At 56.2% G+C, this 121896-nt stretch overlaps 4 protein-coding genes and 1 long non-coding RNA gene across 15 annotated transcripts; 3 read left to right on the top strand and 2 right to left on the bottom strand.

Annotated features, from left to right (window-relative positions):
• The first annotated feature begins 5347 nt into the window (after window positions 1–5347).
• INKA1 (inka box actin regulator 1) lies at window positions 5348–11557 on the top strand. Of its 2 annotated transcripts, none has more exons than XM_048856579.2 (2): window positions 5348–5479; window positions 10597–11557. In XM_048856579.2, the coding sequence occupies exons 1-2, from the start codon at window positions 5429–5431 to the stop codon at window positions 11476–11478; spliced, it is 933 nt and encodes a 310-aa protein (XP_048712536.1). In that variant the 5' UTR covers window positions 5348–5428; the 3' UTR covers window positions 11479–11557. The 2 variants fall into 2 exon arrangements, with proteins under 2 accessions (XP_048712536.1, XP_074986752.1); XM_075130651.1 differs by lacking the exon at window positions 5348–5479 and adding an exon at window positions 8636–8719.
• A 546-nt stretch (window positions 11558–12103) lies between these two features.
• On the bottom strand, window positions 12104–57408 carry UBA7 (ubiquitin like modifier activating enzyme 7). Of its 7 annotated transcripts, none has more exons than XM_048856508.2 (25): window positions 57390–57408; window positions 53911–54019; window positions 53506–53674; window positions 52240–52374; window positions 50740–50846; window positions 50366–50456; window positions 49457–49595; window positions 48806–48903; window positions 36307–36441; window positions 35919–36077; window positions 32954–33061; window positions 32203–32283; window positions 31937–32092; window positions 30713–30878; window positions 30061–30257; window positions 29124–29188; window positions 28524–28698; window positions 25987–26061; window positions 21166–21355; window positions 20245–20354; window positions 19425–19517; window positions 18729–18923; window positions 13929–14030; window positions 13244–13419; window positions 12104–12442 (listed from the first exon to the last, which is right to left on the bottom strand). In XM_048856508.2, exons 1-25 carry the CDS (start codon window positions 57391–57393, stop codon window positions 12307–12309), a joined length of 3171 nt encoding a protein of 1056 aa, XP_048712465.2. In that variant the 5' UTR covers window positions 57394–57408; the 3' UTR covers window positions 12104–12306. The 7 variants fall into 7 exon arrangements, with proteins under 7 accessions (XP_048712465.2, XP_048712467.2, XP_074986749.1 ...); XM_048856510.2 differs by lacking the exon at window positions 57390–57408 and adding an exon at window positions 55630–55912; XM_075130648.1 differs by lacking the exon at window positions 57390–57408 and adding an exon at window positions 55630–55912 and having other exon boundaries at window positions 13244–13344.
• A 440-nt stretch (window positions 57409–57848) lies between these two features.
• On the top strand, window positions 57849–64094 carry LOC142072756 (uncharacterized). Its single transcript, XR_012669314.1, has 2 exons — window positions 57849–58718; window positions 61607–64094. It is a non-coding gene; the product is annotated as an uncharacterized LOC142072756 (long non-coding RNA).
• An 8249-nt stretch (window positions 64095–72343) lies between these two features.
• TCTA (T cell leukemia translocation altered) lies at window positions 72344–91657 on the top strand. Of its 2 annotated transcripts, none has more exons than XM_048856586.2 (3): window positions 72344–72677; window positions 74063–74117; window positions 74621–76037. In XM_048856586.2, exons 1-3 carry the CDS (start codon window positions 72464–72466, stop codon window positions 74661–74663), a joined length of 312 nt encoding a protein of 103 aa, XP_048712543.1. In that variant the 5' UTR covers window positions 72344–72463; the 3' UTR covers window positions 74664–76037. The 2 variants fall into 2 exon arrangements, 1 of the variants encoding a protein (XP_048712543.1); XR_012669313.1 differs by lacking the exons at window positions 72344–72677; window positions 74063–74117 and adding exons at window positions 72684–73127; window positions 90468–91657 and having other exon boundaries at window positions 74621–78347.
• On the bottom strand, window positions 76704–85033 carry AMT (aminomethyltransferase). Of its 3 annotated transcripts, XM_048856570.2 has the most exons (9): window positions 84808–85030; window positions 82143–82310; window positions 80664–80744; window positions 79707–79838; window positions 79322–79400; window positions 78493–78638; window positions 78143–78323; window positions 77631–77786; window positions 76704–77326 (listed from the first exon to the last, which is right to left on the bottom strand). In XM_048856570.2, exons 1-9 carry the CDS (start codon window positions 84901–84903, stop codon window positions 77148–77150), a joined length of 1218 nt encoding a protein of 405 aa, XP_048712527.1. In that variant the 5' UTR covers window positions 84904–85030; the 3' UTR covers window positions 76704–77147. The 3 variants fall into 3 exon arrangements, with proteins under 3 accessions (XP_048712527.1, XP_074986747.1, XP_048712528.1); XM_075130646.1 differs by lacking the exon at window positions 77631–77786 and having other exon boundaries at window positions 84808–85033; XM_048856571.2 differs by lacking the exon at window positions 82143–82310.
• Window positions 91658–121896: the final 30239 nt, after the last annotated feature.

Raw genomic sequence — 121896 nt, 5'->3', positions numbered from 1 at the left:
AGATAAACAGATTTATTAACTGCAAAGATAAATTTTAAGTGATTATAAGTCAAAGCATAACAAGTCAGATTTGGTCAAAAGAAATAAAAGCAAAACACATTCTAACGTGATCTTAACACTTTCAATGCCCTTATAAACTTAGATGATTCTCACCATAGGGTGGCTGGTTGCTCTTCAGACAGGCTCTCCCCTTTGATCAGTGCTTCAGTTGCTTGGTGTGATATCTGTAGATGGAGGTGGAAGAGAGAGGAAGAGCATGGCAAATGTCTCTCCCTTTTATAATGTTCTTTCTTCCTTTTTTGCTCCCCCCCTTCAGAGTCAGGTGAGCATTACCTCATCGGAGTCCCAAACTGATCAAAGGAAGGGGGGGTGACTCACTCGAGAGTCCAACAGATCCTTTTGTTGCTGCCTAGGCCATCATCCTTTGTTCCTGTGAGGCTGGGCTAGGTTTGTCCCATACATGCCTTGATGAGGTATGAACTGCCCCTCTGCTCTTAGACAGTTTTTGCCTGGGCTTATTTTAAGCCATGAGGATACATTTTCAGCTTCATAACTATATACATGAAATTATAACCTATAACATCACTATAATAACAATGCTCAGTGCATCATGAGTCTTCCAAAGACATCCAACATGACAAACTTTGCATTGGATACCACACCATCATTTTACAAGGATGAACATGAGGGTGCTGGGTGTTCCCCCGAGGTACAGAGCATCACAGGGGGGCCAGGAGCTGAAAGGGAACAGGGGTTGGGAGGAAGCAGGGGTTGGGGACCAGGGGCTGGGAGGGAGCAGGAGTTGTGGGCCAGGGGTGAGAGGAAGCAGGGGTTGGGTGCCGGGGGCTGGGAGTGGGCGTGGGTCAGGGGCCACAGGCTGGGAATGAGCTGGGGTCGGGGGCTGGTGGCTGGGAGAGAGTAGGGTCTGGGAGGAGCAGGGGTTGGGTGCCGTGGACTGGGAGGGATAAGGTCTGACGGGGAGCAGGGTTTGGGGACCAAGGGCTCCGAGGAAGCAGGGTTCGGGGGCTGGGAAGGAGCAGCGGTCAGGGGCTAGGAGGGAGCAGGGTTTGGGTGCCAGGGGCTGGGAGAGATCAGGGACTCAGAGGGAGCAGAGGTTGGCGTTCGCACACTGCAGGGAGTTGTTGCAGGCAGAAGGCACCTTAGGTCAGAAAGACTGGACGCAGCAAACGCATCAGGAAACTGCCCCACCCACAACTAAGGCCCCCGCTTTGGCTCCTATCCCTGACCTCAGCCCCAACCATGGCTGGGCTCCTGGCTCCCAGCCCCTGGGGGGCAGAGACAGATTACAGTACAACTAAAGCGGGGACAGGGCGTGCAACAAATAAAGTTTGGGGACCACTGTTTTAAATCCTGATGTGCAAACTTCTGTCCAGTGGGGGGTGCCAGAAGCTCAATGGGGCTGACCCCAGATCAGCATGGGGCCTGGGCTCTGAGCAGGGGCCTCTGGCAGATGGGTTTTAACATGTGGTGCTGCCATGCGAGGGCACCCCAGGACAAATTCACGGCGAGCTCAGGGAGTGGCATGGGGCAGGACAGCCCAGTGTGAGCCTGCAAACAACCCTCAAGGGCAGGGTCAGCCCCAACCAGCCCCACAGCTGTGCCCTGTGGCCTCGCCACCTTGCAGATGAAGGTGCTACGTCTACAGGCTAGGCTATGCTGCTTGAACCACTGTTCTGGTCACAAGACCCCCGCTCCCTGCCCAAAGCCAGGGATGGAACCCAGGAGTCCTGGCTCCCAACTACCCCCCACAACCGACTAGAACCCCCCTTCTCCTCCACTCCCTTCCCAGGGCAGGGACAGAACCCAGGAGTCCTGGATCCAACATTCTAGCAAACATTTGTGTTTGCAGAAGGCAGGTTGTGCACTCTCCTGCTCGGCAAACAGGACAACAGTCTACTGCTGCCGCAAGTGTGGGGAGCTCTGAACCATAGAATCATAGAATATCAGGATTGGAAGGGACCTCAGGAGGTCATCTAGTCCAACTCCCTGCTCAAAGCAGGACCTATCCCCAATTAAATCATCCCAGCCAGGGCTTTGTCAAGCCTGACCTTAAAAACCTCGAAGGAAGGAGATTCCACCACCTCCCTAGGTAACGCATTCCAGTATTTCACCATCCTCCTAGTGAAAATTTTTTTCCTAATATCCAACCTAAACCTCCCCCACTGCAACTTGAAACCATTACTCCTTGTTCTGTCATCAGCTACCACTGAGAACAGTCTAGATCCATTCACTTTGGAACCCCCTTTCAGGTAGTTGAAAGCAGCTACAAAATCCCCCATCATTCTTCTCTTCTGCAGACTAAACAATCCCACTTCCCTCAGCCTGTCCTCATAAGTCATGTGTTCTAGTCCCCTAATCATTTTTGTTGCCCTCCGCTGGACTCTTTCCAATTTTTCCACATCCTTCTTGTAGTGTGGGGCCCAAAACTGGACACAGTACTCCAGATGAGGCCTCACCTCATAGAGGGGAATAGAGGGGAACGATCACGTCCCTCGATCTGCTGGCAATGCCCCTACATATACATCCCAAAATGCCATTGGCCTTCTTGGCAACAAGGGCACACTATTGACTCATATCCAGCTTCTTGTCCACTGTAACCCCTAGGTCCTTTTCTGCAGAATTGCTGCCTAGCCATTCGCTCCCTAGTCTGTAGCGGTGCATGGGATTCTTCCGTCCTAAGTGCAGGACTCTGCACTTGTCCTTGTTGAACCTCATCAGATTTCTTTTGGCCCAATCCTCTAATTTGTCTAGGGCCCTCTGTATCCGATCCCTACCCTCCAGCGTATCTACCTCTCCTCCCAGTTTAGTGTCATTTGCAAACTTGCTGAGGGTGCAATCCACACCATCCTCCAGATCATTTATGAAGATATTGAACAAAACCGGCCCCAGGACCGACCCTTGGGGCACTCCACTTGATACCGGCTGCCAACATAAATGGAGCCATTGATCACCACCCGTTGAGCCCGACAATCTAGCCAGCTTTCTGTCCACCTTATAGTCCATTCATCCAGCCCATACTTCTTTAACTTGCTGGCAAGAATACTGTGGGACACCGTGTCAAAAGCTTTGCTAAAGTCAAGGAACAACACGTCCACTGCTTTCCCCTCATCCACACAGCCAGTTATCTTGTCATAGAAGGCAATTAGATTAGTCAGGCATGACTTGCCCTTAGTGAATCCATGCTGACTGTTCCTGATCACTTTCCTCTCCTCTAAGTGCTTCAGAATTGATTCCTTGAGGACCTGCTCCATGGTTTTTCCAGGGACTGAGGTGAGGTTGACTAGCCTGTAGTTCCCCGGATCCTCCTTCTTCCCTTTTTTAAAGATGGGCACTACATTAGCCTTTTTCCAGTCGTCCGGGACGTCCCCCGATCACCATGAGTTTTCAAAGATCATGGCCAATGGCTCCGCAATCACATGCGCCAACTCCTTTAGCACTCTTGGATGCAGCACATCCGGCCCCATGGACTTGTGCTCATCCAGATTTTCTAAATAGTCCCGAACCACTTCTTTCTCCACAGAGGGCTGGTCTCCTCCTCCCCATGCTGTGCTGCCCAGTGCAGTAGTCTGGGAGCTGACCTTGTTCGTGAAGACAGAGGGAAAAAAAGAATTGAGTACGTTAGCTTTTTCCACATCCTCCGTCACTAGGTTGCCTCCCTCATTCAGTAAGGGGCCCACACTTTCCTTGACTTTCTTCTTGTTGCTAACATACCTGAAGAAACCCTTCTTGTTACTCTTACATCTCTTGCTCGCTGCAACTCCAGGTGTGATTTGGCCTTCCTGATTTCACTCCTGCATGCCCAAGCAGTATTTTTATACTCTTCCCTGGTCATTTGTCCAATCTTCCACTTCTTGTAAGTTTCTTTTTTGTGTTTAAGACCAACAAGGATTTCACTGTTAAGCCAAGCTGGTCGCCTGCCATATTTACTATTCTTTCTACACATCGGGTTGGTTTGTCCCTGTAACCTCAATAAGGATTCTTTAAAATCCGCTGGCAGCTGGGTGGCGGGAGGGGCTTGCCAGTGGATGCTTTTTGCCAGCACTAAACCAACAGATTGTAAACGGAGTTTAGGGTCATATACAAATATGCAAATTATTTGCCAAAATGCAAACTAGTTTATTGAGCGATTTGCATACAGAGTACCACCCTTTCCCCCAAAGGGGACAGCCTGGTCCTCTTCCAGCAGCTGGCCCTGCAATCTCAGCACATGCAGTGTGGGCACCCTCTGTGGGGACTGCCCAGAGATTCCAGTCGGGCACTGCCTGTGCCCTCCGCATCCACCCCGAGCCTCCACAGCCCCCACCCACCCAGAGCTCTGCAACTGCCTGTCCCCCACGTGCCCACCCCCCTTCCCCCACTCACCCAGAGCTCTACAGCTACCTGTTCCCCTCCACACACCCCTGCTCCCACCCCCAGCCTCCACCAACCCAAAGCTCTGCAACTGCATGCCCCCCATGGCCCTCCCACACCCCCCACCACGCCCATCCCCAGACTCCCCAGCCCCTGCCCACCCAGAGCTCTGCAATTGCCTGTTCACCCTGTGCTCAGTCCCCAGTCCCCCTGCACCTAACCCCTGTCCCCCCCAGAGCTCTGCAACTACCTGTCCTCCCCTCATACCCACCCTCCAGCCCCCACCCACACCTCTGCAACTGCCTGTCCCCCCCTGCACCTCCCCACACCCACCCAGAACTCTGCAACTGCCTGTGCCCACCGCACCCCCTCTTGTCCACCCACCTACCCACCCAGAGATCTGAAACTTCCTGTCTCCCCTGTGCCCACCCATCCATCCAGAGCTCTGCAACTTCCTGTCCCCCCACCGTGCCCACCCATACAGAGAGCTCTGCAATTTCCTGTCGCCCCCTCATCCCCCCGCGCCGACGCCCCAGAATTCTGCAACTGCCTGTCCCCTGCGCCCACCACCCAGCACCCACCCAGAGCTCTGCAACTGGGCTGGGGGGCTGGTGCCTTCTGCAACTTGGGCTGGGTGGGGCTGGTGCCCAGGGCTGGAGGGATGGTGCCCGCAGTGCCCGAGGCTGGGGGGCTGGTGTGCCCATGGTGCTCTGGCTTGGGAGGGGGAGGTCGATGCCCGTGGTATCTGGGTTGCCCAGGGCTGGAGGGGCCGGGGCCCGGACGGGGCCCCTCACGCCGTCTGGCCCAGGGGATACCCTAGCGGACTCCGGCCCCCGCCGCCCCGGGAATCACATTACTGAGGCCTCCCATTGGCCCGGCCCGGCCCCCAGGTCGAGGGGAGACCGGGGCTCATTGGCTGCTCCGGGACGGGGGCCGGGCCTGGGACAGTGAGCGCCTGGGATCCAGCTCGCAGCTCCGGGCCAGCGCCGAGCGCCGGGCTGGCGGGGCGCCCTGGGCTCCCTGCGCGCACCGGGGCTGCCCGCCTAGCCCCCCCGACATGCGGCGCGCCCGGCTGGACGCCTCCCTCGGCCGCCTCCGGGCAGAAGTGGTGAGTGGCCTGGCCGGGCTCGGAGGACAGCGGGTGCGGCCGGGCAGCCCGGCTCCCCCTGGCAGCGGCGGGGCTAGCCCGGGGAAGGGCGCTGGGGATGCAGGGCAGAGGCCAGGGGCGTCCCCGGAGTATCGGGGCTCGGCTTTGCCCGGACCACGCCTAGCACCGCTGGGCTCGGTTGGCTGCCCGCGTTGGGCACATGCCAGCCCTGCCCGCTCCTGTGCCCAGGGCTGCACGCGGGGCCGGGCAGCCTCAGGCTGGGCGTCACCAGAGTCAGGCCACAGTATCGGGCCACGGGCTGTGCTGGCCCAGAGCTACCCTCAGCCCCTGCGATTGGGCCTGCCCGGCTCTGGGATCCCCGAGATCCAAGCAGGGCCCAGACTGCCCCCAGCCCCCTGCTGCTCCGCTGGCTCCATGCTCAGGGACTCAGCCCGGCTCGAACCCTGCCCTCTATACATGGGGCGACGGAGGGGCTGGCTGCCCCCAGGGAGGTGGGCGCTGGGCTGCCCTGCCATGGGGTGGGGGGCTGGGGGCGTTGGTGGGGGCAGAGTGTGACCCACTCGCAGTAACTGGCGGCTGGAGGACTCTTTGGCCATAATTTCAAAATGTGACCAGGGACTTGGGGACTGACATGAGAAGCCGCAGGGGGCCTGATCACCCCACCGGCCGGGTGCAGGGGCCTGATCCCCTGTGTGACCTGGGCACAGTTCCCTCAGCCACCCACCCACCCCTGGTGGCCTCAGGGGCCTGATCCCCTGTGTGACCTGAGCACTGCCCGCTGCTAGTCTCAGGGCTCCCCAAATCCCTGGGCACATCTGAAAATCTGGTTTTTGGCCCAGGATGGGTGGGCAGTGCTGGAGCAGGGCAGGGTCCCCAGGCAGGGCTGTGCACACATACCCACCCACATCTCCGGGCACCCACATGCACCTTTACCCGCACAGGGCAGCAGGCGCGTGTGCCCGGTGTCCGGGGTTGGGTGGTCCCTGTGGGCAGGGGAGGAGCAGCAGGATTCCCTCCCTCACAGGCGGCTGACACAGGAAGCCATTTTTGTTGTTTTATATCTGATGTCAAGAAAGTGCTGATTGCCGAACAACTGGTTGCTGGGTGACAGGTTAGTGACATCAGAGCTGGGGGAACCAATCTGTCCGAGGGGATAGTGACATCAGAGCTGGGGGAGCCAATCTGCCCAAGCTGGCCCCGGTTCAGCCCTGACTGGTCGTTGCAGAGGTGCTGTTTGGCCCTGTCACTTGGTCCCATGTCTCCCTCCTGTAGGGTCTGCCGTGTCCCCGGGCTGGGGCTGGGGCTAGGGCTGAACGGGCAGATCCTGGGGCTGTTCCGGAGCCCTGGGCATGGCCTCTGCTATGGGAGTGGGCCCCTGGCACTAGCCCTGCTGTTTCTGGGCCCGTCTGGGTCTGCTTACTGGGCAGGGTGATTTCCCTGGCCCCTGGGAGCATGTGGCCCCGATGCCCTCAATCCTCCAGCAGCTCTGGGCAAACCTGGCCCCTGTTCAGGCTGAAGCTTTGGCAGAGCTGGATGATAGATGGTTTTCATGGCATGTTGGATGCCAGGCTGCTGGGACCAACTCCCTGAGCCACCCCCTGCAGGGCTCCGCTCGGCTGGTGTGGCCTAGAAGAGCTGGGGAGCAAACGAGAAAGGGTCCAGCACTGCCCACAGGGACCCTGGAGCTGCACATGCCCTGGGTCCATCCAGCCCCCCAAGACCTAGGCCAGTATGCAGACCCCATGCCTTGCAGCTCAGCTGCCCTCAGCCAGCAAGTGGGAGTCACCAACTCATTTCTAGGACAAAGGGACTAAGCCCGAGCTGTGGTGCCATCACTCACAGCTGGGGACACGAGGCTGGAGCCGCGGGGCGACTGGGTGAGCAGGCCCTTGTGGTGCAGTAGTGCAGGAGGTTTCCCGGGCTTGGGGCTGCAGCAGGCATTGGGGCTGAATTGCTAGTGTTTCCCTGCGGGAAGTGCAGCGACGCCCTCAGCCGGGACGTGCGGGGGAGAGGTATGGTGGCTGGCAGGCAGGGTGGGATGTGGGGGTGGCTGGAAGCAGGAGGAGCCCCACCCCAAAGCACAGAGCTGGCAGCACTAGGGAGCCTCTCAGGCTGGGCTCGCCTTGTTAAGGCCCCAAGTCCTTCTGTTCTCATGGCCTCACGGCCTGCCCTTGGCGAGGCTCCTGGCACTCCAGCCCCGGCATGTCCCTGCTGGCCACCTACCACACAGCGCGCTGCTCTTTGTACCTGGTGGGGCTGGGAGCCAGGACTCCAGGGTTTGCTTCCCTGCTGTGGGCAGGAGTGGGGGCTAGTGGTTAGAGCCAGGCCAGGGAGTCCGGACTCCTGGGTTCAGTTCCCAGCTCTGGCACACTCGTGTGTATCCGTGGGGCAACCCCAGCCCTGATGTCTGTCCAACCACCTGGGTGTGACTGCAGGGGTTGGTACAGACAAGGGGACCTGAGCAGGTCCCATCGGAGGGTGCCTGTTGGTGTGGCTGGTGCCCCGTGTGTGCCTGGCCCTGGTGAGCAGTTCAGCTCCCTCCTCCCCGGGCCCAATGCCTGCGCTGGCTGTGTGGGACAGCACCAATGGCCCCCAGAGCTCATGTTGCCCTGGGCTGCTGATGCGGCCCACTGGAACATGGCCCCTGGCTGCCCCAGGCCCTGGCTCATGGCCCTTCGCTAGTGGTACATGCCTGCCCTGAGGAATTCCCAGGGGTTGGTGGGAGCCAGGGTCCCTCCATACCGCTCCGGGCCAGGCCTACGTGGTGCCCCTTCCCTCTGTCCCCCAGTGCTGGACTCTTCTGGGCACCCAGCGTCTCTGGCCAGGCCCAGCTTGTGTAACTCCAGCTGCCGTCTCTATTTGTCATGTCCCAGCGGCTGGGCTGGGGCTGGATATGTAGCTGCCGACGCGGCGGGGCGGCTGCTTGCTCACCCCGACATGCTGCAGCACGCGGCAGGGATGGGCTACCTCGGTGCAGGAGCAGCAGGAAAGTGGTGCCCTGGGGCTGGGTGCACGTCCAGGCAGCGGAGCCCTGCATGTGCATCTCCCCCTTGCAGCTCCACACCCAGCCCAGGCAGACGCTGCTGCAACTGCAGAGACCATTGCTCGAGTGCCCAGCCCAACCCAGCTGGACCCCGGCATCTCCTAGGGCAGCCCCTGTGGCCACCCAGAGAGGGGACAGGGACTCAGCCCCAGCTCTGGGGGCCCAGCTGGCCTCGCTGTCCAGGAGCCCAGAGCCTGGTGAGTCCTCTGGGGGCTCTCCTGGGGGCTGAGTGACATGGGGATCAGAGGGAGGCTCCTTGCAACCGGTGCTTGGTGAGCACGGGGGGGGGGGGGGGCGACGACACAGCATGGGGTGTTTTTGGGGCAGAGTGTATAGGTGGTGGTGGGGTGTTTATGGGGGGTGTGGAGAAAGGGCAGGGGGTGTATGGGGAAGGACATGGAGAGGGTATACAGAGGAGGGTATATAGTTGGGCACGGTGTATATGAGCTTGTGGTTGCATATGGGGATGGGACAGCGGGTGTGGGGACAGTGAGATGGGTGGATGCGGGGGTGTAGGGTAGCAGGGAGTCAATGGGGGGTGAGGATGGAGTGGGACTGGATGCAGGGCAGAGAGTGGATGGGGGCATGGGGACAGGGTGAGGGATGGATGGGGCATGAGGTGGCATGGGGTGGATGGGGAGTGTGGAGACGGGACATGGGGTGGATGGGAGGAGCGGGGTGGATGGGGGCAGGGGGGAGGAGGGGATGGGGCGGGGAGTGAATGGGGGGAGGAGACAGGGCGGGGGGTGGGTGTGGGGTGGCAGAGGGTGTTTGGGGGGCATGAGGAGGGGGCAGGGAGGTGGATGGAGTGCATGGGGATGGGGCAGGAGATATGTGGGGTGGATGGGGTGGGCACTCTGGTGTCCCATAGCCAGTCACCCGGGTCACTGCCATGGAATGACCTGGCTCATGGGGCTGGGTCCTGCCCTCGTGCCTGGCCGATAACCCCTGAGTGTCCTTCCCATCCTAGGTCCTGGGGCCCTTGTTGCCATTGGGCCAGTGCAGGGAGAGCGTTGGAGAGTACTGGGACTGCAGACAGGGTGACAGGTGTTGGGATGGGGGAGACAGTGATGGGGCTGCTGGAGGCAGGGGATGGTGACAGAGCTTTTTGAGGGGACAGGGCTGTTGGGGGTGAAGGACATGGCTGATGGAGGCGGTGGACGGAGGTGTTGGGATGGGTAATGGGAGACAAGGCTGCTGGGGGGACGGGGCTGTTGGAGGTGTTGGGACAGGTGATGGGGGACGGGGCTGTTAAAGGTGTCAGGCCGGGTGATGGGAGACAGGGCTGCTGGGGGGACAGGGCTGTGGGAGGTGTCAGGACAGGGTGATGGGGCTGTTGGAGGTGTTGGGACAGGTGATGGGGGACAGGGCTGATGGAGGCGGGGGATGGGGCTGTTGGAGGTGTCGGGACAGGTGATGGGTGGCAGGGCTGTTACGGGGATGGGGCTGATGGAGGTGTCGGGATGGCTGTTGGGACATTGATGGAGCTGATGGAAGTGGGGAACAGGGCTGTTGGGAGGGGGACGGGGCTGAAGGAGGTGGTGGATGGGGCTGTTGGAGGTGTGGGTGGTGGGTGGCAGGGTTGTTGGGGGGGATGGGGCTGATGGAGGTGGGGGATGGGACTGTTAGGGGGATGGGGCTAATGGAGGTGTCGGGATGGCTGTTGGGGGGGATGGGGCTGTTGGGACATTGATGGGGCTGACTGAGGCGGGGGATGGGGCTTTGGAGGTGTTGGGACGGGTGATGAGGCTGTTAGGGAGATGGGGCTGTTGGGATGGTGACAGGACTGATGGAGGTGGGGGTTGGGGCTGCTGGAGGTGGGGGACTGGGCTGTTGGAGGTGTTGGGACGCGTGACGGGAGACAAGGCTGCTGGGGAGATGGGGTTGTTGGAGATGTCAGGACAGATGATGAGTGAAAGGGCTGTTGTGGGGATGGGACTGTTGGAGGTGGGGAATGGGGCTGTTAGGGAGATGCGGTATGGGCCAGCCATGCTACCGGTATGGGCCAGCCATGCTACCGGGGTGGCCAGTCCATCAGGGCAGCGATCACATCACCATGTTCCTCTCCCCACAGTTGTGCCTGCAGGCGGCGGGGGACACGCTGCGGGATCAGATGCAGGGCATGATGCGGACTCTCCACGAGCTGAAGCGGGTGCCAGGCCCAGCTCCACGGCTGGGGCCCCCCAAGCCCGTGCCAGCTCCCCCACAGCCCTGCTGGGAGCGGCCTGCGGAGAACCGGGCATCGGGCGTCTCAGAGGCAGACTCAGCCTGCTGCCTGGAGCTGATGGAGGAGGAGTGCGCACTGCCCGCTAGTGAGAGGAGCCTGGAGTTCGACTCGGGCTACTCGGAGGTGTCAGGGGGGACGTGGCGGGAGGAGGAGGGGCTGGTGCTGCGCAGGAACCCCCCGCCCCCCTGCCAAAGGGCACAAAGGCTCTCCACGGGGGGCTTCCTCCGCAGCAGCCCTAGCCAGGCCCCCGGCCGGCAGGTCCGGCCTAAGTCCACCTCAGATGCCTGCCTGGAGCAGTGGCGGGTGCTGGAGTCGGCAGACGCGCAGGACTGGACTGTGGCACTGCTCTCACAGAGCCGCAACCGGCAGCCACTCGTGCTGGGTGATAATTGTTTCGCTGACCTGGTGGAGAACTGGATGGACCTTCCTGAGGAGAGCGCCCTGCCCCACCGGCTGGCCAAGCCCCACGGCTTTCTGCTCAGTCTCTCGGGCAATGTGCGGCGCAAGCTGGCCAGCCTGGCACGCCCCAAGGGCCCCGCCGCCCCCCAGCCCGGCCCCAAGCACCTCCCCGGCCCAGGGGGCCTAGGTGGGCGGGCGCAGGGGCCCCTCTTCCACCAGTCACACGGCGACATTGCCAAGCTCACCACGGACTGCACCCGCTTCGCTGCCCTCTTGAACAGCCGCAGCCGGCAGCCAATCATCTGCAATGACATCATTGGCTACATTTAGCCCCGCCCCCAGCGCATTCCTGTCCCAGCTCTGCATTTGTACCCAGCTCTGTAAATAAATAAACGGCTTTTGTATGGAACGCGCAGCCGGAGCCTGTCGCTTGGGGGAGGGGAGGCAGCGCTGGGCACGGCCGGAGCCCGTCACTGGCCCAGTGTGCTCTTGTCCTCACCAGGGGCTTTGTGCCAGCTTCACCCGGGTGGCTGCAGCCTGCACTGGGGCAGGGGAGGGAGCCTGGCTCACCTAGATGGTGCACACGCAGTGCACATACCCACACACACAGAATAATCAATGCACGCACACATACACTGTGTGCTACACAATCATGTTGCACGCACAGGACGCACCTATTAAAATGCTGGAGCTGCCGGTGGGGGGTGCCAGGCTGTGCTGGCCCTGCCCACCTGAGGCTGCCATGCCCAGCTTCCATGGTTGAGGCAGCACCAGGCTGGGCCTCGATCTGTGGCACAGAGTTGGCGCTGGTGCCAGACTATCCCACGTCCATCCCAAGGAGTGGGGCTATTAAACCTGTTATGCCCCTCCCCATTTCAGCAGGAGAATTACAAGTGAGTTAACGGATGGGGGCACTGCCCTCACCCCCTGGAATGAGCGGTCCTCTGGCTCCTACTGACAGGGACAAGGGTTTATTAGCTGTAGGGGGCCGGGGACAGACCTCGCTCCCAGTGCGCCCATCTACATCCTGGGCTCTCCGCTGCCAGGCTGGTGAGAAGCGGGCCAGCGTCCTGCTGAGCATCTCAGGGGGCCTGTAGCGTATAGCCAAGCCCCCACTGCCCATCTGTGCCCAGGGAGGCGCCTGGCAGCAGGCTTCACTCAGCCACAGGGTAGCCGAACATGCACAGGTGGTAAGACGTCGTCGTCCTGTTGGTCCTCGCAGACCAGGTCCAGCACTAGGATGCGGGGGGGCTGCCAGGCTCCTCCAGGGGGGCCGCCCACTAGCTGCATCAGTCTAGGGAAGGGGAAGGGTGAATAAGCCACAGGGCATCCAGCAGGGGCCAGGCCCAGTGTATGTGCCCAGAGGCTATGCCAGTCAAACCCCTGGCGAGCCTGCATCAGTGGAAACCTGGCAGTGCCAGTGGGCACAGCCCTGGCTGCAGTCCAAGCACCCAGAGCCAGGTTTGAAGAGCCCCTCTTTTTGGGCGTCCAGCTAGCCTGCCCGGGGCAGCAGCCCAAGCTCAGAGTGGCTCCCCATGCTAGCCTGCCCCTCTCCAGGCTCCCTTAGCCCTTCTCTCCTCCCCCCGTGCTGACACTGGCCCCAGTCCTTCTTCTCGCGGAGCCCAGGGGCACTGGCAGGGCTCTCTGGCTGGAGGAGCTGCCATGGCCAGGCCTGAGGGCAATGCCACCTGGCCCTCGGGGCCTCTCTGCAGAGCACAGCCAGCAAGGGGCCGGGCAGGGGGTCCCGGTGCAGGAAGCAGGATGTTTACCGGGTGGTCAGACCGGCCAGCGATCCAGCTGTCGGAGGAGTGGGGGAGCTGGACTCCTGGTGAGCGGGGGTGAGGGAGGAGGGGCAGTAGGGAGGGAGAGCTGGAGCGGGGAGGGGCAGCGGGGAGCTGGAGTCCTGGCGACTGGCAGGGGAGGGGCAGTGGGTTACGCAGGGGCTGGTGCTGGCCCCCAGGACCTCACTGGGGATGGGGGCTCATGGGGTGATGCCCCCTGCTGCAGGCCCATCAGCCCCCTGCAGAGGGAGGGCAGCCAGCCCAGGGCTGGAGGGGGGCCGGCTGCCAGCCCAGAGGCCCAGGACAGCACCTACCTGCGGGCGAGCTGTGCCTCACGTTTCTGCTTGGCCCAGAAGCTGGCATAGAGAATGGTCACCCCGCACAGTACTGTGCGCACAGGCAGGCCGTGCACCCCCTGTAAGGCAGGAGGGGCGTCAGGGATGGGGCAGGTCAGTGCCAGGCCCAGCACTGGGCGCTCACTTCCCATAAGCTTTTGTGGAATAGGAAAAAAGGTGTAAGTAGAGGGTCTCCCCCAATCCTGGATCTCTCCCAAGCCACAGACGGGGCTGTTCCCCCAGTCGTTGGGAGCACCAGGGTCCAGCCGGTCCCAGCTGGGGGTGGGCATGTCTCCCGGAAGTGGGTTGCGCGTTTCCCCCCAGCATAAGTTCCAGACTGGACGTGCCCGGACTAGGCCAGCATGCAGGGGGCTGTCTGGAGAAATTGGGCAAGCCAAGACCTTCCCAAGCAGCCATGTCCAGCAGTGGGCACCCCAGAGAGACCTGGGTAGGGGGCAGGTGAGAGCTGGGGGGAGGTGAGTGCCTGCCCTGGGTGGGGGCAGACTCCCCAAGGCCCAGCCACAGCCCCTAGGCAGTGGGGACAGGGCTCAGGTTACAGAGGGAAAGGGGGGGTTCAGCAGGATGTGGGGGGAGGGCACAGGCCTGTTCCCACAGCCCCCACCCAGCCCAGGTTCTGGTGGGGGGAAGAGAGGGGAATGGTCACCTGCAGCTGGTCCAGGAGCTCCTGCAGGCTCAGTTCCTCCCCGTGAGCGCCGATCCCAGGCACCTCGACCCGATGCCAGCAGCTCCACGTCTCCTGGCCATACTGGTGGGGACACAAGGGCAGGCTGATGTCAGCATGTCTCCACACCCCGCTAGAGCCACCATGGGGCCAGGGAGCCAGGTCTCCCCATCTGTTTCCTCCCCCTCCCCCTGAGCACCAGCTCTGTGCATGGCCATGTACAATGGCACTTCCCCTCAACAATGACACATGGATCTCTCCCTGCTCTGCCCATTAATACACGGCTTCAGGTCGTGAGGGGCATCGCCAGAGCTGGCAGGAGCTCGGGGCTGGGATAGTAGGGGCTGTGGGTCGGGAGTGAGAGGCATTGCCAGAGCTGTAGAGGGAGCCTAAGGCTGGGCTAGCAGGAGCTGCGGGTTGGGGCTGAGGGACACCACCAGAGCTGGCAAGTGACAGGACTGGGCTAGCAGGGGCTGCGGGTCGGAGCTGAGGGAAACCAGCCGAGCCAGGGGGGCGGTTTGCCTGGATGGTCCCTTTTGCAATTCCCTCCTTTTCAGAATAATCAAAATCACCCCAGAATGTGAATTAGAAAATCCACATCCTGGCAGTGGGGTCCAGAGCCTCCCTGGCCAATCCAACACTCAGCTCCCTTCCCTGATGCCTGTCCCAGTCCTGGCCTCTGGCTAGTGAGGGCGAGTGCAAACAGGACCCTGCATCCGGGTACGGCAGTGTTAGGACATGGGGGCCATGCCCAGCCCCCCTGGCCCCTCACATGAGGATGGGCAGGATGCAGAGGTCAGGGTAGGACATACGCCTCGGGGGAGGGCACTGGAGGGAGGGGATAGGGCACAGCCCAGCCCCAAGCAAACTTGGGCGCGAGCTCTGCTCATGCCACAGGGAGCTGGGGCCCCTGGCTGGCCAGGCTGGGACAGAGGACAACCCCCCCCGCCATGGGCTGTGCCCAAGCATATAGCTCCCCTATGAGCATTGCTGAGGTGGGGGTCTGAGCTGCTGAGCTCTGGAGAGGCTGGGCCAGGCAGCCCTGCACAAAGCCCCATTGAGGCAGTGTCCCCCCGCACACACACAATCAGCCACTTCTGCCTGCGCGTCTCTGCCCTGCCCAGGACCCAGCCAGCTGGGGCCAGGGGCGGCTCTGACTGCCAACAAGCCAGGCCTTTCTGGGCGGCCCAGATGTGGGGAGAGCACGCGGGGCACACGAGGCTGCCAAAGGGGAGATGACTGGAGTGCCTGGGGGGGGTGGAGGCAGGAGTTCTCATGGGCTTGGCCCTGACATGGCTCATCCCCCCAACCCAGGGCCAATTTTGCCCCAGCTGGGCCCACCTCGGGCTGCAGAGATCTAGGAGGCAGGACGGTTGCCCCAGACACCTCCTGCACCACAACTAGTCAGCCCACAGCACTTTCCCCAGCCTCACAGCTTTGTGCCCAGGCCTAGTGCTCACGTTGCTCAGCGCCAGCCCCAGGGCAAGCCAGGCCCCTGCCCCTCCCCTGCTGGGCTCTCTGCTCTGCCTTCCAGCAGGGCCCCCACTGTGCCAAGCCCCAGCTCCCTGCCCCTGGCCACTCTGCCACCTCTAAGGCAGTGAGCTCATGGTAGGGAAACTGAGGCACAGAGGCTGCAGGGCCTGGGAAAGCCCCTGCAGCAAGCCTGGCATAGCTGAGCATGGCCTCTGGCTAGGCAGCTGGGGCCGCGGTGTGTGTACTGGGAGCAAAACAGCCTGGCCATTTGCTGCAGCTGGCCCGGGCCATTTGCTCTTGCCAAGTGCTGCGGTGGCTCCATGGGGCAGCGGGACCCACCCCTTCTCACCCGGGTGGGACAAGGCATTAGCACCTGGCCGCTCCCCCCCACTCCCTTCGCCACCTGCAGCCTGAGAGCCTGGCAGAGTTAACTCTGTGCTTGCCATGGCACAGCTCCTCTGCTGGCCCCACCCAGAGCTGGGGGCCCTGCTGGTCCCTGCCCATGTGGGCACTGCCCCACATCCCCTCAGCCCAGCCTGGGAGACGCCTGCTGTGCCCCAGGAGCTCAGAGCACAGGCCTGGGCCCAGGACTCCTGGGGTCAAATCCTGCCTGATGCTGCCCCGCTGGGTGACCCTGGTGCAGCCCATCTGCTCCCAGCACCTCAGGTCCCCTCTGGGCAAGGGGCTGACACTCCCACGGATGGCTGTTCCACTCTTGCCAGCCTGCACCCCCTTCCTGTCCCCAAGGGCAGCAGGGCACTGACCCAGACGACTCTGCTCCTCCCCACATTGAGCCAGAGCTCGGCATGCTCAGGGGAGCCAGGCTGCGCAGAGCCCACGGCAGCCGACCTCTGCCTGCTCTCCTGCCAGCCCCTGTGTGCTGGAGCTGTGGCCCCACTGGTCTCCCAGCCAGGGAACGGCTCCCCCAAGGCACCCAGGCCTTAAGAGGGGCTCCGGACCCCTTTGGGCTGCAGCTTTGAGAGCTCAGCAGGGGGCGCTCTTCCCTGGCTGTCAAGGGTTGTGCCAGCATGGGCGGGGAGCTGTGCAGCAGGGTGTGGGGCAGGGGGTTCACCCTGGCCGACAGGCCGGCCCCCTTGCCCCTGTAGGGGGTGCTCTCATTACCCATGCTGGGACCAGCCCTCAACCCCATTGCACCCCAGGCCCAGGAGCTGCGGTCCTGGCCAGACTGTGGGGTGCCCTGCTCGGGGGGCTGTGGGGTGCACTGCCTGGAGGGGATGGGGGGGGGGAGAGTGGGCTGTGGGAAGGCAAGTGCAGGCCGGGAGCTAAGCTGGCTGCGTTAGTGGAAATACACTGAGACCCATGCCTGGCGCCTCCTCTTTCCTGGCCGCCCCAGCCAGCCTGGCTCCCCTTCCCCCGCCCCCACAGGCAGCCTGGCTCCTGCCAGTGCTTCCTGTGCAGCAGGAAACTTGCCTCCTCCCACGACACATGGTCCCAATTTAGGGCCCTGCCCCCGGCGCCCTCTGCTGCCCAAGCCAAGTGTCAGACCTGCAGAGGGGAGCAGAGCATGGGTGGGTGCCCATCCCAGGCCAGGGGGAGCAGAGCGGGGGAGGGAGTGCCTGTCCCAGGCTGGGGGGAGCCAGGCATTGACACACAGCAGCTACTCCCACTGCCCTACAGACCCCCGCTGATCCCCAGAGTTCAGCCTGTTTCCCTCGCTACCCTACAGCCCCCAGCTCATCCCCACAGCTCTGCCTGCTCCCAGAAATGCCCCACAGCCCCCCGCAGATCCCCACAGCTCCGCCCACTGCCCCAGAGCCCCACACTGCCCCACAGCTCCACCTTGCTGACCTACCGCCCCCTCATTGATCCCCACAGCTCAGCCTTCTCCCCCCACTGCCCCACAGTCCCTGCTGCCCCACAGTTCTGCTGCTCCCCCCACTGCCCTACAGCCCCCTTCTTGCCCATATCTCAGCCTGCTCCCCCCACTGCCCCACAGTCCCTGCTGCCCCACAGTTCTGCTGCTCCCCCCACTGCCCGACAGCCCCCTTCTTGCCCATATCTCTGCCTGCTCCCCCCGCTTCCCTACAGCCCTTGCTGCCCCACAGCTCTGCCTGCTCCCCCTGCTGCCCTACAGCCCCCCCTGCTCCCCATAGCTCTGCCTGCTTCCCCCACTGACCTACAACCCCCACCTCCCCCACAGCTCAGCCTGCTCCCACCACTGCCCTACAGCCCCCCAAGCCTCCCCGCACTGCTTGCCTGCTCCCCCCTCTGCCCTACAGCCCCCCACTGCCACAGAGCTCTGCCTTCCCCCTACTGCCGTACAGCCCCCCACTAATCCCCACAGCTCTGCCTGCGCCCTCCAGTGCCCCACAGCCCCCCAGTGCCCCACAGCTCTGCCTGCTTCCCCCGCTGCCCCACAGCGCTCTCGTGCAGCAAGGCCTGGCCAGGGGCAAGTCAGGGGTAGCTCAGCGTGGCAGAGAGAAAGGCAGCCACAGGGGCTGGGGCTGAAAGCTGCTCAGCCATGCCCAGGCAGCTGTTGGCAGAGCCCCGGTCCCTGGGATGCTGGCTCCCAGCATGGTCCAGGCGTCAGGGGCTGGACAGCTCCCCACACCGTGCGCACAGGATCTAGGCCCCGCACGCGTGCTGGGCCCTGCACCCAGGCAGAGGGCACAGCATAGGCCAGGCTCAACCATGTTCATGGCGCCCCTGCACTGCCCCGGCTGTGGCTCCCCTTGCTTCAGTGTCACCCAGAGTGGGGGATCCCTAGCTTCAGCTGCAGCCCTCACCCAGAGCCGTGCTCCCCTCCACCACCGAGATGCAGCCCATGCTGGGGAGCAACACGGTGCAGCCAGGCAGCCACCCCAGAACCGAAAACAGCACACAGGAGATGGGAGTGTAACAGTGAGCCAGGACCCTGGGCGCACCCTCCCTGTGCCAACCTCCCCACAGCCACAGGCAGGGATCATCCCCACACTGTACCTCCAGGGCACAGGCCCTGTAGGGCCACGCTGGGTATCGGGCCAGCCCTGACTGCCAGGGGAGACCCTGTGTGGTTCCCTGCAGCACAGCGCCCCTTGTGACCCTGTGCTGCACTGGGGCATAGGTGCCGGCCCTGACCACCAGGGGAGACCCCCAGCCCACTCCCTGCAGCACAGCACCTCCTAGCGCTGCACTGAGGCATCGTTCAGCCCTGACTGCCAGAGCGCGGGCACCAGCATCTGGCAGCCCCCCAGCCACTGACTCTGCTGCCCTTGAGGAAGGCCCATCCCCCCTCCCGGCCATTCAGCCCCGAGCAGCCCGCCCTGGGTGCGGGGGAGGTCATTGGCAAGGCCAGGCATGGGGTCTCACCTTGTAAGTGGCTGGGGGCGTCAGGGGCTGGAAGCGGGTGAGCAGCGGCTCCGCAAGCTGCAGGAAACTGTTGCGGTAGGAGCCGAGGTCCTGGTGCCCCCACACCAGCTTGTAGAGCTCCAGGCATGCCAGTCCGGCCACTGCCGCTGTTGTGGTGGCAATGGCGGGCACGATCCTGCCTGCCACCCGCTTGCTCTGCCAGGCAACAGGGAACTGTGTCAGCAGCTGCTGCCAGGGGTGGGCGCAGGGCCCCAAACCTCGCAGCTATCCTGGGGAAGGCCTTTGCCTCACCTCCACCCCTGCCCCCACCCTTCGTCTGTCCACGAGGAGGCCCATAACCCCAGCTCCGACCCCACCCTGTGTCTGTCCCCAGGGGGCCCGTTCCCCCACACCCGTCCCGTGTCTGTGCCCAGGGGGACTGTTGACCCACCCCCATCCCACGTCTGTGGCCGGGGAGACTGTCGCCCCACTCTTGCCCCGTGCCTGTGCCCAGGCGGGCCATCACCCCTCCCCACGTCTGTCCCTGGGAGGCGCCTGGCCCCGGCCCCGGCCTGCATCTGTCCCCAGGGAGGCCATCGCCTCCCCCCCCCCCCGTGTCTGTCCCTGGGGAGGCCATCGCCCCACCCCTGCCCCACATCTGTCCCCGGTGGTGCATGGTCCCGCCCCCACCCCACCTCTCTCCCTGGTCCCCCACACCTTGTGCCAGTCGGCGGGGGCAATGCCGTAGTTCGCAGCCCGCAGGTTGGACGCAGCCATGATGAAATCTACGTGGCTGTTGCTGTCATCGTCCTGCAGGGCCAGCGCAAGAGGGGCATGATGAGAACCGGGGCCGGACACCCCACCCGAGTGCCTGCAGGGGAAGCCCCCTGTAGCCGCCACCGATGGGCAAGGCCTAATCTGGCGAGGGCAGCCTAGGCCTCACCCCACAGGACATAGGGCAATGCCTGCCTTGCAAAGGGGGCAGTGCCCCAGCACGTCTCTGACATGAAGCCCTGTTCTGAGTGACATGGACAGCCAGCTGTCTGGCCACCCCGGCCACTTCCCGACCCGTGACCCCTGCCTGACACTGCCTGGCCACCCCAGGCCCTGCTCGACCCCGTATGGCCACCCTGGCCCCTGCCTGACCTGTGACCCCTGCCTGACCCCTGCCCAGGCCCATGCTCAATCCACCTGGTTTCAATAGCCCCTGCCCAACTGCTGCCTGACCCCACATGGCCACAGCAGCCCCTGCCTGAGCCTGCATAACTTCACTGGCTCCTGCCCAACCCCACGTGGCAGTAATAGATAGTCCCTGCCCAGACAGCGCCCACAGGGCAAAGGCCAGCCCACTGGTGGGGCCGTGTGCTCCACCCTGGCCCCTCATGCTCCCCCAAGGCGCGTTGGAATCTCCCACAGCCCCAGCCCCTGGGCGATGCCAACTAGGCCAGCCAACCACCCCAGCCACGGCTCACAGCACCACACCCCCTCCCCCCAACGCCTGGGGGAGAGTGACCCCAGCCAGCGCAGCCCCCACTACCTTCTCAAAGTGGATAGGCTCCATGCGGTGGGTGCTACCGCACCCCCCCTCCAGCAGTGCCCATCTGCGCTCTGCCAGCTCCTGCCTCAGTGCTGCCAGCTGCTCTTCGTCTGCAGGGGGCACAGAGAACAGTGGGGCTGCAGCTGGGGGCAGGTCTCCTGAGTCCATCTGTGGCATTCAGGGAACCCCCAAGCCAGCAGCAGGGTGGGAAAGCTCTGGCAGGAAGACTGGGGCTGAGTGCCATCCCGGGGTGAAGCCACGGACAGCAATGTCCCCAGCATGCACTGCCCCAGGCTGCTCTAGGACGGTGCCAGGAGCCCTTCCAGGCCAGCAGAGCAGGAGCAGGGCCTGCGAGGTGCCCATTGGGGAGTGGGGCCAGTACACATCTCAGAGGGGCCCAGGGGCAGCATGGGACCTGCAGCCGAGCTTCAGGCAAGGAGCGGGCCAGGCTCAAGCCCTGACTGTGCCAAGGCCCTCTGAGCCCCAGCGAGGCGGTGTTGGAGTCAGGGCACCCCTTCCCCCGGTGGGCCAGGCTGGGACAGGATTCTCCTGGCCCAGGTCGGGGGGCACCCACCCGCCCTGGGCAGCAGGTACCAGCGGAAATGCAGGCTGGTGGGCAGGGGCTGCCCAAGGCAGCACCTGCGAGGGAAATGTCTACTCCAGAGGGGTCCGAGCCAGGCCAGCGAGCCTGCAGGTGTCTGCAGAGGGTGACAGGCTGCTCTGCACTGGGTCCTGGGGTGCCTGGCCACCGACTCTCACAGGACAGAGCACAGCTCCCCTCCCCTACCCCGGCCAGTGTCAAGCAGAGCTCCCCTCCCCTACCCCACAGCTGGCGCCAGGCAGAGCTCCCCGCCCTGGCCAGTGCCCACTTCCCTTCCCCCTGCATAGCCCCTTGCACCGTGACCCAAGCATGGCCCTTACCGACCCCGGCAGGCGCCTCCTCCATCTCCTCCTCCGTGACGGGGATCCGCACCCCCACCTCTGGCTGGAAGGGCGGCACAGCCATGGCCCGTAGCGTCTCCCTGGCAGCCGCCCAGTCCCGGGGCACCTGCAGCCTGTGCATCTGGGCAAAGAGGCTGGCAGCCGTCATGATGTACTCCATGTGGGTGCTCTGCGAATACAGCCTGGCTCAGCGGGTGGGGAGGGCGGGGGCAGTCCCTGCCCACCCCCACCACTCCCCCTGCTCCCCCGCCCCACACTTCCCTTTCTGACCCCTCCCCCTGTTCTCTCTGCCCCACCACTCCCCCTGCTCTCCCTGTCCCACACCTCCATCTCCTACCTCTCCTGCCCGCCTGTACCCTGCACCATCACCCACCCATGCCCGGCACCATCATCCACCTGCCTGCCTGTCCTCTGAACGGTCACCCGTGCCCGGCACAATTGCCCTGTGCCATCATCCACCCACTTGCCTGTACCCTGCACTGTCACCCACCCGTGCCCGGCGGCCATGACCACCTGCCCGCCGGTACCATGCCCAGGCCTGTGACCAAGCCCTGCGCCATCATCCATCCGCCTGCCTCTACCCTGCACAGTCACCCACCCACACCCAGCACCATTGCCCTACACCATCATGTACCCACCTGCCTGTACCCTGCACCGTCACCAGCCCATGCCAGGCACCCTTGTCCACCTGCAAGCATGTAATCTGCATCATCACTCACCTGTACCCTGCACGGTCCACCCACACCTGGCACCATCGGCCACCCACTATCGCCCTGTGCCACTATCTACTCGCCCGCCTGTACCCTGCACCGTCACACACCTCACCCACCATAGCTCTGTACCATCATCCACCCACCCACCTGTACCGTGTACAGTCACCCACCCACGCCCAGCGCCCTCACCCATACACCTACGTGTACCCTGCACCATCCCACACCCAGCGCCCTTGATCACTCGCCCGCCTGTACCCTGCACCATCACCTGCCCACGCCTGGCGCCATTGATCCGTGCCATCATCCACACATCCGTCTGTGCCCTGCACCCACCTGCTTGTACCCTGCACTGTCACCCACGCCCAGTGCCATCATGAACCTGCCTGCCTGTACCCTGCACCGTCACCCACCCCACTCACCATCACCCTGTGCAATCATCCACCCGCCCGCCTGCACCCTGCACAGTCACCCACCCACAGCCAGCGCCCTCGCCACCTGCCTGCCTGTACCTTGCACCATCACCCTCACACAGCCAGCACACTTGCCCACCCACCGCCTGTACCCTTTACCATCACCCACGTCCACCCACACCTGGAACCCATACCCACCCACCCTTACCGTCACCTGTGCCCACCTGCCCACACCCAGCATCATCACCCACCCACTCATACCCTGCACCGTCACGCACCCATGCCCAATGCCCTTGCCCACCCATCACCCATTGCTGTTGTCCGCCCACCCGCCTGTACCCTGCACTGTCACCCACACCCACCTGCTCATGCCCAGTGCCCACCATCGCCTGTGCCATAATCCACCTGCCCGCTTGTAACCTGCCCATGCCCGGCACCATCATTCACCCACCCACCTGTGCTCTGCACTGTTACCTGTGCCCAGCACCATCGCCCAGCACCATCATGCTCCCGCCCACCTGTATACTGCAGTGTCACCAGCCCCACCCACCATCACCCTGCGCCATCATCCACCATCACCAGCCCATGCCTGGCACCCTCGCCTGCCCACCCGCCTGTACCCTATACCGTCCCACACCCGGTGCCCTTGCCCACCCACCCATACACTTTACTGTCAGCTGTGCCCACCCACCCAAGCCTGCCACCCTCACCCACCCACCCCCTACACCATCACACACCCATGCCTGGCATCCTTGCTCACCCACCTGCCTGTGCTCTGTACCATCACCCGCTCCACTCACCATCATTCACCTGCCAGCCTGTACCCTGCACTGTCACCCGCCAATGCCCAGCACCCTTGTCCATCCACCCACCTGTACCCTGCACCGTCACCTGACCACACCCAGTGTCCTTGCCCATCTGCCTGCCTGCATCCTGCACTGTCACCCACCCCACCCACCATGGCCCTGCGCCATCATCCACCTGCCAGCCTGCACCATCACATGCCCACGCCCAGCGTCAGCGCCCTGTGCCATCATCCACACACCCGTCTGTCCTTGCACCCACCCACCTGTACCTAACCCACCCATGCCCAGCGCCCTCCCACCCGCCTGTTCCTTGCACCGTCCCCGCCTCCCAATGATCACCCTGCGCCATCATCCACCCGCTTGTCTGTACCCTGCACTGTCACCAGCCCATGCCAGGCGCCCTTGTCCACCTGCCCGCATGTAATCTGCACCATCACCCACCCATGCCTGGCCCCCTCGTTCACCCACCCACCTGTACCCTGCACCGTAATCCACCCACGCCTGGAGCCCTCGCCCACCCACCCGCGCTTACCCTGCACCATCACCCAACCATGCCCAGTGCCCTCGCCCACCTGCCTGTGTGTACTCTACAATGTCACCCAGGCCCTGCACCATCATACACTCGCCCATCTGTACCCTGCACTGTCACCCGCCACCTCGCCGTTACCCTGCACCATCATCCACACGCCCGCCTGTACTGTGCACAGTCACCCGCCCACGTCCAGCACCCTCGCCCACCTGCCCGCCTGTACCCTGCACCATTACCTGCCCACACCTAGTGCCATTGCCCTGCACTGTCACCCGCCCCACCCACCATTGCCCTGTGCCATCATCCACACACCTACCTGTACCCTGCACCATCCCACGCCCAGTGCCCTTGCTCACCTGCCCACCTGTACCCTGCTCCGTCACCCGCTCATGCACAGCACCCTTGCCCACCAATGTGCCTGTACCCTGCACCATCACCTGCCCACGCCCAGCACCATTGCCCTGTGCTATCATCCACACACCCATCTGTACTGTGTACCCACTCGCCTGTACCCTGCACCATCACCCATGCCCAGCACCATCATGAACCCGCCTGCCTGTACCCTGCTCTGTCACCCACCATCACCCTGTGCCATCATCCACCCACCTACCCGTACCCTGCATCATCACCCACACATATCTGGCACCCATGCCCACCCACCCTTACCGTCACCCGTGCCCACCTGCCCATGCCTGTCACCTGCCCGTAACCTACACCGTCACACACCCATGCCCAGTGCCCTCGCCCACCCATCATCACCCGTCGCTGTCATCCGCTCACCCGCCTGTACCCTGCACTGTCACGCACGCCCACCCGCCCATGCCTGGCACCATCACCCACCCACCCATACTTTGCACCATCACCCGCCCCCATCCAGCACCCTTGCCCACCTGCCCATCTGTGCTCTGCACTGTCACACATGCCCAGCACCATCGCCCTGTGCCATCATCCATCCGCCTGCCTGTACCCTGCACTGTCATCCGCCTATACCCGGCATACTCTGTGACGGCGTAGGGAGTATTAACTGGGTAATACTGCATGGGAGTTTTACTAGTTTACTGTCTTCTGCTAACACAGGGTGTGCCTCCGTTTCCCTGGGGTATTGCACCAATACTAGAAATAAGGGTGTGACTTCACTGAGGGATGATACTTGAACGCCAGTATGCAGAAGATGGCGGCTGCCCTTTGTAACCTGAGCCCAGGAGGGGGTTGAGGCCAGGTGACTCCTTCTGCCTGGGAAACTGGACAAAGGCTGGAGGAGGGACCGAGGGTGTGGCTGGGTGAGGCATCAGGAAGGGGTGTCAGTTTTGGAGCTGGCTGAGGAGATGGCGGGAGGCCCAGAACCTTGGTCTGGGCTCCCCACCCCCAAAGATGGAGCTGCCTGAGGGGTCCCGTTTTCTGTACCTACAAGCTCTGTTTTAGACTGTGTTCCTGTCATCTAATAAACCTGCTGTTTTACTGGCTGGCTGAGAGTCACGGTGGATTGCAAGAAGTGGGGGTGCAGGGCCCTGACTCCCCCACACTCCGTGACACCATCTCACGCCCATGCCTGGCGTCCTCGTCCACCCGCCTGCACTGTGCACCGTCACATGTGCCTGGCACCATTGCCCTGTCCCATCATCCACCCACCTACCTGTACCCTGCACCATCACCCACCCATGCCCTGCACCCATCGCCCACCCACTGCCTGTACCTTGTACTGTCCCATGCCCAGCGCCCTCGCCCACCCACCCATACCGTGCACTCTCACCCACCCACACCCGACACCATCGCCCACGCACTATTGCCCTGCGCCATAATCCACCCCACCACCTGTACCATGCACTGTCACCCGTGCTCACCTGCCCATGCCCGGGGCCATCGCCCACCCATCATCACCCAGTGCCATCATCCACCCACCTGCCTGTACCCTGCACTGTCACCCATCCACCCCCGGCGCCATCGGCCGCCCATCATCGCCCTGCGCCATCATCCACCCGCCTGCCTGTACCCTGCATCATTACCCACGTCCAACCACCCACGCCTGCTGCCCTCGCCCACCCGCTCACACCTGGTGCCATCGCCCGACCACACCCACCCACCTGCCCCCGGGCCCCACAGCTCCTGCCCCAAGCATAGATCCTGCCCCTCACAGTCTCACCCCCAACATGAGCCCCGCCCCTAACACAGGTCCCTCCCCATGGGCCTCTGTCACCATAACCCAAACTCTCACACAGGCACCCCCCGACAGGGGCCACGCCTCATCCACTAGCCCCAGCACAGAGCTCCCCCCAGCATGGGTCCTGGCTCCACCACTGGCCCCACCCCCCACCCGCAGGCACCCTTGACTGCTCCCCACTTACATTGTCGCAGTCAAACTCCAGGGGCCGGGGGCATCTCTTGGGCGCTGCCCAGAAGGGGACCCCAGGGCTGGTCTCCTGGGGACAGGGGAAGCCAGGAGTCAGGCCAGGGCCAGGGAGGGGCCCAGCCAATGGAGGCTCCCCTCCCTGTGTGCAACTCCAGGGCAGGTCACAAAGACCAGGGGGCTGAGGCTCCATTGTGGGATGTGCAGCAGGGACTTGCAGGCCCAAGGGGCCCTGCAGAAGGGTGGGCTGACGGTGTGGGGGGGGCCGGGAGACAAGGGCCAAAGGGTTAGGAGGGTGTCAAGAGGTGGATGGATAGAGGCCCGGGGGCAGTGAGAGCCCAGGAGTTTTTTGACCCTTTTGACCTTTTGACCCAGTCCCTCATGACATTCTCATAAGCAAACTAGGAGAATGTGGTCTAGATCAGGGGTGAGAAAACTTTTTGACCTGAGGTCCACATCTGGGTGGGGAAATTGCATGCAGGGCCAAGAATGTAGGGCTGGGGCAGGGGGTTGGGATGCAGGAGGGGTGCGGAAGGGGGCTCAAGGTGGGGGGTTAGAGTGCGGGGTGCAGGAGGGGTTCAGGGTGCAGACTCCGGCCCGGTGCCGCTTACCTTGAGCAGCTCCGGGGTGGCAGCGGCGCGCAGAGGGGCTAAGACAGGCTCCCTGCCTGCCCTGGCCCCGTGCTGCTCCTGGAAGCGGCCAGCGCCATGTCCCTGCGGCCCCTGGGGGAGGCAGGGCAGAGGGCTCCGCATGCTGCCCTCGCCTGCGAGCCGGATCCAAAGCCCTGGTGGGCCAGATGCGGCCTACGGGCCGTAGTTTGCCCACCCTTGGTCTAGATGAAACTACTATAATGTGGGTGCACAATTGGCTGAAAAGCCATTCTCAAAGAGTAGTTATACTGGGAGGGTGCATCTAGTGGGGTCCTGCAAGGGTCAGTCCTGCAGCTGGTACTATTCAATGTTTTCATTAATAACGGATAATGGAGTTGTGACGTTATTAATATGAACTTGGACCGTATAGATCATTGTTGCCACCACTGTTATATATTTGCAGCAAATATTGTACAAAGATTGTCATGTAAGGTGACTATGGAAAGGTTATAATTTGCTGGGGATAATTATGCTATCTGAATGTGTGTATCATTTTTGTAGCTGAATTTATGAATATTGGCTATGTACTTGTATATCAATGTGTTTTGATTCTAAGTAGCCTCAGTGAAGCATTTAGTCAGCTTCTTGAGAAAGGACTGTTCCCAGTAAGTGCCCAATCAAGAAACACTTAACTGACAATGGACTTTGGGAGACGCCAATCCACATCTGAGCTTTCCTGGGACCTTTCAAACTAACATGTAAACAATGGCCTTGGCCTGCAAACTGAGTCATGCAAGGACATGTGACTTGCCCATGTGATTCCAGACTCCATCTCGCTACTGTGATTTTCCACAGTCAGAACAAAGGGGAGCCCTTCCATGGGAAGAGACTATAAAAGGAAGCTGCACCTCCTCCATCTTGTCTTTAATCCTGCTTCTGACCTTTGGAGGGACTTTGCTACAAACTGAAGCTCTGAACAAAGGACTGAATGACCCATTTTAGCTGTGGATGTACTCCAGAGACTTGCTTTGAACCTGCAGCTTATTCCATCACTGCTACAAGCATGAACCAAGATCTTTGCCATTACTGTATGTAATTGATTCCATTTAACCAATTCTAGCTCTCATCTATATCTTTTTCCTTTTATGAATAAACCTTTTGATTTTAGATTCTAAAGGATTGGCAACAGTGTGATTTGTGGGTAAGATCTGATTTATATATTGACCTGGATCTGGGGTTTGGTCCTTTAGGCTCGAGAGAACCTTTTTTCTTGTACTGGGGTATTGGTTTTCATAACCATTCGTCCCCATAATGAGTGGCACTGGTGGTGATACTGGAAAACTGGAGTGTCTAAGGGAATTGCTTGTATGACTTATGGTTAGCCAGTGGGGTAAAACCAAAGTCTTCTCTGTCTGTCTGGCTTGGTTTGCCTTAGAAGTGGAGAAACACCAGCTTTGGGCTGTAACTGCCCTGCTATAAGCAATTTGTCCTGAATTAGCAGCCGTGTTAGTCTGTATTTGCAAAAAGAAAAGGAGTACTTGTGGCACCTTAGAGACTGCATCTGATGAAGTGAGCTGTAGCTCACAAAAGCTTATGCCCAAATAAATTTGTTAGTCTCTAAGGTGCCACAAGTACTCCTTTTCTTTTTGTCCTGAATTGATACTCTCAGAAGTGTCCCACCAAAGGTAGCATCGTTACAGGGGGATGGGAGCCCATGGGCACTGAGCCAGGGGAGGATGGGAACCTGCGGCACTGAGCTCGGGGGATCGGAGCCAGGAATATTTAGCTGGGAGGATTGGAGCCCAAGGCATTGTGCCGTGGGGATGGGAACCCAGAGTACTGAGGCTGGGGGGATGGGAGCCTGGGGCACCAAGCCAGGGGGATCAGAGACCACGGATACTGAACCAGGGGGATCAGAGCCCGGGGTGTCCACAGTGCTGCTCACGTGGCTGGGCGGGAAAGCATGCAGCAGGTTTAGGATGGCGTGGCGATAGAGGCTCTCCCAGTGCTGCCTGGCCCAGCACACACAGTCCTGCCAGCTGCGCGGCTTCTCCTGCAGGCTGCTTCGCAACCCCTCCAGATCCTGCGTCGTCCACTGTCCCTCCAGGAAGGCTGGGTCCCTGTGGGTACAGGGCAGTGTCAGGCCGAGCCCCCCCCCCACACACACACATTGCACAGCACAGTGCCAGAGCCAGGGCCCGGGTGGGGGGAGGGTCACCCACCCAGAGAGAACCCAAACATCTTGGGCCCTTCCAGGTTGGCCCCTGAGCCCTGGTACATGTGAGCCACTGGGCCACGGAGACCACAGACAGGCCCCAATGTCAGATCCCCCCTCTGGCCCCCCAAATCCTCAGTGAACCCCTCAACTGCCCAATCCCTGCCCCCCAGAATCCCCCTCAGCCGCCCCACCCCCCAGAGGCACCCTCAGCTGCCCAACCCCTGCCCCACAGCTCCCTCCTCAGCCCCCCAACCCCCACAGCTCCCTTTAGCCACCAAACCTCCATCCCCCAGAGCCACTCTACAGCCCCCTCCAGCCCACACTCACTCCAGGTATTTGTTGACATTCTCCGCAGGCACCTTGAAGAGCCCATCAAACTCATCCCGGGCCCACTGTGTGAGAGGGGGTGAGTTACACACAGGCTGGGGTCGCCCCACTCCCACCCAATCCCATCAGGGCGTGGGCAGGACCCCCGTGCTGCCTCCTGGCACGGCCCATGCTGAGGGCCATATGCTCTGGCTGCTGGGCCCTCAGAGCCCCAGCTGTGGGACGGGAGCAGGGGCAGGTGGCCAGGGCAGGGGTTTCTAGCAGGGGGCCAGGCGACAGCCCCTGCAGCCCCCCAGGCCTAGTGCCAGGCCCCGAGACAGGGAGCTGGGCAGGGCCTGGGTCATGTGCACGGTGTGTGCAGGGTGCGGGGGCTGCAAGTCCAAGGGGCTGTGTCGGCGTGGGGCAGCATGTGGGTAGGAGGGGCAATGTGAGGGCTGGGAAGCAGGAAGGTCTGGCCAGCAGACCCCTGACAGCCCCTTCCTCTGCCAAATAAGCAGGCCAGAGGCCCAGCAAGGGGCTGGGAACGACAGTGCCCGGAGAGCCACCTTGCAGGTCAGAGTGCTCCCCTGTCCCCCAGCCTGGCCCCAGGCACAGTCACCCCTGCCCTCGCTGGGCCCTGGATGGCCTGGGCCTGCATCGGAGCCCCTAGCCTGGCCACTGGCTCCTGGACTTCGCAATAGGGCGGGAATCTGCTGGGCAGCTGGGGTCGGGAAAGGCACTGGCTGGGGTCAGGGCACAGATTGGAGGGGGTTCAGGTCTGGGGCAGGGAGGAAGGGCTGGGCCTAACCTCAGGATGCAGGGAGGGGCCAGGCCCAGGCCAGGGTTGGGGAGAGCCCAATCTCTGGACAGGAGTGGGCCAGCCTGGGAGTGGGGAGGGGCCAGGAAGAGGCTCGGGGCGGAGAGAGCCCAGGTTCCAGACGCGGGGCGGGATGGCCACCTGTAGGGTGTGTTCGATGGTGCTGGGGAAGTGGCGCAGGGTGCACAGGGGCACAGCCGACTCCGTGAGGTCCACGTAGCTCCCGAACGGCTGTGTCAGATAGGGCACGATGACCTGCACGTGGCCCTTGGTGCCCTCAGTGCCCGAGTCCAGCAGGGGCTTGAGGTAGCGGATGCAGCGGCCGTCCACATAGGCCCCTATGGGAAAAGAGTGGCCGATCAGGGAGATGTCCCACTTCTGCCCCTCCCCCTGTCCAGGTAGCCTCTGGAGCAGCTAGAGAGCAGAGCCCTGGGGTGCATTCTGCTAGCCCCCCGGGAGGCACTGCCTTCTGGATGAGATCTCAGGAAGCTCCGCCCAGCAGAGATCCCCAGGAGATGCCCCAGCCAAGGGAGGCAGAGCAGAGACTGAGCCAAGGCTAGAGAAGGAAGCAGCAGCCTCTTCTCAGTGCCTGTCCCAGGCCAGTCTCTGTACCACGCGGGGCCTGTGGCGATGTGGGTGGGTGTGACAGAGGTGTGGGAATGTGGCAGTGGGCGTGGGGACACAGGCATGTGGCATGGCGGGGTGTGGGGCAAGGGCAGTGGCAGTATGTGGCGGGGGGCTTGGCCCCGGGCGCTCAGGGCCAGGCTGCCTGTGGCAGTGTCCGGGCACTCACGGGCCTGCATGCTGTCCAGAGCATTGGCCACGCCATCCAGGGCCGTGAAGAAGTCGTCCCCGTAGAGTGTCTCCGTGTCGGGCCCCACATGGTGTGGCTGGGCTGTCACCCTGGTCATGGGGTTCATGCGCCGTACAGCTGCCGCCGCCGTCTCCGATTTCAGCTTCTGCAAGGGCCATGGGAGCCATGAGCAGAGGGGAGACCAGGAAGCCTCACCCCCAACAGTGCTGCACCTCCCAGGGAGACCCCAGCCCAGGTGCTGGGCCAGGCTGGGCTGCTCCCTTGTTCTTTGCCAGCTCCACAGACCCCTTCTGGGCCCAGAGCCAGTGGCAGTGAGGATAACAGACCAGGCTGTGGAAAGTCAGTGCCCCTGGCTGGTGCTCGACCCCTCACCAGGGACCCCTTGGGCCCAGGCAGGGGGCAAAGGGCAAGAGTCAGAGCCAGGCAGGAGGCTGCACTCCCTCTCCCCTTCCCTCAGACCCACCCATCCTCATCCCTCACGCAGAACCGCCCAGGTAGGGGCTTAGGGTCAGGAGTGCAGAGCGCTGGCAGAGCTGTGGGGAGCCCAGGGCCGGGGCAGCAGGGGGCTGCTGGTCGGAAGTGAGGGGCACTGGCAGAGCTGGGGGGAGCCCAGGGCTGGGGTAGCAGGGGCTCCGGGTCAGGAGTGAGGGGTGTCAAGGGCTAGGGTTTCCAACCATCCCGGTTTCAAAGGGAGTCTCCTGGAATCGGGCTCAGTCTCCTGGAGGCTACTGAAGCCAAACTGGGAGATTTTAAGTGCTAAAAATCTGGCACCACAGCAGGGCGAAGGCAGGCTCCCTGCCTGCCCTGGCTCCGCACCGTTCCCGGAAGTGGTCGGCATGTCCCTGGGGTGGGGGCAGGGGGTCTTCATGCGCTGCCCCTGCCGCAAGAGCTGACTCTGCAGCTCCCGCTGGCTGGAGTTTGCACCCCGCATCCCTTCCTGCCCAGGCTCACCCCAGAGCCCCCTCCCACACTCCGAACCCCTCAGCCCCAGCCCAGAGCCCACACACCCCCTTGCACCCCACCCCCCTGTCCCAGCCTGGTGAACATGAGTGAGGGTGGGGGACAGCGAGCAACATGTAGTGAGTGGCCCGGAACTTCGGAGAAGGGGTGGGGCGGGGCTTCAGGGAAAGGGGCGGGGCAGGGCTTTTGGATTTGTGTGATTAGACCATAGTCAAGGCCTTGCCCGGCCCTCGCCCCACTCACACCCACATCCCGTGGGCGGAAGAGCAGCTGCCGGCTGAGGTTGGAGCGCTCGATGGTGTCCATGTCCGTCACAGTGATGCTCCCGCCCTTGCCAGCCGCCAGCCCAATCATTGCAAAGTTCTTCAGCAGCTCACAGCCAATAGCTCCGGCTCCCACCTAGGGGGAGGAGGTGGGGTCAGCATGGTCCTGCCCTGAGCGCCCTGCCTCACCCACTCTGCCCCCTAGCCCTCTGCCCCACCTCCTGGCCCCTCTCCCGACCTGCTCACCACAAAGTATTTCTGCCGGCCCAGCCTCTCCTGGAAGTCAGCCCCGAACACAGCGATCTGCCCATCATAGCGGCTGCCACGCTGTTAGAGCAGAGGGACAGATTGACATCAGCTCCCTCAGAGCACCCCTCCCCCAACCAGCTTCCCACACAGTGCCCCTCCCCCAGCAGGCTCCCCACACTGACCCCATTAACCAGGGCCCACCCTGCTCCTCCCCCAGCCGGCTCCACTCATAGGGTTGCCAACTTTCTGATTGCAGAAAACCAAATACCCTTGCCCTGCCCTGAGGCCCCACCTCTGCCCTGTAACTTCTCTGAGGCCCTGCCCTCACTCACTCCATCTCCCACTCACTCCATCACTCGCTGTCCCCCACCCTTGCTCACTTGCTCATTTTCCCCAGGCTGGGGAAGGGGGTTGTGGTGCAGGAGGGGGTTAGGGCTCCAGCTGTGGGTGTGGGCTCTGAGGTGGGACCAAGGATGAGGGGTTTGGGGTGCAGGAGGGGGCTCCAGGCTGCGGCCGAGGGATTTGGAGTGTGGGAGGAGGCTCAGGTGCAGAGGGTTGGGGTGTGGGAGGGGGGTGCCAACTGGACTTTTAGTGACCCGCTAGGGTCCCTTTTCGACTGGGCGTTCCAGTCAAAAACTGGACACCTAGGAACCCTATCCCTGCACAGGGCTGGGTGAGGGGCCCGGCCCCAGAGCCAGTGGCTCTCAGGCTGTGTCCATCAGTGGGCGGCAGTGGGCACAGCACTCACCGGGGCACAGGACTCCTCCGTCAGCAGCGTAGTGCCCTGCTTGGGCAGGCACTCCAGTGCATCGAAGTAAAGCCATTGCTCCAGCGGCAAGAACTTCCCTGAGGCAGCCTGGGCACAGCGAGACAGGCAACATCAGTTCTCCTGGGACCCCAAGTGCCTGGCCAGTGCCCGCCTGTAGCGCAGGGCTAGCTGCGCTGGGTAGCAGAGCAGCTAGCAGCACCATGGGCTGGCTGCCACAGGAGGACCCAGCACACTGTGCCAGGCCCAGCGGTGTCAACAGGTGCCTAGCAGAGCAGAGCTGCCTGGCATGGGAACAGGCACCTGGGCACCCCCAGACCTTCCTATCCCATCCTGCTGCGAGGGACTGCACCCCCAGACCCCTGACCCCACTGCAATGGCACTGCGGCGGGTAATGCCACCTGCTGGCCATTTGTGCAGATGTAGCTCAGAGACAACAGGATCAGGATCCTGGGTCCCACCCAGGCCTGCCACTGGCTCCCTGTGAGCACGCAGGCCAGTCCCCAAGATAAGGGAGTCAGGGACCCTGCCCAGCCGCAGCACTACACACACGTGAGCCCTGCTTGTCACATCCCAGCAACCTACTTTGAAGCAACTAGCTCCTCTTCACTAGGGCACCTGCACTGGGACAGCCAGAGGCTACGGGTTAGGAGTGAGGGGTACTAGCAGAGCTGGGGGGAACCAAGGGCTGGACTAGCAGGGGCTGCGAGTTGGGAGTGAGGGGCACTGGTAAAGCTGGGGAGGAGCCCAGGGCTGGGCGAGCAGGAGGCTGTGGGGCGGGACTGAGGGGCACCAGCAGACCGGGAGGCCCAGGGCTGGGCTAGCAGGGGCTGCAGATCGTGAGTGAGGGGCATCGGCAGAGCTGGGGGGAGCCCAGGGCTGGGCTAGCAGGGGGCTGTGGGTCAGCAGTGACGGGCACCAGCAGAGCTGGGCTGATCCCAGAACGGGGCTAGTAGGGGGTTGTGGGGCGGGAGTGTGATGAAGTGGGGATTTTCCCTCGTTATGTTGTACGTGAGTCTTACTGTTGAGCCTATGTCAGCTTTACTGTTTTGCAGGGACTTGCTGCAGGAAGCACACAGTGTGGAAGGGGAGGCTGAATGCTCCGAGGTCAGACACAGGAAGGTCGAAGTTGTGTAAGCTTCTTGCCCTGGAGACAGTACGCTCAGAGAGGAGGCATGCTCCCCTGGAGTCCTGACTGGCTTCGTATGGAGTAGTTCCAGAGCATTGTCCGGTGACTCCGTCAGAGAGTGAGGGGCATGGGCGGATCTGGGAGGAGCCCAGAGCTGGGCTAGCTGGGGGCTGTGGGTCAGGAGTCAGGGGCACTGGCAGAGCTGGGGGGAGCCCACAACTGTGCTAGCAGGGGCTGTGGGGCGGGAGTGAGAGGCACTGGTAGAGCTGAGGGGAGCCCAGTGCTGGGCTAGCAGGGGGCTGTCAGGCAGGAGTGAGGGGCGTTGCAGATGTAAGGGAACTGTTAGCCCCTTACTAAAACTGAGTGAGGTTTTTTGGTTGCTAGCTCCCAATACCAAAAGGAAGGGGAAGGGTCGATGGGAAATCAGGACCCTGAGACTGACAGTCCCCAGGGGCAATGGGGAGAAGCCAATGCTCCGGGTTAGCCTGATTGACAGGGCGGGCAGGCTAATGAGGGAGTCAGGAGTGCAGAGGGTCCCATCCTCCAGGTGAACTGGGGATGCGTGAAACAGAGTGGGGCTGAGCTAAGGAGAGAGCCGGGGACCAGGCTGAGCTGGGAGCAGAGCCGCGCCAGCCAAAGCCAGAGGGGCCAGAGGAGCAGCCCAGGGGGCTGGAGGCAGAGCAGCAGCAGTGTTGGGGCTGAAGCTCGGGCTGTTCGGAGCAGCATGCAGGGAGAAGCTGGAGAGAGTGAAGGTGGGTGGGACCCTGGGCAGAAGACCCAGTGCAGGGAAGAGCTGGGAGGGGGATCATAACCCCAACAGGGGGCTGAGGCTGGGAAGAAGGGTCCTGCAACCTAGAGCCTGAGGGCGTGTGGCAACTGCCAGAGCAAGTGTCCAACCCACAGCATCCCTGCAACACAGCCAGGGCCTGGGCAGGAGCCCTGGGCCATATGAGGAACAGATTGTGAACTTCCCTTACTCTCCAGAGATGGCTGGTTGTGGTGGCCCCATGCCACAGAGCAGGGTGACAGGTTTTCCTTTCACCTTTCCTGTTTTTTCCTTATTTTTTAATTGATTGCTGTTTATTAAATTGTATTTGCTTTGAACTGTATATAATGATCAGTGGGTCAGGGAACCATCCAGTGCAGAGAGAGCACCTCGGAGTGGGGACACCCTAGCCCCTACCCGAAGTGACCACAACAAGGTTGGGGGTCGAGTCCCCCAGGAATCCTGGGCCCAGCTTTGATGGGGTTATAAGGACTCTGCCACACATGAGAGTAGAAGGGGTGTTCTCAAGGTCAGGCAGGCCTCTGGGTAAAGGGAGTGGGAGGGAGGACCCATTCCACCGGGATAGTGTATAAGCCAGGAAAGTTCCCCACAATAGTAGGATCAATCCCCCGCTTACACATAGCTGAGGGAGACCAGGACTGGGGTAGAAGGTGGCTGCCAGGGAGCCAGCTCCTCCCAGACATTAGTTCCAGCCTAACCCAGCCTCCTCCTGCCCCAGCTGCGCCCCCCACCCCCCAGGAGACCCATTCTAGGGCACCCCTTGAATTCGCCCACAAAGGTGGGCTGCAGCTTGACAGTTTGGCTTGGATTGGGGCGCCACCTGGTGGCTATGTCAGGAACCCAGTGATTCTGGTCCACACTGGCATATGATAGCACCCAAGGGCATCAGGCACAAGGTCTGAGTGGCTGGAAACCCCCCTCTCAACCCTCCCCCACTTCCCAGACACCTGCTGTGGCTCTGCCCCTCCCAAGCCAGCAGCCGGGCCTCAGGCTCGCCCTGTCCTCCACCTCCCCCCAGCCTGGCCACGCACCTTCAGCACCTCCTGGGCAGCCAGGCCTCCAAGGAGGGCAGCCATGGGGCTCAGCTCCCCTGCGCTCACGTGGGCAAACGTCCGCACCAGCCCCTCGTCTAGCAGTTCCTGGTGTGCGGTCAGGCCTCGTGCCAGCTCCAGCAGCCTCTCGGCATCCGCCTGCAGGGACGGGCACAGCTCAGGCGGGGGCGAGGCAGGACCCAGGCAGGGGCGGGGCACAGGCAGGGCACAGGTGCAAGTCGGGCCAGGGCTGGGGCAGGATGCAGTTGGGGGTGGGGCACAGGTGCAAGTTGGGCGCAGGCGGGGATGGGGTGCAGGTGGGGGCAGGATGCAGGCTGGGGGCACGAGGCTCAGAGGTGGCTGACCCCCAGGCAAGGACCCTCCTCACCTGGGCTCTGGGCCGGGGCAGCTGTCCCATCTCGGCAGCAAAGGCGTGCAGTGCCCGGAAGGCCAGGTGCAAGCTGCACCCTCGGTCGTCCATGGCTTTGATCTTCGGCTTGGCCAAGGCTGCGCTCAGAGGCTCCTGCTGGCAGAGATCGGAGTCTGGAGTGGCGCTGCCCAGGGAGCTGGGTACAGACTGGGATGCACCCCCCACAGAGCAAGGCAGCTGGGCACAGGCAGGGCTAGGCTACTCTGCCCCATGACAGGCTCTTGGCATGGTGCTGCCAGGCTCTGAGAGCCATGCCAGGGCCGGGACACATGCACTGCAGCAGGACATGGTGCCAGGCCCACACATCCATGCCCCGAAGAGCTGCTGGGCTGAGACCTGGCACAGAATGGTCCCCCCACCTCCCTGAGGGACCCCGGCTGCACATACGGGATGGGCCCAGCCGGGGGCTGTGTTACAAATGACTACCGTTCGAGCTACTGATGGGGGGCTCGTCTGCTGCCTCTGCCTTCTGCCAGGTGTGCGGGTGTGACTGGGCAAGGCCGATATGGCGTCAGAGCGCAGGGCGAGCATCCGGCAGAACTGACAGGTCTCAGTCTGTCTGTTTGTCTCTTGCCATCGCAGATTTGATCCTGGCCCATATAACCACTGTTCACTGCTTCGGAGTCATGTGGTGCGCCAGGAAAGGCTGGGGAATGCTAGGCAGGAAACTGGCCTTGGTCTTTACATAGCCCCCCCACCCCGCCCTATCACTGCTACACAAACTGGTCGAGTTTTCAAATTTGCTCTTCCACCCTTGGGGCCCATGTGCGCCCGCTTGCTGCTGAGCCTGCTCCCCACTGTGCCCACCGAGCCCATTGCCCACTGAGCCTGCTGTGCCCGCTCCCCACTGCGCCCACTGAGCCTGCTGTGCCCACTCCCCGCTGCACCCACTGAGCCCACTGCCCACTGCGCCAGCTGCCCATTGAGCCTGCTGTGCCCACAGAGCCCACTCCCCACTGAGCCAGCTGCCCACTGCACCCACTGCACCTTCTGTGCCCACTCCCCACTGAGCCTGCTGCCCACTGAGCCCACTCCCCACTGTGTCCGCTGAGCCAGCTGCCCACTGAGCCTGCTGAGCCCACTCCCCACTGCGTCCACTGAGCCTGCTATGCCCACTCCCTTCTGCACTCACTGAGCCCGCTGAGCCTGCTACGCCCGCTCCCTGCTATGCCCACTCCCTGCTGCACCCGCTGAGCCTGCTGCCCACAGAGACTGCTGTGCCTGCTCCCTGCTACGCCCACTACCTGCTGAGCCCGCTGCCCAGCGTCTCCTCAGGCCTCATCCTCCCTAGAGTTCTACTGCAGAACAGCCCCCGCGCCTCAGTTCCCCATGTTAACACCACAGCAATCCCAGTTTCTAGCCATGGGGAACAGGGCTGATTCCCAGAGGGCCTGGGGCACTGTCCACTCAGTGTCCCAGCACCCAGCCTTGGGAACACCCCACAGTGTACAGAGCCTGAGTTGGGCACCTAGGCTCTCTGTGCCAAGAATGAGAAGGCTCAGAGTGGGATTTCCAAATGCCAGTAGGCTGGGTGGGGTCTTCTCCCCCAGAATGGGGCATGCTAAGTCCCACCCCTCACAGAGTTCAGTGGCTAACTCCCCAGGGCAGGGAGACATTAGGCTCAGCCTGGTGATCCATGAACGGGGACTCCTCTGGAGTCAGGCGGCTCCATACACAGCAGTGGATGAGATCCACCTTGTAGCCCTGGGGTTAGTGCCCTATTCAAACCCTTCTGCTGGAGGGGGGTGGGGTGGGATCACCCCCACCCTGGGCCCGTGCTCTAGCTATTGGGCAAGAAGTTACAAGGTGGATGGTGCCCCATCTCCTCTCCTCCAGCCAGTGTCCGGTGGGGCCCTATCTAGCGCACAGCCTCTGAGCACACTGACCGGATCGGGCCCACATGCCCCATGAGCATTGCCCCCATCTGCCTGGTTAGCAAATTGTTTGGGTGTGTTAGTGGGACGCTGAAACCCAGACACTGGAACATGGCAGCAGTACGCCCATGCTGAGTGGAACCGGGGGCACCACGGGAGCATTGACCTGACAACGTGGCGCTGACTGAGCTCAGGTGCCTACAGCATTTGGTGGGAGTTTGGGGAACTGCAGCAGAGCCTAAAATTGGAACATCAGCACCAAGCCCTTTCCGAATCCAGCCCTAAGTCTCCATAAAGAGGAACAAAGAGGTTGAGAGAATTACAAACCAGTCAGCCTCACGTTGCTCCTTGGAGCAAATGAACAAACCAGCCCGTTGTGAGCACACCCAGGATGATCAGGGCTAAGACATCACCAGCAAGGATTGGTCAAGAACAAATCACGGCAAACCAGCCTTCCTGCTTCGTCGGGGTTCCTGGCCCAGTGGACAAGAGGGGAGCAGTAGAACTGATGTATCTTGACTTTAGTAAGACTTTTGACCCAGTCCCTCATGACATTCTCATTAGCAAACTAGGAGAATGTGGTCTAGATCAGGGGTGGGAAAACTTTTTGACCCGAGGTCCACATCTGGTGGGGAAATTGCATGCAGGGCCAAGAATGTAGGGCTGGGGCAGGGGGTTGGGATGCAGGAGGGGTGCGGAAGGGGGCTCAAGGTGGGGGGTTAGAGTGCGGGGTGCAGGAGGGGTTCAGGGTGCAGACTCCGGCCCGGTGCCGCTTACCTTGAGCAGCTCCGGGGTGGCAGCGGCGCGCAGAGGGGCTAAGACAGGCTCCCTGCCTGCCCTGGCCCCGTACTGCTCCTGGAAGCGGCCAGCGCCATGTCCCTGTGGCCCCTGGGGGAGGCAGGGCAGAGGGCTCCGCATGCTGCCCTCGCCTGCGAGCCGGATCCAAAGCCCTGGTGGGCCAGATGCGGCCTACGGGCCGTAGTTTGCCCACCCTTGGTCTAGATGAAACTACTATAATGTGGGTGCACAATTGGCTGAAAAGCCATTCTCAAAGAGTAGTTATACTGGGAGGGTGCATCTAGTGGGGTCCTGCAAGGGTCAGTCCTGCAGCTGGTACTATTCAATGTTTTCATTAATAACGGATAATGGAGTTGTGACGTTATTAATATGAACTTGGACCGTATAGATCATTGTTGCCACCACTGTTATATATTTGCAGCAAATATTGTACAAAGATTGTCATGTAAGGTGACTATGGAAAGGTCATAATTTGCTGGGGATAATTATGCTATCTGAATGTGTGTATCATTTTTGTAGTTGAATTTATGAATATTGGCTATGTACTTGTATATCAATGTGTTTTGATTTTAAGTAGCCTCAGTGAAGCATTTAGTCAGCTTCTTGAGAAAGGACTATTCCCAGTAAGTGCCCAATCAAGAAACACTTAACTGACAATGGACTTTGGGAGACGCCAATCCACTTCTGAGCTTTCCTGGGACCTTTCAAACTAACATGTAAACAATGGCGTTGGCCTGCAAACTGAGTCATGCAAGGACATGTGACTTGCCCATGTGACTCCAGACTCCATCTCCCTACTGTGATTTTCCTCAGTCAGAACAAAGGGGAGTCCTTCCGTGGGAAGAGACTATAAAAGGAAGCTGCACCTCCTCCATCTTGTCTTTAATCCTGCTTCTGACCTTTGGAGGGACTTTGCTACAAACTGAAGCTCTGAATAAAGGACTGAATGACCCATTTTAGCTGTGGATGTACTCCAGAGACTTGCTTTGAACCTGCAGCTTATTCCATCACTGCTACAAGCGTGAATCAAGAACTTTGCCATTACTATATGTAATTGATTCCATTTAACCAATTCTAGCTCTCATCTATATCTTTTTCCTTTTATGAATAAACCTTTTGATTTTAGATTCTAAAGGATTGGCAACAGTGTGATTTGTGGGTAAGATCTGATTTATATATTGACCTGGATCTGGGGTTTGGTCCTTTAGGATCGAGAGAACCTTTTTTCTTGTACTGGGGTATTGGTTTTCATAACTATTTGTCCCCATAATGAGTGGCACTGGTGGTGATACTGGGAAACTGGAGTGTCTAAGGGAATTGCTTGTATGACTTATGGTTAGCCAGTGGGGTAAAACCAAAGTCTTCTCTGTTTGGCTGGTTTGGTTTGCCTTGGTGTGCAAAAGAACCCCAGCCTTGGGCTGTAGCTGCCCTGCTCTAAGCAATTTGTCCTGAACTGGTACTTTCAGAAGTGTCCCATCAAGGGCAACATCATTACAGGCGTGGAGAGCGTGCTTATCAAAAGTGCAAATGACACTGAGCTGGGAGGGGTTCTAAATGCTTTGGAGGACAGGATTATAATTCAAAATGATCTGAACACACTGGAGTAATGGTCTGAAGTAAACAGGATTAAATTCAAAAAGGACAAATGGAAAGTACTCCATTTAGGAAGGAACAATCAGTTGCACATGTACAAAATGGGAAATGACTGCTGAGGAAGAAAAACTGCAGAAAGGAATCTGGGGGTCATAATGGATCACAAGCTAAATATGACTCAATAGTGTCACACTGTTGCAAAAAAAGCAAACATCATTCTGGGATCTATTAGGAGTGCTGTAAGCAAGACACAAGAAATAATTCTTCTGATCTACTCCACGCTGACTAAGCCTCAGCTGGAGCACTGTGTCCAGTTCTGGGTGCCACATTTCAGGAAAGATGAGGACAAACTGGAGAAGGCCAGAGAAGAGCAACAAAAATGATTAAAGATCTAGAAAACATGACCTATGAGGGAAGATTGACAAAAATGGAGTTTTTTTTAGTCTGGAAAAGAAGACTGAGGGGGGACATGATAACAGTTTTCAAGTACATAAAAGGTTGTTACAAAGAGGAGGGAGAAAAACTGTTCTTCTTAACCTCCGAGGGTAGGACAAGAAGCAATGGGTTTAAATTGCAGCAGGGGATGTTTAGGTTGGACATTTGGAAAAACTTCCTGTCAGGGTGTTTAAGCACTGGAATAAATTGCCCAGAGAGGTTGCGGAGTCTCCGTCACTGGAGACTTTTAAGAGCAGGTTGGACACACACCTGTCAGGGACGGTACAGGTAATATGTAGCAGGCAGCAGGACTAGATGACCTGAAAAGGTCCCTTCCAGACTGCATTTCCAGGAGTCTGAGTACTTGTGTGCACCCCACACAAGGCCTGGAGGAATAAAGCTGGCAAAGGAGCCAATCAGCTGCCCACGGAGAAGGAGCCAGGGAGCAGGGATTTCATTAGAGGAGGCTCTGCTGGGAAGGAGCAGGTTGGCCCATACAAGCAGGAAGTTGGCACCCGCGGGCGCTGCAGTCCCACCCTGGGAGGGGTGTTGGGGCTAGAGCAAGCAGCCTATTCCTGGGAGGAGGGTTCGGAGATGGTACAGCCAGGGGTAAAGGGTGGGGAGGGAAGAGAAACCAGATGCTGTAGGAGGGAGTCCAGGGAAGGAGCAAGGGCTGCAGGGAGCAGCCAGAGTTGCGAGGTATGGGGCCCCGAACTGGACCCTGGAATAGCAGGTGGGCCGGGTTCCCCTGCCAGCCCCTGCGGATGTGGCATCAGAAGACTGCCTGAGGCTGTTTGTGTGGAAGGGCTTTGGGTAACCCCAGAAGGGGAACCCTGTAGGGAGCCAGCCGGAGGCGAAAGGGGCTACAAGGTGAGCCAGGACAGGTGAAGACACTGCCAGAGGAGGGTGCGATGCCTGGCAGAGCTAATCCCCAAGAGGCCCTTGTGGAGGGGAAGCTGAAGGTGGCTGAAGGAGGGAGCCCAAGGAACCAGCTGGGCTGGACCTATGAAGACAGGGGCTGCTGGGGAAGGCCACAGTCCCCGCTGGGCAGCGGGAGGAGGGCTTGAAGGCTACAGGGCCAGGTAGCCCACAGTCCCTCCCCGGGGGGGGTCAGCAAACCCCAGAGAGGCGCAGGGCCAGGTGGCAGGAGAGGGCTCAAAGGGAACAGGCCTTGGCGGCTGAGCAGAGGGGCACTGAGTCAGAATCCAGAACAGAGAGTAGGCCCGAGGCCCTGCCAACCACTGAGGAGTGGCACTGGGGCAGTGAAAGGGAGCCTGCCAGGGAGGGAGATTGGTGCCTGGAAGGGAAAAGGGCTGTAGTGGCTTGGCCGGAGGCTGAGTCACCAAGAGGCAGCAGCAGCTTGGGGCGCCGCAGACCCGGCGACAGAGACAGAGGGAGGGAGGGCCTGCGACTGCGGGAAGAGGCTCCACCTGGCAAGCTATACCTCAGTGACCAGGGAGGGGCCAGTCCAGTGGAGCCCCCATCATGGGAACGAGACATTTTACCACGTTCAACATACTCACAGGCCTGATGATTAACAGTGGGTGGAGATGGACACCAACCTCCTAGGGCTGCCTGACTGACACTGGGCACTTCACCCCTGAACAAGAGCATCCACACAGGGGTTCGGGGCAGTGCATCCCCACGGCATGGCCTGGCTTCACACCTTTAGTGTCACACCTTAGAGACATACCCTCACTAAGACAAGCCTCAGTCAGTTCCTTTAGTTTCACAGGCTTTCCCTGGGATTCCATGGCACGCCCACAGCAGGCGCCACCCCTGCAGCTCCCATTGGCCACAGTTCCCGGTCAATGGGAGCTGTGGGGGCAGCGCTTGGGGTGGGGGCAGCGTGCGGAGCCCTCTGGCTTCTCCTACATGTAGGAGCCGGATGGGGGACATGCTGCTGCTTCTGGGAGCCACGCGGAGTGGTGCAAGCCCCCGACCCCACTCCCCAGCTGGAGCGCCGGAGTGGGGCAAGCCCCAGACCCTGCTGCCCGGTGGGAGCTTGAGGGCTAGATTAAAAAGTCTGGAGGGCTGGATGCGGCCCCCCGAGCCGTAGTTTACCCACCCTGCATTAGCATCTCCCTGTGAAGACCCAGTGCTCTACATGCCCCACTAACAGCTATACGGGTGAAACCAGACAATCTCTATGGAATGAACTCGCACAGGAAAAAGACAAAGGACAAAAACATGCCATCTGCCACCTGTGGGTGAACACTTCTCACACAGCGATCACTCCATGTCTGACCTCTCAGTCCTCAGCCACACAGGAAACCTGCACAACTCCTTCAAAAGATGAGCCTGGGAGCTTACGTTCATAACTTTGCTAGACACTAAAAATTGTGGTCTTAATAAAGACACTGGATTTATAGCTTATTACAACAATCCCCTCTCCCTTTGTGTCCTGTGACTACAGGGGTGTTATTGGGCCACTCTACATTAAATGGTTCCTTACAATATGTGTCACTACTTACGCTAAAACTATCTGTTCAGTCTTATATGTAGCCAGGACACTCTCAGTAGGTTTCCAGAGCTGAAGAAGAGCTCTGTGTGGCTTGAAAGCTTGTCTCTCTCCCCAGTGGAAGTTGGTCCAATCAAAGCTATTCTCTCACCCACCTCATGTCTCTAATATGCTGGGACTGACACAGCCACTGCAAACATAGTGGAGAGACAGCATTTTAGTTTCTCCAAAAGGCAGCCAATACAAAGGAGTAACAGCATAATTCACCTTAAAAATCCTTGCTTTCGGCAGTAGAGCAGTAAACTTGTCAGAATGATACTGAAATGTATCATAACACAATATGTAGCATATATAAATAGCTATTAAATTACAATATGCAAGGAAAAGTATAAACAATTCAGCAGAAAAATCAACATTTAGGTATGCAGCAAAATGAAATAACAAGAGTAAAGCGTTAGTGTGCATGCCAGTGTCTGCAGGACGGGGCTACTACTTATAGAAATAAGGATTTTAATCAGTTTTCAGTGAGGACGGGAGAGGGAACATATGTTCCTGGAAGTCCAAAATGGAATTGGATGTTATAGGAATTTATGCCCATTTTTGGTCTATGGTGTCTTTGCAAGAGGGAACAGAGAAAGTACAAAGTTAGTGCAACCGAAAGGCTCAGGAACAAAAAGGTAAAATACAAGCCCCCCAAACCGATGTATTTAGTTCATTTAATTCCATGACTTTCAGGTGTAAAACTTGTGATTTTTGAACACTCGTGGCTGCCGATCGCATACCTCTCTCCAGTAACAATGGCAGTAGCAATTTGCCTTTTCAGAAGGGCTTCATACAAGATAGTGTAATGCCCTTTGGGACAAATTTTTAAAAGGTAGGTAGGCAGCCAGTGGGATTTTCAAAAGCACCAAGATGCTCTTACCCTTTAAAGATCTGGCCTGGGGTGAATATTTGGGAGCCAAGTGCTACACACCCGCAGAGATGTGAAGAAGCCCCAGGGGGTTGGCTAGAGAAGCAAAGGAACAGTTGACAAGGCAATCCCCATTGGTGGATCAAAGGGAAGAGGTTTGACACCCAAGCAGGAAATCACCCAACATTGATGTCCTGAGCCCAAAGAATTAACGTGTGGATTAAAACAAAGGAGAAAAGGATGAAATTTAAAATTAAAACCTAATGTTGCCATACAGACAGGAAATGCTGTCCCAGAAACACCGTGAGCTGTAACTGCTGAAGGTTAACAGCTTGGCTTAACAGTGAAATCCTTGCTGATCTTAAACACAAAAAAGAAGCTTACAAGAAGTGGAAGACTGGACAAATGACCAGGGATGAGTATAAAAATATTGCTCGGGGATGCAGGAGTGATATCAGGAAGGCCAAATCACACCTGGAGTTGCAGCTAGCAAGAGATGTTAAGAGTAACAAGAAGGGTTTCTTCAGGTTTGTTAGCAACAAGAAGAAAGTCAAGGAAAGTGTGGGCCCCTTACTGAATGAGGGAGGCAACCTAGTGACAGAGGATGTGGAAAAAGCTAATGTACTCAATGCTTTTTTTGCCTCTGTCTTCACGAACAAGGTCAGCTCCCAGACTACTGCACTGGGCAGCACAGCATGGGGAGGAGGTGACCAGCCCTCTGTGGAGAAAGAAGTGGTTCAGGACTATTTAGAAATGCTGGACATGCACAAGTCCATGGGGCCAGATGCATTGCATCCGAGAGTGCTAAAGGAGTTGGCGGATGTGATTGCAGAGCCATTGGCCATGATCTTTGAAAACTCATGGCGATTGGGGGAAGTCCCAGACGACTGGAAAAAGGCTAATGTAGTGCCCATCTTTAAAAAAGGGAAGAAGGAGAATCCTGGGAACTACAGGCCAGTCAGCCTCACCTCAGTCCCTGGAAAAACCATGGAGCAGGTCCTCAAGGAATCAATTCTGAAGCACTTAGAGGAGAGGAAGTGATCAGGAACAGTCAGCATGGATTCACCAAGGGCCTGACTAATCTAATCGCCTTCTATGACGAGATAACTGGTTCTGTGGATGAAGGGAAAGCAGTGGAAGTGTTGTTCCTTGACTTTGGCAAGGCTTTTGACATGGTCTCCCACAGTATTCTTGCCAGCAAGTTAAAGAAGTATGGGCTGCATGAATGGACTATAAGGTGGATAGAAAGCTGGCTAGATTGTTGGGCTCAATGGGTAGTGATCAATGGCTCCACGTCTAGTTGGCAGCCGGTATGAAGTGGAGTGCCCCAAGGGTTGGTCCTGGGGCTGGTTTTGTTCAATATCTTCATAAATGATCTGGAGGATGGTGTGGATTGCACCTCAGCAAGTTTGCAGATGACACTAAACTGGGAGGAGAGGTAGATACGCTGGAGGGGAGGGATAGGATACAGAGGGACCTAGACAAATTGGAGGATTGGGCCAAAAGAAATCTGATGAGGTTCAACAAGGACAAGTGCAGAGTCCTGCACTTAGGACGGAAGAATCCCATGCACCGCTACAGACTAGGGAGCGAATGGCTCAGCAGCAGTTCTGCAGAAAAGGACCTAGGGGTTACAGTGGACGAGAAGCTGGATATGAGTCAACAGTGTGCCCTTGTTGCCAAGAAGGCCAATGGCATTTTGGGATGTATATGTAGGGGCATTGCCAGCAGATCGAGGGACGTGATCGTTCCCCTCTATTCGACATTGGTGAGGCCTCATCTGGAGTACTGTGTCCAGTTTTGGGCCCCACACTACAAGAAGGATGTGGAAAAATTGGAAAGAGTCCAGAGGAGGGCAACAAAAATGATTAGGGGACTGGAACACATGACTTATGAGGACAGGCTGAGGGAACTGGGATTGTTTAGTCTGCAGAAGAGAAGAATGAGGGGGGATTTGATAGCTGCTTTCAACTACCTGAAAGGGGGTTCCAAAGAGGATGGATCTAGACTATTCTCAGTGGTAGCGGATGACAGGACAAGGAGTAATGGTCTCAAGTTGCAGGGGGGAGATTAGGAAAAACTTTTTCACTAGGAGGGTGTTGAAGCAGTGGAATGTGTTACCTAGGGAGGTGGTGGAATCTCCTTCCTTAGAAGTTTTTAAGGTCAGGCTTGACAAAGCCCTGGCTGGGATGATTTAATTGGGGATCAGTCCTGCTTTGAGCAGGGGGTTGGACTAGATGACCTCCTGAGGTCCCTTCCAACCCTGATATTCTATGATTCTAAGGTACTAGCGACATATAGTGCATGGCTACACTGGAAACTTCAAAGCGCTATCGCGGGAACGCTCTCATGGCAGCGCTTTGAAGTGCGAGTCTAGTACTTCACCTCCATGAGGTAATCCCAGCGCTCAGAGCCTGTCTACACTAGCGCTCAGGGGGGTGATTTTTCATATGCATAAGCCAGCAAGTTGGAGTGCTATAAAATGTAAGTGTAGACAAGCCCATAGTCAGTGATTTGCTCTCAAGTGGCAGTGCCACCCGTCAGCCCCCCGGACGACCCACAATGAAGTGCCAAGGGAAATCAGGGTAACATTTTCAAATAAAGAATGGTCAGGAGTTATACTGGCCTAGCAGTGGCAGGCGTCAGAGCAGGAATGAGAACAGCAGCCAAGGCAAATTTGCGATGGACGTTCTGCAGAAAGGGAAGCTGAGCCGGAATTCCTGTATGCACTAAACCATGGCTGACAACCCACTTTTGTGGGGCAAAATACAGCACTGAATGGAGTCTCCCTCAGCCACCCACCACATCCCAGAGGCTGGGGCAGAGCTGCCTTGGCTAGGCAGCACTGCCCTGGGAGACAGGCGCTGAGCTGCACTGTCCTGGCAGAGGAAACAAAAAGCCCCTCTGCCCCCCTGTGATACATGAAGGGGGTGGAAAAGAGGTAGCTCCCTTTGATGGACGTCCAGCCAGCCAGTTAGCTGTAAAATCCCTCTTGGTCTGTTCTCTGCTTGCTTTACCTGTAAAGGGTTAACAAGCCCACAGGTAAAAGAAAAGAAGTGGGCACCTGACCAAAAGAGCCAATGGGAAGGCTAGAACTTTTTAAAATTGGGAAAGAAACTTTCCCTTTGTCTGTTGTTCTCTGGGCTGCAGGGATGGAGCAGCAATGCTGTAAGAAGCTTAAGCCAGGTATGATTATAGATTATCAATTCATACCTCGAACCTACTTATCTGAAGCCTCAGATGTGTAAGTAAAATTAGGGAATGTTTAAAAAGAAGCGATTAGGGTTATTTCGTTTATTTCTTATTGGCTTGTGGACTCCTCTGTGCTAACCCCAGATGCTTTTGTTTGCTTGTAACCTTTAAGATGAACGCCCCAAGAAAGCTATTTTGGGTGCTTAATTTTTGGAATTGCTCTTTTAAAATCTAGCAAAAGCCTAAGTTCCAGATGTATTTTCTTTCTTTTTGTTTTTAATAAAATGTACCTTTTTTAAGAACAGGATTGGATTTTTGGTGTCCTAAGAGATATGTGCATATGTTGTTTGACTAGCTGGTGGCAACAGCTAATTTCCTTTGTTTTCTTTCTCAGCTCTTCCCTGGAGGCAGTGGGTGGGTGAAAGGGCTTGAGGGTACCCCACAGGGAGCAATTCCCAAGAGCTTCCTTCCTGGGTCCAAGGGGGTTTTTTGCATTTGGGTGGTGGCAGCATTTACCAAGCCAAGATCAGAGAAAAGCAGTAACCTTGGGAGTTTAATACAAGCGTGGAGTGGCAAGTATTAAATTTTAGAATCCTTGTGGGCCTCCGACTTTCTGCACTCGGAGTGACAGCATGGGGATTCAGCCTTGACACCTCCACACTGCATACGCCCCCCTCCTCTGGGGTAACTGTTACCCCTTCTGCCCCAAGCTAGCAGTACCCCAGCTCCTACCCCCAGCCCTGTTTTGGCCCCTGTTCCACCTCTGCCTCTGGCAGTTTGCCCCTCCTGTACAGTCAGTTTGGCCGCAACCTGGCCCTCTCTCCCCCCCGCCCCCCCAATTTTCCCCCTCCAGCCCTAGGGAACAGGAGGTCCCCTAGGGGAGCAGCACGAGGCCAGTGGTTCCAGCAGACGTTACTGAGCATCCACAAGGATATGTCTGGTCCAAGCAAAGCAGCAAATTCTGATATGCAGCAGTTTGTAACACTGCACCAGTTTGTGGGTGGGGGTCCAGACAGTCGTGGGAGCAGAGTGGGGGGTCCAGCCAGCCACAGGGGAGGAAACTGGGGGGGGGGGTGAGCAGGGAGCCGGGCCAGTTGTGGGGGCCCAGGGGGAGGGATGCAGAGTAGTGGGGCTCAGCCAACTGCAGAGGGGCCCTGATGGGGGGGGGGGGCAGCCGGCTGGGGACATACTCACATAGGAGTGCAGCTGTGGCACCTTCACCTGGGTGATGACTCCGCCGTGCTGGTACGGGGCAAAGAAGGCCGTGTCCCCAATCTCCAGCATGAACTCATCTGGGGAAGGCAGTGCCTGGGTGAGGGAGGCCCTGAGTCCCCACACCTCCTCCCCAGTTGTGTAAGCCTGTGGCAGCTGGGCACGGCCTGTGGGTAAAGGGCGTCTCTGCCATATCAGCCTGGCCCAGACCTGCCCAGGGACCCTCGCCATGGCCCGACCCAGAGCCAGGAGCTCAAGGCCAGCCTAGCCCTAGCACAGGCCCTGGCCCCAGGGGACTCACAAGGGCCCACGGTGGGTTGGACGGAGCCCAGCAGCCCCCACCTAGGGCTGGGCTGAAAGCAGGGAGCCAGCGGGGAAGCCCTCATCCCTCTCTGCCCCCATCGGAGAGGTGGGGCTCAGTGACTTTCAGTGAAAGACTACATCCCAGCCCCCATTGCAGCAGCCTCCCCACAGAGCAGGGTCCCCAAAATGCTGCCCTGCCCTTTGCCCCCAGCGTGGGGTCCCTCCCAATGCTCTCCTGCCCCCAGGCCCTCAGAACAGGATCCCCCAATGCTCCCCGGCCCTGGGATCCCCACCCCTGCGCTCTCCTGGCCCCAGCCAGTGGGGGCTCACCCAGAACATGGATGGCGCGGGGCTTGCAGCCATTCAGCTGGCTCATGCCCTCCACATCCGAGAATGTCACAAAGTCGCCATCTGCAAAGCCATGGCCGTGGCCCTGCCCATCCCTGCAGGTCACCACCCCAGGAGTGCCCTGGGGAGAGAGAAGGGGTCAGCAACCCCACTTGGGCCACATGGCAAGCGGATTACAGGAGGAAGGGTGACCCTGGGGCATCCCACGTAGTGGGAGGGGATGAGAAGGTGGGAATTTTTGTAATATTTTTATGAAGCCCATGTGTGCCTCAGTTTCCCCATATGTTGCATTGTTCCCCAGGGTGGAAAAGGCCTGTATGCTCTCAGGGGTGGAGGTGGGCCACGGATGTGTGGACGTTGCCTAGGGGGGACACATGGACATGTGGGCGTCACCAGGGAGTCTCATAGGTGTGTGGGCATCACCTGGGGTGGGCGTGCATGGGCATCACCCAGTGGTCTAAGCCAGGGGGCGGCAGTCACTGAGGACTGGCCGAGGCCGACTTGTACAATGGAGACACTGAGGAAACAGTGGCAGAGCCAGTCACCAGGACAGGGACCCACAGTGCCCCACAGCCCAGAGGGAGCGTGATCCCACAGCTCCGAAGGGATGCTGGGCACAGAGCTCGTCCGAGAGCGAAGGCCTGGGGGGTTCCCCTGGCAGAAACCGGGGCTCTCACCTGAGAGCAGCTGAGCATGGGCCCATCACAGCTTGGTCAGCTTGTCATGGCGCTGGCTTGGCCAGGGTGGGCAAGGGATGAACTCCTGCCTCTCGGGGATCCCTCTGTGGTGCCCGGGTGACTCCTGGCTGGGGGCTCGGGCTCTGAGGGGGGAGACCAAGCTTCCCCAGGTGCCCGGCGGAGGCCCCAGCAAAGGCGCTTGGCCTGGCTGTACCTGCGAGATGTGCTGGACGTAGGCACAGACGGGCTCAGCCTCCGAGGGTTCGTCGACCACAAAGTTCTCCCCGAAGTCACAGAACAGCTGCCTAGAAGCAGGAACGGGCTGGGTCATCACCCCTGACCAGTGCACCTCCCTCCCCACAGCATCCCCTGCTGGGAGAGGCTGGGACTGGAGTAGCTGAGGGCTCCTCACATAGCCACTGTCCCTACCCACCCCCTGCACAGCAGCCCCTGCTGGGAGAGGCTGGGGCTGAAGTAGCCAGAGGCTCCCCTTACAGCCAGGGCTCCTGCCCTACCCCACAGCACCCCCTGCTACAGAGCATCTTGCGTGCACGTGTCACAGCAGTGCAGGTAGCATCTTACGCTTACCCGGCCAGCCCCTTGGTGTCGGCTAGGATGAAGCGGATGCTGCGGGCATGGCAGATGTCGCTGACACGGAGCTGTTCCTCCAGGGGCGAGTTGCTCAGAACCACAACCTGAGCCAAGACCCAGAGTTAGTGCAAGGGGGATCTGGCTTGGGGGTGGCTGTGCCCCTGGGAAGCCTGGGATGAGGCCCCCAAATCCAGTGCCATGCCCCCTGGGCCGGCATGTCTCCCTTATGCTGCTTCACAGCCACTCAACTGGCTTTGGCATTAGCTAGATGGGAACTTCACTCCCCTGCCAGCCGCTGGGCAGTGCCAGCCAGCTGGGTCAGTGTGCTGCAGGCCCACAAGGGGGTGATCACACGGTGGTTTGTGTAGGCTCTATGTAAACACCTGGATTGTTCTTTGCCGGGAGAAGCAGTTCCAAAATTGCTTGTTTAGGAACTCAGAAAGCTACAGCCAGCCCTCAGCTGGGACCCCCCACAAGTCTCCCTGCCACCCCGGCCTCAGATGGGATCACTCCCCAGACTCCCCACCCCCTCAGGCTCAGCTTAGGGTTGCCAACATTTGAATCACACAAAACCAAACACCCTTGCCCCACCCGCTGCCCATCCCTTCCCTGAAGCCCTGCTCCTGTCCCACCCCTTCTCTGACGCCCCACCTCCTGCTCACTCCATCCCCCCTCCCTCTGTTGCTCGCTTTCCCCACCCCTCACTTACTTTTACTGGGCTGGGGTAGGGGGTTGGGGTGTGTGAGGGGGTGAGGGCTCCGGCTCAGGGGTGCCAGCTTGGAGGTGGGGCTGGTGATGAGGGGTTTGGGGTGTAGGAGGGCACTGAGACCTGGGGCAGGGGGTTGGGATGCAGGAGAGGGTTCAGGGTGCAGGCTCCAGGCAGCATGGACCTCAGGCAGCTCCCGGAAACGGTTGGCATGTCCCTTGGCTCCTAGGTGCTGGGGAAGCCACAGCGTACTGACTCCGCCCACAGGCACTGCCCCATGGTTCCTGGCCAATGGGAGCTACAGAGCCAGCACTCGGGGTGGGGGCAGAGTGCGGAGTCCCCATGGCCACCCGTGCGCCTAGGAGCTGAAGATGCCGGCCACTTTCAGGAGCCATGCAGAGCCAGGTAGGGAGCCTGCCAGCCCCGCGCCAACCGCACTTTTAATGACCTGATCAGTGGTGCCAACCAGAATCACCAGGGTCTCTTTTCAACCGGGCCTTCCAGTCAAAAAACAGATGCTTGGCAACCCTAGCTCAGCTGGGACCCCACCCCAGACTGCCCTCAAACCCCGCCCCCCCACCCAGGCTCCCAGCACCCTCGGACTCTGCTGCAGATCCCCACCCCCACCCCGGACTTGGGCTGGTTATGCTGGCTGTTTCCAGAAGCTGAGTGACACCTGCCAAGCCTCAGCTCTCAGCTGCCCCACACCGGCAGCCTGGACCCAGCTCCTGCCTGCTTGAGGCCCCTGCAAGCCCTTAGGTGTTGGTGCCCGAGCCACGGCCCCTCCTCACCTGGAAGGCTGCCAGGAAGCTCTCAGACAGCTCCCTGGTGTATGCTGTCACAGGCACGTAGCTGTTGAGCTCTGCCAGGTGCTGCTGGGAGGCCACTGCTCGGTTCCGGCCCACATCGCTCTCAGACAGGAAGAACTGCAGAGACAGCCCTACATGAGGGGTGCCCCTGGCCTCCTTACCAATGGGCTGAGCTTTGGCCACTTGGCACACAGCCCCCTCGTGCCTCCCCAGTCGCAGTGCTTGCCTGGGTACCACCAGGGCACCCACCCATTGCTTCAGGGGACATTAGCAGCCAGCCTTGAGAATCAGTGCTGCCCAGGCTGGCCATGGCACTGCAGCTTCGGCTCCCCACACCTTCAGCAAGCACTCGGGAGAGCGGGGCTGGTGCAGGGGGAGTCCTTACAGAGAAGAGGCCAGGAGATTTAGGGAGAGGGCTCCCCACAACCAGATCTCTCCTTTGCACAGCACCAGCCCTCCCCCAGCCCAGGCTGTTTGAAGAGCCAGAGAAATCCCCAGGCAGAAACTGACCCTAAGCTGCACAGTGCTACAGCCGAGCGCCCCAAGCAGGGACCGAGGGGAAAACCCAGCCTGGCTGGGGCGAGGATCCCCAAACTAAGCAGTTGAACCTGATCATGAGGTTAAACTGAATGATACCCAAGGGCTGGGGCTGAGCCAGCCTGCACCCACCCCGACCAGGAGAGAGAGTAATAATCACATGGGTAATTAAAAATCCCCTTCTTTGGGCCGGCCCCACCCCAGTCCGTGGCCAGGTCAAAGTGGGCTGGCAGCGCAGAGCCAGGAGGGAATGGGGCCAAACTGCAGCCCCACACCTGTGCAGGGCTGGATCTTCTTGGCTTTCCACTGTACATGGGAGAACCAGGCGCTGCGGACGGGACTGATGGAAGCACTCAAGCTTAATGCGGCTTCTGTCAGGTTTGGGGGACAGCTGCAGGGAGTCAGCAGGTGAGGCTATCACTGAGCACTCCGGTAACTACTGCTGCCAATTGCAGAGGCAGGGCAGAGCTACCATGGAGAAATGCCTGTCACTAGTTGTGGTGCAATTCTCGTCAGAAGCTGAGTCCCAGAGCAGTTCCTGAGAGGCAGCTGCTACCGATAGGTTGGCACCATGCAAGTAGATGGGCATGCTTGGGCCCTGGCAGCATCCCAACCCCAGAACGCAGGGTGAAAACAGACCAGTCAAGGCTGGGAGGTACATGCCCCCAGGGAGGAAGGACCCCAAGCCCTGCCCCCGACCACCTCAGGTACCTGCGAGGAGAGGTCACTCCATTGGGCGTTGCCCAGGTCGTGCACAGTGACGGATTTCACCCCAGCCAGGATGATGTTCTTGGCAATCTCCACACCCAGGCCCTTCATCCCTGACACCAGCACAGCGGTTTTTGCCAGCCTCTGCATGGCTTCATGGCCCAGCACGTAGCTATGGGGCAAGCACAGTAGGCATGTGGGGGAGAGAACATGCAGCTGGCACAGCCCCTACTCCACCATGTCCCCGCCACACTACTGCCCCTGGCCCCGCCCCCACCACAGCCCTGTCGCACTGGCCCTGACCCCTCCCCCTGTCACGCCCACACTGGGGCACTGCACCTGGCATGCTCCTTGGCTGATCCCAGGTGCCCCCTGCCATGCTGACTGATCTCTAGGCCCAGCACTCACAGCTGCCGCGAGTACAGACCCTCGTCGATCTCGCCCAGGCTGTTGGAACGCCTCATGCTGCTTCTGCCCAGTGCAGACATGGGTGAGGTGGGTGCAGCTGTGCCCAGCCCTGCATGAGAAAAGAACCAGGCTGGGAGCCAGGACTCATGGGCCCTGCTCCTGGTCCTCCACTGGAGCTAGTGGCTCCAATCCAGCTCCATTCCTGGCTGCAAAGGGCAGCGGGATGCTCCACACAGCCAGCCAGGCTGCCCTGGGCCCCCTAGGGCCGTCCAGCTCCGGCCCAGCCTAGCCCCCAGCTGTGGGTAGGCAGCTCCTCTCTCTGGGTCCCAGAGCTGGCAACTAACATAGGGCTGTGGGCAGAGGAGCCTGGCTGGAGGGATTGGGGAAGATTGGCAGGGCCTGGAAGGAGGTTGGCACCCAAGCTGGGCTAGAGCCATGGTGCAGAGCACCCAAGGAGCATCACAGATGTCACCCAGGGCTGTAGCCAGAAGGGGCCAGCCCAGTGGCCACATACCAGGGCAGCAATGGGAGCAGCGGGCGCTCAGGATGCTTGAACACCCATGAGGCGGTGGATGCCCCCTGCTGCAGGTTGGCAGGCTCAGGGGCTCCAACCCCATCTCCAGCATCTCCTGGCAGAGGCCTGGCTCCATGAGGTTTAACGCTGCCAGGGGCTTGGCCATGAGGAGGGAAAGGCAGCTCTATCCCCAGCAGACCCAGCCCTGTGACTGTCAGGAAAATGAAAGTGAAAGGCCAGGAATGGGAGCGGGGAGGAGAGCTGCTGCTATGGCCTGGAAGTGGGCTGCATTCCCTGAGCTCCCCAACCCCTGGGCAGCAGCCTCAGATGGCTCTGCTGGACAGGTCCTTATGCCACGCCCCATGCCATGCAGGAAGCCCACCTGCCACACAGGGACAGATGGGAGCAAAGACTGCCTTAGTGGCTGAGGGAACGGAGCTAAGGAACCCCAGAGTCCAGGAGCCAGGCCAATCCCCTCCTAGCCCCCAAGGCTAGCTTGGCAGCACCCTCATCCCAGAACCTTGCTGCAGCCTGATGGAGCTATGGGCACAGCACTGCCCTGCTGTGGGGTAGCAAAGACCAACCCACCCCTGCAGAAGTTGGGCACATGGCACAAGAAGCTGCTGGCATGAAGGTCACTGGAGCAGGCAGTGGCCTCCCTCAGAACAGCTGGTACCCTGCTGCCCAGGCACAGGGAGGGCATACCTGCTGGGTCAGGTGGGGCTGGGCACCAGGCAGCAGGAAGGGGGCTCCTCTAGACACCTGCCTGTCATGGGATGGGGTCTGCCACACACCCCACTGCACATCACCTCCCGGGGGCTGCAGGGCACAGAGCTAGCCAGAGCACAGCACACCAGCAAGGCCCTGGGGGCACCAGGGCAGGGGTCCCGCAGAGTGATGCCAGTAGGAGGAGGGGGCAGACGCCAGGAACCCACACATATGGGGGCAGAAACATCCCCACCCCGTGCCTGGGTCTTGTCCTCATGGGCAGAGGGCAAGCAAGGGCCAGGCACAACCAGGCCATGCTCAGCCCCTCTAAGGCCCGGGGCAGAACCTGCCTCCCAGCCCTCTGCTCCAGCCACAGGACACCGCTTCCAGCCCAGAACCAGCCCTGAGGTGGAGATAACACGGCTGCTGGGGTTCATGCCCAGAGGGGGAGGCTGGCAAACCTGCCTGGCCCAGCGGGGTGCGGGGGCAGCACTTACCCAGCCAGCCGGTGCCCACACAAGCGCCAGAGAAGCAGCACAAGAAGGAGAGCAGGAAACGGCAAGTCGAGAAACAGCTGCCGCCCCTCAGCCTCTTAAAGGCACAGACAGCCTGAGCCACAGGCAGTGGGGTCACCCTCACCAGAGCTCCGCTTGGGGATACCTGAGCTCTGCCAGGGCGTAGGTGGGCAGCGGGGATGCCAGAGTGCCGCCAGGGCAGGGGCTGGTGCAGGAACAGCAGGGATGCTGGATTGTGTAGGTAGGGCATTGTCTGGATACAGCTAGGACTTTCCCCTCAGCAAAGACACATGCCATCCCCTCCCCACCCTGTCCGAATGCCAAGCCCAGGACCTGGTGCAATGCGCTAGAGGCTGTGTACAGCTGAAGGGGAAGTCTGGTACCTCGCAACAGGGGCACCCATGGACTGTGTCCTGGCAGAGGGGACCACCTGGCATCATGCAGCTCCCACTGTCCCTCCCCCACTGTAATATCTGGTGCTGATGGTGCTAGTGTGTGGGTGTGATGCTTCTCAGAGCACCCACGGCTGTCAGCACCTTATAGCCAGCACTAGGGAGTCTTGCCTGCACCAGTCGGGTGGCAGTTTCCTATCCCCACCAGCCTGTCAGCCGTTCACTCCTCCAGGCCGTGCCAGCGCTGCCTATGCCTGCAGGTCAACAATGGACCCCCAAGTGCCTTGAACATGATCCCCACCGAAATCACAGACCCTCTGGTCCCAGAGGAGCAGCTGCCTCAGTTTACCAGCTGTCTTTAGCCCAGCAGTCTGGTGCCCTCCAGGACGGAGTGCAGTTATAGTGAGACAGGAGATTGCGTTAACAAAGGCCAGAGACTCCCTGAGATGTGGAGTGGGGCGACCGATGGAAACCACTGGTTACACACCCCACAGTGCCCCGAAGGTGGCCCAGGGCTGCCCGGTATTAGCTTCCCTCTCAGGTCAGGGTCAGGGCCAGTGCCAAGGGGCCCCTGGCAGCACTGGGCCCCAGATCCCTCCCCTACCACCCAGTCCCATGGCAGCACAGGGCCCCAGACTCCTTGTGACGTTATTAATATAACCTGTGACCATATTTTGCAATCACTGTTATATATTTGCAGCAAATATTGTATAAAGGCTGTCGTGTAAGGTGTCTATGGAAAGGTTATGATTTGCTAATTATGATATCGGTGTTTGTGTATCAGTTTGGTAGTTGAAGCTATGAATATTGGCTCTGTACTTGTATATCATAGAATATCAGGGTTAGAAGGGACCTAAGGAGGTCATCTAGTCCAACCCCCTGCTCAAAGCAGGACCAATCCCCAATTTTTGCCCCAGATCCCTAAATGGCCCCCTCAAGGATAGAACTCACAACTGGGTTTAGCAGGCCAATGCTCAAACCACTGAGCTATCCCTCCCCCAAATGTGTTTTGATTCTGAAGTAGCCTTAGTAAAGCATTTGATCAGCTTCTTGAGAGATCCGACGAAGTGAGCTGTCGCTCACGAAAGCTTATGCTCAAATAAATTTGTTAGTCTCTAAGGTGCCACAAGTACTCCTTTTCTTTTTGCGAATACAGACTAACACTACTCGGAAGCCTGTCTTGAGAGAAGAATGTGCAAATTAAGTGCCCAATCAAGAAACACTTAACTGACAATGGATCTTGGAAGACTCCAATCCACATAAGAAGTCTTCCTGGGGACATTCAAGATAGCATGTAAGCAATGGCTGCCACCTGTAAAGAACTAAGTCATGCATGGACATGTGGCTTACCCATGTGACTCCAGGTTCCATCTTGCTGCAGTGATCTTCCACAGGGCAGAGGATATAAAAGGCCCTGAAAACTCCTCCATCTTGTCTTCAGTCCTGCTTCTTGAGGGACTTTGCTACAAACTGAAGTTTTGAACAAAGGACTGAATGACCCATCCCAGCTGTGGACGTACTCCAGAGACTTGATTTGAGCCCGCAGTTTATTTCACCACTGCTACAAGCCTGAACCAAGAACTTTGCCATTACTGTATGTAATTGATTCCATTTAACCAATTCTAGCTCTCATCTATATCTTTTTCCTTTTATGAATAAACCTTTTGATTTTAGATTCTAAAGGATTGGTAACAGTGTGATTTGTGGGTAAGATCTGATTTATATATTGACCTGGATCTGGGGCTTGGTCCTTTGGGATTGAGAGAACCCTTTTTCTTGTACTGGGGTATTGGTTTTCATAACTGTTGGGAACACTGGGGCATGGCCACTAGGTAACTCGAGGGGATGGAAGACCACGAGTGTCGAGGAAGCCCCCTCGCACTACGCCCCGGTGTCCTTGGCCCCCCCCCTCCTGCCTGGAGGCACTCGCAGCAGCTCTGCGTGCTAGGCCCAAGTGTCCTTGGCCCCCCCGCCTGGAGGCACACACAGCAGTTATGCTGAGAATCTGCAACAGTATGTTGCAGAGTCAGACTGCCTGAAACTAAGCAAGGCCAAACAGGGGAGATATGGAAGAACAATGCTGAATAAAGCAGCTTTATGTATAGTTTAACAAATGATACAGAGAATCAGGGAACTAGCTGGGAACTGGATTGGCTGGCTATATGGATACTTGGAGCAGCTTGCTATTGGATAAGTATGCTGGGAAAAAGGATGTATAAAAGCCTGTGTAACTTCCTGCTCTGTTGTACAGGATTTGAGATTCAAATCTCCCTGTACCTTTTTGAAGCTTCAAATAAACTTTTCTGCTTCTCCACCCCGTTGTGATTATTGGGTGTAGCACACCGGGTAACGAACCAACTCAAGCTGTTGTTCAGCCTCTCGGCACTGGGTGCCGGCAACAGCTTTTGGCGTCCCTGGGTGGGCTCGAGGCTGCAATTTAGCCTTGCCCGGACCCCTCCTGGAGGTCGAGGATTGCGGCGAGAACCGACGCCCAGCGCGCACCGGTGAGTTCATCGGGGGCCTCGGAGGAGACGCGATTTGATCGACCCCAGAGGGCACAACGGTGCAACGCACTCATATAGTGGAGAAGCTGTTGTGGACGGCGGTGAAGAACCGGTCCCTTAGACGTGGGGGAGGAGCAGCTGCAGGCCACGGTGAAGAACCGGACCCTTGGATAAGGTAGGAACCTTTTAAAATCCGGATTATATGCTCTGTTGGAACCTGGGGACGCCCAGAGTTACCCTGTAGGTATGGGACAGGGACAGGGACAGAGCTCAGAGGTTAGGGCACGGTGTACGCCCCTAGAGTGCATTCTAGCAAACTGGAAGGTATTTGGTGCGGATCCGATGACTAAGAGCCAATTAAAACGATTCTGTACAGTTGACTGGCCTCAATATCAACTAGAGGACCAGGAGTGGTGGCCACCAGGAGGGTCAATTAATTACAACACGTTCCTTCAGTTACTCCTGTTCTGTCAGAGAACAAGGAAATGGAATGAACATATGTATGCGCATTTGTTTCTGACTTTATGTACTCGACCAGATATTTTACAGCGCTGTAATCTGACTCCAACTGGTTCCGTAGCAGCTAATGTTAGTCCCCAGACCCCCACCCCCACTGTAATGGCAGAGCCGGTGTCCCCTTCGGCCCCTACACCCACACCTTGTAAGTCCCCAATGGTTGGCCTATACCCCTTAATCACCGAAACTAAAGTCGCCCGGTCTGGATCAGACAGGCGTCCTGCCACAACTATGCAGGTTTATACTCATGTGCCCTTTAATCCTGTGGATTTGGCTGCTTTCAAAGCACAGGCAGGAGAGTTTTCCACCAACCCAAGCAGGTTTATATCAGTCTTTGAGGGGTGCCTCAGTAGTCACAAGCCGGACTGGGATGATTGTAATATCCACCTGAGAACCCTGTTGTCTGAGGTGGAGAGGGATCAGGTTACAGCTAAGGCAAGGGGAGCGTCAGCTTTCAAGCGAAAGAAAGGAAGCTATCTGTCAAGTTCCTACCCCAAGTAACCGTAAGCGGCTCAGGGCATTTCTGGGTATGGCAGGCTTTTGCAGGATATGGATCCCAGAGTTTGGACTGTGGGCTAAACCCCTGTACGACTGTGTAAAAGGAGCAGATCATGACCCCTTCTATTGGACCCCAGAGGCTAACAGGGCATTTAAAATTCTGAAAAGAAAATTGATGGAAGCCCCGGCTCTGGGCCTGCCAGATCTCTCTAAGCCGTTTCAGTTGTATGTACATGAACGAAGGGGGGTGGCCCTAGGAGTGCTTACACAGCTGTTAGGAGCATGGAAGCGTCCTGTGGCTTATTTTTCTAAGCAATTGGATCAGGTTGCAAAGGGTTGGCCGGCATGTTTACTGGCGGTCGCAGCTACTGCCCTATTGCTTGAGGAAGCCGAGAAGCTAACATTGGGAGGGGTTATGCAAATCTATACTCCCCATATGGTCCGAGCCTTATTGGATGCAAAGGGAGGGCTTTGGCTCACCCAGGCTCGGATTGCTCGGTACCAGGCTAAGCTGTTAGAGAACTCTGAAGTCACCCTACAGCCTTGCCCCTCCCTTAACCCAGCCACTCTCTTGCCAGAAACAGAGGAACAGAAACATGACTGTTTAGAGATCATAGATGTCCAGTACTCCAGCCGTCCGGATTTAAAGGATGTACCTCTCCCAAATGCAGATCATGAGTGGTACACTGATGGTAGCAGTACTGTAATAGATGGGCAAAGGAGGGCGGGTTATGCTGTTGTGACCCTCCATGACACTGTGGAAGCTGAAGGTTTGCCTGCTGGGACCTCTGCCCAGCTTGCCGAACTAATAGCCCTGACTCGTGCACTTGAACTGTCAAAAGGAAAGCGGGTCAACATTTTTACTGATTCAAAGTATGCTTTTGGTGTGCTGCATGCTCATGCTGGCCTATGGAAGCAAAGGGGAATGCTGACAGCCCAAGGCTCCCCAGTCAAGTACGGGCCCCAAATCCTCCGGCTCCTAGAAGCCATACAACTCCCCTCGGAAGTGGCGGTGGTACACTGTAAAGCCCATCAAAGGGAGGATCAAGATGTGGCCAGAGGTAATGCCTGGGCAGATAGAGAGGCTAAGCATGCTGCCACCCTGCCATCCCTTCAGGCTGAGAACGCCCATATGCATGCACTTATCCCATCAGTAGGGGAGCTTCCAACCCCTCAGTACTCTGTGGAGGAGAGACAGCTAACTGACAAACTCGGTCTCCAGGACAAGAAGGGATGGCTCCATTCCCCAGAAGGGAAGGTCCTCTTACCAAAGGGCCTAATCCGGCCAGTGCTGCAGAAACTACATCAAACCACTCATGCTGGCAGGGAAACACTTATCCAGCTAATGGGAAAATACTTTATCACTTCCGGACTCCGACCCCTGGCTGCCCAGGTACAAGCGGACTGCTTAGTCTGCCAAAAGAATAACCCCCGACTGGGACATCCTGTGCCACCAGCTGCCCTAGAACCCACTCCGGGCCCCGGACAAGTGTGGCAAATAGACTTTACTGAGTTTCCCCGGACCCAAGGGTTCAAATATCTCCTTGTTATAGTGGATCGGTTCAGCGGATGGCCAGAAGCCTTCCCATGCCGTAACTGCACTGCCAGGACAGTGGCCCTCAAGTTTGTTAAGGAGCTCATTCCTCGCTTTGGACTCCCCCTGTGGATGGAATCTGACAACGGGACACACTTCACGTCAAAAATCATTCAAAGCATCTCACATGCCTTACAGGTCCCCTGGAAACTCCATACGCCCTGGAGACCGCAAGCCAGTGGTGTAGTGGAGCGTACCAATCAGACCCTTAAACGGCATCTCTCAAAAGTGTGCCAAGAAGCCTCACTGCGATGGCCTGATGCTTTGCCCCTCGTCCTACTCCGTATCCGCGTTCTCCCAAAGGGTAGATTAGGGCTCAGTCCCTTTGAAATTATGTTTGGAAGGGCATGGCCCATGAATGGCACCCCGGTTCTGTCAGGGGAATGGGAGTTGGGTAATGTTTTTTTGTCACAGTATATGTGTTCCCTGTCTGCTGTTCTCTTGTCTCTTCACAGGTATACCAAGGATTCCCAGCCTCTCCCCTTGGACTCTCCCGTTCACTCCTTACAGCCCGGTGACTCTGTGCTTGTTCGCACCTGGAAAGACGAGCCTCTCCAGGAAAAGTGGAAAGGACCCTATACCGTCCTGCTGACCTCCCATACAGCGGCAAAGATCGAGGGCCACAAGAACTGGATCCATCACTCTCGTCTGAAGGCAGTACCTGCCCCCTCGTCAGCAGAACAGTGGACCGTCCAACCTGCTGACTCCTCATCTCGTGACGATCTCAGGCTAAAGCTACTGTTTAAAAGACACAAATAGCGGGCACCTTAATGCTAAAATGGGCCCACCCAGGTATTGGAGACCTTGGGTTGGGAAGACTCTGGTAATAATTAATTGGGTAACATTGTTATTCTTTGTATTGGTATTTCCAAACTGTGCATATCGGGAGCATAACTCATTTGTTTTGCTTGCGCACCATGTTGCTAATTTAACAAACTAGACTGATTGCTGGGTATGTGCTCCAACTCCACTATCCCCCAAAACGGGAATGCCCCTTGACATGCTGCCCTTGACCCTAGCAGAATTAGCCACCACCAAAGAGCAGGAAAGAACGAACTCACCGTTCTGGAACAAGACCTCTTTACAGCAAGCCACCTATCAGGACCAGGAGTATTCAGTTGCAGTACTCACTGAGGGAGTGTTATGTTTTACCCGAAACCAATCTGATCCCTATGGGCATCCTGTGGGAAAGAGCTCCTGTGTTATTACACAGTGGGCTGATGGGTATTGGATAAAAACCAAAAGGGGAGGCCAACAGTGTGGGTGTAATGGTTCCTCCCCTTTTAGGGAAACACTTACAAATAATCTTACCACAAAAAAGGGGTTTGGAAATGTAACTTGCCATCCAGTTAATATCTCCAATGTAGCAAGCCAATGGTGGGTTTGTAGTGGTCCCTATGGCGAGTGTAATTTGAACGGGACAATTAGAAATGCCCCCACTTGTACCCAATCAGAAGAATGGGATGCCCCCCTAGGGGCATATGACCTGTTTGGAAAAGCAGCCTTAAATATCCCAGGAATCCCCTTAAGAAACAGTCCTTACTGGGCCCTACAGGGTCACTATTTTGTATGTGGCCAAAAGGCTTACAAGGTGCTGCCAGCCAACTGGACAGGTAGCTGTTATATAGCTCATGGAGTTCCTCATCTTTCCATAACTGCCACACTGCCCAAAGGAAAGATTAGAAATGCCCGAGACACCTCTGTTGAGTCACGAGAAAAGACCCTGCGGCGACTGACTAAGGCATTGGAGGGCAATATGAAGAATCCCCTCACAACCGAGAAGCTGGTAGGGTGCTCTTTACTGGGAATAGCGCCACTGTTTACCGAGCCAGCCCTGGCATGTATAGGCCGCTATACTGTAAGGCTGCAGATGGTACTTGAGAAAGTGGCCTTAGAGTTAGAGGACTCGGTTAGTGATTTAGGGTCAGCAGTAAAAACATTAAATAAAGAGGTACAGCAGCTCAGGACGTTTTCCCTCCAAAACAGGCTGGCTTTGGACTATCTCTTGGCATCCCAAGGAGGGGTTTGTGCCCTCATCGGGCCCCGATGTTGTGTATATGTAAATGATAGCAGTTATGAGATCTATGAAAAGGTGGTACAGGCTGAGGCCCATGCCCGAGCCGGAGCACAGGTTGCCTATACTGCCCCAGAGAACGATTGGTTGCAAACCTTGTTTTCAGGTTGGGGTTTGTCGTCTTGGCTTGGTGGTTTATTTAGCCTGCTATTGAAATTTCTCTTTCCTGTATTGCTTGTATTACTGGTATTATGCTGTGCGGTATCATGTGTCAGGGCCCTTTTGCAAAAGTTAATAAGTCATTCTCTTCAGGGCTATCACAAAGTGCTTATGCAAAGTCATATTGTAAAGAAATAAGTAGCCCAAGTGAGAAAACTCAGAGCCAAGGCTGTTGAGTGTTCTCAAAGGGGGGAGTTGTTGGGAACACTGGGGCATGGCCACTAGGTAACTCGAGGGGATGGAAGACCACGAGTGTCGAGGAAGCCCCCTCGCACTAGGCCCCGGTGTCCTTGCCCCCCCCCCCCCTCCTGCCTGGAGGCACTCGCAGCAGCTCTGCGTGCTAGGCCCAAGTGTCCTTGGCCCCCCCACCTGGAGGCACACACAGCAGTTATGCTGAGAATCTGCAACAGTATGTTGCAGAGTCAGACTGCCTGAAACTAAGCAAGGCCAAACAGGGGAGATATGGAAGAACAATGCTGAATAAAGCAGCTTTATGTATAGTTTAACAAATGATACAGAGAATCAGGGAACTAGCTGGGAACTGGATTGGCTGGCTATATGGATACTTGGAGCAGCTTGCTATTGGATAAGTATGCTGGGAAAAAGGATGTATAAAAGCCTGTGTAACTTCCTGCTCTGTTGTACAGGATTTGAGATTCAAATCTCCCTGTACCTTTTTGAAGCTTCAAATAAACTTTTCTGCTTCTCCACCCCGTTGTGATTATTGGGTGTAGCACACCGGGTAACGAACCAACTCAAGCTGTTGTTCAGCCTCTCGGCACTGGGTGCCGGCAACAATAACCATTCATCCCCATAATGAGTGGCACTGGTGGTGATACTGGGAAACTGGAGTGCCTAAGGAAATTGCTTGTGTGACTTGTGGTTAGCCAGTGGGGTGAAACCAAAGTCTTCTCTGTTGGGCTGATTTGGTGTGCCTTAATAGTAAAGGAATCATAGAATCATAGAATATCAGGGTTGGAAGGGACCCCAGAAGGTCATCTAGTCCAACCCCCTGCTCAAAGCAGGACCAATTCCCAGTTAAATCATCCCAGCCAGGGCTCTGTCAAGCCTGACCTTAAAAACCTCTAAGGAAGGAGATTCTACCACCTCCCTAGGTAACGCATTCCAGTGTTTCACCACCCTCTTAGTGAAAAAGTTTTTCCTAATATCCAATCTAAACCTCCCCCACTGCAACTTGAGACCATTACTCCTCGTTCTGTCATCTGCTACAATTGAGAACAGTCTAGAGCCATCCTCTTTGGAACCCCCTTTCAGGTAGTTGAAAGCAGCTATCAAATCCCCCCTCATTCTTCTCTTCTGCAGGCTAAACAATCCCAGCTCCCTCAGCCTCTCCTCATAACTCATGTGTTCCAGTCCCCTAATCATTTTTGTTGCCCTTCGCTGGACTCTCTCCAATTTATCCACATCCTTCTTGAAGTGTAGGGCCCAAAACTGGACACAGTACTCCAGATGAGGCCTCACTAATGTCGAATAGAGGGGAACGATCACGTCCCTCGATCTGCTCGCTATGCCCCTACTTATACATCCCAAAATGCCATTGGCCTTCTTGGCAACAAGGGCACACTACTGACTCATATCCAGCTTCTCGTCCACTGTCACCCCTAGGTCCTTTTCCGCAGAACTGCTGCCTAGCCATTCGGTCCCTAGTCTGTAGCTGTGCATTGGGTTCTTCCGTCCTAAGTGCAGGACCCTGCACTTATCCTTATTGAACCTCATCAGATTTCTTTTGGCCCAATCCTCCAATTTGTCTAGGTCTTTCTGTATCCTATCCCTCCCCTCCAGCGTATCTACCACTCCTCCCAGTTTAGTATCATCCGCAAATTTGCTGAGAGTGCAATCCACACCATCCTCCAGATCATTTATGAAGATATTGAACAAAACCGGCCCCAGGACCGACCCTTGGGGTACTCCACTTGATACCGGCTGCCAACTAGATATGGAGCCATTGATCACTACCCGTTGAGCCCGACAATCTAGCCAGCTTTCTACCCACCTTATAGTGCATTCATCCAGCCCATACTTCCTTAACTTGCTGACAAGAATACTGTGGGAGACCGTGTCAAAAGCTTTGCTAAAGTCAAGAAACAATACATCCACTGCTTTCCCTTCATCCACAGAACCAGTAATCTCATCATAAAAGGCGATTAGATTAGTCAGGCATGACCTTCCCTTGGTGAATCCATGCTGGCTGTTCCTGATCACTTTCCTCTCATGCAAGTGCTTCAGGATTGATTCTTTGAGGACCTGCTCCATGATTTTTCCAGGGACTGAAGTGAGGCTGACTGGCCTGTAGTTCCCAGGATCCTCCTTCTTCCCTTTTTTAAAGATTGGCACTACATTAGCCTTTTTCCAGTCATCCGGGACTTCCCCGGTTCGCCACGAGTTTTCAAAGATAATGGCCAATGGCTCTGCAATCACAGCCGCCAATTCCTTCAGCACTCTCGGATGCAACTCGTCCGGCCCCATGGACTTGTGCACGTCCAGCTTTTCTAAATAGTCCCTAACCACCTCTATCTCCACAGAGGGCTGGCCATCTCTTCCCCATTTTGTGATGCCCAGCGTAGCAGTCTGGGAGCTGACCTTGTTAGTGAAAACAGAGGCAAAAAAAGCATTGAGTACATTAGCTTTTTCCACATCCTCTGTCACTAGTTTGCCTCCCTCATTCGGTAAGGGGCCCACACATTCCTTGGCTTTCTTCTTGTTGCCAACATACCTGAAGAAACCCTTCTTGTTACTCTTGACATCTCTGGCTAGCTGCAGCTCCAGGTGCGATTTGGCCCTCCTGATAACATTCCTACATGCCCGAGCAATATTTTTATACTCTTCCCTGGTCATATGTCCAACCTTCCACTTCTTGTAAGCTTTTTTATGTTTAAGATCCGCTAAGATTTCACCATTAAGCCAAGCTGGTCGCCTGCCATATTTACTATTCTTTCGACTCATCGGGATGGTTTGTCCCTGTAACCTCAACAGGGATTCCTTGAAATACAGCCAGCTCTCCTGGACTCCTTTCCCCTTCAAGTTAGTCCCCCAGGGGATCCTGGCCATCCGTTCCCTGAGGGAGTCGAAGTCTGCTTTTCTGAAGTCCAGGGTCCGTATCCTGCTGCTTACCTTTCTTCCCTGTGTCAGGATCCTGAACTCAACCAACTCATGTTTCAGAGGAACAGCCGTGTTAGTCTGTATTCGCAAAAAGAAAAGGAGTACTTGTGGCACCTTAGAGACTAACCAATTTATTTGAGCATGAGCTTTCGTGAGCTACAGCTCACTTCATCAGTGACCAACTCATGGTCACTGCCTCCCAGATTCCCATCCACTTTTGCTTCCCCCACTAATTCTACCCGGTTTGTGAGCAGCAGGTCAAGAAAAGCGCCCCCCCTAGTTGGCTCCTCTAGCACTTGCACCAGGAAATTGTCCCCTACGCTTTCCAAAAACTTCCTGGATTGTCTATGCACTGCTGTATTGCTCTCCCAGCAGATATCAGGAAAATTAAAGTCACCCATGAGAATCAGGGCATGCGATCCAGTAGCTTCCGTGAGCTGCCGGAAGAAAGCCTCATCTACCTCATCCCCCTGGTCCGGTGGTCTATAGCAGACTCCCACCACTACATCACTCTTGTTGCACACACTTCTAAACTTAATCCAGAGACACTCAGGTTTTTCTGCAGTTTCGTACCGGAGCTCTGAGCAGTCATACTGCTCCCTTACATACAGTGCTACTCCCCCACCTTTTCTGCCCTGCCTGTCCTTCCTGAACAGTTTATAACCATCCATGACAGTACTCCAGTCATGTGAGTTATCCCACCAAGTCTCTGTTATTCCGATCACGTCATAGTTCTTTGACATCACCAGGACCTCCAGTTCTCCCTGCTTGTTTCCAAGGCTTTGTGCATTTGTATATAAGCACTTGAGATAACCTGTTGATCGCCCCTCATTCCCAGTATGAGGCAGGAGCCCTCCCCTCACAGACATTCCTGCCTGTGCTTCCTCCCGGTATCCCGCTTTCCCACTTACCTCAGGGCTTTGGTCCCCTTCCCCCGGTGAACCTAGTTTAAAGCCCTCCTCACTAGGTTAGCCAGCCTGCTCGCGAAGATGCTCTTCCCTTGGGCTCCAACTCCAACCTTGGGCTGTGACTGCCTTGCTCTAAGCAATTTGTCCTGAATTGGCACTCTGTTGGGTCCCGCCAGAACCAGCATCATTACACCCTTCCCCTCCCGCCCACTCTCATAGCAGCACCGGGCTCCGGACTCCTCTCAGCCCCTCAGCAGAGGGTCCTATGTGACCCACAACTCCTCCACCTTCCGCCCACATGTCAGTGTCAGATCACCCATCTCCAGGTGTGCTTTCATCTGGCTGACAGAGGTCATGCCAGGAACACAGGGTGAAGGCAGCAAACACCAGGGCAGGCCTATAGAGCTCAGTGAGCCTTTGCCACAAGCACCAGTGGGCTCTGGGCACGGGGAGAGGGGTGGGGGAGGCCTCCATGGAGCTGTGGGGGTGATGGTACAGTGCAGGGGTGTAGTCAGTGTGGAGGTGGAGCCAGACTGTAGAGGGGGGGGAGGAGCGGGGTCAGGGCAGAAAGCAGGGGGTAGAGCTGGGCCGGGCTGTGAGGGGAGGGGAAGGGTCAATTGGGGTGGGGTGGAACTGGGCTGTGGGAGGAGGGGCACGGGCAGGGCCAGTGCATGGGGGGGGGGGCACAACCTATGAGAGGAGGGGTGGGAGTCAGTGGGCGTGGGGCAGGCTGGAGGAAGAGGTGGGGGGGCCAGTGCAGGTGGGGTCTGAGCTGTGGGAGGAGGGGGCGGGCCAGTGGGCAGGGGCAGGCTGGGCTGTGAGAGGAGGGGCAGGGGCAGGGTAGGCTGTAAAGGGAGGGGCAGGCTCGGGGGGGGGGGGCAACAGGGCTGTCCTTAGGATTTATGGGGCCCTCTGCATAGGGTTACCAGATACCAAATATGAAAAAACAGGACGGGCGTGGGGCGTAATAGGCCCCTATATAAGAAAAAGTCCCCAAAAATGGGACTGTCCCTTTAAAAATGGATGTCTGGTCAGCCTACCTATGCAGTATTATTAAACGGGTGCTCCTATGGCAGCCCAGGCTCGCAGCCCACAGGGGGAGGGACGAAGCAGCAAAGGATACAGAGAAGCCCTGCCCACCTCACTGCGGCAGAGAGTCAGAGTTCCCTGCAGAGACCCCCCCGTACCTTCTCCCTCACACAGAATGTGCGGTGCAGGCGCATTTGGCTCTGTGAATATTGCCCCTGCCTAAGGACACTACAGCCCAAGCTGGGTGTGCGGGAGCCAACCTGCTCTTACCTACTGTCATGCGCAGTGTGTGAAGCTGCCACTTGTGGAGGCTAACTCCCCAGCTCACCTCTTCTGCGTGTGGCCCCACCCATACTCCTGCTACACCCCAGGCCTTGCCCGCTCCCCACTGTCTTCCTCCTCTCTTCCCTCCCCCTCCCTGCTCACCCCCTTCCAGCCAAATCCCTGAGCACAAATGAAGCAAATGACATTTGAAAAAAACACTTTTCTGCAATTTCTTTCTAAAGAAAATGAAGCATATTTTCCACTGCATGCCCCATGGGGAAGACTGGACATGCAGAAGGCACCTAATTAAAAGCACTAAATTTGGGAATAAAAAATGTCAGTCACAGGTTTTTTGATATGCCCTTGTTGCCAGCACCCAATGCCGAGAGGCAAAACAACAGTGGGGGTTGGTTCGCTACCCGGTATGCTTCACCCAATAATCACAATGGGGTGGAGAAGCAGAAAAGTTTATTTGAAGCTTCAAAAAGGTACAGGGAGAATAGAATCTCAAATCCTGCACACAGAGCAGGAAGTTACACAGGCTTTTATACATCCTTTCTTCAGCATACTTATCCAATAGCAAGCTGCCCTAAGTATCCATACAGCCAGCCAATCCAGTTACCAGCTAGTTCCCTTGTTTTTTGTATCATTTGTTAAACTATACATAAAGCTGCTTTATTCAGCATTTTTCTTCAATATCTGCCCTGTTTGGCCTTGTTTAGTTTCAGGCAGTCTGACTCTGCAATATATTGTTGCAGATCCTCAGCATAACTGCTGCGAGTGCCTCCAGGCGGGGGGGCCAAGGACACTTGGGCCTAGTACGAGGGGGCTTCATCGACACTCGTGGTCTTCCATCCCCTCGAGTTACCTAGTGGCCATGTCCCAGTGTCCCAACACCCTGACGTTTGTCAGAGATTTATTTGCAAAAATTTTGTAGCAAGGGTGAGTCAACTGTCTTGCTAAATACAACATTAAATATTATGGAATACATGATGCAGCTCTTCTGTTTTACATTTTCTTAATCAGTATTTCTAAGCTAATTTTATATTTTAAATGTACTCTTAAGCCTTCATAAAGTAATCATTCCAGATTACTACATATTTAACTCACTGAAACAGACATTATTTTAAATTAATCAATCACAGAGGTTTAGTGTGTTCGTAACAATGTTCATTGCTTTTAGAAAAAGGGAACACTAATTTACGTTGTGTGATCTCCATAACAATAGACATGTTTATGAAATTTCACCAACTTTAAAAATATGTTTCCAAAGATTTTAGCCATAACAAAGGATTTTATATCTATCTTGGTACTGATTTTGCTGGAGGGTTCTCTTAAAACTAGTTCATCAGATAGAAGTAAAGAAAGGGAAACTTTGCCCAGTTATCTCAGGGGTGGGCAAACTTTTTGGCCCTCGGGTCACATCGGATACAGAAATTGTATGGAGGGCTGGGTAGGAAAAGCTGGGGGAGGCTATGCCTCCCCAAACAGTGAGGCGTGGCCTGGCCCCCACTCCCTATCCAGCACCCTGGAATCCCCACCCCCATCCAACACCCCCCTTCCCCCCCAACTAGGCCCCTGGACTCCTGCATCCTATCCAACCTCTGCTGCTCCCCACCCCTCTATCCAACCCTCCCTGCTCTCCCTGCCCCATGTTACCTGTGAGGTGGGGGAAAAGGGGGGCTAAGTCCTTTCCCTGTGTGTTTTCCCTGCTCGGTTGGCTGCTCTCCCTGGCAGGCAGGCAGGCAGAGCTCGCTCACTGTCTGGCCTTGGCTGCTGGGGACAGGGGCCAAGCATGCTGGGGTGGAGGGGGGCCCTGGCTTGCTCTGCCCCTGTCCCCGGCAGCAGGGTCCAGGCCCCTTGACCGCCCCACTGCTTCTCGCCTCCCACCCCCGCAACTCCCCCTACTTCCTGACCGCAACGTCCTGGAACCCCAGGTCTGGCAGCAATATAGCCCTGCCACTCAGCCGGAGCTGCAGCCATGCTGCTCAGCCGCTGGGGGAACTGTGACTGCAAGGGAGGGGAGCAAAAGGGGAGGGGCCAGGGGTTAGAATCATAGAATCATAGAATATAAGGGTTGGAAGGGACCCCTGAAGGTCATCTAGTCCAACCCCCTGCTCAAAGCAGGACCAATTCCCAGTTAAATCATCCCAGCCAGGGCTTTGTCAAGCCTGACCTTAAAAACCTCTAAGGAAGGAGATTCTACCACCTCCCTAGGTAACGCATTCCAGTGTTTCACCACCCTCATAGTGAAAAAGTTTTTCCTAATATCCAATCTAAACCTCCCCCACTGCAGCTTGAGACCATTACTCCTCGTTCTGTCATCTGATACCATTGAGAACAGTCTAGAGCCATCCTCTTTGGAACCCCCTTTCAGGTAGTTGAAAACAGCTATCAAATCCCCCCTCATTCTTCTCTTCTGCAGGCTAAACAATCCCAGCACCCTCAGCCTCTCCTCATAACTCATATGTTCCAGACCCCTAATCATCAGAGGTTAGCCTCTGTCCCGCTCACCACACTGCCCAAGGAATTGGGCTGGCTCCTCCGCAAGCCTGTCCTGACCCCGCTCCCTGGCAGGAGCTCAGGGGCCAGAGGGAAGGGTCCTGCTGGCTGGATGCCGCCCGCGGGCCATAGTTTCCCCCCCTCTGAGCTGTCTGGAAGGAAAAGGGTGTTTGTCCCTTTAAGGGCTCTTTTCAAGGGGCAGGGGAGTGGGGAGTGGCAGGGAGAAAGGGATGGACAAAAAGGACAGGAAGACTTTGGAAGCAAGTTGTTTTTTACGATAGTAATTAAAATGTGTATTTTAGATAAGGGTGGTCTTTTGAAGGATTTATTTTAAAAACTATATGTCTGAAGAGCCAAGCATTTAAAGCTAAAGATGATTTTGCATCTAAAAATCTGTGATTTTAAAATCTTCACCAACAAAATATTTTTAAAGCAAATTTTAAACTAAGGTCCTGTAGACTAACATGTTCTGAGTAAATATTACAGTAATGAACAACTGTTTTTGTTAGTAAATTCAGAAACTGACAGTATATACCTGGGAGTTGGCAAATGCCTGTTAAATGGCTTAATTACCCCTTGGATGGCTCTTTAACAGTTTCAATGTTGTGCTAATAGGTCTGGCAGGCTGGAAGGCTTTTTCATTTTAAGATACTAGATCCCTTCCAGAGTAAGAGTCACCAGGCTGCAGCAACCAGCTGTGGGAGCCTCCAGGAAGGGTCAGAACAGTGATAGGAAGAGGTGAGAGGATGGATAGTAAGACCCAGTGGTGCCCCAAATTTTCAGGTGCCTTACGCAGCCCCGTATTCCTAAGGATGGCCCTGGGGATCAGGGCCAGGCTGTTGGAGGAGTGGCAGGGCCCGTGCTGGGCACAGACTATGAGTGGGGAATGACAGGCGGAGCCCGTGAGCTAGGGGCAGGGCTGTGGGAGGAGGGGTGGGGCCAGTGGGGAGGCCAAACTGTGAGGCGAGGGGCCAGTGCGGTGGAGGGTGAGTTGTGGGACGAGGTGCAAGGTCGCTGCAGATGGGGGCCAGGTTATGAGAGGAGGGGCGGGACCACACTCTGGAGCGGGGGAACGCGGCCTGTGAGGGGCGGGGAGGGCATCGGGCGGGCGGGCTGCGGGAGGAGGGGCCGGGCTGCACCGGCTCCGCTCACTGTCTCAGGTTCACGGGGTGCTCCCCTTCAAGAGAGGACGGAAGCAATAGTACGGTTGTCGGCGCCTGCGCAGTGCAGTGCGCTGTCGGGGCCTGCGCAAGGCGATGGCTGCACCGTGGCTGAGCTGGGAGGCGCCGGGCCGGGCGCTGCGGGGCCTAGCCTGGCTGGGGCAGGAGTTCGCGGCCGACTGGGCGGCTCAGGACCTGCGGGCCGCGCTGTTCCAGCTGCTGTTGCTCTGGCTGGGCCTCAGCCTGCTGGGCATCCACCTTGCCTGGCGGCTCCACGGGGGCCGCGTCAGCCGCCTCTGCTGCCGCCCAGGTACGGGCCGAACCGAGCCCCCGATAACCTCCCCCGGGCTGGGCTGTATTGCTGCCCAGGTACGGGCCCCCTTCTCCCAGGATGAACCGAGCTCCCGGCCTGGGCCCCGAACCCGCCCCGGGCTAGGCTGTGCTGCCGCCCAGGTACCGACCAAACCGGGCTGAATCAACCCCCCTGGCCGGGTCAAGCCGAACACCTGGGCTGGGTTGCCAGACAGGTACCGACCCGAAACCCCTGGGCCGAGCTCTGCTGCTGCCCTGGTACCGAACCGGACCCCTGGGCTGCGCCGCCGACCAGGTACCGACCTGAACCAAACCCTTGGCTGGACACCGAACCCTGGGCCAAGCTGCCCTCCAGGTGCTGACCCGAACTGCCTCCCCCGCTGGGCCGGGCTGCTGGCCAAGTATCAACCGAACTGAACCTCCTGCTGCAGGCAGGGCTGACGCTCAGGTACTGACTGAGCTGTGCTATAGGGAATGTGGTGGAACCCGGCCCCCAGTAAGGGGCCAGCTCCAAATGCGGGAGTCCTGGAGGATGGCCCGTTGCCCAAAGTGCCATGCCCCTGGCGCTCCTGCCTAACCTGGGCAGTCCCAAGTACTGTAGGGGGCTGGGGTTGGAGCCAGCCCTGTCTCTGGCACCCAGATCCCAGCAGCATACCTGGGCAGAGCAGCCTAGGCACCTTGTGCCAGGCCCTGCCCCAGCAGCTGCCCGCCCCACAGTTTGAGTGGGCCTGGCTCCAGCTGTCAGGGAGAACTGGGGCTCCAAACGATGTAAGGTATAGGGCAGGGGGTTGCTGCTGGGCCTGGCCCTGGCCCTGGGAGACCGGTGCTCCTCTCCTGGGCTTGTTCGGGCAGGCAGCCTGTTCCAATTGGCTTCCCGCCCTCTCTCAGTGTCCTGTTGTGCACAGGTTTGTCCCATAGCACCACCGCTTCAGAGCCATTCCTCGTGGAATCTGGGCAGGGGACGCTGCGCCCATGTCTGTGTGCCTTGCCCTGGTGCCCATAGGGCTGAGTGACCCTGGGGAGCGGGTGAGACTGCCAGGGGCAGGGAACGGTGCTCTTCTTCAGGCTGTCTCACCTACAGGCTGGAGGGGGGCAGTGAGGACTAGGGCACACACTGCTGCACGTCCCTGGCTGCTTGTGGGCCCCCGCCCACGCAGAGGAAATCCAGGAGCGCTGCACCATTGTCCAGGCAGCATGGAAGGGGCTGGCTTGTGTCCAGCAGCTCCCTGGTACCAAGGGGGGGAAACCAGGTGCTGGCCTGGCTGTGGCATGTGGAGCAGCTGTTAGGCATCATCTGAGTATCCTTCAGCAAGTTGCCTGTTGCCTGCCCTCTGCTGAGCCCTGTCTGGCCCTGCCCTGACTGCTCCTTCGCCTTGTTTCCAGGCAGAGGCAGCCAGAATGGAGGGACCCCCGCTGGTGCCTCATATTTCCCCACCTGGTGAGTGCTTCCGGCTGCTCAGTCCTGTGTCGCTCAGCAGGGGGCTTACAGGCATGGAGCCTGGCTGTGCTCCACCTCACCAGTTCGTAAGGCTCCTTCTCCAAGGGCAGCTCAGGCCTCAGAAACAGCTGGTCCTGGCCCATGCACTGCCAGAATGCGGGCTCTGAGATGGGCAGAAGCCCAGCTCTGCCAGCTGCTTCCCTGCCAGCAGGGGGAGCCTTGCCATGCCTGCCCTGGGTGGGGGTTACCTCAGTGGTGGCTCTCGTGCCCAGGCACTGCAGTGGGATGTATGGGTTGGCATGCCCTACTGGCAGTGCCCATCCCCACAGGATCTGTGTGCATGTGTGGAGTCTGCCAGAGGACTCCACCCATCCTTTCCCACTCTGACCCCAGGCTGCCCACTGCTCTCCAGTCCTCTGAGCTGCAGGAGCCGAGCCTCAGGTGTCTGGGGCTTGCCCCAAAGCTCTGTCTATGGCGCCTGCTCTCTTCTCACCCTCCTGTAGGGACAGCTCAAGCAATGAGGCCATGAAGATGCACCGAGAATGAGGCATGGATGGATACGCTGGTGGGCAGGGGCGTACCTGGGACAGCTCCACCCATGGACCCAGTGCTGCCACCCAGAGAAACTGGCTTTGCACCTTCCCTGCATTGAAGACCGCAGCTATGTCACCTGTGGCCTAGCCCCTGGCTAGCAGGGAGCTGTGCAGCCACCTGGCCTGAGACCATCCCAGCTGAACTCTGCATAGCCTCTCAGGCAGGGCAAGCTGTGATATCACCCCTGTGGTCACTTCTGGGGGCATCTGCACTGCCCCAAGCACATCAGCCCTTCCCCCTACCTGCCCCAAACAAAACAGGCCCCTGCAGTGGCCACCGGCCTGTGTCCCTGGTGGACATAGGCGGGGGGCGGTCAATAGTCTGTGCCTCAGTGGTCCTCGTGCCCAGCTTAAATCCTCCCTGAGCACATGCTCCTGAGCACATGCTCCAAGCCCCTTCCCCCAGCTCTTGTCCACTGCTGCCCCCACCACTGATGAGCCGAAAGCCTTCTCATGCCCCAGCCCCTTCCAGGGAAAATTGCCCCAATCCCCCCTTTCCTGCTGCCAAGCCCCCTCCTTTGCCTCCAGGGACTGTGTGCCTCATACACCTGTACCACTTCCTGCCCCAGCGGCCAAGGTGGGAGGTCCCATTCCCTACTGCTAGAACTCCTTTGCTCCCTGCGACCCAGGCCCCTGAGGCAACTGCAGCTGCTCTTCAGAGGGGCAGAATTCTGCTCCTGGGCACAGGGGATCTGCGGGGCAGGATGGCAGCGCCTGTCACCATCCCACTGGTTACATGGCGTGGGAGCAGAGAGCTGAGCTGCCCACCTCCCTGGGGTTTGGTGGTGTGGTGGGCCTTGGGACAGCACCTGGCTGCTCTTACCCTGTTCATTGTCTCATAGCAGTGTTGGAGTGATAGCCCACTGGCACCTGGGCAGCAACACTACCAGCTTCCACACAACACCCCCCATGCCATCTGCCTGGGCCAGGTGAGGCCTTCCTAGGTCAGTGCCCTCTGCCAAGGTGCCAGCCCTTGGGATCAGAGCGGGAACAGCATGCCCATGGCAAACCCAGCCTAGGGGCCAGGGTGCCTCTCAGGGCAGTAAGAATAGCTGGCCCCAGGTACTTTCAGCCCCACCTGCAGTGAGCAAGGGTCTCTCCAAGCTCAGGAGGGGGCAGGGCTCAGAGGCAGCACCTGGCTAATGGCCTGGCAGGCACATAGTGGCACAACTGGGGTTGGAGCCTGGTATCTGTATCCCAGCTAGGCCCTTAGCCCCAGGGCCACCTGCTGTCCCTCTGCACCCTGCCAGGCCCTGGCTAAGGGTGCTGGCCTGGCTCCTGTGGCCTTGCTGGTACCTGCTGGCTGGATTAAATCCCTCTGCTGTGATCATGCTGCCATTCCATTACTGGGGGGGACTGCGTCCATCCTGGCTCTCTGTGACCCTGTCCCTGGAGGAGGGGACCCCTGCTCCTCAGGGAGATGCTGTCCTAGCTGGCGGATGCTGTTGCTCTTCAGGCATTTGGAGCAACTGCCTTGAACCACTTGCCCTCTTCCAGCAAGGCATGGGGGCTCCCTGGTCTCACCCCCTGCTGGGGGCAAGGGCAGGAGCATGAAGCAGACGCATGCCATGCTGGGGGGAGTGGTTGGGGGGCATAACCCCCATGGCTGCTTTTGAAAAGGCCTGTGGTTGGGCCCTGCTGGCACAGGGCTGGCCTTAGGCACCCTAGTTTACCCACAGCCCCAGTGTGCCCAGTCTCTTTCCCCCTTTCTCATGGGGGCGAAGTGTGCTGGCCCCTTTGCCTGCAGGGCCAGGTGGCATGTACCACCCCAGTGCAAGGCTAGCTCTCCAGTGGGCTGAGCTGTTCTCCCCAGCTCTGCCACTGCCCCTGGCAGGCCCCATTGGGGATTATGGGCTCCAGGCCAGTGGGGGACCCAGAATACTCAGAAGCCACATGTGAGCAGTGGCGGCTGAAGGCTGTTGTCCAGCCTGTGCCCGCTGGGTGCTGCACACCTCCAGCCTAGCATGGGTAAAGACGAGTGGCAGAGCAGGAATGGAGTCAGGGGGTCTTTAATGGAGAATCACAGCCCAATTACAGAGAAGGGGGACGCCCAGGCAGGCCGGGGCAGCAGAGGGGCTCTCACCTTGCCAGCCCATTGCCCATCAGCATTTGGCATACAAGCGGCAGGCCAGAGCATGTCTGGACAAAGGGCACAGCTGAGAGGCTGCCCCCCCCAGACCACCAACAGACTGGCCTGGTTTGACATCGGCCTCAGATGGGGCTGGAAGCCACATGCCCTTGGCATTGGCTGGGCAGTGCATGGCTGGACATTGGCTCTGTGCCCCTGGCGAGGCCCAGCCTTGCTTGGACAGGTGGCACTGTGGGCCCAGGCTGTCCTCTGGGGAGTCCTGACTGGGGATGTGGCCTTTCATGTAGGGCAGAGAGGTGCATGCTGATTGGTTGGGGTGCGTGGGAGGCGTGGCTTGCCAGCAGTGCCTCACTTGAGCATGTGGTAGCGGGTGGGCACAAAGGGCATCCTGGTGACCAGGGCAGGGCAGCTCTTCTTCCGCACCTCCACAGCCAGCACCGTGCCCACCCGGCTCTGCTCACCTTCCACATAGCCCATGGCCACGTTCTTCTTCAGGCAGGGAGAGGGGCAGCCACTGGTCACTTTGCCTGGGCACAGGAAGCACAAGTGGTAGGTTAGCGTGGGAACAGCCATGCCAGCCCCCCACCACTGCCAGCAGACCCCACACATACAGCTGTGCCATCCTCCTTGATGTGGGGCCCAGCTTGTGAGCTTTGCAGGTCGGAGCCTATCACACAGGGGAGACGGACATGCCAAGCGTGCTAGGGTCAGGGTCCTGCCCCCTGGGCTGCAGCACAGTGAGGGGAAGGGAGGCCCATGTAAGTGGGCTAATGAAGGGCTAGCCAGGCCCAAGCACCCCACAAGGGCCGCATTCCTGCCTGCCCCACCTACCGATGGGCCTGCCCTCCAGGCTCAGGATGGGCATGTGTGGACGGATGGGGGGGCCCGTGGAAATCAGCCCCACGCGCTTGCGCTTCACCTTCCCTTTGATCTGGGGAACAATGACCCTGGCACCGGGGAAATCCATGGCCACCCGGCGCCGCTTCCCTGCAGACAGCAAGACAGGCCAAGTTAGGGGGTTGGGCACCCCTCCCCCACACCACCAACACTCCAAACCCTGTCCCACCCCCATCCACTGGCCCTCTAGGTGTCTGGCCAGCCCCCCATGCCCTGGCACTCTGGGGGCCCGGCCAAGCCCCCCATGCACCAAGTGCCCCACAACCTATTCCCCCCCAACCACAAGGGCTCTCACTGTCCCTGTGTCTCCATTCCCCAAGGCAGCTAGCACCCTTGTACCAGCCTCCAGTCCCCATACCAGGCTCACCCACCCCCCAAGGTGCTCCTCACAGCTGTTAAGGTGCCCAGGCCCTGCCATGCCTGCCCTGCTCCTTGCCCCTTCCTACCCAGGGTCCACACCAGAGCCGCCTCCACAGGCGTGGTTGTCTCGTCAATGTCGTTGCCATAGAGACAGAGCCCCGCCTCCAGGCGCAGGCTGTCCCTGGCCGCCAGCCCTGCCAGCTGCACTTGTGGGTCCCTGAGCAGCAGCTCCACCAGCTCCACCACGCGCCCGACGGGCACCGAGATCTGAGCCAAGCAATGGCAGGCATGGTAAGTTCCAGCTTTCTCCCACCAGGCAGTGCCTGAGCCAGCACCATGCCACCCACGGGACACCTCGCCCCCTCCCTGCCCCACCAGGGCCGCTTCTGCTTTGGTACCTCCGCCCTCCCCTCCCCTGGGCCTGGCAGCATGGTACCTCGACGCCATCCTCTCCGGTGTAGCCGCAGCGTGTCACCCTACAGCCTGGCACGCCAAACACGACCATCACCACACTACTCATGAAGGACAGCTTGGCCAGGTCATCCGACACACCTGTCTGCAGCACCCGCACCGCCGAGGGACCTGGGCACAGAGAGCACAGGAGGAGCTCAGTGTGAGCCTCAGCATCCCGGGGATAGCGCCCACCCTGGCAGGGCACAAAGGACTTGGGGTGGAGCCGGCAGGGGAAGTTTCAGTATGTCCGACTCTCAACAAATGGGCATTTCCTGCTAGCCCCCCGCTGCTCTCTCAACGCTGCCCCACACAGCCATTCTGCCAGGGCCGGCCTGCCTGGCAGGCTGCCACGCACTGGGCCCCAGGGCTGCCCGACCCCCACCAGGCAGGTTTTGTTCCAAGTTTCACCAGTCCTGTAAGAGATTGAGTGAGTCAGCATTTCTGACCCACCCCCACCTCTGGGACAGCTCTGCCCAGGAATGATGGGCCTTGACCCTCACCTGGCAACCCCCAGTACCAGGGCAGTACTGCTTGTGTTTGCCAACTCCCCCCTGCACTGGTGGGGGATGGGGGGGAGCACAGCAGGGCCGAGGGGTCTGTGCCATCAGATTCTCTCTACAGGACATCCTGCCCCATTCCCATGCCCTTGGGGAGTCCCACCTTGGCTTGGCCAGCCTGGCAGTAGAGCCAGCACCATCAGCTCCGGCCATGGCAGGAACTCCGAACCAGGGTGACCCCAATGGGGAAGGGGCTGTCAGTGCAGGGCCCTGGTGCAGGGACATGCTGGCAGCCCAGGGTGGGCAGCCTGTTACCTTGCAGAGCCAGCAGCGCGTTCTCAGAGACCTCCAGGTGCACATCACTGCCTGCAGCCCGCAGCTCTTCTGCTCGGCCCTGGAACGGAGACAAGCACAGGTGAGAACAGGGCACGCAGAGCAGGGATAGAGCCCAGCTCCTGAGGGCCAGGTCAGCAGCCAGACCCTGGACCACCATCAGACCTGCCTCCAGCCCTGCACGGGGGATGGATTCTTCCGCCTCTGCTATTCAGGGAGCCCCCTGGCAGCCAGGGCTGCAGCTCCATGGGGAAGGGCACCAGCAGGGTAGCACCAGCACAGCGGGGAGAGAGCAGGCGCCCAGCAATGATCCCATTCTCAGGGTCACTGCAGGGTCCAGGCAGGGGGTGCCCAGCCGCACACATACCTGCATCAGGACCCAGTCCTTGTCCCTGCAGCCTGCGTTGGACACCACATAGAGGTGCTGCTCCGAGGTGCTGGTCACGATCAGGTCGTCGAGGATGCCTCCCTCCTCGTTAGTGAAGAGAGACAGGGTGCCCTGCGAGCGAGGCCATGCCGAGCCTGAGCAGCCACAAGTCACAGAGCAGACCTGTCCCTGCCCGCCCCCCACCTTTGAAACTCCAGGCAAGGCCACAGATCACCAGCATGCCATGCAGTGTCTCCTAATGGCCCTTCAGTGAAAGATCCCTGCAAGCCCAGCCCTGGGCTCCCCCCATCTGCTGGTGCCCCTCACTCCCGACCACACCCCTGCGAGCCCAGCCCTGGGCTTCCCCCAGCTCTGCTGGTGCCCCTCACTCCTGACCACAGCCCCCTGGTAGCCCAGCCTCGGGTCTCTCTCTAACTGAACAGAGGATGGGGTTGGTTTCGTGATGGATTTGTGCTATGGGACCCCCCCCAGCTCTCTGACCCCATGGCCAGAGCAGGACGGGCAGGCACTGAGGTGGCCACGTCTCCTGTGATGAATGGGGCAATTTTCTGCGCTTGTTATGAACCATCTGACTCGGGACCTACCCATGTGGCGTCACTACCCCAGAGGGGAGAAGCGATTGGCTCCCTGGGACATGGAAGGTGTTGGAGTCACAGAGTCACCAGGGCTGCCTGGACCCAGATCAACACATTGGCTCCTAGGTGAGCTCCTTGCCCCACTCAGCAGGGAGCTGAGTGCCCCACCAGGCATATGGCAGGAGCTGCCAGGCTGCTGCTGCACACAGAGCAGGGGCAGAGGGGGTCTAGGGCTAGGGCTCCCCACAACGGTAGCTCTGCCCATGCCCAGGCTGCCCTAAAACCCACTGCTGTTTTCTCCAGGGCACTACAAAGACTCCTGGCCATGGGGATGGGGGAGGGCATCTCACACCCACCGTACCTGGTCTGGTTTCAGCTCTGCAATGTCCCCAACCACCAGGCTCTCCATGAACTTCACCCGGTCCCGGCCAAACACCTTGGTCTGGAAAGGAGACATTGCTGAGGGTCTTGTCTCCGCTGGCTGGCCAGGCAGCTGGCTTGGACTGCAGGGCGGTTTCATTGCCGTATAGATGTTCTGGCTCCAGCTGTAGCCCAGCTCTGGGGCCCTCCCACCTCGCAGGATCCTAGATCCTGGCTCCAGCCTAAACCTGGACTTCTACACGGCAATTTAACAGCCCCTCGTGCCAGTCCCATGACCCACATCAGATGGCATGGGCCAGCTGTGGGCATCTCCAGCATGGGCACAGCTTGAGACCAGCTTGCCAGCCCTGCCCCATAGCCATTAAGACATGCCCAGCCCCCATCACAGAGAACCCCGTGACGGCTCTGCTCCCCCACCCCCATCGCAGAGAGCCCCCTGCTGGCCTTACCCCCCAACTCCATCACAGAAAGCTGTGCACCGGCCCAGGCCCCCCCCCCCATCACAAAGAGCCCCACACCAGCCGTGCCCTCTCCACCCCCATCGTAGGGAGCCCCACGCCAGCCCGGAATCCTCCACCCCTATCGCAGAGAGCCCTGCACCAGCCCAGCCCCCCACATTTCAGAGAGTCCCGTGCCAACCCTGCCCCCTCCACCCCCATCGCAGGGAGCCCCATGCTGGCCCTGTCCCCTCCACCCCCATTGCAGGGAGCCCCACGCCGGCCCTTCCCACTAATCACAGTGAGCCCTAAATCGGCCCAACCCCCTGCATCTCAGAGAGCCAGCCTTGCCCCCTCCACCCCCATCTCAGGGAGCCCAGCGGCGGCCCAGCCCCCCGCATTGCAGAAAGTCCCCCCCACTCCAGCCCCACCGCATCGCAGAGAGCCCGGTGTCGACCCTGTCCCTCCCCCATCAGAAAGAGCTCCATGCCGGCCCTGCCTACCCCCTCTCCAGCATCACAGAGAGCCCCATGCCAGCCTTGCCCCCCTCTCCTCCGCCATTGCAGAGAGCCCTGTGCCAGTCCAGCCATTGCAGAGAGCCCTTCGCCGGTCCAGCCCCGCCCCCGCCATTGCAGAGAGTCCTGCCCTGCCCCTGCTGGCAGGGCTGGGTACTTGTGTATTAAGATATTTTTAAGGTGCCCAATGCAAGCGGGGGAGGGCGAGTGAGCTAGGACTCCTGGGTTCCATTCTCTGCTCTGCCCTAATACGCTGTGCAGCCTGGCTGAGTCCCTGCCCTGTTTCAGGAGGGCCACAGCTCTAGTCACACCCCTAAGATCTGACTCTGGGCAGTGCTGGCTGGCCCTGCTTGGGCCTCAGTTTCCTCATCTCGGGGTGTCTTCAGGCTCGTCTACAAGGTGAGCGGATGCACAGCAAATGGGGTGTACAGCATCCTGATGTGCATGCAGCCAGGCTGCGAGCACAGGGGACCCTTGGCGGGGAGCGGCTGGGGCGGGCGATGCTACCTGCAGCATGTGGGAGACGTCAAAGAGGGAGCAGTGCCGGCGTGTGTGCAAGTGGGACTCCAAGTGGCTCAGTGCATACTGCACGGGCATGCTCCAGCCAGCGAAGTTCACCATCCTGCCGCCCTGCTGCTGGTGGAAGGCGTGGAGGGGCGTCTGCTTCAGGCTGTCCTGCAGGGCGAGAGGGGGCCGGATCAGGTCGGCCCTGGCACTAGAACCCCCCAGCAAGAGGGGCTGGGCTTGGCACCTGGCACAGAGCCACAGGTCCAGGGCACAGCATGGCTCCCGGCCAGGAAGGGTCGATGGGCACTGCCGCAGGGCAATGTTCCTGTCACGGGGCAGGTTACCATCTGAGGACCGCGCTGGCAGTCAGAGCTCGGGCACCCTCCTGTGAGACATGGCTGAACCTTCAGCTGACCCCCAGTAATGCCCCTGTGGGCAGAATGGAGAGAGGATGGCACAGACCAGCTGGTACCTCAGCCACACTTGCGTAGTGGCAGCCTCTCCCTGAACAGCTTGGGGCTAGCTCGCAGGGTCTCCCTGCGCTGCCCCCAGGCTGGGAGCATACCCAGGCTGTAGGCTCTGTCCCCCCACCACCCTGCTGCTCCTCCCTGCCCAATGCCAGCCTCAGTTTGCAGGGCTGTGCCCCAGACCAAGGGACGCCAGCTGGCACCACAGTGGGGCACTGGCAGCCCTGCCCCACTGTAACCCCAGTGCCAGGCATGTCTGGGACCAGGGATGCAGGCTCCAGGGGAGACCACCTCAGTCTTGCTGGGGAACCCCCAGGCTTCCCCCTTTAGTCTCAGTGCATGGCTACAGCCCGGTCAGCGTGAGCCCCTCCCCCCGGACCTGCTCCAGATGGGGAAGGTCTGGGGGGCACTCTACTCCCGGCTCTGGGCTCCCATTCCAGAAGTTTTAGCAGCACGTGTCTATGCCAGCTGAGGCCTCGGGCTGCAGAGCTGGCTCGGACACTCATCTTGAGGCACAAGAGGGGCTCCCCAAGAGGCCCCAGAATGGAGAGGAGCCCCCATGCTGGCTGCCAGGGCCCCGGCTCAGAACCAGGCTGCAGGTCTGAGCCCATGTGGATTTTCCAAGAAGGGGAACCTGCCCCAGTGCCAGACCCAAAGACTGGACTAATGGGAACGTTCAGCCACCAGGTTTCTGGGTCCTCCCACCCCTCCCTGTAGCGCTGTACCCCACACTGTAGGGGCCAGGACCCCCAGGATTCGGCCATGGTGCCTCCCTGATGGATGGAGGGGAGCGGGGCATCCTTGCTCCGGGGGGGGGGGGGGGACACGACGAGGGCTATATTTACTGATGGCAGAGCCCAGGGCTGTGTGCACTGATCAAGGGGAGCTCCTGCCCTTTGCCCAGCACGTGCCCTTCATTATCGGTAATTGGCATATCCAAGGTCACTGCGGGGGAGGTGTCCTGCTGCCCTATCTCTTGCTTCGCTCCCCCCTCCACCAGGTCTCTCTGGCCCCTGCTCTTTGCCAGTCTCCCACCCCTACCCTGCCTGCAGAGAGATCAGTAGGAAGAGTCCACATTCATCATTAGGGTTCAGAGTCGGCACCAACACAGGCTCACCCCAATCCCCGGGGCAGGCTCTCTGCACACTCAGGCAGCCACCACCACAGCAGGGGCACAGAGGTGCAGAGGGCAGCTGGAGGGGCAAAAGGAGAGCAGCTGGGAGGTGTAGTCTGAGGGGACAGGGCATTTGGGAGTAGGGGGGCGGGGCACACCAGTCAGGGGAAACAGGGGGTACAAAGAACAGTCAGGAGACATATGGGAGGCAGACACAGGGGGCATAGTCCCGAAGGCTAGTGGGGGCAGTAGAGGGACATGTAGGAGGGGGCAGTTGGGTGGGGCCATATAGGGGGGTAGGTTAGGGAGGGGGCAAGGGGATTCTCTACAGCAGCCTCAGCTACAAATTAAATTTGTTTTTATCCCAAAGCCAGGATGTAGGGAGGAAGTGCAAAGTCAGGGGCCTGGAGGGGGTGTTCACCAGCAGTCAGGGGGGTGGCAGTTGGGGGGGTTGTGTATTGGGGTGGTGGAGGGTGGTAGTGGGCAGTGGGGGGTCAGGGGTGGGATTTGGGGGGCAGCAGAGGAGCAGGGGGAGCTCAGGGGAAATTAGGGGGTTGGAGTTTGGGGGTGTTGGGTATCGGAGCCAGGGAGTAGGGGTTGGGAATCAGGGGTAAAGGGTGGGGAATTGGGGGTGGGTGTCAGGGAGTACCAGGGCAGCAGGGGGGTCGGAGTTGGGAGTGGTGGGAGGGTCGGAGCAGAAGTTGGGGGCTGTGGAGGGGCAGTAAGGGGGTGTCAGGTATCAGGGGCAGCAGGTATTGGGGAGCAGTATGGGGTCTGGGTTGGGAGTGGGGGGGGAGGATTCAGGGGTGGGGGCTGGGACTCAGGGGGCAGGAATTGGGGGTGGGAGTCAGGGAGTATCGGGGGTCGGGGTGGAAGTTGGGGGCCATGGAAGAGCAATCAGGGGGTGTCGGGTATCGGGGGCATAGGGGGCGAGGGGAGGGTCGAGGCGGAAGTTGGTGGTGGTGGAAGGGGCAGTCGGGAGTTGGGGCAGTGGGGACCGGAGCCCGGGACAGTGCCTGCGCAGGACACAGGCCGGACTATGGGGGTTGCACCCGGACGCCGCGGTCCCCCCGCCCCCGCTCACCGGCCCGGAGCTGCAGCAGCGCCGCCGCCCGCCCGCCCCGGGCTCCAGGCCCCGGGGTCTGACCCGCAGCGCAGTCCGGCCGCCCGCCCGCAGCATCCCGCAGCCTCGGATCCCGGTCCTGCCCCCGGCACAGCAGGTTGGGAAATGGGGCCGCCAGGGGAAGAGGGGTTTAACGCCGGGGGAGGGGATAACTCGGGGGAGCTGCGGAGGGGGGGGGGGGAGCTGCGGGAAAGGGGATTAGCAGCGGGGGGAGGGGTTTAACGCACCGAGGGAACTGCGGAGGGAGGGAATTAACTCGGGGGAGCTGTAGGGGGAGGAGATTAATGCGGGAGAGGAGAGCTGCGGGGGGAGGGGTTTAACGCGGTGTGGGGAGGAGCAGCGCGGGGGGGGGGGGGCGACACCTGTCTCATGTGATCTCTGTGCCACCCGGGCCCCTCGGGGGGCTGGGGCGCTTTGGGTGCTTTGCTCCCGGCACCCCCCACTCCCAGCTGGGGCACCAGGGAGAGCCCAGTCTGCATGGGACCTGGGGGCTCCTGGTGTGGCGAGGGTGTGTGGGCCCCAGGCCCACCTCCCCCATTCTACCCCGGGCCCCCAGCCAGACACATGTGGGTCTGTCTGAACTCCAGGACTGCTAGGTGCCCCAATCCCAGTAGAGGCCCCTGGTGCTGCTCACACAGGTGTGAACTGCAGGGTGCCATTGGGCTGCATACTGGGATGTGCCCATTGCAGGGACAGCCCCTGCCATGCCCATGGCAGCGTGGCTGCGGCACCTGCCCAGCTCCCCAGGATTTCGGGCTGTGGAGCATGGCTCCAAGTGTAGGGTGTTCACAGCCTGGGGCTCCCATCCCCTGTGGCAGCATCCCTGCGCCATATGTCCACCTGTGCACACACCTCATCTTTGGGGGGCCAGCCTTTGGCTTGTCATGGAGCCCCAGGAGCGTCACTACGCCCCACCCTTGGAGGGTCCCCTCAGTGTGCCAGAGCCCAGGGCAGGACACCTCTGAGGCTGAGCCCCTGGCTAAACTTGCCTGCTTCACCCAGTCTCTCTGCCCAGTGAGTCCTGCTTAGGCCTGGTCTACATTGCAAAGCAAGGTCTGGGCGAGTCCGCGCGTGTGCATGTGTCTATGCTCGCACCTTTCTCCTGCCGCCCAGGACAGCAACGCTCTAACACCACTGCAAGTGAGCCATTACAGGACTTGTGACCCTACCAGTTCTCCTGCACCCATCCCACAGTGCCACTGTCCCCATGACAGCACTAGTCCTGGTTCTGACCTGCACTGCCCAGAGGGCGCAGAAACTGGAATGCAGTTTCCCAGCATGCAGCCCAATGGTACCCTGCAGTTCACACCTTCCCTCACCTTTTAACTTCCTGCGTGGTTCTGAAATGCCTTTTACTGATTGCCCATCTTGGTGAACACAGCTGGCAGCTCTCCCTCATTGTGTGCACCTGCCCAACCACCCAGGCCAGTTCCATGCATCAAGAACTGCTTAGACATGCTCCTGCCTGGAGCTACTGGAGTTCCTGGGCCGGCAGGGAGAAGAGGCTTTGCAGGCCCAGCTACGGACCATCGATCATCGTGGTGCACATTGCACAGGGGCTGCAGGAGAAGGGGCATGCAGTGCTGTGCAAAGGAGGGCAACTAGATATTTGGTAGTGCCTCACAGACCTGCTGCTTGTATGAGGTGCATGCCCACCCACACCCCGCAGACCACTGTGGACACCTTGGAGGAGACCCCAGTTGTGAACAGCGAGGCAGGAGAGGAGGAGGAGGAGGAGGGAGATGTGGCAGTGGGCCAGGCACTGATTGAAACTCCGCAAAATTTAGCCAATCTTGCCAGGCTTGCATGGATGAGGCTGCTGATCACGGGAATGGGAGCGGGGGGAAGTATCTTCATACATTTGTGATTAAATGGGATTTTTTTTAATGTTTTGTATGAAAAATGTGTGTGCCTCAGTTTCCTCTATGTGTTGCACAAGTATCTAGGTGGTGGGACAAGGGTGTGTGATCTGTGATCAAGCAGAGGCTGTTAGAGCAGTGGCTCTCAGTCAGGGGTACACGTACCCTTGGGGGTACTCAGAGGTCTTCCAGGGGGTACATCAACTCATCTAGATATTTGCCTAGTTTTACCACAGGCTACATAAAAAACTAGCGAAATCAGTATAAACTAAAATTTCATACAGACAAAATGAGAATATCAGCAGTGTTCTAGTAATAAGGTGGCTGTTGACACTTTGGTATTTTTATGTCTGATTTTATAAGCAAGTGGTTTCTAAGTGAGGTGAAACCTGGGGTACGCAAGACAAATCAGACTTCTGAAAGGGGGACAACAGTCTGGAAAGGTTGAGAGCCACTGGACTAGCGGGCAGGTGTGACTGCTGACTGGCTGCCTTGGCACAGACAATGGCCTACACTCTGGCAACTGATCCTCTGTGGGAGCCAGCCAGAGCTGTTGGAGAACAAAGCGAGAGGTGGAGGCCAGGGGACCGGTTTGCTCGGAAAAGAGACAAAGGCTGACAAGGGGGCACTGGGTGTGACTGAGTGGAGGCTGCTGGAAGTGAGTCAGTCTCCTGGTTTGGGACTTTGGGGTGGGGATCCCCCAATATGGACTTTGCCGTAACTTCCTGCTTTCAGTGGTAACAAGCTCTGTTCTACACTGTGTTCCACACAACTAATAAACCTTCTGTTTTACACATGCTGCGAGTCACCACTGACTGTGGAGTGGGGTGCAGGGCCCCTCTGGGGGCAGGGTGAGGCTTCCCCAGGTGGCCCATCCAGGGGGACTCATTGCAGGGAGATCATGGTGAGAACAGGGGGCTGAATGCTCCGAGGTCAGACCCATGAGGCGCTGAAGGCGAGCAGGCTGCTCTAGTGAGAGTGGGCCTGAGGGGAGACATGCTGCCCCAGAGTCCTACCTGGCTTCATTCAGAGCAGTTCCAGAGCCCCCAGTCTGGGACCCCGTGACATTATTCCTTCTTTTTCTCCTGTTTTTTGCTTTCCTTGAACCTCCCCCCCCCCCCCCCACCGTCCCCTACCAGCCTTTGTTCCCCATTTAAAACCGGCACGCAGCCCATTTGTGGGTTCAGGCAGGTGTCACCTTCGCATGGCTCCACTGGGCCAATGGGAGAGAGGGATGGTCAGGGAACACAATCTAACCAGGTGTCCTGGCCATCCGATCCCACAGGCCACAGCAGGCCAGTGTCCAGGGTTTGAGGTAGAAAGAGGTAGAACAAACTGGAAGAATCGGCATCGGCTTCTCATGTCTTTGGCTTGTTGGGCAGTGGGGCCATGCAGAGTTCTCCAGTATCAGAATGGGGATGTCGCTTTTCTCCCCATGAGAGACCTCAGGGAGACTTCCATGCAGATGCTGTGCAATCCTCTCCCCAAGGTTTCTAGGGAGGGCAGCCTTGGTTCTGCCTCCACCCAGGACACTCTCCGCACCACTCTATGGCCAGTTCTCTAGCACCATTGCAGTAGACAGGCTAGAAGCCTACTGGCCTGGGCCATGTTGGGCTGCCAGTAACAGCTGCCTTTATGACCCGCAAGACCAGCCAAAATAACTGCCTATGAAAATAGTGCCAGTATATTCACTGCCATTGCTCTATACCTATACCCAGGGAGGAACCAAGCTATAGAGCTACACTGCAATGGAGCATGCCCTCCGCCCAGCCTGGCTGTGCTTCCCAGGGTTTGCACTGGAGAGCAGTGCAGGCGATGCACTCCAAAGCCACAGTGTCAGTAAGCATTTCTTATTACAGAGATGTGTGAGAATAACATCAGGGAGCTTTGAGATGTCTCTTTCCCTTTCTGCGCTCCCCCATGTGGACCGCTCTGTGAAGAGCAGCAACCAGGTACTGACTTTTGCTGAGTCCATCAGCATCCAGTTATTGTGCCCAAACATCTCTGCATCATCCTCCTTGCAGCCCTAATGGGAGCAGAGCTGCCTCAGACTGTGCAAATGCTAGAGAATTGTGCAGCCTGTATTAGCAACAGACAAGAGAACCGTATGGAGCTCTGCAGGCTTCTGGACGAGAGCTGGCAGACACCGAATAGCACCAGGCAGGAAAGAGAAAGACTTGAAAATCCTGGGATGTGGACAGTGGCATGGTGGGATTTTGACCTGCTTGGTTCCAGAAAGCCCTGTGAAACTCCCAGTTAGCCCACCAAGCAGTGACAATGTCCCCAAAGGTATTGTGCCCCACGGTGGGGTGGACATGCTGGAATACCACCTGGGGATGCCCCGTGTTACATCAGCGCACCCCGGCATAACGTTTGTCAATTTAGTCATGTTGCCATGGCCTGAGATAGACTCCTAGTCAGAGCCTTTCCTCCTCTTCAGGGCTCAGTGAACCTCAGCCAGTGTTTGCAGTGACACCTGGCAGCCTTTTGCAAACAGAGTCAACTGGGACACAGGGTTGGGAAGTCCTTCGGTTAGTATCCAGGAGCAAAGGGTAAGGCTGAGGCCATGTCTACACTGTGGGTGATACAGTGGTACAGCTCCAGCATGGCAGCTGTGCTGCTGGAAAGGTTTTTTGGCTTCTGAGCAGTGGTAGCTAGGTTGACAGAAGCATTCGTCCATTGACCCAGCCACATCTACACTGGGGCTTAGGTTGACTTAATTACAGCACTTGGGCGGTGGGGGAGGGGGGCTTTCACATCTCTGAGTGCCGTAGCTATGTCCTCCTAATTTAAGTGTAGACCAGGCCCGCCTAGTCCCTCCTGGCCAACACCAGGCCTCCTGGTGCTATGCTTCTGTAGCAACTTCTTTCCTCTAGGCTTGTCTACTCTTATAACCTCACAGCTGCCCCACTTCAGTGTAGACACATCCTACACCAACAGGGCTTCTCCCACCAGTGTACGCAACTGACCTCCCCGAGAGGCGGTACCTAGGCTGCCCGAATTCTTCTGTCCACCTAGAATCACAGAATCAAAGAAGATTAGGGTTGGAAGAGACTGTAACTCCCTTGTTAGCCAAAGCATACCCAATAACAAAGCATACCCAATACCAATCCCTGACAAAGTTGCCTTGATCTATTAAGCTGTTTTGGATTTATTAAGTTAGTAGTAATTTGTCTTATGAATTGAAATAGTAAATGATTGGATTTGTTTCAAAATCATGATGTTCTGCTACAAGTCTGCTTGTAAGATAATTGTTTTACAGTCCCTGTGCTGTTTCCTCTAATTGCTTAGTAGATGGATGTATAGTTGTTCTTTATATGAGTGAGGTATGCAAGGATGTGAGGAGATAAGAAGAGACACCAGCTGAGCAGATGGGCCTAATCACAAGAAGAAGGAAGTGAGAAAATAAGGCCTTGGCTACACTTACAAATGTACAGCGCTGTGTGTTAAACCTGCCTTCGTACAGCTGAGTAGGGAAAGCGCTGCAGTCTGTCCACACTGATAGCTGCCAGCGCACTGTCCTGGCCACATTTGCAGCTACATAGGGAGCAGTGCATTGTGGGCAGCTATCTCAGCATTCAAGTGGCTGCAACCTGCTTTTCAAATGGGGGGTGGGATGGAGTGTGACAGGGGGGAGAGCGTGGGGTTTTGGGGGGCTGAGAGTGTGTCAGCGAGCTGTCTTGTAAGTACAGATCCCCTCCCTCCCCCGCCTCTCTCTCACGCACTGAAAGCAAACGGCAGCTGTTTCTTTTTTTCTCATAGACGAGATAAGCAGCCGCTGGCGGAAATGGACCTCAGCCCCCCGCGCCGCCTCTCTCTTCAAGCAAACATTAGCTGTCGGCACTCCCAACGGAGCCCCCCTCCTGCCTTTCACTCATTCAAAGCAAACAGTAGCTGTGTTTGTTTTTTTGATAAGCAGCCCCCGAAACGGAGCTTTGAAACGGCACTTCCGCCTCCAGAGTTTACAACAAAATAAGAGAGGACGCCTCAGTTAAAAGGATTATGGGGAGTTTCCGGAGTTCAATCAGTGCATAATAACGTTACTCCCCGTTTAGACTGGGGTGTCTCAGCCAATGCACAACAGCTGTTAATCCTCTCAGGGAGGTGGGGTACCAGGAGCGCTCCAGCCAGGGAGTCAGAGCGCTCTACGTTCCTTGCCAGTGTGGACGGGGAGTAAGGTAGAGCAGTCTGCGAGGCGTTATTACAGTATAACGTGCAAGTGTAGCCAAAGCCTAAGGGTATGTCTTCACTACCAAAGTTAAAGCGTTTAACGTGGCTTTGTAGAGCTCTCCCAGTACTGTAAAAAACCCACCCCCACGAGGGGAGTAGCTACCAGTGCTGGGAGCGGGGCTTCCAGTGCTGGTGCACTGTCTACACTGCCACTTTACAGCACTGAAACTTGCATCGCTCAGGGGTGTGTTTTTTCAGCGTAGACAAAGCCTAAGACACTAGTGTCATCCTGTCCTGATGGCTGAAGAGGTGCAAATTAATGACCCTGAAGTGCAAGGCATCTGCCCCAAACTAAGAACAAAGTATAAGATAAGGAGCAGCTGTGTAAACACCTAGCACCCAGTTTGTGATTGAGGATTCAGACGTCAGTGATGAAAGATGACTGTGAGAAGGGCAGATTTGTAATTAATGGATCCCAGCTGACAAAGCAAAATCCGTAGACTGACATGAAAGACGACTACTATAAAGGTGGGAGGCCAGGAGGCTTTGGGTCATTCTGCAACAATGGAGCATCAGACTGATGGAGGCCTAGCTCCCCCTACTCGTGTTCAGTGTAGCTGGCCACTAGGCTGACTCGAGCAACAATAAGGACGGGGTAACTATAAACACCAGCTCCAGAACCTATGTGTGTGTGCTAGTTTGAATATATGCATATATTTGCTGATTTTAATATCTGTTGACATTTTAAATAAACATGGCTTATTGCTTTGTCCCCTGAAAAAGAGTCTGTGAATTTTTATAAGCATAACATTTTTGGTGGAGAATTGCGGACAGGGGAACGTGGCCGTACACCACACTTATTGTAAAGTTGAAAGATTGATTGTTTATGCAAAATGGATTGCTTATTTTAAAATTCGTCTGCGCACCCTTGGTCATAGAGAGCTGAGCAGTCGGAGGAGACTGCTGCTTAAGACTGTCTGTTTTGGCGTCGGAACAAACTCTTGAGGAGTTTTAAGTGGTATTTTCTGTGTAAGACCCAACTCTGAAGGATATAGGAGTTTGGGCAAATAGTATTTGTGGGTTAAAAGAATCTGAGTAGCATTGCATGATTTTATATCTCTGGGAAAAATGTTTAAGAAACAACAATCTAAAGATGCCCCTAAGAAAAGTCAGGAGAGTTACCTTTTGTTCAAGAAGACACCCCTTTTAAACAAATTTTATCAAGGTTTGGGCACAACCAGCGGGCTAAACACCTATTGGCAGATGTGCAGGCCATTTTGGATTGAGAAGATAGGCTGGCACAATATATACTCCTGTACAAACTTTCCACCCCAACAAAAAGAGATTCGGCAGCAATTTGTTTACTATCGGAAGCGTGCAATGAGTCATTCGCTTGCCTGGCAGCTTGCCGGCAGGAGAGTGTCTCTCTGCACAAGAAACTTTCCCAAGCAGAAAAAGAAGCTGAGAAGTGAAAGGTATTGGCAACAGGAATACAAAGCCAGTTAGATCCCCTTCGGGAAGCACTCAGAGAAGGGAAACAAAAGGAGAGAATATTAGAGGAACAAGCTGGGGAAAAGGATAAAATAGAGAAAGAAAATCAGGTGTTACAAGGAATGATTAAAAAATTAACTCTAGAGCAAGGCAGAGCCCATGCCAGTTACAACCATTGCGAATCCCTCATTAAACACCTCAGGCAAAAGCTCGGGTTCGCAACATGTCAAATAGCAGCGGTAACAGCAGGAGAATGGGATAATATCCCTGCTTGGGGGAATGCACCCTAGGATCACAGTGAAGCGAATATTTGGAATGATCCCAAGAGTTGGGGACCTCTTGATCAGAATCCAGTTGCAGTCATAACCCAAATTGCGACAACCACGAGAGAAGACAATGGAAATAGTACCACTACCACTACAGAGCCCATATCCACCTCTGATCTCCAAGCCATAGCGAAATGACTTGGACACCTTAATTGTGAAAATTTCTCTAAATGGAACCTGCGTGTTTTTCAATTAATAGCTAGGGAAGGGTTAACACTCCCTGAGATACAGCATCTACTAACTGAAATCCAGGGAGTCATTGACAGGGTGGGGCAGGACAATCCTACAAATATCCTGGCTACGTTTACAACACTAGGAGAAATGGTGGGCCGCTAACACTTAATGGCACAAGCGGCTAATATGTCACAAAAAGAAAAGGAGTACTTGTGGCACCTTAGAGACTAACAAATTTATTTGAGCATAAGCTTTCAGGAGCTACAGCTCACTTCATCAGATGCATGCAGTAGAAAATACAGTGGGGAGATTTTATATACACAGAGAACATGAAACAATGGGTGTTACCATACACACTGTAATGAGAGTGATCAGGTAAGGTGAGCTATTACCAGCTGGGGAGGGAGGGGAGAAGAAAAAAAAAACACCTTTTATAGTGATAATCAAGGTGGGCCATCTTTAGCAATTGACAAGAACGTGTGAGGAGCGGGGGGCGGGGGGGATAAACATGGGGAAATAGTTTTACTTTGTGTAATAACACAACCACTTCCAGTCTTTATACAAGCCTAAGTTAATTGTGTCCAGTTTGCAAATTAATTCCAATTCAGCAGTCTCTCATTGGAGTCTGTTCTTGAAGTTTTTTTGTTGAAGAATTGCCATTTTTAGGTCTGTAATCGAGTGACCGAAGAGATTGAAGTGTTCTCCGACTGGTTTTTGAACGTTATAATTCTTGACGTCTGATTTGTGTCCATTTATTCTTTTACGTAGAGACTGTCCAGTTTGGCCAATGTACATGGCAGAGGGGCATTGCTGGCACATGATGGCAAATATCACATTGGTAGATGTGCAGGTGAACGAGGCTCTGATAGTGTGGCTGATGTGATTAGGCCCTATGATGGTGTCCCCTGAATAGATATGTGGACACAGTTGCCAACGGGCTTTGTTGCAAGGATAGGCATTAGGTTATTATTATATCAAAAGGGGGCAGGAGGCCCATCACCACACTCTCAGCCAAGCAGGCTGAGGAGTGGCGTTTAAAATTCCCCACTGTATGGACTCATAAGAAAACAGACTGCGGTAAAATTAGCACCTGCATTAAAATTGTTGGCGAGCTAGTATCTCCTCAGAAACAATACCCCTACCCAAAGGAGGCAGACGCCCAACTGGTGCAAATTATTCAGCCAGCCCCTACGGATGTGCACTATTTACGAGTTTTGTTGGGCGGATTTAGTTTCCTGCAGCCACATATCTATAAGGATGCTGAAATCACCCTTCCTTTATGGAAGTTGTTTTAAAAAAAAAAGACTCAATGGGCATGAGGACCGGAACAGGATTCCGCCCTGAGCACCTGAAAACAAAAAGCAGCAGCAGTCCCAGCTTTATGCTTTCCCGATGAGTCAAGGCCATTTCATCTGCTTGGCTCCTACTTATACAGCCCAAAATGTCATTACCCTTCTTGGCAACAAGGGCACGCTGTTGACTCATATCCAGCTTCTCATCTACTGTAACCAGTAGGTCCTTTTCTGCAGAGCTGCTGCCTAGCCACTTGGTCCCTAGTCTGTAGCAGTGCATGGGATTCTTCCGTCCTAAGTGCAGGACTCTGCACTTGTCCTTGTTGAACCTCATCAGATTTCTTTTGGCCCAATCCTCTAATTTGTCTAGGTCTCTCTGTATCCTATCCCTACCCTCCAGCGTATCTACCACTCCTCCCAGTTTAGTGTCATCTGCAAACTTGCTGAGGGCGCAATCCATGCCATCCTCCAGATCATTAATGAAGATATTGAATAAAATCGGCCCCAGAACCGACCCTTGGGGCACTCCACTTGATACTGGCTGCCAACTAGACATGGAGCCATTGATCACTACCAGTTGAGCCCGATGATCTAGCCAGCTTTCTATCCACCTTATAGTCCATTCATCCAGCCCATACTTCTTTAACTTGCTTGCAAGAATACTGAGGGAGAGTATCAAAAGCTTTGCTAAAGTCTAGGAATAACACATCGACTGCTTTCCCCTCATCCACAGAGCCAGTTATCTTGTCATAGAAGACAATTAGGTTAGTCAGGCATGATTTGCCCTTGGTGAATCCATACTGGCTGTTCCTGATCACTTTCCTCTCCTCTAAATGCTTCAGAATTGATTCCTTGAGGACCTGCTCCATGATTTTTCCAGGGACTGAGGTGAGGCTGACTGGCCTGTAGTTCCCCGGATCCTTCTTCTTCCCTTTTTTAAAGATGGGCACTATATTAGCCTTTTTCTAGTTATCTGGGACCTCCCCCGATCACCATGAGTTTTCAAAGATAATGGCCGATGGCTCTGCAATCACATCAGCCAACTCCTTTAGCACCCTCGGATGCAGTGCATCTGGCCCCATGGACTTGTGCTCGTCCAGCTTTTCTAAATAGTCCTGAACCACTTCTTTCTTCACAGAGGGCTGGTCACCTCCTCCCCATACTGTGCTGCCCAGTGCAGCAGTCTGGGAACTGACCTTATTAGTGAAGACAGAAGAGAAAAAAAAGCATTGAGTACATTAGCTTTTTCCACATCCTCTGTCAATAGGTTTCCTTCCCCATTTAGTAAGGGACACAGTTTCCCTGACCTTCTTCTTGTTGCTAACATACCTGTAGAAACCTTTCTTGTTACTCTTAACATCCCTAGCTAGCTGCCACTCCAATTGTGATTTGGCTTTCCTGATTTCACTCCTGCATGCCTGAGCAGTATTTTTATACGCCTCCCTGGTCATTTGTCCAAGCTTCCACTTCTTGTAAGCTTCCTTTTTGTGTTTAAGATCAGCAAGAATTTCACTGTTAAGCCAAGGTGGTCGCCTGCCATATTTACTATTCTTTCTACACATCGGGATGATTTGTTCCTGCAACCTCAATAAGGATACCTTAAAATACAGCCAGCTCCCCTGGACTCCTTTCCCCCTCATGTTATTCTCCCAGAAGATCCTGCCCATCAGTTCCCTGAGGGAGTCAAAGTCTGCTTTTCTGAAGTCCGGGGCCGTATTCTGCTGCTCTCCTTTCTTCCTTTTGTCAAGATCTTGAACTTGACCATCTCATGGTCACTGCCTCCCAGGTTCCCATCCACTTTTGCTTCCCCTACTAATTCTTCCCTGTTTGTGAGCAGCAGGTCAAGAAGAGCTCTGCCCCTAGTTGGTTCCTCCAGCACTTGCACCAGGAAATTGTCCCCATGCTCTGGGACTCAAGCAAAAGTTTTACATCTTATACCGACCCCAATCCTCAGGTGAAGTAGAGAGGATGAATCACACCATTAAGGAAGTGCTGCGAAAAGTGGTAGACCATACTGGCAAGAACTGGCCTGAAAAGCTACCCTTAATTTTATTTGCAATCTGCAGCAGTGATAGACTGAAAACAAAGATCCAGCCATACCAAATTCTTTTCGGGCAGCCATTGCAATTGATAATTGATCTTGAATCCATAACTAAGAATTCTGAAGAACACCTTACAGCAACACAACATGCTTATTTTCAGTGGCTCAAACAATTACAAGAAGACAAGACAACGCTACAGTATAGAGTAAACCAAGCCATTGAACAAATTGTAAAAATGCATCAGCAAAAAGCCACCGAATCGATGCTATGGGAAACTGGTGACCAAGGAATGTATGTAAAATTAGGGAAAAGGTATCATGCTCTAGATTCTAAATGGATAGGCCCTTATCCATAGTTGACCGACTCAGCCCACTGGTGTATCACATTGAAAAGGACAGGAAATGTAATGGGTCCATGTTTCACAGATAAAACTGTTTTTCTAAACTGTTTGTGCTTAATTATTTCAGCTGGAATACGTTATACTCACCACTCAAGGACTGTGGACACTGTGTAAATCTTTACCCTGAAGAGCACCCATTAACACCAAATTGTTTGATATCTCACTGCGCAAGCATTTTTTATACAGGGGAACACCTCTAGAAATCTGTCAAGTGGGAGAACAAAGACGTAAGTACACAACGTTAATACTTTTGGGACTGCTTATGGGAATGTGTGGTCTAAGGATATCAGACACACTTTGGGGAATACAATGGTTCAATTTTTCCAACTGGAATAAAGTCCAAAAGGTACCAGTGCTTAACAATACTCTGTATGGGCCCTTCTCTACAGTTCCTTTAAAAGCTTGGGTAAACCTTACCACCGGCTATCATATGTGTGTGACCATCCACGGTAACCACCCTACTGGTACAATGGTAGATTCTAACCCCTCTTGTAAACCCAGTAAACCTGGTTACCACACTTTTCCACCCTTTACTCCAGGGCCACTGGAAATTCGTACAATAACAGTATGGGTGAACAGGACAATTTTTGTAGGCAATGCAATAGTGTTACTCTTAAATGGCCCTCCAATTAAAGAGATTCCTTACCCACATATGCTTAAAAGACAACCACCCGTTAAGGCAGCCTGCAGGCCATCTGTGGCCCAAGAACCTCCCCACTGCAGCCTGCGAAGGAGAGATGCATGCAGCCACGCTGCAGGCAATGTCTGTTGCAGGTGCCACCCCCTACAGATCCCATCGGCTGGGGAATCACTAGTCGCCGGCAGAGTCAGCCATGGAGGCAGCATCACATTTTTCCACAATGAATATAAACAAGCCTGAATCCCGAACGCAACTATCTGATGCACACCTTGCTGCAATCCTGAAGGTTTCAACTGCTCAGTCACTGAGGCCAAACATCAACAAACTGACAGAACTGAAGCGTTGTCAGGTGTCTGGCTGTCATAAATATAAAGGGAAGGGTAAACCCCTTTAAAATCCCTCCTAGCCAGAGAAAAAATCCTCTCACCTGTAAAGGGTTAAGAAGCTAAAGGTAACCTCGCTGGCACCTGACCAAAATGACCAATGAGGAGACAAAATACTTTCAAAAGCTGGGAGGAGGGAGAAAAACAAAGGATCTGTGTCTGTCGGTATGCTGCTTTTGTCGGGGACAGAACAGGAATGGAGTCTTAGAACTTTTAGTAAGTAATCTAGCTAGGTATGTGTTAGGTTATGATTTCTTTAAATGGCTGAGAAAAGAGCTGTGCTGAATAGAATGACTATTCCTGTCTGTGTACCTTTTTTGTAACTTAAGGTTTTGCCTAGAGGGATTCTCTACGTTTTGAATCTAATTACCCTGTAAGGTATCTACCATCCTGATTTTACAGAGGTGATTCCTTTACTTCTGTTAAAGGTCTTCTTGTAAGAAAACTGAATGCTTTTTCATTGTTCTCAGATCCAAGGGTTTGGGTCTGTGGTCACCTATGCAAATTGGTGAGGATTTTTACCAAACCTTCCCCAGGAAGTGGGATGCAAGGGTTGGGAGGATTTTGAGGGGAAAGACGTTTCCAAACAGCTCTTCCCCAGTAACAAGTATTTGTTTGGTGGTGGTAGCGGCCAATCCAAGGACAAAGGGTGGAATATTTTGTACCTTGGGGAAGTTTTTGACCTAAGCTGGTAAAGATAAGCTTAGGAGGTTTTCATGCAGGTCCCCACATCTGTACCCTAGAGTTCAGAGTGGGGAAGGAACCTTGACACTGGCAAACACTAAAAACTCTCTGGCAGGCAAAGTTGTATGACAGTTTTATTATTTCTAAGAAATTCGAAATAAAAAATACAATATAAACGTTTTCTTTTCTGAACACCATCTTCAGTGACAGTATTGGCCCGCTGGGAGGATTTGAGGACTGGCACTGGCCCTAAGGTAAAGTGAGTTTGAGACCCCTGCATTAAGGGATATGTGGCGCCAATTATAACAGCCTTACACATTACACTTAATTGGACTAAAAATAATCTAACCATCACATGGCCTGAATGTGCACAATACAGCACTCCCTTATTCAATACCTGGTATGAATCCCTGCAACAAAGATACTCCCATCCTTGTAAACGGTGGGATCTAGCCAGCACCATATTGGGAGGCATCAGAGTAGGGACAGGGATATTAAATTCTGTGGATCTGGAAGCATTAAAGGCTAAGGCCAGTGTGGTGGAAGCTCTGCACCGTACAATTGTGCAAGGACAGGAACACCAAATTTCTGAATTGGTACAAACGGGAGTGGACACACTGTATTTACAATGGCATACCTGGAACCATGTGAATCATACATTTTGGGTACAATATGTTACCATGCGGGACATAGCCAATAAAACAGCTAAGGTTTTGCAGTGCTCAGAGCAGCAACTGTTGGCCATTTTTAACAGAAAGAAATGGATTGAATACAAGCCAAAGATATGGCAGTCCTAACTCCCCTTTTAACTGAACATAAGGATAATCTTTTTCTCCCTTATGTCCCACGATTGTTCAAACCTATGGAATCATATGTACAGGCAACCTCCCTAATGGGGTGTGTTACAATATAGGTAATACGAGCCCAGCTACACAGATACCAAAGCACTGTGTGGGCCTTCCTAGCACTTCCAACACCTCAAGGCAGACATATTTGGGTTCCATGACTGGCTGGGTCATATTTAAACGAGAAAGAGGAAATTATAGACCACTGAGGATGTGAGGAATGGACTGCCCAGCAGTGGACGTACTCCACACTACAAATATTAGAGGAACCCTGTTCGCTACAAAACAAAGCAGGGATGAATTAGATAACAGCACCCCAACATGTATTATGATGGGAAAAGTTGTGTCTGTGTCACTGGATTAGAGAAAATTGTGTGGCAAGAAAGGTATACTGTCAAACCTCCTGTGCGGCCATGTATGTGTAATGTGACTATGTTACAAACCTCTACTTAATGTATTACTTTCCAATCCATAAGGATAAAAGTTTTAGCCCAATGGACGCAAGTAATGCTGTACATTTCACTTTTTCCTTGGGAGTCAATTGGACGGTTTTGTACAAGTGGCTGCTAGAGAACAAACAAATTAGCCATTTGACTGCGGTCACACGAGAGCAGATAGAGACCCACAGTCTGGCCATTTTACATCAGGGGTCAGAAATTTTAAAATATCCTCACAAGCTGAACAAATGATGGTGTACCATTGGTATATTTTTAAAGGATGGTCACCTCCATGGACATCAGTCCTTAACATCATGTTTCACCCTATAATTGTCTTCTTTGTTAATCGGAATATTGTTCATCATAATGTGTTGGTTGTGCTGTTGGATGAGAAGAATGTATTTTAAGTTGAAACCGCAAGCACAAATTGTTTCCCAATATATTGCTTTAAAACAATTACATAAGGTTAAAAATGTGACCCATTCAGTGTTGTTATTGAAGGGTCAAAAGGGGGACAATGTTAGCCAAAGCATACCCAGTAACAAAGCATACCCACTACCAATCCCTGGCAAAATTGCCTTGATCTATTAAGCTGTTTTGGATTTATTAAGTTATAGTTAAAATGAGGTGGATTTGTTTCAAAATTGTGATGTTCTGCTTCTGAGAAAATTGTTTTACAGCCCCTGTGCTATTCCTTTTTGTTGCTTAGTAAAAGAATGTATAGCTGTGAAATTGTTCAACAGTCCCTGTGCTGTTTCCTCTAATTCAGGGGTGGCCAACCTGTGGCTTTGAAGCCACATGCAGCTCTTCAAAAGTTAATATGTGGCTCCTTGTATAGGCGCCGACTCCGGGGCTGGAGCTACAGGCGCCAACTTTCCAATGTGCTGGGGGGTGCTCACTCCTCAACCCCTGACTCTGCCACAGGCCCAGCCCCCACTCCACCCCTTCCCGCCCCCTCCCCTGAGCCTGCCTTGACCTCGCTCCTCCCCCCTCCCCCCCCCCAGCCTCCTGCAGCCACGAACAGCGGGAGGTGCGGGGAGGGAAGGGGAGACACTGATTGGCAGGGCTGCTGGTGGGTGGGAAGCGCTGGGAGCTGATGGGGGCTGCTGACGTATTACTGTGGCTCTTTGGCAATGTACATTGGTAAATTCTGGCTCCTTCTCAAGCTCAGGTTGGCCACCCCTGGTCATGAGGGTTGTTTTCTCTCCCTCCCTGTTCTGTGCTCCCTAAGCCTCCCCCACAGCATCTCCTGGGCTTCTCTGCTCCCTGGTGCTGGCCAGACGCCTCCATCTGCATCTCCCTGGGGCCTGCGGACTTCCTCTTCTCCCAGCACTGCATAAGCTCCCTGTTCTGGGCCCAGCAGCATGTCCCAGCCTCCTGATCAAACTGCTCTGCGGGTGTTTGGCAGAGCGTCCCCCCGGGGAATTTCAAACAAATCTGGCTGCCAGTGGGATCTGGGGTGTCAATAGGCCTGCATTGGGTGAAGCTCAAGGGATGTGCTGGTCTCTGGGAACAGAGTTACTGCCCTGAATGCTGCACGAGAGCCCTCCAAGCTTGGGGCTGCCTGCGGCTCAGCGTGGGGCTGATGTGCTGCAGGCATGGGAGTTGTGGGACAGGGGAGGGACTGTGACATTCCCTGTTTGATTGCTATTGCCTGTGGGCACAGGTGGCATCCATCTGGCTGTGCTGTGGGAGGTGCTACCCAAAAGCCACAGGGGTACTTTGGCAGTGTTTGTCTGTTCTTCCTGTTCTGGGAGGGTGTAAGGGGTACAGGGCTGGGGCCCTGCCACTTTCCCTCCATGGAAGTGGGGTTGCAGGAGCATGGTGAGGGGGGAGGAAGGACTGTTGGGTGGAGCCTTCCTGACTGTGGATTTTAACAAGGTTGCAGGGCTCAGAGCCTGGGATGGGGAGAGCTGTCTGCCAGCTCTTGGAAGCTTCAGCACCAATGGCAATCAAAGCATGCTTCCCCAGAACCCAGTCCAGACACCCACATTGCTCCTGATCCAGGACTGAGTGTGGGATCCCCAGATGTCTCCCACCCCCAATTGGTTCCTGATCCATAAACATGCACACTCCGTGAAGATGGGCAGCTTGTCACCCAGCCCCTCTGATGACCCTAGGGCACTCCGAGATGCTCACTTCCACTCATGGAACAAATAGCAGCCACACAGAAGAGATTTGAGCTCTTCGTCTCCTGGATCCCAGCCTGGCGTGCCATCCCCCGGGCCACTGGATCCTGGCCTGGAGCACCTTCCTCCACCACCAGGTACTGGGGGTTGTCTCTCTTTTCTGTACTGCTTCTGTTCTGGGCAAAACTCCTAGAAGCCCCATGCTCTGCTCCCGAGCACCCAGTCCCTTCGTAACGCTGGGGTGTGGGCTAGTTCGAGGGCTCACCGGGCTGCTCAAAAAAGCTGGGGATGGGGTGTGTCTTAGGAACCCCTGCAGCAACTGAGCCCCACTTTGTGCCATTAACTCTCCCCGGAGGTGCAGTGGACAGTGCTGGCACCAGACATGGGGTAATGGCATGACTGCCACTTTCCCTGGTATTCAGGGCAGTGCCCATCTCTCCCTCGTCAGCGAGCCAGGCCTGAGCAATGGCAGGAGGTGAACAGCCTGGCCTCTCCCCATGTTCTTTCCAAGGGGGCTGGAGTAGCTGAGCACCTTCCAGCCTCCTCTGCATGTAACCTCGCACCCACCCTGGGCGCGGCTGGCCCCAGCATCCAGCTGGGAACTGAGGTCCAGAGAGACTTGCCCTGGGTCACATAAGGAGTTCTTAGCAGAGCTGGGACATGAGCACTGCTCTCCTGAATGCCAGCCTAGTGCCCTCCCCTGGGTCAATCCTTCCTGACTATGTGTTTGCTTGGCTGCATGTGACTGGGCTGGGCTGAGTAGGACGTAGGTCTTGGGCTACAGCCAGCCATGCTGTTCCCTCCAACAGTCACTGTGCCCTTGGGGATCTGACCTTTGTTCTGCCCATCCCCGCAGGGGCATGCATCGTGCATTTGCTAGATCTGCACCCAGCTGCTGTAATAAACAACCCCCAAAGTTGAGCTGTGCTAGTGGTTTCTCCAGGGTGGAGCCCGGCTGGCACATGCCATCCTTTCTGCCAGGCCTGGGCATCATCACTTCCCTATGGCCCAGCTTGGGGGCTGCCTGGGCCCAACCCAGCCTTCCCTCAGCTCTTAGAAGAGGGGAGCTGGGGCTGAAGGGCCAGTGTCCATAGAGGGGACAAGGCCAGGTTTCAGGAGAGCTGGGGTCAGGGGAAGGTGCACAAGGGCTCACCGAGCCCCAGGCTCATGGGGGTGAATGTGGGGAAGGCAGTGTTACCCACACAATCTACAGCACCCGGCCTATACTCTACAGAGGGCTCAAGGCATCAACCAGTCAATTTACGCACTCCCACCCTTTTCCTTCCAAGGGCTCAGGGTGTAAGGCACCAATCCTTATGTGACCCAGAGTGCCAGGTTAGCCCTCACTGAAAATGTCAAGGGCAGGGCAGACTGCAAACTGGGGAGCAGATACTCCCAAAACTGATGGTTAACACTGAAGTTAAACTCTGCAACCAGTCACAAACTGTGATTCTGGTCCCCCACACTCGTTATTGAGAGCAAAAAAAAAAAAGAAGAAGAAGAAATTACAGAGCCCCCTTTATTGCATTCCAGTTCTCTGGCCCCCAGTCAGCACCTAGGTCCAGTACAGTGAGAAGTTGTTTAAAAGGGCTGCTCTCATATACAAAATGTTCTGACCCCAAAGGGCCAATCATGTTACCAGGTCAATACTAGTTTGGAATTTACCCAAAATACCACGCTGCCAGCCATTCCATTGGTGTCTAAAACTAAAGATTATTATAAAGAAAAAAGAAAGAACAAGAAGAGAATTGTTAAATGGTGAAGCAGTCAAATATATACTTCAAAGTCCATATATCTGGTTCTTATCAGTATTGGAGAGTTGCTGGCTCGAAAGTCCCTCTGGAACACATGCACAGCTTGGATGGGTCGTTCAGAGCTTCCGTTTGTAGCAAAGTTCCTTCAGAGGAAAGAAGCAGGACTGAAGACAAAATGGAGAAGATGCAGCTGCCTTTTATAGTTTTTTGCCATGCGGCTTGTGCTTCCTTTGTTTCAAACACAAGCTGCCCAGCACATGACATGGAGAAGGCTTAGATTTCTGTCCATAGAGTTCAAGCCCCTACATGGCTTGCTGACTTATAAGGTGTAATTGTTTAGTAGATGGATGTATAGTTGTTCTTTGTATGAGTGAGGTATGCAAGGATGTGAGGAGATAAGAAGACACACCAGCTGAGCAGATGGGCCTAATCTCAAGAAGACGGAAGCGTGAAAATAAGACTCCAGTGTCATCCTGTCCTGATGGCTGAAGAGGTGCAAATTAATGACCCTGAAGTGCAAGGCATCCACCCCAAACTAAGAACAAAGTATAAGATAAGAAGCAGCTGTGTAAACACCTAGCACACAGTTTGTGACTGAGGATCCAAACATCACTGATGAAAGATGACTGTGAGAAGGGCAGATTTGTAATTAATGGATCCCAGCTGAAACAGCAAAATCCATAGACTGACGTGAAAGACGACTACTATAAAGGTGGGAGGCCAGGAGGCTTTGGGTCATTCTGCAACAATGGAGCATCAGACACGTCTGATGGAGGCCTAGCTCCCGCTACTCGTGTTCAGTGTAGCTGGCCACTAGGCTGACTCGAGCAACAATAAGGACTGGTAACTGTCACGGACACACAGCACTCTCTCTCAGCTCTGTACAGTCCCTGGGAGGAACCCCCTTCAGTGCAACAGCTCTTCTCGGGGTTCCACTCTCTCTCAGGGGTTAAGCCGTAGGCCCCTCCACCTCCTGGAACCGCACCTCTCTGAGCCATCAGCATGCCTGTCTGTCACCATGGGCCCCCTCAGGAAGTCCACTTGCTTGAGACCCCTGGGGCCTCCACTCCCAGAGGTAATAATGCAACCCTGTTCTCTAGATCGGAGTGACTCTCAGCCAGTGTAAAACAGGAGGGTTTATTGAGGTCTGAACACAGCATAGGAAACTCTCAGGGCCTCAGGCCTGGCCTCCCTCAGCACAGTACATCTAGGTCTCTCAAGCCTCCAGGTGGGTTCTGGCTGTTCCCTCCTCCCAGCCCAGAAACCCCCTCCTTCCAGCTGGGCATCTGATATCACCAGCCCCCAAGTCTCGATTCTCTCCTTTGTCTTCTGTCCCAGGTAAACAGGCTGTCTGGCCTCCTCTCCTCTCATCCGTCCTTTGTTTCCCCACTGCCTGGAACCGGCTAGTCAGGTCACTGGGGTCCTCTCTCCACAGCCCATTGTCCTCCCACTGGTCAGAACCGGCTGTGACTCCCGAGGTGGGCCACCCGGTCCCTGGGGTATCCATTCTCCAGGCCGGTCACCAGGTCTCCTGTCTCTGGCTCATTCTCCAGGCCATTCGCTGGCCCTCTGTAACAACAATCACCCTCTCCTACAACCTCGTTAAACCAGTAACACACAGGGAAACTGAGTCCCACGCCCTCTGCATGCAAACCATTGAAAACAAGAAAACACCCTGCTTCATCACAGTGACTATAAACACCATCTGCAGAATGTGTGTGTGTTTTTTTGAATATATGCATATACTTGCTGATTTTAATATCTGTTGACATTTTAAATAAATGTAGCGTATTGCCTGGTCCCCTGAAAAAGATTCTGTGAGTTTTTATAAGCATAACATCCTGCTTAAAGCAGGACCAACACCAACTAAATCATCCAAGCCAGGGCTTTGTCAAGCTGGGCCTCAAAAACTTCTAAAGATGGAGATTCCACCACCTCCCTAGGTAACCCATTCCAGTGCTTCACCACCCTCCTAGTGAAATAGTGTTTCCTAATATCCAACCTAAACCTCCCCCACTGCAACTTGAGACCATTTCCCCTTGTTCTGTCATCTGCCACCACAGAGAACAGCCTAGCTCCATCCTCTTTGGAACCCCCCTTCAGGTAGTTGAAGGCTGCTGTCAAATCCCCCCCTCACTCTTCTCTTCTGCAGACTAAATTAGCCCAGTTCCCTCAGCCCCTCTGCATAAATCATGTGACCCAGCCCCCTAATAAATTTCATTGCCCTCCGCTGGGCTCTGTTCAATTTGTCCACATCCTTTCTGTAGTGGGGGTTCCAAAACTGGACATAATACTCCAGATTTGGCTTCACCAGTGCCAAATAGAGGGGAATAATCACTTCCCTCAATCTGCTGGCAACGCTCCTACTAATGCAGCCCAGTATGCCGTTAGCCTTCTTGGCAACAAGGGCACGCTGCTGACTCATATCCAGTTTCTTGTCCACTGTAATCTCCAGGTCCTTTTCTGCAGAAGTGCCGCTTAGCCAGTTGGTCCCCAGCCTGTAGCAGTGCAGGGGATTCTTCCATCCTTAGTGCAGGACTGTGCACTTGACCTTGTTGAACCTAATCAGATTTCTTTTGGCCCAATCCTCCAATTTGTCTAGGTCCTTCTGGACCCTATCCCTACCCTCTAGCATATCTACCTCTCCCCCCCAGTTTAGTGTCATCTGCAAACTTGATGAGGGTGCAATCCATCCCATCATCCAGATCATTAATGAAGATGTTGAACAAAACCAGCCCGAGGACAGACCCCTGGGGCACTCCATTTGATACCGGCTACCAACTAGACATTGAGCCATTGATCACTACCCGTTGAGCTCGAGGACTGAGGAGTACAAGTGTTAACAGACATCAGGAGGAAGGTCCTGTGGTGAGAATAAAGAAGGTGTTGGGAGGAGGCCATGGGGAAATAGCCCAGGGAGTAGTAGCTGTTGCACAGCTGTTCCAGAAGGCACTCTAGACAGCTGCAGTCCACAGGGCCCTGGGCTGGAACCCGGGGTAGAGGGTGGGCCTGGGTTCCCCCCAAACCTCCCAACTCTGGACCCAACACAGGAGGGTCTACCAGAGGGGAAGGTCTCTGAGCTGTTCCCGGACCCACATGGTGGATCAGCAGAAACTGCGGGGATTTTTCTTACTCTTTTTTTCCCCATGCTGGCCAGCGATGAGGTTATCTGAGTGAACAGCAGATTTGAGCCACAAAATTGGCCAAACTAAGGGCTACTGTGAATCTCTAAGGCGAGCAAAATCCGCCAATACGCGCAGGACCCACCAAGGCAGAGGAGGAACTTTGTCACAACTGGTGTAAGAGGTGGGATTTCGTGTGCACAGCGCGGCGGAAGAAGGAGGGTGTTATTTAAAAAAAAAAAGGGAGCGGGTTTATTTTTTTTCACCACAGTGGAGGAGGTACTGCGGGCACAGATACACTGCCATGTCCAGGCAGCCACCCAACAGGAGGCAGTGTGGCTGCAGCAGGAGACCAATCACTTGATGATCCAGGCCGCTCAAGACCGTACTATGTTGCAGGAACTGGTAAATCAAGTGAAGGCCCTTACGGAGATGAACCGTGGCCATGATGGGATGCAGATCATACGGGCCAGGAACTGCCTGCAGAAAATGATGGGAGAGGATGACAGAGAAGCATACCTCCTGGCCTTTGAGAGGACAGCCCTACGGGAGGCCTGGCCTCGAGATCAGTGTTCTAGCATCCTCGCCCCATTCTGGTGTGGGGAGGCCCAGAAAGCCTACTATGATCTGTCTGAAGAGGCTGTGTCAGACTACCCCCAGCTGAAAGCAGAGATCCTGGCCAGATCTGGGGTAACGACAGCAGTGCGGGCTCAGTGGAATCACGAGTGGAGGTACCAGGAAAACAAAACCCTGCAGTCCCAATTGTATGACCTCATCCATCTCGCACTCAAGTGGTTGCAAAATGAGTCCTGGAGTCCGGAAGAGATACTAGAGGTTCTGGTCATTGACCTGTACATGAGAGAACTACCGCCAGACCTTCGTGCCTGGGTAAGCCAGAACAAACCCTCCACCTACGACGAGGTTGTCACACTGGTAGAGAGGTGAAGGACAGCAAGGGAGCTGACCCGACCAGTTAAGGAAGAAGCACCCCTGGTTAAACTAGCAGCACCAAGCCCTAGAGCTTGGGTGACTGGGCCACCAGGAGAACCCAGGTGGAAAAAGAGAGGGGCTGAAGGCCCAGCAGAAGCCACAAAGAGTCGGAGCACTGAGGGAGAAGAGGATCGTGATGTTAGACTGCCCAAACCAAGAAACCGGGGAATGCCTAGGGCCCCATACAGACATTACGCCTGCGGGGAGTGGAGACACATAGCTGCACAGTGGTGAGGAGCCTATGCAGTATAACCTGGGGAACTGGGCAGATCCATGCTCCCTAATCCACCTTGTGGGGGTCTCACTATCCCCACATATGTACACCAGACCAGTGAAACTAAATGGGGTAGAGACCACGGCACTGGTTGATTCGGGGAGTGCTATCATGCTTATCTCAGGGAAGCTCGTGAAGCATAGTCAGCTGCTGCAGGCTAAACGTACGGGGATAACATGCGTCCATGGGACAGTTAGTTACTACCCCACCATCCCAGTAAAAATTGAAATCCAGGGGAACATTACTGAGGTAGCAGCAGGTGTAGTCCCTAAACTCCCATACCCGGTGCTCATAGAAAGGGACTTCCCAGGGTTTGGCGACTTACTCCCAGTAGGAGGATTGGAAAAAGAGGGGAACCCTGAAGTTAGTGATGCATCCACAATAGACTGTCACCCCAAGTCTTCTCTGAAATATCGCCAGATTTGTTTTCTATTCCCAGGAGGGGTAGAAAGATGAAAAGGGACCTGCTTAACCTGGAACTAATGTATCTACCTTCGACCACTCTCTTGTAGCCATCTGGCCTGACCCCGTCACACCACCTTATAATACATTCATCCAATCCATACTTCTTTAACTTGCTGGCAAGAATACTGTGGGAGACCATACGAAAAGCTTTTCTAAAGTCAAGGTATATCACATACAGCACTTTCCCCATATCCACAGAGCCAGTTATTTCATCATAAAAAGCAATCAGGTTGGTCAGGCATGACTTGCCCTTGATGGATCCATGTTGACTGTTCCTGATCACCTTCCTTTCCTCCAAGTGCTTCAAAATGGATTCCTTGAGGACCTGCTCCATGATTTTTCCAGGGACTGAGGTGAGGCTGTAGTTCTCCAGATCCTCCTTCTTCCCTTTTTTTAAAGATGGGCACTATATTTTTCTTTTTCCAATTGTCCAGGATCTCCCCCGATCCCTACAAGTTTTCAGAGATAATGGCCAGTCGCTCTTCAATCACATCAGCCAACTCCCTCACACCCTCATATGCATTAGATCCAGACCCAGGGACTTGTGCATGTCCAGCTTTTCTAAATAGTTCTTAACCTGTTATTTCACCATTGAGGGCTGCTTCACCTCCTCCCCATACTGTGCTGTCCAGTGCAGCAGTCTGGGAGCTGACCTTGTCTGTGAAGACCGAGGCAAAAAAGCATTGAGTACTTCATCTTTTTCCACATCGTCTGTCACTAGGTTGTCTCTCTCATTCAATAAGGGTCCCACACTTTCCCTGACCTTCTTCTTGTTGCTAACATACCTGTAGAAACCCTTCTTGTTACCCTTCACATCCCTTGCTAGCTGCAATTCCAGTTGTGCTTTGGCCTTCCTGATTACACCCCGGCATGCTCGAGCAATATTTTTATACTGCTCCCTAGTCATGTGCCCTAGTTTCCACTTCTTGTAAGCTTCCTCTTTGTGTTTAAGCTCACCGTAGATTTTTCTGTTAAGCCAAGCTGGTTGCAGAAAGAATAGCAAATATGGCATGCACTTTGGGATGGTTTGTTCCTGCGCCCTCAACAAGTCTTCTTTAAAATACAGGCAGCTCTTCTTGACTCCTTTCCCCCTCATATTAGCTTCCCAGGGGATCGTGCCCATCAGTTTCCTGAGGGAGTCAAAGTCTGCTTTTCTGAAGTCCAGGGTCCATATTTTGCTGCTCTCCTTTCTTCCTTTTGTCAGGATCCTGAACTCGACCATCTCATGGTCACTGCTGCCCAAGTTGCCACCCACTTCTACTTCCCCTACCAATTCTTCCCTGTGTGTGAGCAGCAGGTCAAGAGGAGCATGGTCCCTAGTTGGTTCCTCCAGCACTTGCTATAGGAAGTTGTCCCCAACACTCTCCAAAATCTTCCTGGATTGTCTGTGCACTGCTGTATTGCTCTCCCAGCAGATGTCAGGGTGATTGAAGTCCCCCATGAGAACTAGGGCCTGTGATCTGGAAACTTCTGTTAGTTGTCCGAAGAAAGCCTCGTCTCCCTCATTCTCCTGGTCTGGTGGTCTATAGCAGATGCCCACCATCACATCACCCTTGTTGCTCTCGCCTCTAAACTTAACCGAAGGACTGTCAACAGGCTTTTTTCCAGTTTCATATTGGAACTCTGAGCAACCATACTGCTCTCTTACATACATTACAACTCCTCCACCTTTTCTCCCCGATCTGTCTGTCCTGAACAGCTTATACCCATCCATGACAGTGCTCCACTCATGTTTGTTACCCCACCAAGTCTCTGTTATTCCAATCACATCATAGTTCCTTGACTGTGCCAGGACTTCCAATTCTTCCTGCTTGTTTCCCAGGCTTCTTGCATTCATGTATAGGCACCTAATAACTAGCTGATTACCCTACTTTCTCAGTATGAATCAGGAGGCCGCCCCTGTTGCACCCTCCTCCTTGTGTTTCCTCCCGGTATTTGACTTCCCCACTTACCTCAGGACTTAGGTCTCTATCCCCCGGCTAACCTAGTTTAAAGCCCTCCTCACCAGGTTAGCAAGCCTGCGTGCGAAGATGCTCTTCTCTCTCTTCATTAGGTGGATGCCATCTCTTCCCAGCAATCCTTCTTCCTGGAACAACATCCCATGGTCGAAGAATCCAAAGCCCCCTCTCCGACACCACCTGTGCAACCAAGCATTTACCTCCACAATTCGATGGTCCCTACCTGGGCCTTTTCCTTCAACAGGGAGGATGGACGAGAACACGACTTGCGCCTCAAACTCCTTTATCCTTCTTCCCAGAGCCACGTAGTCTGCAGTGACCCACTCAAGGTCATTCTTGGCAGTATCATTGGTGCCCACATGGAGAAGTAGGAAGGACTAGCGGTCCAAAGGTTTGATCAGTCTCGGCAGACACTCTGTCACATCCTGAATTCTAGCTCCAGGTAAGCAGCACACTTCTCGAGTTTCCCGGTCTAGTCGGCTGATGGATGATTCCGTCCCCCTTAGGAGGGAGTCCCCAACCACCAGTCTCCTCCTCTTGGGAGTGGTGGTCGTGGAACCCCCATCCCTAGGACAATGCATCCCATGCCTTCCGGTCGATGGGGTCTCCGTCTGATCCCTTCCCTCAGATAACTCTTCCAAACCATTCTCCGCCGTAGTACCTGTGCAGCGAGCCTGAAAACAGTTTCTTACCTCTCTCTGCATTGGGGGTACATGGGTTCTCCTCTTTCTTCTTCTGGTGGTCACATGCTGCCAATTTTCTTCCCTGTTCTGCACTACCCTCTCTGATTCTTCAGCATGCTGTGCCTGCAGTACCAAATGCTGACTTCTATCCAGAAAGTCTTCATTTTCTCTGATGGAATGCAGGGTTGATACTTGGGTCTCTAGTCCTAACCTTCTCTTCCAATATGGAGACCAGCTTGCATCTCGTACAGACGAAGTCACTTCTATTCTCTGGGAGAAAGACAAACATGGTACATCCTGTGCAGGTCAGAACAGCTGATCGCTCACAATCCATATTGTCTTCCTTCTAAGAGCCTCTTCAGATGTTGTATTTACTGCTCACAGAAGCCTGAAAGGCAAAAACTCTGTGGGAACTCCCCACTAGGTGAACTCCCAGGCAAACTCCCTCTGTTGGCTTCTCCTCTGTTCGCAGCTCACTCAGTTTGTAACTGGCTGCTTTTTTATAAAGCTGCTGGCTCAAAGCAGTTGCCCCGGCTCAAAGCCTTCCCTCCAATCAACCACTCAAGGCCCACCTCGAACAAAGCATTCCCAATTCACACTTTTCAAACCACCAACCACATGGTCAAACAGTCCCTGCAACTAGCTCCAGTCAAACAAATGGTCACAGCAGACAGACACTCAGATATTCACCCCACCAGCTCATAACACAGCCCCCCTAATGCAGTACTCACCATAGGTCCTCTTAGACAGTTCCCAGGCAAACTTCCTCTGTTGGCTTCTCCTCTGTTCGCAGCTGGCGCTGTCTACGCGGGGGCTAGGTCATCACAGATGTGTCTCTCACAGGTGTGGATCTTTCCTGCGCCTGAGAGATGTAGCTACGGTGATGGCACTTTTCAATGTAGACCAGCCCTTAGTTTCAGAGACAGCTGCTCTGTGTCTCTGTGAGCCCAGTTCTTCTCCCCACCTTCTGTCACCTCCCCACCCTTGTCTGCCTCCCAAGATCACAGGCTCTCCACCCAGCCAAGCTGGGCTTGGGGTCAATTGTTCAGTCACTGAGGTTTCCCTTGTCTCCGTAGGGTCTTCCATTGATATGAGTTGGTTCCAGACCTTCCTAACAACCCAACCACATTACCCCAGACAGCTACGTGACAAACACCTCAGGGCTACTGCTCATTCACACTCAATGCACAGTGACAGCTGTGGAAATTGAGGCACACAGGGCATTGTAATAATATTCCCACATTTGTCACCGCTTGGCACCCTGAACAATGCTGAGTACTCAGCTGCTGTGACTGGGGCTGCTGGAGCCTTGCACAGAGCTCTGGGCTCAGGCTCTGTAGCAAACGTCAACTGTTTGTCTCCACTCGCAGGGCCCTGCGTGCCTGCCCTGCTGACCTCTCATTGCAGTCACTGCCATGCTGGCCGTACGCCCCTCCAACTGGCCATGAACTCAGACCCATGGCTCACTTCTTACATTGTCAACCCAGCCCCCTGGCCGTTCTTCCAGCCTGCCCATCCTGTGTGGGAGCAGGTCCCCATAAACATCCAATAAGGTCCTTCTTCTCCTTCAAAACCCTCCTTGGCAGCCCACTGCCTGTCTGTCAGTCTGCACCTACTGCCTCTTTTCCCAGGCCTGGTCTACACTACACAGTGAGGGTGGTGCAAGGCAGCTTATCATAGTATCATAGAAGATTAGGGTTGAAAGAGAACTCGGGAGGTAATGTAGTCCAACCCCCTGCTCAAAGCAGGACCAACACCAACTAAATCATCCAAGCCAGGGCTTTGTCGAGCTGGGCCTTAAAAATCTAAGGATGGAGATTCCACCACCTCCCTAGGTAACCCATTCCAGTACTTCACCACCCTCCTAGTGAAATAGTGTTTCCTAATATCCAACCGAGACCTCCCCCTCTGCAACTTGAGACCATTGCTTCTTGTTCTGTCATCTGCCACCACTGAGAACAGCCTAGCTCCATCCCCTTTGGAAACCCCCTTCAGGTAGTTGAAGGCTGCTATCAAGTCCCCCCCTCACTCTTCTCTTCTGCAGACTAAACAATCCCAGTTCCCTCAGCCTCTCGTCGTAAGTCATCTGCCCCAGCCCCCTCATGATTTTCATTGCCCTCCGCTGGACTCTCTCCAATTTGTCCACATCCTTTCTGTAGTGGAGAGCCCAAAGCTGGACACAATACTCCAGATGTGGCCTCACCAGTGCCGAATAGAGGGAAATAATCACTTCCCTTGATCTGCCGGCAATGCTCCTACTAATACAGCCCAATATGCCGTTAGCCTTCTTGGCAACAAAGGAACACTGTTGACTCATATCCAGCTTCTTGTCCACTGTAATCCCCAGGTCCTTTTCTGCAGAACTGCTGCTTAGCCAGTCGGTCCCCAGCCTGCATGGGATTCTTCTGTCCTAAGTGCAGGACTGTGCACTTGACTTTGTTGAACCTCATCAGATTTCTTTTGGCCCAATCCTCCAATTTATCTAAGTCACACTGGACCCTAGCCCTACCCTCCAATCTATTTACCTCTCTCCCCAGCTTAGTGTCATCTGTGATCTTGCTGAGGGCCCAGGTGCCGACTTCTGCTGGCGCTGGTGGGTGCTCGACCCTGCTCTGCTACCGGCTCCGCCCCCTGGTGCCCCGCCCCACCCCCATTCCAACCCCTTCCCCAAAGTCCCCGCCCCAACTCTGCCCCCTCCCTGCCCTTATTCCAACCCCTTCCCCAAATCCCTGCCCCAGCCCCGCCTCCTCCCCTGAGTGCACCGTGTTCCCGCTCCTCCCCCCTCCCTCCCGGACCTTTTTGCGCTGCGAAACAGCTGTTTTGTGTTAGAAAGTGATGGGAAGAGAAGCGGGGACACTGCACGCTCAGGGGGGGGAGATGGAGGTGAGGTGGGGCAGGGAGGGGAACTTGGCTGCTAGTGGGTGCCCCATGGAGTCAGCACCTATGGCTGAGGGTGCAATCCATCCCATCATCCAGATCATTAATAAAGATGATGAACAAAACCGACCCCTGGGGCACTCCACTTGATACCGGCTGCCAACTAGACATGGAGCCATTGATCACTACCCGTTGAGCCCAACAATCTATCCAGCTTTCTATCCACCTTATAGTCCACTTGCAAGTGTCTACACTCGCATTGGTCTGCCCGCTCCCGACAGCAGCCCATTATGCCAACATAGTAACACCACCTCCCTGAGCAGCGCAGAACCCTGGTTGATATACGGAGGGTGACAGAGTGCGAATGTAATTACGCTGATCCTAACAGTCCTCCAGCAGCTGTCCCACAATGCCCCACACTGACTACTCGGGTCATCATTGGGAGCTCCACTGCCCAGGGCTCATGGAGACCAGAAATTCCCCAGCCCCTTAAAGCCCTGTGAATTTTTGAACTGCCTTTTCCTGATTGCCCGGCTTGGTGAGCACATCCAGCAGCGCTCCCTTACTGTGTGCAGCTGCCCAGCCAACCCCACCAGCCACATGCTCCAGACACACTCCTGCCTGGAGTAAGCTGAGATATTGGATCCCCTGGGCCTGTGGGGAAAAGAGGCTCAGCATAGAAACATGGTCATGCATGTGTAAGGGGACTGTTATCCCCTTACTAGCATTCAGTGGGGGTGTTTTGGTTGGCTAGCTCCCAGTACTAAAAGGGAAAGGGGCAATGGGGAGAGGCCAATGCTCCAGGTCAGCCTGATTGACTGGGCGGGCAGGCTAATCATAGAATCATAGAATATAGAATATCAGGGTTGGAAGGGACCCCAGAAGGTCATCTAGTCCAACCCCCTGCTTGAAGCAGGACCAATTCCCAGTTAAATCATCCCAGCCAGGGCTTTGTCAAGCCTGACCTTAAAAACCTCTAAGGAAGGAGATTCTACCACCTCCCTAGGTAACGCATTCCAGTGTTTCACCACCCTCTTAGTGAAAAAGTTTTTCCTAATATCCAATCTAAACCTCCCCCACTGCAACTTGAGACCATTACTCCTCGTTCTGTCATCTGCTACCATTGAGAACAGTCTAGAGCCATCCTCTTTGGAACCCCCTTTCAGGTAGTTGAAAGCAGCTATCAAATCCCCCCTCATTCTTCTCTTCTGCAGGCTAAACAATCCCAGCTCCCTCAGCCTCTCCTCATAAGTCATGTGTTCCAGACCCCTAATCATTTTTGTTGCCCTTCGCTGGACTCTCTCCAATTTATCCACATCCTTCTTGTAGTGTGGGGCCCAAAACTGGACACAGTACTCCAGATGAGGCCTCACCAATGTCAAATAGAGGGGAACGATCACGTCCCTCGATCTGCTCGCTATGCCCCTACTTATACATCACAAAATGCCATTGGCCTTCTTGGCAACAAGGGCACACTGCTGACTCATATCCAGCTTCTCGTCCACTGTCACCCCTAGGTCCTTTTCCGCAGAACTGCTGCCTAGCCATTCGGTCCCTAGTCTGTAGCGGTGCATTGGGTTCTTCCGTCCTAAGTGCAGGACCCTGCACTTATCCTTATTGAACCTCATCAGATTTCTTTTGGCCCAATCCTCCAATTTGTCTAGGTCCTTCTGTATCCTATCCCTCCCCTCCAGCGTATCTACCACTCCTCCCAGTTTAGTATCAGCCGCAAATTTGCTGAGAGTGCAATCCACACCATCCTCCAGATCATTTATGAAGATATTGAACAAAACCGGCCCCAGGACCGACCCTTGGGGCACTCCACTTGATACCGGCTGCCAACTAGACATGGAGCCATTGATCACTACCCGTTGAGCCCGACAATCTAGCCAGCTTTCTACCCACCTTATAGTGCATTCATCCAGCCCATACTTCCTTAACTTGCTGACAAGAATACTGTGGGAGACCGTGTCAAAAGCTTTGCTAAAGTCAAGAAACAATACATCCACTGCTTTCCCTTCATCCACAGAACCAGTAATCTCATCATAAAAGGTGATTAGATTACTCAGGCATGACCTTCCCTTGGTGAATCCATGCTGGCTGTTCCTGATCACTTTCCTCTCATGCAAGTGCTTCAGGATTGATTCTTTGAGGACCTGCTCCATGATTTTTCCAGGGACTGAGGTGAGGTTGACTGGCCTGTAGTTCCCAGGATCCTCCTTCTTCCCTTTTTTAAAGATTGGCACTACATTAGCCTTTTTCCAGTCATCCGGGACTTCCCCCGTTCACCACGAGTTTTCAAAGATAATGGCCAATGGCTCTGCAATCACAGCCGCCAATTCCTTCAGCACTCTCGGATGCAACTCGTCCGGCCCCATGGACTTGTGCACGTCCAACTTTTCTAAATAGTCCCTAACTACCTCTGTCTCCACAGAGGGCTGGCCATCTCTTCCCCATTTTGTGATGCCCAGCGTAGCAGTCTGGGAGCTGACCTTGTTAGTGAAGACAGAGGCAAAAAAAGCATTGAGTACATTAGCTTTTTCCACATCCTCTGTCACTAGGTTGCCTCCCTCATTCAGTAAGGGGCCCACACTTTCCTTGGCTTTCTTCTTGTTGCCAACATACCTGAAGAAACCCTTCTTGTTACTCTTGACATCTCTGGCTAGCTGCAGCTCCAGGTGCGATTTGGCCCTCCTGATATCATTCCTACATGCCCGAGCAATATTTTTATACTCTTCCCTGGTCATATGTCCAACCTTCCACTTCTTGTAAGCTTCTTTTTTATGTTTAAGATCCGCTAGGATTTCACCATTAAGCCAAGCTGGTCGCCTGCCATATTTACTATTCTTTCGACTCATCGGGATGGTTTGTCCCTGTAACCTCAACAGGGATTCCTTGAAATACAGCCAGCTCTCCTGGACTCCTTTCCCCTTCAAGTTAGTCCCCCAGGGGATCCTGGCCATCCGTTCCCTGAGGGAGTCGAAGTCTGCTTTCCTGAAGTCCAGGGTCCGTATCCTGCTGCTTATCTTTTTTCCCTGCGTCAGGATCCTGAACTCAACCAACTCATGGTCACTGCCTCCCATATTCCCATCCACTTTTGCTTCCCCCACTAATTCTACCCGGTTTGTGAGCAGCAGGTCAAGAAAAGCGCCCCCCCCTAGTTGGCTCCTCTAGCACTTGCGCCAGGAAATTGTCCCCTACGCTTTCCAAAAACTTCCTGGATTGTCTATGCACCGCTGTATTGCTCTCCCAGCAGATATCAGGAAAATTAAAGTCACCCATGAGAATCAGGGCATGCGATCTAGTAGCTTCCGTGAGCTGCCGGAAGAAAGCCTCATCCACCTCATCCCCCTGGTCCGGTGGTCTATAGCAGACTCCCACCACGACATCACTCTTGTTGCACACACTTCTAAACTTAATCCAGAGACACTCAGGTTTTTCTGCACGGAGTCAGGAGGCCAGGGTGGGTCCCGTCCTCCTGTGAGCTGGAATTGCCTGGGTCAGACAGAGTGGGGCCAAGCTAAGGAGAGAGCAGGGGACCAAGCTGAGCTACGGAACAGAGCCATGCCTGCCAGCGGGGCCAGAAAAGCAGCCGAGAGAGAGCAGATCGTGTGCTGGGAGCAGGGCTGCAGCCACAGAGCCAAAGCGGCCAGAGAAGCAGCCCAGGGGGCTGGAGGCAGAGCAGCAGCACCAGCAGTGCTGAGGCAGAGTGGAGCCAGAGCTAGAACAGTGGGGCTGGGGCTGGAGTTGGAGCAGTCTGGAGCCGGGTGTGGTGAGCAACTGGGGCCAGCCAAGGGGGGACCCTGGGCAAAGGGCCCAGCGCAGAAAGACACCCACAGCAGGACAGACTGGGAGGGGGATCTTAACCCAATGGGGGGCTGACGCTGGGAAGAAGGGTTTCACCACCCAAACCCCAGAGGCGTGTGGCCACCACCAGAGCAAGTGTCCAACCCGCAGCATCCCTGCAGCTGAGCCAGGGCCTGAGAAGAAGGCCTGGGACTTACAAGGAACAGACTGAACTGCCCTGACATTCCAGAGACACTGTTTGTGATGTTTCCTGCCACAGAAAAGGGTGATGTGTTTTCCTTTAACCTTTCCCATTTTTCCTTATTCTTTTTTAAATTACTTGCTGATTAAATAAATTGTATTTGCTTTAAATTGTATGTAATGATCAGTGGGCCAGGGAAGTGCCCAGTGCAGAGAGAGTACCCCGGAGTGGGGACACCCTAGCCCTTGTCCTAGGTGACCACAGCTAAGTTGGGGGTTGAATCCTGGGCCCAGCCTTGTCAGGGTTACTAGGACTCTGCCAGACAGGAGAGTGGAAGGGGAGTTCTCGAGGGCAGGGAGGCATCTGGATAAAGAAAGTGGGAGCGAGGACTCAGATCCTTTCGCTAGCCCATTTCACTGGGGTAGTGCAGAAGCGAGGAAAGTTCCCCACAATGGCGGGACCACTCCGCTGCTTATACATGCGCAGATTGCTTGGAGGATGAAGGGGAAGGGCTACAACAGGGACCAGCAGCTGAGCCGCATGAAAGCCCAGGAGCTGCGGCAGGCATACCTGGAGGCCAGGGAGGCCAACAATTGATATGGTGCTGAGCTGCAGACCTGCTGCTTTTACAAACAACTGCAAGCCATCCTTGGTGAAGACCTACACAGACACAGAGCACCCTGGATGCCTCCGAGGAGCCTGAGTCATGGCTCCTGCCATGAACAGTGAAGAGGAGGTGATGGAGGATGATGATGAGGAGTATGCGGAACAAGCGACTGAGGATCCAGCTGTGCAGCGAGCCAAGACCTGGTTTTGACTCCACCGCAGTCCTGGCAGCCAAGTCTGGGTGAGTCTGCTGCAGGGGAAGGAACCTTGGGTCAGCATGTAGATAAAAGTTCTGTTACAGGATTGGCCCCCAGAGTACCAGGTCACAGCGACTTTTCATTAATTGCCTGGTGCTAGAAGAGGGAGTGGTACAACTGAGAGAAGTAGAGCTGCTATCTGCTTTTCATTCCTCGCTAGCTGGGGGTGGCTGGGTGGGGATGCAGAGCAGTTTGTTTACATACACAGGATGTCCTGTGAATCCTCTGTAGAGATCTAGATAAAACTTTCCTGGAGGTTCTCTGCAATCCTCTACCAAAGAGTTCTGGGCAGAGCAGCCTTATTTCTTCCATTGCAGGACGCTTTCCCCCATCACTCAGCAATAACTTCAGCAGGTGCCCTTGCAGTGCACAGGCTAGCAGCATATGGGCCCGGGTGGCTTTTGGAGTGAGAGATCCGCTAAAATCCCCATGACCTGTGTGGTGCCCGGATTCAGTGCCAATACCCTGTACTGCTAGATCTAGAGAAAACTTAGGCCTGCCATGAGTGCAGGGGACTGGACTAGACGCCCTCTCTAGGTCCCTTCCAGTCCTATGATTCTATGATTTATGCCAGCGAACAATTCCCCCCTTATTTCCCCCGTGCCCTAGGGCCACACTCACCATGGCTGTGCTGTGACCAGCGTCGTGCACAAGCCACTCCCAAGCAGAAGTGAGAATGCCAAGCTCACCAAGTTAAGGGAGCAGGCGAGTGAGTTCAGCATCTTAACTTTTGCTTTCTGTAGTGAACAGACTGACAATGGTACCTGTGTGTGTTTTACCTGCGGCTGTGGCCTGCAGGGTCTTTCCCTCTGCACCCACAGAACGCCTGCGCCAGATGAGGAGGAGAAAGAAGAGGACTCAGGATGACTTCCAGGAGACACTGCAAGCCAGGGCTGCATCCCACTGCGAGCACAGGGCCTGGAGGGTGAACACTGCAGACAGCCTGGAGGAGGAAAGAGAGGCCCAGGAGTCCCAGCAGGAAAAGGACAGGGAGATGCACCAGGACATAATGGGGCTCATCAGGCACCAAACACAGACCCTGCAGACTCTGGTGGACCTGCAGGTTCAACAATCACGGGCTCGCCTCCCTCTGCATCCCACTGAGAACTCAATATTAGGACCTTCCTACACCCCCTCAACATCCCATGTGGCATCAGGGGTCAGTGCAGTACCCCGACCACTCCACCCCAGCCGACAGTAAAGATAATCAGCTTCACATACACAGACCTGGGAAAGCCAGGGTTGGTGTATGTGTAGCTGAAATGGATGGCTCTTTCCCCTTTCTAAGTTTTGGACTCTTAAGTTATTAAGTTTTTAGTGTATTTGTTTTCACATTGCATGGGGGTTTTGTTTTTGTACTGATTTTGTTACAGAATAAATTTCTATTATTTGGAGCATAATTTACCATTATTAGTTCAGAACACATGCTGCCTAGTGCTCAGCAGTACTGAAGGCACCCAATGACCTGTTACTGCCCAGTGTCACATGGCTCATGACATCATTCATAAACACAGTTAATAGGTGCATTGACAGTGTTACATCCCTACATGTACTGCAACCACCAACTCATTCCTACCAGGCCACAAGAGAACAAGGCCAGGCAGAGCACACTGCAGCAACACACACTGCTCTGGCTCACTGTTAAATTGGTCTGTCAAAGCCCTCCCTGAGCCTTATAGCTCTGTGCTGAGCTCTTATAATAGCCCTTGTGTCTGGTGGTTCAAACTCAGCAGACAGACTCTCCACCTCATCCCTCAGCTTTTCCCCCTTGCCTCACAGAGATGATGCAGGACACAGCAGGCAGCTACAACCATTGGAATATTTTTCTCACTGAGGTCCAGTCTTATAAGTAAACACCACCATGAGCCTTCAGACGACCAAAGGAACATTCAACTGTCATTCTGCACCTGCTGAGCTCATAGTTGAAGTGCTTCTGGGTGCCCTTGAGGTGGCTGGCTTACGGCTTCATGAGTGACGGAAGCAAGGGTTAGGCCGGGGGGTGGGGCGGGTGGGGGTTGCAGAATGACTCCTGGCATTGCAACATCACCAATAGTAATCTGCCAGTCAGGAAGAAAAGTCCCTGCTTTCAGCTTCTGAACAGTCCTGTGTTCTTAAAGATGCGCATCTATGCACCTTCCCTGATCGACCAACACTGATGTCGGTGAAGCATCCCCAATGATCCACCAGCACTTGCATGACCATAGAAAAGTAGCCCTTTCTGTTGATGCACTCCATGGTAAGGAGGTCTGGTGCCAAAGTAGGGCTATGGGGGCCATCTGTTGCCCCACCACAGTTCGAGAACCCCATTGCTGCGAAACCCTCCACTAAGTCCTGCACATTGCCGAGTATCACAGGCCTGCACAGCAGGAGACAGTTAATGGCCCTACACGCTTGCATCACAACAGTCCCTATGGTGGATTTCCCAGCTGACCAGTAGCAATCTGATGTTGCACGTTTCAACAGTGTGAGTGCCACTCGCTGCTCCACCGTCAGTGTGTTCTCATTTGGTGTGGCTGTGCTGGAGGGCTGCGGTGCGCCCAGTGCACAGATCCAGGAATGTGGCCTTGCACATCTGAATGCTCTGCAGCCCCTGCTCATCAGCCCAAGCCTGCATTGTGATGTGATCCCACCAGTCAGTGCTCATTTCTTGGACCCAGAACCAGCACTCCACCATATGCAGCTGCACCATGAATGCCACCAGTAAACTTGAATTGGTCCCACAGCAATCTGTCCTCTGAGGAATCATCAGTAAGGCTAAGATTTTGTCACGAGTATTTTTAGTAAAAGTCATGGACAGGTCACAGCATCTGTGAATTTTTCTTTATTAAGTCATGGACAGGTCACAGCATCTGTGAATTTTTCTTTATTAAGTCATGGACAGGTCACAGCATCTGTGAATTTTTCTTTATTATCCATGACCTGTCCATGACTTTTACTAAAAATAACTGACAAAATGGGAAGTGGGGGATCCAGCACCCCAGGCTACTACGGCTCCATGGTGTCCCCAACTGCGTTGGCTGGGAGCTGCAAGGGGGATCATATTTCCCAAAGAGAAAACGGGACTCCCTCAGCCACTCACCCAAACCCTCCCTCGCCCACCATGAGGCTGTTGCTTGTTGCTGGAACCCTGCGGGGGCTCCCCAAGACTGAAGAAGAAAATGTCAAGGCTGTCTCTAGAAGTCATGGATTCCGTGACTTCCATGA

Source organism: Caretta caretta, chromosome 7 (genome assembly GCF_965140235.1).
Source record: "Caretta caretta isolate rCarCar2 chromosome 7, rCarCar1.hap1, whole genome shotgun sequence".
Taxonomy (NCBI): Eukaryota; Metazoa; Chordata; order Testudines; family Cheloniidae; genus Caretta; species Caretta caretta.
Note: the sequence above shows the minus strand (reverse complement) of the source record. Positions and strands in the feature narration are given on the sequence as shown.

Excerpts from the sequence above, each read along its gene's own strand:
- INKA1 (XM_048856579.2), top strand. The coding sequence starts at position 5,429 with ATGCGGCGCGCCCGGCTGGACGCCTCCCTCGGCCGCCTCCGGGCAGAA. Across the intron at positions 5,480-10,596 it reads GCCGCCTCCGGGCAGAAGTG|TTGTGCCTGCAGGCGGCGGG; the intron begins GTGAGTGGCCTG and ends CTCTCCCCACAG.
- UBA7 (XM_048856510.2), bottom strand. The coding sequence starts at position 55,897 with ATGCCCTACCTACACAATCCAGCATCCCTGCTGTTCCTGCACCAGCCC. Across the intron at positions 50,847-52,239 it reads GCTTCCTGGCAGCCTTCCAG|GTTGTGGTTCTGAGCAACTC; the intron begins GTGAGGAGGGGC and ends GTCTTGGCTCAG. Across the intron at positions 33,062-35,918 it reads CTGCCCAGGAGGTGCTGAAG|GCTGCCTCAGGGAAGTTCTT; the intron begins GTGCGTGGCCAG and ends CGCTGTGCCCAG.
- TCTA (XM_048856586.2), top strand. The coding sequence starts at position 72,464 with ATGGCTGCACCGTGGCTGAGCTGGGAGGCGCCGGGCCGGGCGCTGCGG. Across the intron at positions 72,678-74,062 it reads CCGCCTCTGCTGCCGCCCAG|GCAGAGGCAGCCAGAATGGA; the intron begins GTACGGGCCGAA and ends CCTTGTTTCCAG. Across the intron at positions 74,118-74,620 it reads GCCTCATATTTCCCCACCTG|GGACAGCTCAAGCAATGAGG; the intron begins GTGAGTGCTTCC and ends ACCCTCCTGTAG.
- AMT (XM_048856570.2), bottom strand. The coding sequence starts at position 84,903 with ATGCTGCGGGCGGGCGGCCGGACTGCGCTGCGGGTCAGACCCCGGGGC. Across the intron at positions 80,745-82,142 it reads ACGTCTCCCACATGCTGCAG|ACCAAGGTGTTTGGCCGGGA; the intron begins GTAGCATCGCCC and ends TCTCCTTTCCAG. Across the intron at positions 79,401-79,706 it reads AGGACTGGGTCCTGATGCAG|GGCCGAGCAGAAGAGCTGCG; the intron begins GTATGTGTGCGG and ends TCTCCGTTCCAG.